Consider the following 144,179-nt stretch of genomic DNA (forward strand, 5'->3'; position numbering starts at 1 on the left):
AACCTGGGAGGCGGAGGTTGCAGTGAGCCGAGATCGCACCATTGCACTCCAGCTTGGGCAACAAGAGCAAAACTCCATCTCAAAATAAAATAAAATAAAATAAATAAGATAAATCTAATTTATATTTAATTTGTATTTGTTTGTTAGTGAGGCTGAACATCTTTTCATGTTTTTTGACCACATTTAGTCCTTCTTTTATGAATGATTCTTCATATACCTTGTCCATTTTTCTGTTGTGGCTTAGATTTTTAATAAATTGATTTGTAAGATCTTTATGTCTTGATGTTTTTAATTTGATGTTTTCATATATGATAATATTTTTCCTGTTAATCTTTTTTCTCTGTTCTTTTTCATATATAAGTTTTTTAAAGTTTCATGTATAAAATCTAATTATATTTTTCATTATGCTTTCTGTCTTTGATGTTTTGTTTAGAATGGCCTTTCCACTTCTAGTCTATATACATATTCATTAAATTTTCATCTTTTATGGTTTTTTATTTTTTATTCTAATTTTTAATTCACATGGAACTCACTTTGTTGTAACATCTTAGATGGGAATTCAGTTTTATTTGTTTCTAATAGCTAGCTGATTATCTCAACATGTTCCACACTAATTTAGAGTTGGAATCTGAAGAATTAATAGAATTTTGTAGGTGAAAGGATTGGAATGAGAAGGTTATTTCAGGTAGAGAGAATAGTATGTGCAAATGCCCTGAGGTACGAGAGTACATGGTGATGTCAAGAGTTTTTAAAAAGAAAAGAGAGTAGTGTTATGTGAAATTTGAAAAGTGGGTGTGGAGCTGGTATTTTAGGCCCTATTAAAAATTTAATTTTTGTTCCAGGACAGCAGAAAGTCATTGAAAATGAAGAGAGTGAATAAAACAAAAGAAAAGAGGACAGGTGGTGGGATGCTTGGTTAATGATTGAGTGGTAGAATAGTTTTTATGATAACAAAGTCTCATGGTAATGAAACTGAGTGGCTAAGGTTTGAGAAAAGTTGTTGAGGATGAAAAGATTAAAGAATAAGGGCACTGGATAGGTTGTACAAGTGCATATGATAGGCAATCAGGATTCTAAAAGGACTTGATTTGGGGAAGAAGGCACTGAGTCAGGTGTGTTTTGTAGTATATTACATTGTTATGTTAATTATACTAAAATATACCATATTAAGCAGAGGAAAATAGCCAAATGTTATAGTTATAAAACTTTACTCAACAATGGGAAAGAAACAACTATTTTGCTCATGTCATGGAATTCTCATTATGCTCAGGGACTTGTCTACTCTGGAAGAAAGAATATGTTGCTGCTCACCTGAAGGAGACAGTGTGGTATTGATAACAGTAGACTGTGGAATAAGACAAATCTGGATTTGAATGCTGATGACATGGGGTAATTAACCTCACCCCTTTAAGCCTCAATTTTTGCATCATTCACATAGGATTTCTAATGCCAGTTTTATGAAAGTGCAGTCAGGATGAAATCAGATAAAATGTGTGACACATCAACCATAGTGCCTGGCATTTAACATGTCCTAAATAAATTGAAATTCTTCCCCTGTGAGAAATCCTATCTAGGGAAATACCAGTTGTAAGTAGGAACCTGTGAGCTGTCCCACTGGATTTTGGTCGAAAAAACAGTTTTTCAAATTATAATTTTTTTGCAAAGGAACAAGCAAATGAATAGTTTGTCAAAGGTGGCAAGATGCTTTACTTCTTAAATTCCTTTATAATATGGAAACTTAATTCCATTCTGTGGTGATTATAGTTCAGTCTCTGGAGATAATTGCACCTAATTGTGATCTTGTTATGAATAACTTTGTAGAGAGAAATGCAGCTAAACAATGAGGTTGATTACCTGAGGTTTACAGCATTCAGAGAAATGACAAAAATAGGGCAGAGTCCTTGGCTGAATATTGATTAGTGAATAAAAACTAGGGTATTCTTTGAGATTTAAGAAGTGTACTTTTCTTTCAGCTCCAGTGAGACCTAGGCAAATTAGTGGCAATCTTGCCCACTTGGGGGCAGACAATATTGTTTTTACTAGTTAGTAATGTTAAGTACAATTTATTGTGTGTCTACTATGTCCCTGAAGCTTTCCAAGCACTGAACAAATTTATAATTGCTTTTTTTTTTCCCATTCTCCAGATGAAAAAGCTGAGGCTGGGAGAAATAAAGTGATTCATCCAAGGTTAATGTCAGAGTTGGAATTTGAACCCATGTCTGTCTTTAAAGCCTGAGTCTACCTCCTGTGTTATTCTGCCTCCAGGCAAAGCTCTGGGAGGCATAGGTGTTACATTTCTGGACTATTCTAAAAGGAACATAGATAACAAAATGTCTTAGAAAGCTGATTTACTTAGGGTTCTGAAAAGAACTGAACCAAGAGGTTTATTATAAGGGATTAGCTTACACAATTACGAAGACTGACATGTCCCAAATCTGCTTTGTGGGCTGGCAAACTGGATACCCAGGAAAGCTATCAGCAGATGAAGCCTGAGGCAGTTTGCTGGAGAATTCCCTCTTGCTCAGGGATATTGGGTTTTTTGTTCTATTCAGGCCTTCAACTGATTGGATGAGACCACTCACATTATGGAAGGCAATCTGCTGTTCAAAGTCCATGGACTAATATGTTAATCTCATCCCAAAACACCCACCAAGTTGACACATAGAATTAAACATCACAGAATCTTTGAAGAGTCTGCATTTAAAAGTCAGTTCTCCAGAAGGTGGAATTTAACAGGCACTTATATAGTTTTCTACCTTAATAATTAGCAGAGCTCACTTAATGGAACTGAAGGAAGAGTACAGTATGTTAGATGATGCTATAACTGTTAAGGATAAACTATAATTCCTAGATTCATAGCAGATAGAATTCTAACTATAAAAATCCAACCTCTGAGCTTTAGTTTGAAAAACTACCACTCTAGGGATAGCAACTGTCACTGCAGGCTGATCTTTGTAATAATGATAATAATGATACATAGTGGTAATAACAATAGTTAACAGTTATTGGCTGCTTCTTGTAAGCCAGACATAACTTCTGTTGTTTTCATGTGTTATTCTTGTTTAATTGTCTCAGCACTAGGAAGAAGGGACTATTATTACTCTTATATACCTTCTATTCTGTGTATGGAAACAGAGTCTCAGAGAGATTAGAAAGTTAGCCACAGTAATGCAGACAGTAAACAGTGGATCCAGAATTCAAAGAAATACAGAATGTTTTCAGCACATGCTGCACATAATGGAGATTTGGGGCACCAAAGTCCATTTGCCCTCAAATCTCTCACCATTACTTGTCACAGTGTCTGAAGTTGTCACCATTAGAAGGATCAAATAATTGGAAAATCAAATCATCAACACTAATTGTGTGTCAGCACTCATGAAGGTTCCGGGGGGTATAGAAGGAATAATGAAGCGGACTCCTTACCTTGAAAGAACCAGCAGTCTTGATGGAGAACCTTGAATAGACCCAAAAAGAAGAAATACTTGGGGCTGAATTGCCTCCACACATTTGATATATTGTTTCCTTGTATTTAGGGGGTGGGAATTCTTACTTTTTGTTTGTTTTGTTTTTTAGCTTAACTTAGTTTTGTTTTTCATTTTTAACTGTGGTAAGGATGCTTAATATGAGATCTTAACAGATTTTTAATTGTATAATATACTGTTGTTAACTTAGATACAATATTGTACAGCAAATCTCTAGAATTTATTCATCTTGCATAACTGATACATTATACCCATCACCGCCTCCCTATTATCCTTTTCTTCCAGGACTTGACAATCACCATTCAACTCTCTGCTTCTATGGGTTTGACTATTTTAGAGACCCCATATAACTAGAATTATACAATATTTGTCCTGTGACTAGCTTATTTCACTTAGCATAAGTCCTCAAGGTTCATCATGTTAAATATTACAGAATTTCCTTCTTTTAGAGGCTGAATAATATTCCATTGTATGTATTTATCACATTTTATTTATTCATTCATCCACTGGTGGACATTTAAGTTGTTTCTACATCTTGGCTGTACTAAATAATGCTGCGATGTACATGGATGTGCAGATATCTTGTCAAGATCCTGATGTCAGTTCTTAGTAAATTCCCAGAAATGGGATTGCCTGGAGCATATGGTACTTCTGTTTTTAAGTTAAGTTTCTGAGGAACCTCCACGCTGTTTTCCATAGCAGATTCACTGTTTTACATTTCCACTTATGTTGTACAAGAGTTCCAATTCCTCTACATCCTTGCCAATACTCTTTGTCTTTTGTATTTTTGATAATAGGTATTCTAACAGGTATGAAGTGATGGTTTAGAATTATATTTTTCGGATTGGTGAAATATCTTTTCATATACCTGTTGTCTATTTGTATGTCTTCTTTGGAGAAATGTCTATTTAAGTCCTTACCCATTTAAAATGAGTTTATTAGGGTTTTTTTTTTTTTGCTAATGAATTGCAAACATAAATTTCTCATATATTTTGGAAATTAACTCTTTATCATATACATCATTTACAAATATTTTCTCCCATTCCATAGGTTATGTTTTCACTCTGTTGCTAGTTGTCTTTTGGTATAGAAGTTTTTTTATTGGACAAAAGTCTTACTTGTCAATTTTTGCTTTTGTTGCCTGTGTTTTGGTGTCATATACATGAACTCATTTCTCAGACCAATGTCATGAAGCTTTCACTGTATGTTTTCTTCTAAGATTTTTACAGTTGCAGGTCTTAAGTCTTTAATCTATTATGAGTCAACTTTTGTGTATAAGATAAAGGCCCAATTTCATTCTTTTGCATGTGGATGTCCAGTTTTTCCAGCATCATATGCTAAAGAGGCTATCTTTTGTCTATTGTGCTTTCTTGATGAAGATCAGTTGACTATATATGTGTATTTACTTCTGAGCTCTCTATTTTGTTCCATTGGTCCTTATGTTTGTCTTTATGCTGGTATCATACTGTTTTAATTATTGTAGCTTTGTAGCATATTTTGAGATCAGGACGTATGATGCTTTTAGTTTTGTTCTTCATTCTTAAGATTTTCTTTGCTGTTCCAAGTCCTTTGTAGTTATATATAAATTTCAGTTTTTTTTTCTATTTCTGTAAAAAAAAAAAGCAATAGGGATTGCACTGAATCTGTAATTTGCTTTGGGAAGTAGGGACATTTTCACAATATTAATTCTTCCAGTCCACGAACATGGGTTGTCTTCCTATTTGTGTCTTCTTTATTTTCAGATTTTTTTGTTAGTGTATACTAATGCAATGTTGATTTTCTATCTTGCAACTTTATTGAATTGTTTGTTAGTTCTAACAGGATTTTTATTTTTTTTGAAGTCTAGGGTTTTCTATATATACAATCAGGTCATCTGTAAACAGGAACAATTTTACTTCTTCCTGTCTAATTTGATGCCTTTCACTTCCTTTTCTTGTCTAGTTGCTCTGGCTAGGACTTCCAGTATTACACTGAATGTAGTGAGAATGGGTATCTTTGTCTTATTCCTGATCTTGGAAGAAAGGCTTTCAGGTTTTCACCATTGAGTGTGAGCTTTTCACATATGGCCTTTATTGTATTCAGTTCCTAGTTCGTTGAGAGTTTTTGTCATGAAAGTGTGTAGAAGTTTGTCAGTGCTTCTGCTGCATCTATTGAGATGATCATGTGGTTTTCACCCTTTATTTTGTTAATGTAGTGCATCACATTGATTGATTTTAGTATGTTAAAACATTCTTGTAACTGAGGGATAAATCCCATGTGGTCACAGTGAGTAATTCATTTAATGTGCTATCGGATTTGATTTGCTAGTATTTTGCTGAGGACTTTCACATATATATTCATCAGGGATATTGGCCTGCCGCTTTCTTTTCTTGTGGTGTCTTTGTCTAGCTATGGCATCAGGATAATTCCAGCCTCATAAAGTGGGTTTAAAAGTGTTCCTTCCTCTTCAATTTTTTTGAAGAGGTTGAGAAGACTTTATGTTAATTCTTTACATGTTTAGTAGAATTCACTAGTGAAGACATGTGGTCCTGGCCTTTCCTTTGTTGAGAAGTTAATTGATTACTGGTTCAATCTCCTTTCTAGGTATAGCTATATTCAGACTTTTGACTTCTTTATAAGTTAATATTGGTAGATTGCATGTTTTTAAAGATTTATCCATTTCTTCTGTGTTATACAATTTGTTGGACTATAATTGTTCCTAGCAGTCTCTTAGAATTGCTTTTATTTCTGTGGCATCACTTGTAATGTTTCCTCTTTCATTTATGATATTATTCGAGTCTTTCTTTTTTCTTAGTCTAGCTAAAATTTTATCACTTTTGTTTTTCTTCTAAAAAAAAACTCTTAGTTTTATTGATTTTTATCTATTCTCTATTTGTTTATTTTTACTTTGATCTTCATTGTTTTCTTTCTTCTGCTAACTTTAGGCTTAGTGTGTTCTCTTTCTAGTTTCTTAATATGTAAAGTTAGGTTGTTTATTTGAGATCTTTTAAATTTAGCATTTATCACTATAAACTTTACTCTTGTTACTGTTTTTAGTGCATTACATAAGTTTTGGTATGTTGTGGTTTTGTTTTCATTTGTCTCAAGATATTTTTTATTTTCTTCTTTAATCCATTGATTTTTCAAAAGTGTGTTGCTTAATTTCCACATATTTGTAAATGTTCCAGTTTTCCTTCTGATATTGATTTCTAGTTTCATTCCATGGTGATTAAAAATATACTTGATATGATTTCAGTCTTCTTAAATTTGATAAGGCTTGTTTTATAACTGAATATGTCTTCTACTCTGAAGAGTGTTTCATCTATGCTTGAGAAGAATGTATATTTTGTTGTTGAGTAGAATGTTCTATGCATGTTTATTAGGTTCATTTGATCTATTGTATTTTTGTTCAATTCTGCTGTTTCTTAGTTGTCTTATCTGTTATTGAAAGTGGGATATAAAGGTATATTATGATTAATTTCTATATAATCCTTTTATTTCAGGTAATTCTTAATTGGGAAGAGTTTACTATTAGTAATTGTTTTCTGTTGGTCACATAGTTCTTTTGCCCCTATTTCTCTCTTCCTTTGTGTTTCATTGACATTTTTTGTTTTTGTATTGGTATGCTTTGATTTCTTTCTCTCCTTTGTATGTAACTTTCACAAGTATTTTCTTTGTGGTTCCCATAGAGCTTATATAAAGTATCTTATAGCAGTCTATTTTGAGCTGATAACAGCTTAACTTCAATTGTTTACAAAAGCTCTACACTTTTACTCTCTATTCCTATGATATGTTATTAATGTCACGATTTATATCTTCTTATGCTGTGTATCCATGAACATATTTTTAAAGTTATAGTTATTTTTAATACTTTTGTCTTAAACTCTTATAGTAGAATGAAAAGTGATTTACCCACCACCATTACAGTAAAACAATATTCTATATTTCTTTATATAGTTATCTTTACCAATGCATTTTATACTTTCTTATGCTATCATATTTCTTTTTGGCATCTCTTCATTTCAACTGGAAGAACCACAGTTAGCATTACTTGTAAGGCAGGTAGTGGCAGTAAACTCCCTCAGCTCATGTTTGTCTGCGAAAGTATTTCTCTTTCATCTTTGAAGGATAGATTTTCTGGATATAGTATTCCTGAATCCTTTGAATTGATCATACCAGTCCCTTCTGGACTGCATGGCTTTTTCAGAAAAACATGCTCATAGTCTTATAGGGATATGCCCTTTCATGTGATGAGTCACTTTTCTCTTGATGTTTTCAAAATTCTGTCTTTGACTTTTGACAGTTCGATAAATATATGTCTTTGTGTGGAGTTCTTTGGGTTTATCCAATTTGGGATCCTTTGGGCTTCCGAATCTGGATATTCCTTTCCTTCCCCAGATATGGGAATTTTTCAGCCATTATTTCTTTGAATAACTTTCTGGTTTTTCTCTTTCTCTTTTCTTTTTGTGACTTTTATAATCTGTATATTGGTTTACTTGATGGTGTCCCATAAGTTTCTCAAGGGTTACATTGGACAACATAGATCTAGCACAACTTCTGGTGTATGGAAGTGCTCTGTGTGTGTTTATCTACAAATTGGTTGATTGGTAGTGATGAGTGCTGACTCTAGGAAGAAGTGAGTGCCAGCTCCAGTGTGCATACATGCATGTGGCTTAAGTTTTACTAGATTTTATATAAAAATCAGAAATAAAATCGCACACCTTGTGAATAAATCTAAAAAGTTTTTATTTTGACAGTCTGAATACAGGGATTAGGCACTGTCAGTTTTCTGTGATGAGAGGGAATCCACTGCAGTAAACATTTAGTTAGAACCCTCTTCCCAGCCTCCTGTGAGTTGGAGGTAATTAGGTCTTGGGGCAAAAACATATTTTACAATATTTCAAAAGTTTGCTTTTGCTTTCATATATAGCTCTTTAAAAATACTATCCTGAAACTGGAATTTGAAAGCTGACCCTGCTAACTTTGGATTCCCAAGTCTCTTTGAAGCTGCAGAACACTCTGAACACAAAGCATTTATTTTTGTTCCTGTGACAAAAAAATAAACATACCTCCCTCCTGTAGGGAGACCCCGGCCTCAGAGCTTCAGAATGGGGTCTCCCAAATAGAGAAGGCTGGCGTGTCCAGGGTCTTACCTCCTTCAGGATTGCTCCAGGACTTCTTTTATCCTTGGTTAGCTTTTTCAAAAAACCACTGGAATCCCTTTAACACATATATACATCTCCTTACAAATAGCACACATGCAAAATTCTCTGAATTGGACTTATGAATAGAGAACTGTGATCTAGCAGGATATTAACTAGAAACAAATTATTGTTCTTACTGCCAACAGATGAACTATAGACAGAGGAAATCACATAACCACAAGACTGTGTTGTTTTTCCTCCATATATGTTCAGCAACTGAGCAAAGATCCAGTCACATATTGATGTGCTAAATGGTGTTGAATGAATGAATGAATGCTATGAGTTCTACTCTCTTGCTCTCAGACTTGCAGGGGGAAAGGGAAGAGGGATCTCTTGCTAGGGATTGCCCCCTCTATAGAACACACGTGCAGCATATTCTCATGAAAAACAATACATTTCCAATACAGTTTGTTATAAAAGAAAGGAGAAAGGAAAACATGGCCAGAGAGGTGAGGTGAGGTTGGAGACTTTTACGTAGTTTAAAATTAAGACAGGTCTGAAGGTAAACTGGGTACTTCCTAGGAGCTAAGTATCACTTTATTTCCCAGAGTGGACCTTGAAGATTGTCTGATTGCAACCAGAACCACCCAAGAGGCAGTGAAGGCCCTAGAACTGGAGCAAGCATGAAGAGAAAACCAAATTGATCAAAGCTGTGTCTGTACCTATGCTGTATAATAGACTTCTGTGGGTTAACTTCAATGATTTGCAGTTCATTTTTTAAATCTATCTCTAGCTCATCTTCATGATTAAATTTACCCAAGCATCCTTTAAGCCAATGTACTTACAAAACAGAAAAGAATATCATTTATTGGAAACAGAAAAGTAAAGATAGGAATGACAACAATGTCTTAAATAGCTTCATTCTATTACCTCTCAGCCTAGTGTACAAGGCTCTCACAGGTCTGAGCATACTTATTCTTGCAAAGGATGTAGGCTACAGTGGTTATAATGTCAATTATTCCTCTAGAAGAGTGGGTGCTCATCTTTCCAATCATTGGTCCTAGATCATAACTCTGATAGGATGTATGCAACAGTCACTACAGAACCAACCATATTCCCTACCCTACCTTCTGTAGCTCCAGCCTCAAATTGTCCCACTCGTCTAAGGTTGCCGCATCAGAAAAGATGTGTAGGTGTGTTTGTGTGTGTGTGTGTGTGTGTGTGTGTGTATGCATGGGTTTTATTTTCCACTAGCATATTTCCTCTTAAGACCCAGACAGACGAGGATGTCTGATCACTTTTCATTCATATGGATTGCTTGACAGTGGGGATATATTTTGAGAAATGCATTGTTAGGTAATTTCATCATTGTGCAAACATCATAGAAACATCATAGAGTGTGCTATCAAACATCATAGAGTGTGCTTACACAAAACAAATGGTATAACCTACTGCATACCTGGGCTATATTTTATTGCCTATTGTTCTTAGGCAACAAACCTGTGCAGCATGTTACTGTACTGAGTACTATAGGCAATTGCAATACAATTGCAATAAGTATTTCTGTATCTAAATATATGTAAGCATAGAAAAGGTACAGTAAAAATACAGTATAAAGATAAAAGCTCATATACCTGTATATTACACTTTCCACAAATAGAATTTGCAGGACTGGAAGTTGCTCTGGGTGAGTCAGTGAGTGGTGAGTGAAAGAGAAGGCCTAGGACATTACTGTATGCTACTACAGACTTATAAACATTTTACACTTAGGCTACACTAAATTTATAAAAATATTTTTCTTTCTTCAGTGGTAAATTAAACTTACCTTACTGTAACATTTTTACTTTATACACTTTTTACTTTTTTAACTCTGACTCTTTTGTAATTCTACAAGTTTGCAAAAATATTTTCTTTCTTTTTATTTTTATTCTATAATCTTTTTTTTTTTTTTTTTTTTTTTTACTTTTTAAACTCTTTTTTGTTAGAAACTAAAACCCAAACACATGCATTAGCCTAAGTCTGCATGGGATCAAGATCATCAATATCACTGCCTTTCACCTCTGTGTCTTGTCCCACTGGAAAATCATCAGGCATTATAACATGCATGGAGCTGTCATTTCCTATGATAACAATGCCTTCTTCTGGGATGCCTCCTGAATGACCCACCTGAGGCTGTTTTACAGTTAACTTTCATTTTTTTAAGTAGAAAAAATATACTCTAAAGTAACAATATAGGTATAGTGTGGTGAATACATAACCAGTAACACAGTTGCTTATTATCATTATCAGATATTTTACATTATACATAATTGTATGTGCTATATTTTTATACTACTGGCAGCACAGTAGTATACACCAGCATCACAGGAGTGATGTGTTTCACTATGTTATGATGGCTATGACATCACTGAGTGAAAAGAATTTTTTGCCACTACAATGCGGTGGTGAAGTCATTCCTTTCAATAACTGAGGTAGGTCAATTGGATATCCCTATAGGGAAAAAAAAACATGGACATCCTATACCTCATACCATATGTTAAAATTGTTTCCATATTATTGTTCACTTAAATGTTTCCATATTATTGTTCACTTAAAGGGAAAACCATAGCATTTCTAGAAGAAAACATGGGAAAAAATTCTATGGCATGGGAAAAGACAATTCATTCTATTCATTAAATAAAATACAAAGCATCAACCATAAAACACATTTTTACTAAAATCATGATTTTTTTCTAAAATAATTTTTTTAAATATGAAAAGATAAACTAGTCCCTGGAGAAAAGATATTTTTATTACAGAAATACACAAGTAATTTAGATACATAATTTATAAAGAACTCCTACAAGTCCGTAAGAAAAAGTAAGACAGCCCAATATAAAATGAGCCAAGGATTTGTGCAAGTGCTTCATAGAAATAGGTGAATAAATAGACAATATGCATATGAAAATATGGTAATTATTATCAATCATTAGGGAATGCAAATGAAAACCACAATGATATACCGCTATGCACCCACCAGAATGGCTAAAATGAGGACTGACATATCAAGTATTAGTATGAATGTAGAGGAACTGGAATTCTTGCACATTGCTGAAGGGGGAGTAAATTTATACAGCTACTTTGAAAAATTGCTTGGCAGTTTCCTCCAAAACTATATATCCGCCTACACTATAATTCAGTATTTTTACTCCCTGGTGTATACAAAAAAGAAATGACTTACTGTGTCCACTAATAAAAGTTACAAAAATGTTCATGGAATCTTTATTAATAATATACAAACTTCAAACAATTCAAATGTTCAATAGTGGATAGGCAATTTCTGGTATATTAAAACCATGAAATTCCACACCACAATAAGAAGTAATGAACTATTGATATATGCAACGACACGAACGAATCTCAAAACACTTGGTTGAACAAAACAAGCAGAATCAAAAGAATACATATAATACAATTTTACTTGTATACAATTTAAGAAAAGTCAAAACTATTCTACAGCAACACAAGTCTAAATAATGATTGTCTTTGGGGCACACTGCCTGAAAGGGGGCACCATAAATCTTGTTAGGGTGCTATCTTGATCTGAGTGTTAATAGATGGTTCTATTTATACTAAGGGCAAAAACAGGCAAAGCTGATCTATGGTGATTTAAGTCAGAAAAGTGCTTACTCTTGGGGGATACTGACTGTGAATGGACATGAGAGAGCCTTCAAGGGTTCTGGAAAGGGGGATGACATGAGTGTATATGTATAAAAAATCAGAGGTATGCAGTTGGGTTTTGTGCACTTTATTGTATATAAGTTTTACCTCAATAGAAGTAACACAGAATCAAAATTTTGACATTAAAAAAGAGAATATTTTAGGTCCATTATAACCTTACGGAACCACCATTTTATATGAGCTCCATTGTTGACTGAAGTGTTATTATGTGACTATCACAGTCCAAATAGACTGAAAAAAACGAAATAGAAGTATGTCTTAGAATTCTCCTTCCTTCATTTTTTCTTTCCTTTCTATCTCATTTGTAGAGAAAAATTCGCATGTACAGTCTCAAATACACCATCTTTAAATCCTAACTCCCCAGGTTTGATAATAAAAAAAACGCAAATACATACACAATATAACAAAAAATAAAATGTTTGGCCAGTTTGTTAAAGCCAGATGGTAGGAAATAGAGAATGAAATCAGGTTTAGGAGTTGAGTATGGTTGGAATATAATAGCTTTTGCAAATATTCATGAGTAGAATCACTTACATTAGGGATATATAGAACTACGAAGTGTGGGCCAAGTCCAGAGTATAAGTTTTTAATGCAACTATAAGAAGAACAGGCGATAAATGGATTTCAACTAAGCCAAATGAAAAGAATAACCAAAAGGCAGATTTGGGGCAGAAGGAGGTCAGGAAAATTTCCCTGGAATCAATGAAGGTGAGTAGGGACACATAAGACAGAAAAAGAGGGTAAAGCCACTTAGTCAAGGTTTCCTGCTTCCTGTTTTGTTTATGTATGTCCTGCTGGGTGCAGGCAGATAAGTGTTGGCAGGTGTGTGATAAAATCGCAGAGGAAGGCTTACTGGTAAATAAGCCTTCTTTTTGGCTACTGAAAGCTGACAATTTATTTGTCCCAGTTTTTTTCCATTGTAATCATAAAATTGGCTGAAATTCCGTCTATTTAAAACTCCAAAGTTTTGGTAGGAAATTAAATATTTGGATTAGGTATTCTAAGGTTGACATTTAAAATATTTTTCCTAAAATTAGAGGCTTCAATAACATTGAGGTGGACAAATTTGATTTATCGTTTCAATGGTATTTATATCGGGCTTATTTTGCTAAGTGCTTGGCTGCTGTATTACATCATTACCATTGCCAGATTACCATTTTATTTCAAGTATATGGTTCAGAAATTGAGAACAGCTCTCTCTTATCACATACTAAGTGAGTAAAAATGGCAAATGCTGTAATGAGGTGATTTGACATGATTCAAAAAGATCCAGTAAAGGAGACATGTTTCATTGTATTGACAGAAGAAGATATTCTTGAAATAAGGTCAAGAATATGCTGGCCATGCTTTTTTTGAGATGGAGTCTCACTCTGTCACCAGGCTGGGCCAGGCTGGAGTGTAGTGGCGCGATCTTGGCTCACTGCAACCTCTGCCTCCTGGGTTCAAGCGATTCTCCTGCCTCAGCCTCCCGAGTAGCTGGGAGTACAGGTGCGCACCATCACGCCCAGCTAATTTTTGTATTTTTAGTAGAGACAGGGTTTCACCATGTTGGCCAGGATGGTCTTGATCTCTTGACCATCCTTGTGATCTGCCTGCCTCAGCCTCCCAAAGTGCTGGGATTACACGCGCGAGCCACTGCACCAGGCTGGCCATGCTTCTTAATCACTTAAGGCAAGCCTTGCCCTCATGGGGACTGGCACCAGCAACTTCTCAGCAAGTAATTTTGTATTTGTATTATTTTAGTGGTTATACTTAATTTATAAAAATATTGAACTTCAACTATACAAAATTGGATTACTTGCAATTCTGAGTTTGCAGAAAGCTATCATACATCCATGTATGTTTCTCTTTCTATGCATTTTCTTTTCTTTTACTAATCATCCCTGGTCTCAAATTTTATCCATGATTGTGCCATTTAACTTACATACATATTGTCATGTTAAACATTTATTCTGCTTATTACTTTCTTTTTACATTCAATATTATTACCCCGTCATTGTATATACCACATTTTGATTTCTATTTACTATTGGTAAACACCCAAGTAGTTTTGAACTCTTCCTTCTACAAAGAGTGCTGTGGTAAATATTTTCATTCATGTCTCCTTGTGTATATGTATTTTTCCTATAAAATATTATCAGCCACAGGATGTATACATACTGTCTTTTGCCAAATATTTTCAGGCTGGTCCTCAAAATAAGCAGACAGTCTTCCTCCAATATTTAAAAAAGATCCAGTAAAGGAGTTGTGTTTCATTATATTGACAGAAGAAAGTATTCTTGAAACAGGAATCTTGTAAGTTATCTCAAACTGCCAACCCTGTCCACAAAATACAGAAATGTAGTAGTCTTCGTTTAAACAAAGCTTCTAGAAAAAGAAAACATAAAGTTAGAATCAACATATTTTAGCAGATAAAAATTACCTCTCCAAATGAAAACATGCAGCAGAAGAAGACTGAAGAAAAAACTTGACAAGCACTACAGGAAATTAAAAAATACATAAACTTAAAACTAAAATTGGCCAAAAAAGGAAAAAAAGAGACAAATTAAGTAAGAGTTGATTGAAAAATTCAGGGAAGAAATAGAGGAAAAAGAAAAAATATCTTAGAAACAAAGTTTAAATTATAAGGTGCCTTCCTCTTAAATAAACTCAAATGGAAAATTAATACAAACAATTGAAGAAAAGCGGAGAAACAGCAAAGTGAATGAACACAAGATAAATGGATGAGTTATAAGGGTCAGAGAGAGTGAGTGCAATGGAAATTAGGCAAAGAAGGTCTAATGTATGTATTGCATAATTTACTCACCTAAAAAGAAAAACAATGAATATAACTAAAATTTGAAACAATGATTTAAGAAAAATTTCTAAAAAACAGAATAAATCCACATATGAAACGGTTCACTCTCTAAAAATTCATTCCGAACGATGAACTCTGATACATATCTTGGTAAATCTATCAGACTTTAAACAGAAAGAAAAAGTCCTTAGGTTCTCAGGGCAAAAAAAATCAAGTTAACTTACAAGAATAAGAGTTGCACTGGAATTTGATTTCTCAAAAATAACATACAGTTTGATATGTATTTACAAAGTTAAACATAAATAGCTGGGTGTGGTGGCTCATGGTTGTAATCCCAGCACTTTGAGAGTCTTGAGGCAGCAGGCAGATCACTTGAGCCCGGGAGTTTGAGACTAGCTCGGGCAACATGGTGAAACTCTCTCTTAAAAAAAAAAAAAATATATATATATATATATATATATATGTGTATATATATATGTGTGTATATATATATGTGTGTGTATATATATATGTGTGTGTGTGTGTATATATATATATGTGTGTGTATATACATATATATAGGTGTGTCGGCACATGTCTGTGGTGCCAGCTATTCAGGAGTCTGAGGTGGGAGGATTACCTGAGCCCAGGGAGGTTGAGGCTGCAGTGAACTGTGAGTACACCAGTGCACTCCAGCCTGGGCAAAAGAATGAGATCTCATTTCAATAATAATAATAAATAAGCATAAACTTATTACATAACCCAGAAATTTTATTCCTAGGTATGTGTTCATGAGAAATAAAAACATATGTTCATATAAAACCTTCACATAAATATTAGAAGCAACTGTATTCATAATAGTTAGAAACTAGAAGCAACACAACTATCAATCAACTGGTAAATAAATAAAAAATCATATTGTAGCTATAGTTAGTCAGTATGTTGAAACCATTGAGTGTTGCCAGAACATGGATAAATCACAAAAGTATTATGCTAAAAGACACAAAAGACTATAAAGTATATGAATCTATTTATTTAAAATTTTAGGAAAGGCAAAATTACAGGAACAGAAAGTAGATTAGTGTTTTCCAGGGCCTGTGGATGCAAAGAGTGTGTTGATTATAAAAGGGGAGGAGAAAACTTTTTGGGGACGTGGAAATATATTTATTATGGTGGTTGGTGGTGGTTTATGTATTTTTATTTTGGTGGTTGTTACATGACCTTATATATTTTCTGAAACTCATCAAACTGCACCCATTAAAAGGGTAAGTTTTATTGTATGTAAAATTTACCTCCATAAGCTTGACTTAAAAAATAAATGCATGAAGAAAAGCAATAGTGTAACAGCACTGAAAAAAATCTAAAGGAGAGAAATTATGAAACAAAGATGTTATGTCTAGCCAAACTATTCTTCAAATAGTAAGAATACATAAAAACCATTTTAATGATTGAAGAATTTAAGGACTATTATATCCACAAGCCCTGCTTAAGGAATCTACCAGAGGATAAGCATCTAACCAAGAGACAATTGGGGAAACTGTAGAAAAGAAGTTATTGTGAGTATTAATTGTAGATTTATCAAATGCGAAGATGAGGGAGGAAGAATACTATATAATTTTTATTTTTCTTCATAAGGTAGAAATAATGCAACTAAAAAGTGGAAGGAGAAGGAAGAGACAAAGAGGAAAATGGTCTAATGTTAGTGAAATCAGCACATACCAGTATCTATGAGGTAAGTTTAAAGTTGTAATCAGATAAAAATATTTAGCCTAAAACAAATATGTCTGGTATTTTTTCAAAATGAAACATATGAAGGATAAATAGAAACTAATGAGTTTGATTACCTGTAGGAGATGGGTGAGAATGGGGTTGAACGGATGAAGAGTTAGCACTTCTCTCAGTATTTCTATTTTTTGCATAGTTTTAAATTTTGGTATTATATTAATGTTTTACTTACCCAATATAAAATAATATCAAAAAGGATAGGTAAAATATCCTAAAATGGAATATAATCAAGAAAAAAATGAGCCTATCTCTAATAAATAACACAATCAGACTGAAGTGTGGGTGAAGGATGGGAGAATAAACCAATTTACCTTTATAGACAGTATTTTATTTATACTGTGAAAGCATAATTTCTACCTTGTGAAGACAAAATACACTTATAGTCCTTAAGTACTGATTTCACAGTATTTTATTTATACTGTATTTAAAGGTGTAAGAATTAAAGAAAGAGGAAAGAAACATGAAAAGCAGCTTTGCAGTTAAAGATAGGTTTATTTTGGAAAATAAACCTGAGCGGGGCTTCTGGCTGAGTTAGGTCAGAGGCACTCTCTTTTACAGACTAAGAGTTTTTAAGGATTCAGGGCAGGAGAGTTTGTCAGAGGCTTGGATTACTTCTGTGTCTCTTTGTTGTGCTTATCTGGGAGGGAGAGTTTTGTGTCTGTTCCCATACATCTTCCTGCAGCTGCAGGCATACCCACCGAGTCTGCTTTTAGCTCCTATCTATCTTAGCGCACCTGAAGGGAAAGGAATGTGCTTATTATGGCCCAGTGTTTTACTGGGGCTCACTGTATGAGGGTGAAGTTTGGCAGTTACCCAAAAGACTTCCCCCCTGCTCCCTCTGTGCCTGAGCTGTCTTATCTGTGTTTTACTGTCTTCCCTTTCTGGCTGCTTGTTGTTAAAAGAGAAATGATAGGGTAGTGAAAGTCTCTCTTCACTATGCACTTTCTAGACTCCTGACTACAAGTATGTGTAACTATAACAAAACGGTTGTTTTGTGCCTCTAATCTTGGAATGTTTTGCTATGTGGCAATAGGGCCAGGACAGGGGAATAAAGACAAGCCCTTCTTCAGAGTAGAATGCCAACTAAGAAATATAGACAGAAAGGTAGAGTTAGAAAATCAGCATTTGGCAGTCTACAGACCCTACAAAGCAACCACACAATAGAAACTACAGAGCAATTAGCTAATAACTTCATGATAGAACCGAAAGCTCACATACTAATATTAACCCAATGCAAATGGTCTAAACATCCCCACTTAAAAGGCACAGACCATAGAGTTGGATTAAAAAAAAAAGACCCATCTGTTTGCTTTGTTCAAGAGAGCCATCTCACATGTAATGAGACCAATAGGCTTAAAGTAAAGAGTTGGAGAAAGATCTACTAAGCAAATGGAAAACAAAAAAGAGCAGGGATTGCTATTCTTATATCAAATAAAACAGACTTTAAGCCAACAACAGTTAAAAAGGACAAAGAAGGAAACTATATAATGATAAAAGGTTCAATTCAACCAGAAGAATTAATTGCCCTAAATATATACATACCCAACATTGGAGCACCAGATTCTTAAAACAACTACTTCTAGAGTTATAAAAAGACTTAGACAAATGCACAATATTAATGGGGGACTTCAATACCCCACTGACACCATTAGACAGATCATCGAGGCAGAAAACTTACACGTATATTCTGGGCATAAGTTTGACACATGACCAATTGAACCTAACAGATATCTATGGAATACTCTACCCATCAACCGCAGAATATACATTCTTGCCATCTGTACATAGAATACTCTAAAATCAACCACATGCTCAGCCATACAGCATGTGTCAATAAATTCAAAAAAATCAAAATCATATCAACCATACTCTTGGACCACAGTGAAATAAAAACACAAATCAATACCAAGAGGATCTCTTAAAACCACAAAATTACACGGAAATTAAACAACTTACTCCTGAAAGCAATAAAATTAAGGTAGAAATAAAAAAATTCTTTGAAATAAATGAAAAAAGAGACAAAACATAAAAATCTCTGGGATGCAGTAAAAGCAGTGTTAAGAGGAAAGTTTATAGTACTAAACACCTACCTTGGAAACTTAGATCTCAAATAAATGATCTAACATCACACCTAGAGGAGCTAGAAAAACAGGAACAAACTAACCCCAAAGATAGCAGAAGAAAAGAAATAACTAAAATCAGAGTAGAACTCAATGAAACTTAGATCTGAACATCCATACAAAGAATCAACAAAACCCAAAGTTGGTTCTTTAAAAGGTTAAACAAGATTGACAGACTGATAGCTAGTTTAACAAAGGAAAAAGAGGAGATCCAAATAAGCACAATCAGATATGACAAAGGTGACATTGCAACCAATCCCACAGAAATACAAAAGATTCCTAGAGACTATTATGAACACCTCTATGCACACAAGCTAGCAAATCTAGAGGAGATAGATAAATTCCTGGAAACAAAACATTCCAGGATAAAATCAGAAATAAATTAAAACCCTGACCAGACCAGTATCAAGTTCTGAAATTGAATAATTAATACAAAACCTACCAACCAAAGAAAGCCATGGACCAGATGGATTTACAGCCACGATTTACCAGATGTATGGAGAAAAACTGGTACCAGTTCTACTGAAACTATTTCAAAAAACCAAGAAGGAGGGACTCCTCTCTAACTCATTTTATGAAGCAATCATCACCTTCATACCGAAACCTGGCAAAGACACAATGAAAAAAGAAAACTACAGGCCAATATCCCTAACACAGGGATAGATACAAAAATTCTCTACAAAATACTAGCAAACCAAACCCTGCAGCACATCAAAAAGTTAATTCACCAGCTGGGTGCGGTGGCTCATACCTGTAATCCCAGCATTTTGGGAGGCTGAGGCGGGTGGATCACAAGGTCAAGAGATCAAGACCATCCTGGCCAACATGGTGAAACCCCTTCTCTACTAAATATACAAAAATTAGCTGGACGTGGTGGCACATGCCTGTAGTCCCAGCTAATTGGGAGGCTGAGGCAGGAGAATTGCTTGAACCCAGGAGGTGGAGGTCGCAGTGAGCTGAGATGGTGCCACTGCACTCCAGCCTGGTGACAAAGCGAGACTCTGTCTCAAAAAAAAAAAAAAAAAAAAAGTTAATTCACCACAATCAAGTAGGCTTCATTCCTGGGAAACAAGGCTGGCTCAACATACACAATAAATATGATTCACCACATAAACAGACTTAAAAGCCAAAACCATATGATCGTCTCAATAGACAAAGAAAAATATTTTGAAAAAATCCAACATCCCTTTATGGTAAAAACCCTCAAGAGACTATGTATCAAAGGAGCATACCTCAAAATAATTACAGCTATCTACGATAAACCCACAGCCAATGTGACGCTAATGGGGCAAAAGTTGGAAGCATCCCCCTTGAGAACTGTAACAAGAAAATGATGCCCACTCTCACTGCTCCTATTTGACATAATACTAGAAGTGCCAGCCAGAGTAATCAGGCAAGAGAAATAAATAAAAGGCATCTAAATAGGAAAAGAAGAAGTTGAGCTATGTCTTTTCACTGATAATATAATTCTTTTTTTTTTTTTGGAGATGGAGTCTCGTTCTGTCGCCAGGCTGAATGCAATAGTGTGATCTTGGCTGACTGCAACTTCTGCCTTCTGGGTTCAAACGATTCTTTTTCATCAGCCTCCCAAGTAGCTGGGACTACAGGTGCATGCCACCACACCCAGCATGCATAACTTTTGTGTTTTTAGTAGAGATGGGGTTTCACCATGTTGGCCAGGATGGTCTCGATCTCCTGACTTTGTGATCTGTCTGCCTCAGCCTCCCAAACTGCTGGAATTACAGGTGTGAGCCACCATGTCTGGCCTGATAATATAATTCTATACTTAGAAATCCCCTGGAACTGATAAACAACTTCAGTAAAGTTTCAGGATACCAAATCAATGTACAAGAATCAGTAGCATTTCTATACACTAATAATGCTCAATCTGAGAGCCAAATCAAAAACACAGTCTCATTTACAATAGACACACACACACACAGACACACACACACACTCAGACCAAGGAATATATATAATAAAGGAAGTGAAAGATTTTTACAAGGAGAACTACAAGACACTGTTGAAATAAATCATAGATGACACACAACAACAACAACAAAAAACATTCCATGGCTCATATAGAAAGAATTAATTTCATTAAAATGGCCATCCTGCCTAAAGCAGTCTACATATTCTAATGCCATTCCTATCAAATTACAAATGTTATTTTTCACAGAATTAGAAAAAGCTATTCTGAAATTCATATGGAACCAACAAAAAGCCTAAATAGCCAAAGCATTCTTAAGCAAAAAGAACAAAGCCGGAGGCATCACACTACCCGACTTCAAACTAAACAGTAAGGCTACAATAACCAAAATAACATGACGCTGTTATAAAAACAGACAACACATAGATCAATGGAAGAGAATAGAGAACACAGAAATAAAACCACAAATATACAGCCATGTGATCTTTGATAAAGCTGACAAAAATAAGCAAGGGGGAAGGACTCCTTATTCAATAAACAGTGCTGGGATAGCTGGCTAGCCATATGCAGAAGAATGAAACTGGACCCCTACCTTTCACTTTATACAAAAATTAACTCAAGATGGATTAAAGATTTAAATGTAAGATCTCAAACTGTAAGAATCCTAGAATAAAACCTACGTCTGGACTTTGGGCTTGGCAAAAAATTTATGACTAAGTCCTCAAAGGCAACTGCAACAAAAACAAAAGTTGACAAGTGACCCAATTAAACTAAAGAGCTTCTGCACAGCAAAAGAAATTATCAACAGAGTAAAGAGACAACCTATAGAATGAGAGAAAATATTTGGGAAGCATGCATCCAACAAAGGTCCAATACCCAGAATCTATAAGGAACTTAAACAATACAAGCCCAAAACAAATAACCCCATTAAAAATGGGCAAAAGATATGCACAGACACTTACCAAAAGAAGACATACAAGTAGCTGACAAACATATGAAAAATGCTCAGCATCACCAATCATAGAGAAATGTAAATCAAAACCACAATGAGATACCATCTTATACCAGATAGAATGGCTACTAGCAAAAAGCCAAAAAACAGCAGATGCTGGCAAGGCTGTGGAAAAAAAGGGAGCTCTTATTCACTGCTGGTGGAATGTAAGTTAGTTCAGCCACTGTGGAAAGCAGTTTGAAGATTTCTCAAAGAACTTAGAACTACCATTCAACCCAGCAATCCCATTACTGGATATATATCCAGAATAAAACAAATTATTCTACAACATGCATTTGTATGTTCATTGCAGCACTATTCACAATATCAAAGACATGGGATCAATCTAGGTGCTTATCAATGTTCAGTTGGATGAAGAAAATGTGGAACATAGAAACCATGGAATACTACATAGCCATAAAAAATCATGTTCTTTGCAGCAACGTGGATAACATTGCATGACATTAGGATAACATTAATTATCCTATGCAAATGACTTCAGGAATAAAACACCAAATACTGCATATTCTCACTCATAAGTGGGAGCTAAACATTGGGTACTTATGGACATAAAGATGCACTAATAAATAGATACTGGGGACGTCTAGAGGCAGAGGGAGGAAAAGAGTCAAAGGCTGAAAAACTATTGGGCATTATGCTCAGTACGTGGGTGATGAGAGCATTGCTAAACCAAACACCAGCATCAGGTGATATACCCATGTAACAAACCTGCACGTGTACCCCTTAAATCTAAAATGAAAGTTGAAAGGGAAAAATATTTTGATACTGCCAAATTGCCTCCAAAAAGTTTTTATCTATGTTATAGCTGTAGCAGTAAAGATGTAGTTATGAAAGTATAAAAACACAAAGATTTTCTGTTTTTGAAAATCCTGCCACAGAATGTTATTATTCTTTTTCTTTGCAAATTTGCTTGATGAAAACATATGCTTCATTGTTTTAATTTGGACGTTTTCAATTAGGAGAGAGCTAGAATTTTTTGGTACAGTTATTGGTCATTTGTAAATCTTACTTTCTTAATTGTTATTCAATCTCTTTGGCTATTTTTCTTCAATCCATTATATTCTAAAGAAATATAGGTAAGTATTGAATTCCAATAAACTTTTCATACATCAAAAATATATATTTAGAAACCACCAGAAATATAAATGATTCAGGATTGCATTATCAAAGGATGCTAAAACCAGTAAGTGAACATTTGTTAATACTTCCCCCTACCTCCACACATACCCTAGTATCTCCCTACAAAATACTTAGTAACTACACAGAGAAAAATAGTAACTTTACGGAGGAGAATACTGGCATATGTCATCTTAACCATGCAATTAAAGTTAACCTGTAATACAGGTAATGGAACAACCCAATATCATGAACCCTTAACATGATGTACTAAAGAGGACATAACATAATTTTTCTGGTATTTTTACCAAAAATATGTAACCTGAATATGATCATGAGGAAACATCAGATAGACCCTTAACTTTGGCACATTCTGCAAAACAGCTGATTGCTATTCCTAATATCATTATAAAAAACAAAAAAGACTGAGGGGCTTCTGATTAAAAACACACACCAGGCTGGGAACGGTGGCTCACGCCTGTAATCCTAGCACTTTGGGAGGTCTAGACGGGCGGATCATGAGGTCAGGAGATCGAGACCATCCTGGCTAACATGGTGAAACCCCGTCTCTACTAAAAATACAAAAAAATTAGCTGGACATAGTGGTGGGCGCCTGTAGTCCCAGCTACTTGGGAGGCTGAGGCAGGAGAATGGCGTGAACCTGGGAGGCGGAGCTTGCAGTGAGCCGAGATCGCGCCACTGCACTCCAGCCTGGGTGACTGAGCGAGACTCCGTCTAAAAAAAAAAAAAAAAAACACCAACTAAATGCAATACATGACTCTGAGTCAGAAAATAATTTAAACCATTTTTGAAGTTAAAAACAGCACAAGACTGAAGTAGTAGAAAATATTGCATGGCTTATTCAACAACAGTGGTTTTGTATTCATTGAAAATACACCTTAAAAATTTAAAAATCAACATACAGTAAAACCTCAAGAAGAAATTAATATAGATACTAAGTAAGAGATTTTGAAATTGGGAGACCAAAACTAAAGGCTATAGAAGTTTTGAATAACATAATTAACAATTATTATTTAATAATAAAGATACCGAACCCCACACCCAACATATGCACACATGCACACGTATGTTTATTGCAGCACTATTCACATTAGCAGACTTGGAACCAACCCAAATTTCCATCAATGATAGACTGGATTAAGAAAATGTGGCACATATACACCACGGAATACTATGCAGCCATAAAAAAGGATGAGTTCATGTCCTTTGCAAGGACATGGATGAAGCTGGAAACCATCATTCTCAGCAAACTATCACAAGGACAGAAAACCAAACACCGCATGTTCTCACTCATAGGTGGGAATTGAACAATGAGATCACTTAGACACAGGGCAGAGAACATCACACAACACGGCCTGTCATGGGGTGGCGGGCAGGGGGAGGGATAGCATTAGTAGAAATACCTAATGTAAATGATGAGTTGATGGGTGCAGCACACCAACATGGCACATTTATACCTATGTATCAAACCTGCACATTGTGCACATGTACCCTAGAACTTAAAGTATAATTTAAAAACACAAAAAGAAAATTTACATCTTTTTAAGCAAACATAAAACAGGTTTTGAAAAATTGGTAACATTCTAGGCAATAAAGGAAGTCTCAACAAATTCCAAAGCATATTACACTAATAACAATTTTTAAACACAATGTAATAAATCAGAAATTAATTTTTAAAAATAGCCCAAGTAATAACTTCCCCCAGAGCCAAATATTGGAAACTGAGGAACACAATTCTAAATACTTAATGGGTTAAAGAAGAAAGCTTAATGGAAGTTATGAAATATTTAACACGGACTAGAAATGAGAACGCAGCTTAAATGAGAATGTAGCTGGAAAGGTATTTGTGGAGGATGTTTATAGATTTAAAACACATATTTGAAAACAAGAAAAACTGAAAATTCAGAAACTAAGCATTCAACTCAAAGAAGACTGTGAATAACAATAAAATATCCTCGGAAAGCAAAAGTGTAGAAAAGCATGAAATGAAACAGAAATGTGGAGAGGGTTGGGATTAACTTCAGTTGTATCGAGGGGGCTCAAGCCATGTTTAGCCAAATTGATGGGTGAGGATGTGTGTTGACATCTGTTTTATTTAAGAATAATATCTATTGAGACATTTTCTATGCTTGACTAGATAGTGGGCTTTGTGATTACACCTGCCGGGCAAGGGCACCACAGCTCATTTCCTTTGTCAGAGCCCTGAAAAACCGTGCTTTTCCCCGCTCTGCTAGCTTGCTATTGCATAATTTTATTGATCATTTCTTACTGTTTCCCATGAGTGTGTTGACTCTGGACTTCGATATAAAAGTAGATTTTTACCTTCTCTGAATAATGTGTTCTGAAAATTTACCATTACATTTTCTCCAAATGAATGTTTATACGTCCATGAGCAACCATATGTAAACTCAACATATCAGGCTAAATTGATGCTCCTATAAGTTTTGTCACCAGAGACCAAGAATATCCCTTGCCATTTAGAATTCTTGATTCACAAACCTATCTTTTGACAAATCTACTGTCTTTAAAATAATGAATATTTAGATTTTATATTATAATTTAAACTAAGTAGCATTTGCTTTTGCAGCTGAGAGCATTATTGTAATAAAAATAATTTGTTTCCAAAAGTAAAAGTTTATTTCAGCATTGGATTTCTCTGTAATTTCAGTGACTGAGGGAATACATCAAACCAGATATTATATTCAAGTCAGTTATTACCTTTTATAGGTAACTGTTTCTAGTACATAAAGAATGAATAAATCAACCAAATCAATATATATTTATTTACCAGGGCTATGTTTTCACTACTGTTCAAAAATGTATTATCTAGCACTTTTGTCTAATAGACTCTGAGAATATTGTTTCCCTCTGTGTTTTCTGATATCATCTGGAAAAATAAAAACCAGAAGCAAACATAATTCTGTCATTCTATTTTTGTTGGAAGCAAGGCAGTTATTATTTGGTTTGGGGAAAATAAAGGCAGCATTTCAGATTTGGAAAATATCCCAGATTTAAAAATGTTTGATAGTGTGAAGAGCAGTGCCAGTGTGGCATCTTCTCCTGTCTAGGCAGAATGAGCCAGATCATTTGCAGTTAGACTTTCTCTCCTCATGTAATCAAATAAATCCTATACATCTGTGGAGGTAATTGTAAAGACATTTAAATCTAACGACAGAAAAAAAACACATTTTGACTGTATGCTGTTAGAAATGAACTCTTTAAAAGAATCAGTATGGTATGGTGAGTGGTTAAAAGTTCGCCTTCCAAATCAGGCACTTGAATTTGAATCCATCTCTGATTCTTAACAGCTCAATGACATTACTTTGCAAATCTCTAAAGTGGGAGTGATAATAGTATCCAAGTGATTTGCACGTTGTGAAAATTTAATGAGACAAATATAATTTGTAAGACTTTGAGCTCTGTGCCTGACTCACCAGTGAACTCCTCCTCTCTTCCCTAAAGAAAAGACTAGCACAGAAATTAAAAAAGAAAAAACAGAATTGTTTTACAATTTGTGTAAAGAATCCAGGATTTGAAAATTATTGGCAAGTTTGAAAACAGAAAAAAAAAAAAAAAAAAGCAATCAAGACGCTACCAGGGGCAGTATAGGGACTAGCGGTGTTTGGCTTTGAGAAAAAAAAAAAAAAGTCACTGAAGGGAGTCACTGAAGGGAATCAGAGACATCTATGTATAGCCAAATGTTGAAAATGACTATGGTCTCCTATGGGCCATTGCCATGAAGGGTGCTCTGTGTATCTGAATTAAGCCCCAGCTCCTCCTTCCTTGCCTTGATATGCAAGGCTCCCATATGTAAGACCAGCTTAGACGTTGCACTATCACCACAGCTTCTGCATATAACCCAAGCTATTGGTACACTGGAGTCACAAGTAGACTGCTCTGAAAAGATCCCACACTTTCTGGTCTCTGTGTTCCTGCTGTACCCTTGAGTTTGTTGCTTCCTTTCTTTCCATTCTCTCGAGAATTCCAACCATCCTCCATGTTCCATCTAAAAGCTACCTTCTCCTTTCCAGATTCTGACAATAAGATGTTTTTTAATTCCTGTAGCACTTTCCTGGTACTTCTTTCATAGCACCTACATTATTCATCTTGGATTATACCTATTGAAATTGTCTCATCGCTCCTTCTGAACTCCTAAGCAACTTGTAGGCAGAGATGGTCTTACTTATTTTTGTTTCCCCCAGCATGGTACCCCACACATAGTAGACACTAAATAAACAGTTGTTGATAGGACAATCATACCACAGATGCATTTATAAATGGACTGCTAATGTGATCCAGCATGGCCTTTTTTATGATTACATAACAATAAAAGCTACATCAAATGTTTATTAAGTATTTACTGTACATGTACCAGGCATGGGCTAGATTCTACGAACAAGATTGGCTTCATTCTTTCTCTCCTGTGGTTTACAGTCTAATGAGGAAAACAGATTTTAGACAATTCGTTAGAACTGATGTGTTAGGAAAGAGGTAGGAAGAGAAAGGCTCTAATTAAATAGCTCATTTCTCAGAAAGAAACTATTGTTCCTACTGAAAAGTTAAATGGATTAGTTTCCAAATCCTGAAAGTCCTAGAACTGTGACTGATTTAGGTGTGAAGCCGCAATATGCCATAGGGGCCAGGGAAGCTGCTCTGTGCATTAGGAGAAAGAGGTTGCCTGTAAATTCAGATTCACTAATGAAAGAGATGGGTTGAAAAGTAAGGATCGTTAGCTGGCTGAAGCAATGCACTAATGCATTATAAAATATACTGAGGTCTGCCAGTTATGATCCCCTTGGCTGGCATAAAGCTGGCATACAGCTTGAGTTATTGTCTGTGACAAAAAGGGTAAAGTGATGTAGTAGCATTATATATATTGTATACAGACATCAGCATATACACCCTGAATATATAGACAGATGTCTCCATTTTATCTCATTCTTTTAATTTAACTTGATGTAAGTTTGTAGGACTTAAAGCACAGTAAATCATTTGAATGGTTTCAGGACAATTCTCTCAGAGCAATGTTATCTCTTTGGCTTAAAGCCACTCTGATTACTCCCAATACTTAGTAGAAAAAAATACTTAGCCAAATATTCCTTATTCTCTTGAGATTCATTTTTCTGAAAGTAGATGGCAGAAAAACAGACTTTGAATAATATAATGATACTTCAAGATTTTAATATTTAATTTCAATAGTTCTTCTAAATGGGGCAAGAATTTGGCCTGTGAACAAGAATTTGGCCTTTTGAATTTTCTTTCTATTTTACCTGAATTTATATTGACCCGCAAAAACCTGGAACATTCTCTGGGCAAGGTAAGAGCTGGCTTTTATTTTTTAGTAGACATTAAAGCAAACATGATTAAGCAGCTAAAGTGCCAGCTCAACTCATGTAGTTTCCTTTCTGGAAGCTACTAAAATATCTATACAAAACTGTGGAAGCTTCTTCATATACACAATTTGAAACAACAAAATGATGGAAGCATTTTGTCTATGTTACCCAGCTACCTTGAGTACAGTATAAAGTAGTAGCTAAGCACCCAAGTTCTGGAGTGAGAAGGATTTGTCTTCTAATCCTCCTCTACTGTTTATGAATTCTGTGAATTTGAGTAATTTGAGTTAAGGAAACTCTCAAAACCTCAGTTTCCTTGTTTGTAAAATGTAAGTGGTATTACTTACTTGATGGAGTTGTGAGGATTTAAAAGAGCCAATGCATGAAAGTGCTTAGCATAGAGCCTCATACACAGTCAGTTCTCAACAAATGATAGTGGTTATTATTATTAATCTCATCTTTATTAGCCTCTACTTCTCCCCCAGGAGGGTGCATTGGGTATACATTTAACAATGAAGAATAGTGAGAACACACTTTCTTTTCTCCAGAGTTCTAGAAGCAGTCAATTCACTAAAGAGTAATAGATATATCCATCAGGATATTTTTGGTGACAGAAACCCAATTTAATCTACCTAAAGCAAAAATGGGATTTATTGGAAGGGCTATGAGTAGCTTGTACAACTCAAGAAAGTACTATGGAAAACATTTACATCAGAAAATAAAACTGGAGTCTGGAAAATCACCAGGTACATCTCTGCCTATCTCTTATCTCTGTTTGTTAGCCTAATTTTTTCTATTATTGAGTAACCTTTTCCTTGCAGCGTAGATCATGGCCAGCGGAACTGTAGTCTAACAGCTTAGAAACCACCGAGGAAACAGAGTATCTCTCTCTCAGCTTCTACTTGAAAAATTCTGGGGAAGGACTCTGGAATTGGCCAAGTTATCTCTTCTTGGACCAATCACTATAATTAGGGGTTGGGGTACTGTGGTTGAGCTAACCAGGACCATGTGCCCATCTCTGTTACCTGAACCAGGTCTGCTATGTGCTTGCTCAGAGGTGGGATGGAGGAGGAGTTAAGGGTGGAATCTCTATAGCACAGATGTGACCAGTTGAGGAAAGAAAGGTACAGATAATTTTTCAAAATCTTTATAGACAAAAAACTGGAATGCAGAGACAACCAAACACTATTGAATGTTAGCTGGGCATGGCCCTTCATGATGAGATGTTCTCAGCTGATTCACAAATGCTTATCTTCAAGTAGTCATTGGTGAAATGTAATCAGACAAAAGGATTCAAAATACTTTAAGGGTCCAGCAGCACTCCAGGAGAGAGTTTTTCTCATTGGATTCTCTATGTTTGAAGAGGGAGATGAAGCACAATAGGGCAGGTAAGGATAAAGACATTGTGATTTTCACCTCTTGGAACTTGTATTTTCTTCTAATTCTAATAAAACACTCTAATTGGATTTGTTTGTGAGAAGAAGCCTTGTAAGCATAGGAGATAGATTTTTTGTGAATATGGGAGATATTATTGGTCTTCATAGCAGTATCCATCATGTCTAAATGGAAGCTGAGAGAAAACTTCTCATATTTTTTCTAGGAGAGGACCACGACTGAGGAAAACAGGGATAATTTCACTTACAAATTTGCTTCTGAGTTCCTCTATTTTTTATCTTCTAGGTCCCCATAGGATTCTGCCAGCCTGTGAGTGGCCTGGTCTTATTTCTCAACTGGTCATCAGGGTCCACCCTGAGGAACCCTGGGTGATGTGCCAGGGGATGTTTAGGAAAGTGTGAGGAGCCACAGCATAAACCAAGAACTTTTTCTAGGTTTAGAAACTAAAAATATGACTTATGATTAAGATAGACTTCCAAATGGAATAGAATGGAATTTAAATAGTATGCCAATGCTTAAGATGAATCAGATTTTAGAGTCATTTTGATTTTGTTGTCAGTGTCACGGCCCTGTCCTTGATTTTCTAGGGGCAGGTTTTCATTCTTTTCAACTACCAGGGGTACCTTAAGTGGAAAGTTTGAGAAGCACTGGGGAACTGGTTTTAACCAGAGCTTAGCTCTGAAGTCTAGAGAAGAAAATCTTTATACTTAGAATTAGGCTCTTTACTGGCCTTACAAGCTTCAGAAAGCCTGTTCCTGGCTGGGCGCGGTGGCTCACACCTGTAATCCTAGCACTTTGGGAAGCCGAGGTGGGCGGATTACCTGAAGTCGGGAGTTCAAGACCAGCCTGGCCAACATGGTGAAACCCCGTCTCTACTAAAAAATACAAAAAATTAACTAGGTGCAGTGGCGTGCGCCTGTAATTCCAGGTACTCGAGAGGAGTAGGCAGGAGGCAGGAGAATCGCTTGAACCAGGGAGGCGGAGGTTGCAGTGAGCCAAGATCACACCACTGCACTCTAGCCTGGGCTACACAGTGAGACTTAGTCTCAAAACAACAATAACAACAACAACAAACAAAAACAACTTAGGAGGAACATGCAGATGGGCAGGTCATGGGGAGCATGGGCTCCGGACTCCCAGCAGTATCTAGGGTTGAGTGTTTACGCTTCCTGAAACACCTACTTCAGTGTGTGTGTGTTACAGTGTGCTCTTTCAGCTTAGCCATCTGCAGGCGGCTTTTGTTAATCAGCTCACTTAGACTCTCTGCCTTATCATAAGGACAGAGGAGCTTTCTGTATCCCAGGGTTCTTGCCCTAATGTACTAGAAAAATTGGATCACACATAGGCATGGAGAATGAGTGCAAGGTTTTATTGAGTGGTGGAAATAGCTCTCGGCAGATGGATGGGAGCCAGAATGGGGATGGAGTGGGAAGGTGGTCTTCCCCTGGAGTTGGGCCACTCCATGGCCAAACACTCCTCTGACCACCCCTGGCTGAATTCCACATCGTCTGCGTCATTCTGCCATTAATGGTCTGCTGGAGTCTGTCAATGCATTCTTCTGCTGGTGTGTTCCTCTTGACATCCAGCTGCTCGTGTGTTTGCCCGCCAGGGTCTCAGGGTTTTTACAGGCACAGGATTGGGGGCATGCTGGACCAGAGTGGCCTTGGAAAATGCAACACCTGGGCTCAAAAACAGGAGTGCCTGTCCTCACCTGGGTCTGTGGGCACAGGCCCCACGGTAGAGCACTTGCCAGTGACTCTGCCCTTCTCTACCCAGGACTTCCCTGCACCCACTTCCATATCAACATCATCCAGGCCTGGAGTGTTTTGGTAGGAGAGATTTTACAATCCTCCTTAATTACTTTGATGGAAACTGGCCTGTCTGTAAGTTCTGTCTTTAATGGGATTTGTTTCACTTATGGTATACACAGTGTGCGTCAATAGTTATATCTTTTTTCTCACTTATTATTTTATACATTCTTCATTTCACCTTTTAAAAAATTAAGTCAGGTATTGTTTTATGTATTTTGTTGATTTATTCCCCAAAATTTGTTTATTTAGTTTACTGATTATTTTTGTTTACTGACATTAAATTCCTTTATATGTATTAATCGCTTGTTTCTGCTGTCTTGTGTTATAGTTTGCTATTCTACATCTAGCTTTTAGAATTATATGTTTAGCTTTCCTATTTTTAAAATTGTATTTAATGCTAGGAATTTTCACCTGAAGAATTTTTTTTAAGCTGTATCTCACAGATTCTAATGTGTTTTGCTTTCATTATTGTTTTCTAGATTTCTAGAAAATTTTGTTTTGTGTTCTTCATTGTCCCAAGGGTTGTTTAATATACACTTACTAGTGTGTGTCTGTCTAGTTGTTTTTATGTATTTTCAATTATAAGAAGCCTTTTAGTTTTTAAACATTTCTGGATTATTTTATTTGATGTATGTTTCTGTATATAGCACTGAGTTGGATTTCTTTAACTTGTCTAACGATATTATTTCTGCATAGAGGATTGAAATCCATTTATATGTATGAATATGATTTACTTGTTTCTGGTTTGTCATATTGCTTTATACTTTGTGTATTATATAAATGCATATTTTTGTATATACCAAATACGTTTTTCACTAGATGAGCTACTCTATTTTCTCACTCTGTAGTATTTAGGAAGGTATATGATATGGTTTGGCTGTGTCCCCACCCAAATCTCATCTTGAATTGTAGCTCCTATAATTCTCACATGTCGTGAGAGGGACCTGGTGGAAGGTAATTAAATCATGGGGGCAGATCTTTCCCATGCTGTTCTCATGATAGTGAATAAGTCTTATGAGATCTGATGGTTTTATAAAGGCGAGTTCCCCTAAACATGCTCTCTTGCCTGCTGCCACATAAGGCGTGACTTTGCTCCTCATTCGCTTTCTGCCATGATTGTGAGGACTCCCCAGCCATGTGGAACTGTGAGCCAGTTCAACCTCTTTCCTTAATAAATTACCCAGTCTTGGGTATGTCTTTATTAGCAGCATGAGAACAGACTAATACAGTGTATATTTTTGTTCTAGTGATTATCACTAAATGAATACCTTTATAATATAACACCTTTAGCTATCTCTTTACTTAGATATTTAGATATTATCTCTTAGTTTGCTAATAAGAGCTGTAGTAAAATTAGTTATTAATTGTTTATTCTCCTCTCCCTCCCCTCTGTCTACTAATTGTTGCTCATGGTTTTATACTTGTGATCTGAAATAAACATCTGTCACTTGCTTTTTCAGTTTCAAGTTATATCATTTTATTCTCACATAATAACCAGAGGCAATCAAAGACCTTATTCTATTTTATACTTACTGTCTTTCTATTCTCCCATTTTCAGTTAGTTGTGTTAAAAGAAACACTTTCAACAAATTAAATTTAACAAAATTTAACTGAGTAAAGAACAATTTGCAAATCAGGCACACACACGCACCCTCCCTACTGGCCCTCAATTAGAATGGGTTTAGAGCAACTCTGGTGCTTGTCTATGGTTAGAAAGGGTTTGTAGACAGAAAAAGAGAGTGACGTAGAGAAAATAGAAGTGAAATACAGAAACAGTTGGATTGGTAACAACTTGATGTTTGCCTTATTTGAACCTGCTTTGAGCAGTTGAACCATGTTTGATTGGCTGAAACTTGGTGATTGGTAAAAGAGTAGGTTACAATCTATTTACCATCCAGTTAAGGTTTCAGTTCGTTATGTAGACAGAAACCTTTAGGCTAAATTTAAAATATGTAAGGAGGCAGCTTTAAGCTAAACTGAATTTAATAGTTGAATTATTTCTACATTGTCAGAGCACGTGGCACTTAGAGCTTTGTCTTCCATCTTTTAATTTTAGTTCTTCAGTTACCTACATTTAATATTGACCTCTAAATTTATGCTGAAGGTTTCATGACAATTTTGTAGTTTCCTGAAATGTGGTCTGTGATAGATTCCTGCATGTTCATAACTGGTTGCCTGTGGCCTTTAGACTTGAAGAATAGCTTAGCTAAAGATAAAATCCTTCACTCAAATTTCTCCATGAGAATGTTGCCTCAGTTAAAATATTCCTTAAAGAATGCTGATGATAATATGATTCTTGTTTGCATTTCTTTGACATACAGAATGGACTTTTTGTTATGTTCAAAGAGTATTTTCCTTATATTTTATAGCCCAATTATTGTATTAAAATATTTGTCAGTATTGAACATTTTAAGTCAACTTTTCAAATTAGAGAATGCCCTCTCAAAACGTTAAAATGCACATATATATGTCTTTTTTTCAAGTCTTTTATGACAGCAACATTTCCTTGAAATATAGTTTTAAATATTGTTTCATTGCTTCAGTTTTCTTTCCTGGGGACTCCAATAAAATGTGTATCAGCTCTCCCTTGCCTTGCTCCTTTATCACCTTCTCCAGAAGACTTTTGTTTCTTTTAGTTTCTGACTTTTTTCCCATAGAAAATAACAATTTTATTTATTTATTTAATAGTTTCCAATTTTATTTTAGATTCAGGAGAACATGTGCAGGTTTGTTATATGACTATGATGCTGAGGTTGGGGATACAAATGATCCCATTACTCTGATAGTGAGCATAGTTTCCAATAGTTAGGTTTTCAACCCTTGCCACCTTCACTACTTTCGACCTCTATTAGTCCTCAGTGTTCACTGTTGCCACCTTTATGTCCATGAGAACCAAATATTTAGCTCCTACTTATAAGAGAGAACATATGGTATTCGGTTTTCTATGCCTGTACAATTAGCTTAGGATAACGGCCTCCAGTTCCACCCATGTTGGTGCAAAGGACATGATTTTATTATTTTTTAATGTCTGTTTGGTATTCCACAATGTAAATGTACCATATTTTCCTTATCAAATCGATTTTTGATGGGTATCTAGATTGATTCCTTGTCTTTGCTATTGTGAATAGTCTTGGAATGAAAATACAAGTGCATGTGTTTTTGTGGTAGAATAATAGATTTTCTTTTGGATATATACTCCATAATGGAGTTGTTGGGTCAAATGGTGGTTCCATTTTAAGTTATTGAGAAACCCCCAAACTGCTTTTCACAGTGGCTGAACTAATTTATATCCCCACCCACAGTGTATGTGTTCCCTTTTCTCCACAGCATCACCAGCATCTGTCAATTTTTGACTTTTTAATAATATCCATTGTGATTGGTGTAAGATGGTATCTCATTGTGGTTTTAATTTGCATTTCTTTGATAATTAGTGATAGTGAGCATTTTTTCGTGTTTCTTGTCCACTTGTTTGTCTTTTTTGAGGAGTGTCTGTTCATGCCATTTGCCTACTTTTTAATGGGGTTGTTTTTGGCTTGTTGTGTTGTTTAAGTTCCTTATAGATTCTGGATATTAGACTTTTGTTGGGTGCACAGTTTGCAAATATTTTCTCCCATTCTGTAGGTTGTCTGTTTACTATATTGATAATTTCTTCTGTTATGCAGAAGCTCTTTAGTTTAATTAGGTCACACTTTCAATTTTGATTTTTTTGCAATGGCTTTTGAGGACTTAGTCATAAATTTTTTCCTGAGACCAATGTCCAGAATAGTGTTTACTAGATTTTCTTCTAGGATTCTTATAATTTGAGGTCTTACATTTAAATCTTTAATTCATCTTATTTTTGTATATGGTGAAAGGTAGGGGTACAGCTTTATTCTTCTGCATATGGTTAGCCAGCTATCACTGTACCATTTATTGAATAGGGAATCTTTTCCCCATTGTTTATTTTTGTCAACTTTGTTGAAGATCAGATGGCTGTATAAGTGCAGCTTTATTTCTGGGTTCTTTGTTATTTTCCATTGGTCTGTGGGTTTGTTTTTGTACCACTATTGTGTTATTTTGGTTACTGTATAGCCTTATAGTATAGTTTGAACTTAAGTAATGTGATGCCTCCAGTTTTGTTGTTTTTGCTTGGATTGCTTTTGCTATTTTGGCTCTTTCTTTTTATTCCATATAAATTTTAGGATATTTTTTCTAACTCTGTGAAAACTGCCATTTGTAGTTTGATAGCAATAGTGTTGAATCTCTAGATTTCTTTGGCCAGTATGGCCATTTTAATAATATTGAGTCTTCCACTTCATGAGCCCGGACTAGTTTTCCATTCATTCGTGTCACTATGATTTTTTTCGGTGTTTTCCATTTATGATATGTTTGCAGTGTTTTGTTTTTCTGCTTGCAGAAATCTTTCATCTCCTTGGTTAGACACATTCCTAGGCATTTTACATTTTGTCTGTGGCTATTGTAAATTGCATTGCATTCTTGGTCATGCTCTCAGCTTGAGCATTATTGGTATACAGAAATGCTACTAAGTTTTGTACATTGATTTTGTATCCTGAAACTTTACTGAAGTCGTCTGTCAGTTCCAGGAGCCCTTTGGCTTAGTCTTTATGGTTTTCTAGGTATAAAGTCATATCATCAGTGAAAAGAGGTAGCTTGGCTTCTTTTTCTATTAGGATGCTCTTCATTTCTTTCAGTTAAATGCTCTTCATTTCTTTCAGTTAAATGCTCTTTCAGTTAAGTCCTCTGGCAAGGACTTCCAGTACTATGTTGAACAGGAGTGGTAAGAAGAGACATACTTGTCTTGTTAACAGTTCTCAAGGGGAATGCTTCCAGCTTTTGCCCCTTCAATATAATGTTGGCTGTGGGTTTGTCATAGATGACTCTTGCTATTTTGAGATATGTTCCTTTGATGCCTCGTTTGTTGACAGTTCTTGTCATGAAGGGATGCTGGATTTTATTGGAGGCTTTTTCTGTGTCTGTTAAGATGATCATATGGTTTCGGGTTTCAATTCTGCTTTTGTGGTGAGTCACATTTATTGATTTGTGTATGTTGAACCAACCTTGCATACCAGGCATGAAGCCTACTTAATTGTGGTGAATTAACTTTTTTATGTGCTGCAGGAATCAGTTTGCTAGTATTGTGTAGAGGATATTTTTGTCTATGTTCACCAGAAGTATTGGCCTGTAGTTTTCTTTTTTTGTTGTGTCTTTTCCAGGTTTTGGTATCAGGGTGATGTTGGCTTCATTGAATGAGTTAGTGAAGAGTCTCTCTTCCTCAATTTTTTTAGAATAGTTTCACTTGAATTGGTATCAGTTCTTCTTTGTACTGTGGTAGAATTCAGCTGTGAGTCCATCTTGTTTGAAGCTTTTTTGTGTTTGTAGTTTTTTTTAATCAATGATTAAACTTCAGAACTTAATATCAGTTGCTTCAGGGTTTCAATTTCTTCCTGATTCAATCTTGGGGTGTGTATTTCCAGAAATTTATCCATTTCCTCTAGATTTTCTAGTTTGTGTGCACTGATGTGTTTGTAATATAGTCTCTGAGGATCTTTTGTATTTTTGTGGGATTGGTTGTAATGTCACCTTTGTCATTTTTGATTGTGCTTATTTGCACCTTCTCTCTTTTTCTCTTTTATTAATCTAGCTGGAAGTCTATCATCCTTGTTTATCCTTTTCAGGAATTAACTTGGGTTTTTCTGATTCTTTGTATGGATTTTTGGATCTGAATTTCATTCAGTTCTGCTCTAATTTTAGTTATTTTGTATGTGTGTGTGCTAGCTTTGGGGTCAATTTGTTCTTGTGTTTTCTAGTTACTCTAGGTGTGATGTTAAATCATTAATTTGAAATTTTTCTAATTTTTTGAGGTTGGTGTGTTAGCCCTATAAACTTTCCTCTTAACACTGCTTTTGCTGCATCCCAGAGATTTTGATATGTTGTGCCTCTGTTTTCATTTGTTTCAAAGAATAATTTGATTTCTGTCTTAATTTCATTGTTTATCCAAAAGTGATTTATGAGCAATTTGTTAAATTCCTATGTAATTTTGTGGTTTTGAGGGATCTTCTTGATATTGATTTTAATATTTATTCCACTGTATTCTGAGAATATGGTTGGTATAATTTCACTTTTTTTGAATTTATTGAGACTTGCTTTATGGCTGAGCATGTGGTCAGTTTTAGAGTATGTTCTGTGTACTATTGAGACAAATGTGTTTAATTGGTGAAACATTCTGTAGATGTTTATTAGATCCAATGGTCAAGTGTCAAATTTTGGTCCAGAAGTTCTTTGTTAGTTGTCTGCCTCAATTGATCTGTCTAAGAGCATCAGTGAGGAGTTGAAGTTCTGCGCTATTGTTTTCTTGGTGTCTAAGTCTTTCTGTAGGTCTAGAAGTAGTTGCTTTAAGAATCTGGTGTTCCAATGTTGGGTATATATATTTAAGGTAGTTAACTCTTCTTGACTTAACTTGAATTGAACCCTTTGTTGTTATGTAATGCCCTTCTTTGTCATTTTTTGCTGTTGTTGGTTTAAAGTCTGTTATTTCTGGTATAAAAACAGAAACTTTTGCTCTATTTTGTTTTCTAAATATTTGTGCGATTTGTTTTTCTCCAACCCTTTACTTTGATCTGATGGGTGTTGTTATGTGTGAGATGGGTTTCTTCAAGAGACCCATCTAGAAGGGTCTTATTTTTTTACCCAACTTTCAGCTCTATACCTTTTAAGTGGGGCATTTAGATCATTTAAATTCAAGGTTAATATTGATATGTGAGGCTTTGATCCTCTTGTGAAGTTGTTAGTTGGATGCTTTATAGTCTTCATTGTCTAGTTGCTTTATAGGGTCTGTGAGCTATGTACTTAGGTGTGATTTTGTGGTAGCAGATACTGTTCTTTCATTTTCATGTTTAGAATTCACTTAAGAATCTCTTGTAAGGCTAGTCTAGTGGTAACAAATCCCCTTAGTGCTTGCTTGTCAGAAAAAAATATCTTTTTTCTCCTTTGCTTATGGAGCTTAGTTTGGCAAGATAGAAATTCTTGCTTGGAATTATCTTTTCTTTAAGAATGCTGAAAATTGCTGAGTTTGGTGGCTCATCCTTCTAATCCCAATACTTTGGCAGGTTGAGGTGGGAGGATTGCTTGAGCATCCAGGAGTTCAAGACCACCCTGGGCAATATAGTGAGACCTCATCTCTACGAGTAATAATAAAAATTAGCTGCGTGTGGTGGCATGTGGCTGTTGTCCCAGCTGCTCAGGAGGCTGAGTTGGGAGGTTCACTTGAGCCTGGGAGGTTGAGGCTGCAGAGAGATGTGATCATTCCACTCTATTCCATCTGAGGCAACAGAGTAAAACCAAGTCTCAAAAATAATGATAATGATGATGATGATGATGATGATAATAATAATAATATAATGCTGAAAATAGGTCTCCAATTTCTCCTGGCTTGTAAGCTTTCTGCTGAGAAGCCTGCTGTTAGGCTGAAGGAGTTCCCTTTGTACATCATCTAACCTTTTCCTCTAGCTGCCTTTAAGATTTTTTCTTTATTGTTGACCTTGGTGGCTATATGCCCTGGTGATGTTCATCTTGTATAGTGTCTTGTATGTATAGGTCTTTTCTGGATTTCTTGTATCTGGATGTCTACCTCTCTAGCAAGATTAGGTAAGTTTTCTTGAATTATTTCCTCAAATATGTTTTCCAGGTTGTTTACTTTTTCTTCTTGTCAGTTAAGAATGCCAATAATTTATAGATTTGGTCACTTTACATGATCCCATATTTCTTGAAGACTTGTTTATATTTCTATTTGTTAAAATTTTTTTTGGTCTGACTTGCTTAGTTTGAAAGATTAGTCTTCTGGCTCTGGAATTTTTTCTTCTTCTTGGTCCAGACTATTGATTAAAGCTTTCAGTTGTATTTTGAAATTCCTTAAGTGAGTTTTTCAATTCCAGAAGCTCTGATTTGTTCCTTTTAACACACTCATCTTTTCCTTCATTTCCTGGATTGCTTTAGAAGTTTCTTCATGTTGATTTTCAACTTATCTTGCATCTCATTGAGCTTCCTTGCAATCCATGCTTTTAATTCTTTATCTGTCATTTATGAGTTTCTATTTTGGTTAGGAAACATTGCTGCAGAGCTAGTGTAATCCTTTGGTGGTGTCACTACATTCAAATTTTTCATGTTGTCAGAATTCTTGTGGTGGTTTCTGCTCATCTGGAGATGCTGGTATTGCTAATTTTTGTTATTATTTTCATGTGGGTAGAGTTTTTTTCTTTTTCTTTCCCTATAACATGATTTTTTTTCCTTTTTCCCCCCTAGTCCTCCCTCCCTGGGGTGTGTGATTGTACAGAATGTTGGGTAGGGTTATTTGACTTTACTTCTATAACTCTATGCATTTCTTCCAGCAGATTTAATATTGGGATGTGTGGTTCAATCTACAAGGCAATACATAGCACTTATGGGTAAGAACCAGCTGTGGCCGATGTGTCTGTGTATATACTTGAATCTTGTTTACTAGGAGAAGCTCTCATTACCTCAGGCAATGGGCTGATCTATGGAGTGCACAGTAGTCTGAGATCCCTGCTCAGCCTTGGGAAAACATGGGAACATCATCAGCAGGTCCAGACTGGGCAGACCTATTTATAGGTCACCCAATGGCAGACATGTGCACCAGTGCTGAGGAAGAATCAAGTGGGTGACCATCAAGTACTCAGAGGTGTGCCCAGGTGTGGAGCTGAGAAACCTCCTCAGCTCCAAGTTATCTGCATGGGTAGGGGGGTGGCCTAAACCCCTAATCCAGGAGAGTGGGTGCTTCAGGTGCCTGGAAACCTGCCTGGCTGTGCAGATGGCCCTGCTATACCACAATCTGTGCCCAGGAGGGGTAGGGCAGCTCAGGCTGGTAACAGATGCTCTCACTGCTGGAAAATATGCCTGGATGTGGAGAAGAGAGGGCCATGTTTCACCATGGTCTCTGCACAGGAAGGGTGAGCTGGCTCAGGCTTCTGTTTCAGGTGAGTGGGTGTTCTGAATGCCTGGAGATCTGCCTGGGCATGAAGTGGAGAGGGCCCTGCTTTACCACAATCTCTGCACAGGAAGGGTGGGGAAGCTCAGGCTGCTATTCTGGGTAAGTGGGTGCTTGGATTTCTTGGAGATGTGCCTAGGCATCAAACAGAGAAAGCCCTGTTGCACCACAATCTTTTTTATCAGCTAAATGCTCTCACGGGGCTGTTTGCCTCCCTGGGATCTGTGATAGCCTTCACGATTCTGGTAGATTCCCATTTTCTGAATTAAAGCTCAGAGAGTTGATCTTTATGCACTGTCTTGCTATTTTCAAGTGGCTGAGGCATGTTAAAAGCTTCTAGTCTGTCATCTTGCAAAAAAAAAAAAAAAAAGAGAAATATCTATGTGAATTTTCTTTTACTTATCTATTTTCTATAATTTATTTCCTTTCACTTCTATAGATTGTATTTACTTCCTCTTGTGTTTGTGTTTGTTTTGTATTTCTTGTAATTTGATCTTAATCTGAAATATATTTTTAATACTCTTAAAAATTTCAGTAATTATCCTTTACCTTATTCCTGTTGTCTAGAGATGTAATTTTTGAACTATTCTCTGTATGATTTTTGCTGATTTTTAAAGATTCAATTATTTTCTTAATTTATTTTAGCTCATTAAAAAATAGGTAAGAGGTTTTCATCTGCTTTAAAGTCATACTTATTTTTGGTATGTTCTTATTGCCTTGTGAAACATTATGAGATTTTTCAACTTTTTTATGCCTTTTAATAACTTCATAAAGTGTTAGATCATATCCCTTTTTCTTTTTCATGTTTGAATGGAATGGGTTTTCCTGGGCTACTATGAGAAGGTTCCTCTGGAAGCGGTAAGAGGTCAGGGTGGTTTTCACAGCTTCATATTGAGGATTCTCTCCTCTCTTACTAGCTTGAAAGACTCAATTCTTGACTCTCTGTAGCCACTTCTCAGTCTCTTAACGTTATGTCTGATTCAGATAATTGTTCTTCCTCAGCCTGTGCTCTTTGCCCCTAACACTATATTCTCTGCGATGTGACTTTGAGACTTTCTAGGATCTGTGTTCTCTGGGCTTCTATCCCTCTGAGGAAGACTTCTCTCTTTTTTAGTCCCCAGTGTTCTGATCCTGCTCAGTTAGGCTGCTGTTTACTGTCATCTTTCCTTAGACTAGAGTCCTGTCTTTTGGATGGGAATATTTTATGGATATTTCTGAATTTCTTAAGATCTTAGTCTAGGAAAAAAACCACTGATTTCATTACATATCCAAATAATAAATACCTTTTTTCAGTCACTTCCAAATTGAAGGCTCTGAGAATGTTTTCCAGTTTTGCTAATCAGTCTCAGATCCTTCAACCCAGGGCTCTACCTAGAGAGGTGTTCTCCACTTTTGAGAAGAAATAATTGTGTAGTTTTTTCCATTTCTGCATCTATCCTGATGACCTCGGTTGTCCTTTTTAATTTCATGCCACTCACGCTCCTCAAATCTTGAATTTGTGTAGCTCCTACTGCACTTGGTGTGCTGGATACCCTCTGTCATATTCTGGGGTTCACAAAGTACCCCATCACCAGGTGGTGTTGACAATGTTATCTACAAATTTTTTTGAAGATATAAAATTTCATATCCTGTTTGGTTTAGGAAACCTTTTGGGGAGATCAAATATTAAACTAAATCCATGATAACATTATGAGAAATTCTAATCTAGAATTAGAATAATATAATCAGCATTGTTATCAAACCTTTTTATTTTAATTAATTTTAAACTATTGTTTATAGTATAAATATATATTTCCATAACAGTCTTAAATCTGCCTATTTATCTACACACACACACATACACGCATAATTTTATGTTTTGGAATGTGGGCTTGGTAGGGCATTTTTCTGGCAATGCATGCATACAAGTGTGTGCCTGTGTTTAGCACTATGATTATTAACCAGATATTCCATAAACTGAGTCTATATTGTTTCCCTTGTCCCTCTCCTTATTATACTCAATACAATGTAGGTTTCCACATTCTACCGTTATCATTCTGTACTTTTCATTTTCGACACTTGTCAAAAATTTTAATTATATTGCAGTTTTTGTGCTGTGTTAGTTTCCTAGCGCTGCTATAACAAATTACTACAACCTCAGTGGCTTAAAACAAAAATTTATTCTCTCGCAGTTCTGTAATCAATGAGTTGGCAAGGCCACAGTCCCTCTGGAGGTTTTGTGGGAGAGTCCATTCTTTGCCCCTTCCAGTTGCGGGTGGTTGTAGGCATTCCTTTGTGTCCTGTGGCTAATGGCTGTGTCACTCCAATCGCTGCCTCCATTTTCATGTCACCTTCTCCTATGCTTGTCTGTGTAATCTTCCTCTGCCCCTCTCTTATAATAATAGATGTGATTGAATTTCAGGTCAACCCAGATAAGTCAGGATAAGTGCCTCCTCTGAAGAGTCTTTAACTTAATCATATGTTTTGCCATGTAAGGTAATAGTCACACCTTCTGGGGATTAGGATGTGAACATATTTTAGGGACCACTATTTAGCCCATTACATATGCTATTCATTTTTACCAAATATCTGGCTCCTTTACTGGTTTCTAACCTCCATGAGGTCAAGATCATGTCCTTTTGTCTCCTGATGTAGCTCTAGTTCTCAGTTGAGTACCCAATTCATAGTAGTTAATAAACAGTCATTGAATAAACAAGTCTATGAATTTATGTAATTGAATTTCTTTTTAGAGTTAATCTGAGGCCTTAGCCTCAAACAATCTGCTCTACCTATAATTGATTTGGGAAATATAAACTCTAAAGGATTAGGCCAACATTTATATATAAATATGGTATAATAAATGGAATAACTCCTATTGAACTGCTTTAAGTGTTTTCTGGAATTCTGGAAGCATTTCTTCTTTCGCTACACTTGGGATCTCTCATGTATTAACCTCTTACATGACTTATACCAACCATTTGAGTGTCCTGTTGTATCCATTTTTATATGTTCGGGTCCATGGAGTTATATTAAGACACGCATTGCTTCAGGATTGATAGACTGACGAACTTAGTGGCCAGCTCATTCTGCTACTTTTGTTCAGCATTTCTTTAAAAAATGAGTGTATATCCTACCCACTTCCAATGCAATTTTGAGATAACTTCTACACTTAATCCAAACAAGACAGTAAAAATTTTTTTAAATACCATAAATAAAGTGGAAAGAAGAGAGGTATATATGTATTAGTACTCACAATGAGATAATTATTGTAATCATGTTCTAACTTAAGCAATGATATAACTGATGATTGAAAATGAAAGAAAAATTAATTAATAACTTAAACAATACATTCACTAAGGGATGAAAATTTTTTCTCACGCTGGGTTCTAAAAGGAAGAATTTAGTGTATGTATATATTTTACTTACAAAGTGTCATTGGCTGTTAATCAAATTCATTAACTCTCCTGCCTCACCACCTTGCCCTTTCTGAATCTATTCTCAACTGCAAATTTCTCTGTGGCTTTGTGGAATGTATGGGAGCCATAGGGAGGATGGATGGTGAATAGTAGCAAGGTGCATTAAGACTTTTCCCCAAATCCATTTGCTTCTGAATACTGTGAACTTAAATAATCTGTGAGTTTTAAAATTTTTATAATCAAGAATGAGAAGTCCTTTGAAAAGTTCAGAAATGATGTGCTCACTTCACCATTGGTAGAAATCACTAGCCTGTAGTACAGTGCTATAGCACTTGGCCCATAGTTGGCATGTATCCATATTGAATGAATAAATAACTGAATGAAATTTAGGGCATGATATGGTTTGGATCTCTGTCCTCACATGTTCAACTGTGGTCCCCAATGTTGGAGGTGTGTCCTGGTGGGAGGTGATTAGATCATGGGGGGGTGCATCCTTCATGAATGGTCAGGCACCATCCCTTTGGTGCTGTTCCGTGAGAGTTCTCATGAGATCTGGTTGTTTAAAAGTGTGTGAACCTCCCTCACCCCATCTCTTGCTTCTGCCTTGTAAGATGCCTGCCCCCACTTTGCCTTCTGCCAGGAGTAAAAGCTCCCTGAGGCCTCCTCAGAAGCACATGCTGCCACACTTCCTGTACAGCCCGTGCAACCATGAGCCAATTAAATCTCTCTTCTTTAGAAATTACCCAGTCTCAGGTATTTCTTTATAGCAGTGTGAGAACAGACTAATACAGGGCACTTAGAGCTACAACGCAGCTCTACTTTTTTTCCACTATTTTACTTAGTTTGAGGCAATCAGGCCCTAGGCATAATTTTCCAATGCTCTCCTCTCTGTTCACAGGCTTCTCTTTATCTTACACAGCCTTTCCTCTTTACTTGGTGTGTTAGTGAAGATGTTTCCCTCCTTTCTTAAGACCAATCCCTCCACCTTGCTATAGATCATGTCCTTTTGATCTCATAAGGAACTTGGTTCTAATCACCATCTCTTCCCTTTTCGTAATCTCAACTGCACTCTCTATTAGGTCTTTACTTTCTGTATGTAAACATGCTCAAATATATTTCATCTTGATGAATACAATTTTTAAAAAACTCTTCACAATTAAGCTTCTTTAAGATATACTCTTACTCTCTTCTTTCACTCACTTACTCATTCACTACTCTTTCATTCATTTACTTATTTATTCAACAAATATTGATTGACTCCTAAGGATTAGGATAGAGCAATGACTGAGCACTAATCCTACCCCCAAAGTGATTATAGTATAACTGTATAGATGCTCAAGTAAACAGGTTATTATAATACAAAGTAACAAGATTTTTTGATAGCTGTAAAGTAAAACATTACAAGTTCTTTTCTAGTTCTTCATTAAGAGGTAGAGTCTCAACATCACTAATGATCAGTAAAATGCAAATCTAAACTATAATGTGATACCACCTTACTCATGCAAGAATGGCCATCATAAAAAAATAGTAGATGTTGGGGGGGATGTGGTGAAAAGGGAACACTTTTACACTGATGGTGGGAATGTAAACTAGTACAACCACTGGGGAAAAGAGTGTGGAGATTCCTTAAAGAAGTAAAAGTAGAACTACCATTTGATCAATCAGTCCCACTACTGGTTATCTACCAAGGGGAAAATAAGTCATTATATGATACTTGCACATGCATGTTTATAGCAGCATAATTTGCAATTGCAAAACTATAGAACCAGCCCAAATGCCTGTCAATCAACAAATGGATAAAAAATTGTGAGATATATATCTGTGTCTATATGCACATCACAGAATACTACTCAGCCATAAAAAGGAGCAAAATAATGGCATTCACAGCAACCTGGATGGAACTGTAGACCATTATTCTAAATGAAGTAACTCAGGAATGGAAAAGCAAACATTGTATGTTCTCACTCATAAGTGGGAGCTAAGCTATGAGGATGCAAAGGCATAAGAATGATACAATGGACTTTGGGGACTCAGGGGAAAAGGTGGGAGGAAGGCAAGGGATAAAAGACTACAAACTGGGTACAGTGTATACTGCTCAGGTGATGGGTGCACCAAAATCTCAGAAATAACCACTAAAGAACTTACTCATGTAACCAAACACCACATGTTCCCTGAAAATCTATGGAAATAATAATAAAAAAAGAGGTAGAGTCTAATTCCTCTTCCCTTGGATATAGGCTGGCCTTAGTGACTTGCTTGATCAACAAAATGTAGTGGAAGTGAAGTTCTGGGATTTCCAAGCCTAGGTTTTAAGAAACCTTGCAGCTGCTGGCTGAATTTTTTGGAATTCTTGCTTTTAAGATGTTCTCAGATCTCTCAGCTGCCATCTTGTTAGAAACCCAAGTCAACTGAAGAAACTACAGTTAGGTACTCTGGTTGACAGCTGTAGTTGAGCTTCCAAATGACAATAAGCATCAACTTCCAGCCAATTAAGTGCATAATTTTTGACCTCCATCCCAGTCAAGCCTTCAGATGACTCCAGCACCAGCTGCTATGTGACTGCAACAGCATAACAAATCTGAAGAAAATTCAGCCCAGCGGAACCCAGTAAACCCACAGAATCTTAAGAGATAATATTAAGTTGTTTTTCAGATCCAAAATTTTATGATGGGTTGTTATTTAACAATAGATAACTAGAAGAGCTGCCAATGTGGGGCAGTACCTCTCTCATGCCTGGCTTCCTGGGAGATATGGTTTATGATGGGCTGTTATTGAGGAATAGATAACTAGAATAGCTGCACCTGTGGGGCAGTACCTCTCCCATACCTGGCTTCTCATTTGGGCTGGCTTCCCAGGAGATGTGACCTGGTAACATTTTGGGCCCTTGGGATTTCACATTGCAAAAAATGTGATCCACATTTGCCATGAGCTTATGCACTAACACCACAGTCAAGGGTCTGTAAAAAATGATGAGGGCAATGATAACATAGGCATGTTGCACCAATTGCAGTGTTTCCCCAGTTGTCATCCTTTGGAATACTGTATACAAGAATATTAGTTAATAAGTGTGTGTTAAAAATTGTTTCATGATCAAATAAGTTTGGGAAATTATGTTAATCAATGTAAAATGCAGTTTGTTTATTGCAGGACTTCTCAGAACCTTTAGTATGTTGAGGTTCTTTATTAATCTCTAAGAAGTGGCAATTAACCAATAAACTCATCTTTTCTTCATTCATTAACTGTCCCATGGTATGTCACTGTGTAAAATACTGTTCTATGTGTTTCCATATTTGATTATAACTTGAGAGAAAGTAAGAGAATTTTGAAGGAACATGGCTTGCTGTTTCTTCTTCCCAGAGAGGCAATATGATCTAGTAGGAAGTATACAGATTCTGGGAATCAGCAGACAAAGAAGCGAATCTTGCTCTTTCATTTTAACTGTTTAATTGACATTGGATTCTTTCCGTTTTCTGAGCCACGAAGTTTTCATTTAAAAAGGGAGTGCTTTCATTTGGACTATAGATTTTTAAATATAGATTTTATAGAGCTCCTAGTTCCATGAATCCCTTGAAATTATACAAACATAGATTTCCTGGGGAAGGGATCCATAGCTCCTATTAGATTCTCAAAGGGGTCCCTGATCCAAAGAAGACAACAACTACTAGACAAGATTATTTCTAAGCCTATTCCAGATGAACGTTAATCCAGTACAATTTCAAAAAAGAAAAGTGGTACTTTGGTCTTTATCTTACTAGTTGATTTTTAAACTACATGCTTGTACTAGCTTAAATGAATGGTTCAATTGAAAGGAAATATTTTATTACTTTCTTAATAAAATTTAAGAAAGCCAAGATTTGTTTTTTTTTTCATGCTGGAAAACTCTCAACAGATTTGATATGAATTGCAGAGTAACAGGAATCCCAAAGCTCAAACAATTATCTAAGTGGGTGCAGAATTTGTATTGAATTCTCAAATTGGAATTGAGATTGCATTAAAAATACTTTGAAAATAATTCTACTCTTGAGTTTTTAAGTGATTTCATTTTAGGCTTTGTTTAAGAAGAATACTGAGTTGAGTGAGTGAAGAATTTCCCCAATTCAAAAACATTCACAGTGTGGCTGGGAAGCACAGGATTGAAGCCATTATGTAAATATTAAGATCTAGTTTAAGCTATTTAAACACTTGTGTTAGTTACCCACTAGACCTCTTATTTTTTAGGAGCTCGATTGTCTAGACGGGTTGTGTTCTCATTAAATTAAAGATGTTTGTTCTCTACCTTATTCTTCTGTGGCAAGGACCAAGACATATGTATTTTTACAGTTGTTTCTTCTGGATATTTACAAATAAGCTGTGTTACATGGATGGAGAAATGTTTCTTTTTTAAAACTTAATTTCTTCCTTTCTTAGGCTGTGGCCAGATAAGTTCTTTTTGGAGGCTTCTGCCTGCTACCTCCTAGAGCAAACAAACTGTCTGAGTGTCCATGTACCAGACAGGGTTGTGGTTTGGGATGTATTCCTGGCACGACTGCTTGTTATTTCTTCAATTGGGTCCTCGACTCCTTCCTTGAATGCTGCATTTCACTAAACTGGTAGCAGTTGTTAATGTCTCTTTCAATAAAGGTATAGAGGCTCTTATTCTCATTGATTGCCTAGAGAATAGCCTGCATTTATTCCTGCAGAGGCCCGACAGAAGCCTCTGGGATAATGGTCACCTGGGTCATGTTTCCTAGATGGCTGACGCAGTCAGGTGAGAATGAACCCAAGTCTAGTTCTGAAAGGTAAGTTTCCACATCCCAGGGCACTCTACTACTTAATTATCTTATTTTAGGAGCCAGAGACATTCCATTGGTTTTCAGAAAGGCACCTGCTGGTAATGCCAGTACCAGTTTTATATTGCTAGACGTACATGGTCCCATCCCAGGATCCTGAAGGGGACAACTGGCCATCTGAAGAGCTTATCTGACAAACTAGAGGTGGTGACTCTTCAGCAGTGTTGGGAGTTCACATACTGGGTTTTCTCATGAGACGGCTTCTTCATGATGGTGATTTTATTATCCTGCTGGAGAGAGAAAATCATGTTTAGACATAAAAGAACAGATGGCAATTATCTGGGCCATCCATATGCTGAGATCTAGAAGGATGCCTTGAACAATAGGCTGCTCAGCCACATTAATGCCAAAAGGGAATTTGTTCCCTAAGGGAGCACAGAGTTGGAGTTTTCCTTCAACTACTACTTAAAGGTCACCTCAATGAAGCTTACCCCAACCATCTTACTTAAAATCGAACCCTCAGATGCTCCTGCTCCTCCTCTACTTTACCTTTTCCATAGCCCTTATCCTTTTTATATAATACAACTAAATCATATTTGATTTTACAATCTGTTCCCCCATTAGGATGTAAGCGCCACATTGGCAGACACTGATTCATGAAAATTAAGTCAGACCATATAAAATAAAATTTCTATTTTGGGGAATTAATACAATGCTATGTCTCAAGAATTTAAAATGATGCCCAGTATATTTTAATAAATATTTTAATATTTAATAAATATTTTATATTTAAATATTTATATATTATATATAATTATATATATTTTCTATATAATTATATATAATTATTTATATATTTATATATAAATAATTATAATTATATATTTTATATATATAATATAATATATTTTATATAATCATATATAAACATATATAAATATATAATATATAAATATATTATATATTATATAATAAAATATAATATATCAATAATATATTAATATATTAATATATATTTATTTATATAAATAAATAAATATATAATTATATTATATATTATATATAATATAAGATGTTATATATAATACATTATATTACATTATATATTATAATAAATATATAATATAAATATATAAATACATACCTATATATAAATAATATATAATATAATAAAATATATATTAAAAATATATAAAATATATAGTATATAATATATTTTATATTTTAATGTTTAATAAATATTTTAATATTTATTGAATAAATGGTAGAGAAGCAGCACTAATTCTGTATATCAACCAGACAGCAAGAAAAATGTTGTGGGAAATATTTTCATTCAGAGTTCGAATATTCCTCATGAACTCTAAGCAAGCTCTTCCTGAAAAAAGACTCAAAATATTCATTCATCAGTAAATATTTTTTGGATGCTAATATGCATAAAGGAGTAGGGGAAGGACTGACAGCAGCTACCTGCACCCCTGCCAACAGTCTTTTCAAGCATCCCACTCCGACCTCCAGCCCGTCACCTCCCTTACTCTGGAACTCCCACTCCAGCAGGTAACTGGAGGACTCCACTCCTATCACTCTGCAAGCCTTTTCCTCATCCATTTACCCATTAAGAGCCTCACTTCCATTTTTACTCTTCATGGCACATCATGATGATGTCTCCTTTGTAAACACCCTCACTCATTTGTCCATCTCCCCCTTCATCACACCTTCCTGGCAAACCATCATCACTGCCTAGGAACAATTCTCCAATTTCACCTGAGAAATTGAACCAATGTCATTTTTTTTTTCAGATAAGGAAACCAAAACTTTGTTCAAGGCACACACAGCTAATAATGATAGTAATTTTCATGACCACCAACATTTATTAACCAAATGCTTTGTGTCAGGCATCGACACTAACATGAGCTCACTTAATTTTTGTGACAACCCTCCCCCCATGTAAATTAATACGTTGAGGTTCAGGGAGGTCAAATAAGTAACCCAAGTTCACCCTGCTGGTTAATAGCCTACATTTAATCAGTCAACTACTTTTTATTGAGCTCATAATCTCTGCAAGCAGAGCTGTACTGAGGACTAGCTCTACAGTGGGAAACAGAACAGACACAGTCTTTGCTTTAATGACATAGTAGAGACCAATATTTATAAAGTTTTTACTAGGTCCCAGGCATTGTTTTGTTTCACTCTCACCGCAACTCTGTGACTTATTATTGTTATTACATGTAATTTTCAGATGGGAAATTGAATCTTAAAGAAGGACCTTCTAAAGGCCAGTTTGCTGGTAGATGAGCTGATTAGGCTGGTGTATGAACCCATGAAACCTGGCTTCAAAGTTCATTCTTATCACTATGCTATGCTTCTTCCTAGAGATTAAAGCCAGGTGGGTCAGACATACACTAACAGTAAAACACAAATACACACCGAGACCTTCAGACTGTCTTCCAGACCCATCAGAAAGATAATCTAGTGCCAATGGACCTCTTATTGCCCTTCACATAACATCACCCTTTCCTGGCCTGCCAGGTCTATGGGGCTGTGGAACTGTGTGGATTGATGTTTGCCAAGTTGTTCATTCTTATAATTTGCATGATATTAAGCAAACCCAATGTTTATATAATGATTTTTATTGAATGCAAAAAAGCCTGTCAAGTTAAAGAGAAAGAAAATGCTTATAAACATTCCAAACATTTGTTTTGTGTTGGCTGGAGTTGGAGTCTAAATGAAAGCTGCAAGTGTGACTAATAATTATAATCTAATTCAGTGCACTGGATTGGAAAGGAGTAATTACTACATAGGACTTATTGGAGTAAGTGATTTATGGTTGACCTACAGTAGATTATTAATTTGGAAAAGAGAAGAATTATAATGCAAATTAATTAAGTTTGGAGCCCTTTCTGATTAGGTTGATAGAACAGTGGAAAATTCCAGGGCCCCATGTTATTTGGCTGAACTTGGACTTGGGATATGGCATAAATATTTGGCTGGAGTCTGCAGGGCTTAGGTGTAAAGATATAGACTTCATGCTGATCCCAGAGCCTTTTCGATCTGATCAAGGAAGAGCCCTGAAGGAGGAACTAAATCTTCTATTCCACAAGGAAAATGTATCCTCATAGAATGTTTATATACTCCAAAATTATTTTATTCTTTTCAATTTGATGATCTCTGAGGTCAACCATAACCACCATCATCACCTCACCACAGTTTACTCAATACTTTCAGTAAGCCAGATGTTACATCCAGGAATTTCCAATCTCTGCAAGATTGACATTTTGTTGTAAAATGTTGTTCTATGCATGTAGGATGATGAGCATCATCCCTCGCCTGTATTCACTAGAAGCCAGTAGCATCCTCCTCCTTTTGTGAAAATCCAAAATGCCCTCAGACACTGCTGAGTATCCCCTGAGAAGGATGGGCAAAATTTCCCCTTGTGAAAATCCTTTATGTGCATTATCTAGTTCATTTCTTACAACGCTCTGTGAGGCTGGTATATTAGTACCCTTAGTGCCCATTTCACAGGTGCAAACTCTGAGGCTTAGAGAGGTTATATTTAATCAGAGTCACATGGCTAATACATGCTGAGGCCAGGATTCAAACACAGATCTGTAGTTATCCCAAACCCTGTTTTTAGATGAATGATGTTTTTGAGATTAAGTCATTCTTGACAAATAAACAAAAATCAGGTAGTGGAGTGAATTGGCCAAAATCATACCACTGTGTTACTGGCTGTAACCCAGACATTCTTAAGCCAGTTGGTTATAGAAGGGGTGATTCAGTGGATAAGTCAAAAGTACATTCACAGTGACCTTGGCTACGCTGTTGGTCTTACTTTTTTTCCTCTTTTTCAAATGTTACTCTTTTATTCTTACAGCTTAGATTTTGAGTACAAAGGGGTCTTTTGAATCTGCATCCATTAACTCTAAAACATACTGAGATTGTAAAATCTATTTCTCAGCATTGGAAAGAAACAGACCCCAGGGTTGTTGCTGCTTTACAATTATGTATAAAAGCTTTTCAACCCACACAAATGTTTTCACAGCCCATCTTTCCACCAGCAAGTAGAGAGAAGCCAAATAATCCAGTGAGTATTCTGTTCTATTACTGGCACTCTGGTACTGCTGGTGGGCCAGTGGGTAGTGGGGGAAATAGCTGTAAGGCTATAATTAAACAGCAGCAGACAGCTTTAGATTAGAACTTTATGATGGCCACTCCAGTCAGCATTATTATTCAATTCCATGTGTAACACAGTGGGGCTGATCTGAAATCTCTGCCCAGTGGGTGCCTAACCATGGAAATCAATGTTTTCTCTACAGTAGATAGGCACGTGTTTTCAGAATCTGTTAAGCTGAAGAAATCTAATAGAGAAATCTGCATAATTAGCTCTTTGACTAATCTTGCTTTTGCCTTAGGGTAAGAGGCAATTTAGGATGCAAAAGCAGTTCCAAATATTTGAACTGTAAGGAAAAAAGTTGGGCGTTAGTGGATTTTTCAGATGTAGGGCAAGAAACTTACTCTTCAAATAAAATGTCTCTGGAAGGTGTTCAGCTGTTTGGAATATAGCAATTTCCTAGTTGCAAATAGATTTCTTAAAATGATACCCTGAGATGCTGCTGGGGTTTAATGATTGCATGCTCACAGATTATCTGACGCTAGAAATCTCGACCACAGATGTAGTTAGTGAGCAGGCCTGGACCAAAGGGGAGAAGTCAGTAGGACAGAGTGAGGACTAGCATCAGCCAGCCAACAATACCTACCTGGTGATGCTAGAAGATGTAAAAAACACAAAACAAAACAGAACAAAAACCATCATTTCAAGATCCAAAAATGCAGTATAGTATATTTTTTAGACTTCCAGGTTGACTGGGCTAGAAATAAACCACTACAGACATAGAATGTAGAGTTCAAAAGCCCACCTGTGGAATCAGATCATCTGGGTTCCAATCCTAGTTCTCTCGCTAACTGGCTGTGTGACCTAGGATGAGTTGTTGAATTTCTATGTGCTTTGTTGTCCTTATCATACAACAAGTTTATAATAAAACTGACCTAGTAGAGTTGTCTATAAGGCTTAACTGAGGCAATATCAATAAAGATTTAGATCTGAGCATGACACATAGCATTTAGTGAATGCTAAACATTATTATACAGTTTATCTCCCTCACTTACTAATGGGGTAACTAGGGCTCAGAATAAGTAGCGGCATAGCTGGAATCTATGTCTTCTCCAGCCCTAGCATCAAAGGACTTTCATATGAATCACTTATAGCCCCTCCTCACAATACCTCAGCGGGGCAGGGAAATGAAATGACAGGACTCTAGCTGCAGAGTGAGTCTGGCACAAGTGATAGCTTTCAAAGATCTTGAAAAACAATGCAAACTCCTTCCCATCTGAAGAACTTGCTTCTTCAACACAACGACATCTGGGAATGTAAGCCATTGCCATTAAACAGAAACATGAAGATTGATACACATCTTACTTTTTCCCATTCAGGATGCTCTTGTGTACACAAATGCCTGATTTAAGTTTTAGAATAAGGCAGAAGATCCTAAGTGTCTACAGGAGAATATTTCCATCAAATTGTTGAAATTATCACATTTTGAGGAAAGGTAAAATGAGACCCCTAATGGCATATGATTAGGTATAGATGTTGAGTATATCTTGCTTGGTAAAAGTCCTCTTTGAGTATACAGAGTAAATGCAGATTTTAACTGGTCAACATGTTATGACCATAAACGCTTTAAGTTTCACTGTTAATAAACTTGGTCTTTCTAATCAAGTTTAAAGCAGTTGAACTAATCATCACTGGGTTTTCTTTGAACAGTCACTGAGTAATTAAGACAGTGAGGAGTGAACCTCTATTTCTCATACAATGTTGGTGGTGATGCACAAGGGAAATTAGGGCTTCTCTGATGGAAAGATCCAGTGGGGCAGTGTGGAACTCACCATGAATGGTGTACACAGCAGTCACAAAGTGTGCCTTGGAGGTCAATCAAATCAGTCTGCTGATTTCCTGAGATGGATCAAAATTCTTCCACCTTTTCTCTAACCAAGTGCTTTGTCAGGAAGGGCTCAACACATCTTAATCCCAACCTACTGCATCTATCGGCAGCCATCTTTATCTTTAGAACTAGAAAACCTGGCCGGCAGGGTGGCTCATGCCTGTAATTCCAGCACTTTGGGAGGCCGAGGTGGGTGGATCACCTGAGGTCAGGAGTTTGAGACCAGCCTGGCCAAAATGGCGAAACCCCATCTCCACTAAAAATACAAAAATTAGCTGGGTGTGGTGGCTCATGCCTGTAATCCCAGCTACTCAGGGGGCTGAGGCAGGAGAATCGCTTGAACCCGGGAGGCGGAGGTTGCAGTGAGCTGAGATGGCGCCATTGCACTCCAGCCTGGGCACAAGAGATAAACTCCATCTCAAAAAAAAAAACAGAAAAAAAAAAAACAAAAAAACAACAACAAAGAAAAGAAACAAAAGAAAAAGAAATAGAAAACCTGACTAATTGGCATTTTCTGTCCTGAGATTTTGGTAGAAGAATGAGAGAAATGGACTATTGGTGTTTCTCTTTCCTCTACCCACTTTCCTCTTTTAAAATGCACAATTTTATCAGACCATGTTGAGATAAAGAGGGGTTTGGAGGTTATTAGAGATCAGCGGTATTTATGGATGAAGTGACGATTTAACTCCAGGAGACTGGGATTTGGAAAAATTATGTCATTTTTTTTTCTGACAGCCAGGACAGCACTTGAGGACTTCAAACATCTCTGATGGAACGGTCTGGTACTTTGATAAAAAGAAGGATGGTTTATTTGTGTTTTTAACCTTTTTGACTTCGTATTTTATCCTTCTGACTTTAGGTTAATGACTTTCTTTCTTCAGCATTGTGGATGAATTAGGTTTTGTCATGGGGAAAAACATGATCTGCAAATTCATCATTTTTTGAGACTGTGAATATCAGCAAAACTATCAACTTTCAGGAAAATGGAAAGAATATGATTTATGTTATATAAACACTTTGAGTATATATACTTCTGAGTTGTTCTTAATGTTAAGAAAGCAAGTTAAAGGTTTTTCAGAACTTAAAGACAGTTTACACAATTTAAGTTTTGTTAAAATGGAATTTATTTCTTCCTCAAAATTTTTGAGGCACTTTATCATTGATCATGTAGAAACTACTAAATATAATGAACAATCTTTAAAGTACAGAAATTCCATGGACCTTCATGTTAGTGAAAGAAGTAAGATGTTGATTTATTTCTTAATTCAGTCATGATACATTTGCTAACCTCAAGAAAAAAAGAAGATGATTTATTAAGAAGTAAGACTATAAAGATAACCAAATTAGAAAATTTCATTAAAAGAACACGTTACTTTCAATGCAATAAAGCCAGTCCTGGTTCTGATATTTTTACAAGCTATGTGACCTTGGGCAAAAGGTCGAGCCTCTTTGTGCTCCACTTTTCTCATCTGAAATATATTGCTGAGAGGCTTAATTGAGATAATGTTATAAAGTATCTGGCATTGTGCCTGTCACAGAGTAACTACCCTATACATATTGGTTATTATTTTTTCTTTCTTGCAATTTATGCCATCTTGTTCAATTTTATGTGGCCCTAAGCCACCTTTAAATCTTTTTGGAACTAGTGAGAGTAAATTATAAATTAATATGTTCAGTACATGGTAGCTTCAGAAGTGGAGAATAGTCCTTGGGCACAGAATTGCCTATCGCCTTGGAAAATGTCACTGGAGTTCAAGGCCTAGTTCTTAGCTGTGCATATTTGGAAATTGAATTTTCCAACATGTCTCTCAGAGATGAAGACTGAATACAGTGGAGAGAGAACTTCTGGATTCAAGGACATGGAAAATAATAGCTAGAAAGTGTCAAGCACTGTTTTAGGCACTTTGGATAAGTTTTTTTGATCTTTTTTGTTTCAAAAGCATAGAGTATGAGGCAGTTTTCTTGAGGCATGACCAGTTTTAATCATGTAACCTAAGATGTTTAGGATTATGGATCATGCCCTGCCCAGGCTTAGCACAGGATATCCCTGTAAGAGAGGTGTCTATGTATTCTATTAAAAATGGATATATTTTGTGTTTGTGACCTGTAGGGTCATTTAAAACATGGAGCTCTAGGCCAGGATCCCTCTTGCTCAGGTGTAAGGATGGTATTAGACTTAAATAATATAAGCAATAAAATATCCCTATTTTACAGATAAAATTGTTAGATCACAGTGAGATTAAGATTCTTTTTTTTTGAGATGGAGTCTCACTCTGTCGCCCAGGCTGGTGTACAGTGGCGCAATCTCGGCTTACTGTAACCTCCACCAGCCAGGTTCAAGCAATTCTCCTGTCTCAGCCTCCTAAGTAGCTGGGACTACTATAAGTGCGTGCCACCATGCCTGGCTAATTTTGTATATTTTTAGTAGGGACGGGGCTTCACCATGCTGGCTAGGCTGGTCTTGAACTTCTGAACTCATGATCTACCCGCCTCAGCCTCCCAAAGTGCTGGGATTAAAGGTGTGAGCCACCACGCCTGGGCCAGAGATTAAGATTCTTATACAGGGAGATGCAGCTAGTTAATTACACACAGGGTTTGGATAAAGACTGTCTTATCCAGAAGGTTGTGCTTTTAACCACTACACAGTAGTCCTTATTTATGCATTCCTGAATTGGTATTACTGCACCCTATATCCCTGTTTTACATATTTTTGGGGCCACAGAGAGCTCCAGGAGGCCACAGACATGGGTGAAACTTATGCATGTTCAGGACAATTTTCCTATGAACTCATGTGTCCATTCTCTACTTCTCTTCAGACACATACCGTACATTACCAATGTTCATTTATTATTTTTTTTCTTAATTTGAATATATTAAAGCTGGAGATATGAACAAAAAGGTCATGATATGAACAAGCCATTTCTTTGGGTCCACTTGAGTGCCTGTGCCTTGGAAAAGGACATTGGAATTCAGGGTCTCGTGTTTAGGGTCTGGAGTTCAGGGTCTGTCACAGGGTCATTCATTAAATTTGTTTTTAAATTTGAATTTCAGTTATATAAAGAAGTACTTTTTTTCTCTTTTCTTCTTTCTTTTCCTTCTTTCTTTCTTTCTTTCTTTCTTTCTTTCTTTCTTTCTTTCTTTCTTTCTTTCTTTCTTTCTTTCTTTCTTTCTCTCTCTCTCTCTCTCTCTCTCCCTCCCTCCTTCCCTCCCTCCCTCTTCTCTCTTTTTTTCCTTCCTTCCTTCTTTCTTCTTTCTTTCCTCTTTCTCTCTTTATTTTTTTGCATGAATGTCCCAATTATTGCTAAATCCGGCAACCCTATTACTTAGGCCATTTCTCTTTTTTTCTGTGTAATCTGTTTCTCTTATTTGAGAGAAACATCCTCTTCTTTTTCTCATTTTTAATTTTTAATTTTTGTGGGTACATAGAAGGTGTATATATTTATGAGGTAGATGAGATATTTTGATACAAGTAGAATCACATCAGGGTAAATGGGATATCCATACCTCGAGCCTTTATCCTTTCTTTGTGTTACAAAGAATCCAGTTATATTCTTTTAGTTGTTTAAAAATATGAAAATAAATTATTTTTTACTATAGTCATCCTGTTGCCCTGTTGTGCTAGCTAGCAAATACTAGATCTTATTCATTGTATCTAACTACATTATTGTACCCACTAACCATCCCCACTCCACCTACCCCCTTGCTACTTACTCTTCCTAGTCTCTGGTAACCATCCTTCTACTCTTTATGAGTTCAATTATTTTAATTATTTTCTGACTCCTACAAATAAGTGAGAACATGTGAATTTTATCATTCTGTGCCTGGCTTATTTCACTTAACATAATGACCTCTGGTTCCATCCATGTTGTCGTAAATGACAGGATCTTACTTTTTTTTTTATGGCTGAATGGTAAAGTACTATATTTTCCTTATCCATTCATCTGTTGATGGATACTTAGGTTGCTTCCAAATCTTTGTGAGTAATGCTGCATTAAACATGGGAGTACAGATATCTCTTTGATATACTGGTTTTCTTTCTTTGGGGTATTCCCAAACAGTGAGATTGCTGGATCATACGATAGCTTTATCTTTAGTTTTTTGAGGAAACTCCAAACTATTCTCCATAGTGGTTGTGCTAACTTAAATTCTCATCAACAGTGCACAAGGGTTCCCTTTTCTCCAAATCCTCGCCAGCATTTGTTATTGCTTGACTTTTGGGTAAAAGCCATTTTAACTGGAGTGAGGGGATATCTCATTGTAGTTTTTGATTTGCATTTTTCTGATGATCAGTGATGTTGATTACATTTTCATATACCTGTTTGCCATTTACATGTCTTCTTTAAAAATGTCTATTCAGATCTTTTGTCCATTTTTAAATAAGATTATTTTTCCTATAGAGTTTTTCCTATAGAGTTGTTTGAACTCCTTATATATTCTGATTATTAATCCTTTTTCAGATGGGTGCTTTGCAAATATATTCTCCCATTCTACAGATTGTCACTTCACTTTGTTGATTGTTTCCTTTACTATGAAGAAGCTTCTTAACTTGATGTGATCTCATTTGTCCATTTTGCTTTGTGGGGTATTACTCAAGGAATCTTTGCCAAGACCAATGTCCTAGAGACTCTTCTCAATTTTTTTTAGTAGTTTTGTAGTTTGAGGTCCTATATTTAAGTCTTTAATCCATTTTGATTTGATTTTTGCATATGGTGAGAGATGGGTGTCAAGTTTCATTCTTTTGCATATGGATACCCAGTTTTCCCAGCATCATTAACTGCAGAGACTGTCCTTTCCATAATACATATTCATAGCAACTTTGTCAAAAATGAGCTCGCTGTAGATGTGTGGATTTATTTTTGTGTTCTGTATCCTCTTCCATTGGTCTGTGTGTTTTTATGCCAGTACTGTGCTGTTTTGTTTACTCTAGCTTTGTAGTATAATTTGAAGTTAAGTAATGTGATCCCTCCAGTTTTGTTCTTTTTGCTCAGGATGGCTTTGGCCATGGTATTTTGTGGCTCTGTATAAATTTTAGGGTTTTTTTTTCTATTTCTATGAGGAATGCCATTGTTATTTTGATAGGGATTGCACTGAATCTGTAGATTCCTTTGGGTAGTATGGGCATTTTAACAATATTGGTTCTTGCAATCCATGAACATAGAATAACTCAACTTTTTTGTGTCCTCTTTAATTTCTTACATCAGTGTTTTATAGTTTTCATTGTAAAGATTGTTAACTTCTTTGGTTAATTCCTAAATGTTTTATTTCATTTGTAGCTATTGTAAATAGATTTTCTTTCTTTTTTTTTTTCAGATTGTTCACTGTTGGCATATACAAATGTTAACTGATTTTTAATGTTGATTTTTCATCCTGCAACTTTACTGAATTTGTTTATCAGTTCTAATAGTTTTTTGATCATCTTTAGGCTTTTCCAAATATAAGATTATATCATTTGCAAGCAAAGATAATTTGACTTTTTCCTTTCTAGTTTGGATGCTCTTTATTTCTTTCTCTTGTCTGATTGTTCTAACTAGGACTTCTAGTACTGTGTTGAATAACAGTGGTGAAAGTAAGTATCCTTGTCTTGTTCCAGATCTTAGAGGAAAGGCTTTCAGTTTTTCCCCCTTCAGTATGATACCAGCTGTGGGTGTTTTTTATTATGCTGAGGTAGGTTCCTTCTATACCCAGGTTTTCTTTTCTTCTTCTTTTTTTTTTTTTTTTTTTTTTAAGGCAGTTTCGCTCTTGTCACTCAGGCTGGAGTGCAGCTGGTGCGAGCTCGGCTCACTGCAACCTCTGCCTTCTGGGTGGAAGTGATTCTCCTATCTCAGCCTCCCAAGTTGCTGGGATTACAGGTGTGCACCACCATGCCTGTCTAATTTTTGTATTTTTAGTAGAAACGAGAGTTTCACTATGCGGCCAGGCTGATCTCGAACTCCTGACCTCATGTGATCTGCCCACCTCAGCCTCTCAAAGTGCTGGGATTACAGGTGTAAGCCACCATGCCCGACCCATTCCCAGGTTTTTGAGGGTTTTTTTTTTTTTTTTTTTTTTTACCATGAAGGGATGTTAAATTTTATCAAATGCTTTTACAGGATTTTTTTTTTTGAGACAGAGTCTCACTCTGTCCCCCAGGCTGGAGTACAGTAGAATGATCTCGGCTCACTGCAACCTCTGCCACCCAGGTTCAAGTGATTCTTCTGCCTCAGCCTCCATAGTAGCTGGGATTACAGGCACCCTCCAGCACCTTCCACCATACCCAGCTAATTTTTTTTATTTTTTTATTTTTTGTATTTTTAGTAGAGACGGGTTTTCACCATTTCGGCCAGGTTGGTCTCAAACGCCTGAGTTCAAGTGATCTGCCCACCTTGGCTTCCCAAAGTGCTGGGATTATAGGCATGAGCCACTGTGCCTGGCCCATTTTTCAGCATTAATTGACATGCTCATATGGTTTTTGTCCTTCATTCTGCTGATATGATGCATCACATTGATTGATTTGTGTATGTTGAACCATTCTTGCATCCTTGGGATAAATCCCATTTAGTCATAATGAATGACCTTTTAATGTTTTGTTTAATTCAGGTTGCTAGTATTTTGTTGGGGATTTTTGCATCAATATTCATCAGAGTTATTGGCTGGTAGTTTTCTTTTTTTGATGTGTCTTTGACTGGTTTTGGTATCAGGATAATGCTGGTCTCAGAATGAGTTTTGAAGTATTTCTTTCTTTTTTATTTTTTGAAATGGTTTCCCTAGGATTGGTATTACTTCTTTAAATATTTGGTAGAATACAGTAGTGATGCCATCAGGTCCCGAGCTTTTTTGCTGGGAGACTTTTTTTTTTTTTTTTTTTGAGATGGAGTCTTCTCTCTGTTGCCAAGCTGGAGTGCAGTGGCATGATCTCGTCTCACTGCAACCTCTGCCTTGCTGGGAGGGCTTTTATTATGGTTTCAACATTATTGTTATTAGTCTGTTTAGGTTTTGGATTTCTTCATATGTGTCTGGGAATTTATTCATTTCCTCTAGGTTTCCAGTGTATTGGCCTATAGTTGCTCACAGTAGTCTCTAATGATCTTTTGAATTTCTGTGGTATCTGTTGTAATGTCTATTTTTTCATCTTTGATTTTATTTGGATCTTCCTTTTTTTCTTAGTTTGGCTAAAGTTTTGTCAAGTTTGTTTATCTCTTCAAAAATAATGCTTTTTTTGTTTTGTTGATCTTTTTATTGTTTTTGTTTAAATTTCATTTATTTCAGCTCTGAGTTTTGTTATTTCTTTACTTCTACTTAATTTTGGGTTTGATTTGCACTTGCTTTTTTAGTTCTTTAAAATGTATAGTTAACTTGTTTATTTTAAGTTTTTCCTCCCTTTTTGGTGTAGGTGCTTATTGTCATAAACTTTCATCTTAATACAGCCTTCACTGTATCCCATAGGTTTTGGTACAGTTATGTTTCCGTATTTCTTCATTTCTAAAAATTTTTAGATTTCCTTCTTATTTTTTTCAATGACCAACTGGTCATTCAGGAGCATATTATTTAATGTTCATGTGTTTGTATACTTTCCAAAATTCCTCTTGTTATTGATTACTAATTTGATTCCACTGTGGTCAGAGAAGATACTTGATACTATTTCAATTTTTTTTGTCGTGTCTTGTTTTGTGGCTTAAAATATGGTCTATCCTTGACAATGATCCATGTGCTGAGGAGAAGAATGTGTATTGTGAAGCTATTGGATTAAATGTTCTGTAAATATCTATTAAGTCCATTTGGTCTATAGCACAGATTAAGCCCAATGTTTCTTTGTTGATTTTCTGTCTGGATGATTGGTCTAAAGCTGAAAGTGGAGTGTTGAAGTCTCTAGCTATTATTCTATTAGAGATTATCTCTCTCTTTAATTCTAATAATATTTGCTTTATATATCTGGGTGTTCCAGTATTGGGTGCACTCAGATATATAAAGCAAATATTAGTATAGTTTATAATTTTTATAATTTATATATGTTTACAATTATCATATCCTTTTGTTGAATTGGCCCAGTTATCATTATATTCTGACTTTTTGTCTTCTTTTATAGTTTTTGTCTTGAAATCTATTTTGTCTAATGTAAGTGTAGCTACTCCTGCTCTTTTTTGGGTTTCAATTAGCATAGAATATCTTTTTCCACTTCTTTATTTTCAGTCTATGTGTGTCTTTATAGGTGAAATGTGTTTCTTACAGGCAATAGATTGTTGGGTCTTTTTTATTTTCCATTCAGCCACACTACGAATTTTTACTGGAGAGTCAGTCCATCTATATCCAACGTTATGATAAGTGACATTTTGTTTTTCTTTTTTTAGTTTTTTGTGGTCTTCTCTTCCTTGTTTCCTTCCTTCCTGTCTTCCATTTAGTGAAGATGATTTTCTTTGGTGGTATGTTTTAATTTCTTCCTTTTTATTTTTTTGTGTAACTCTTGTATGTTTTTTGATTTGAGGTTACTATAAGGCTTACAAATAATATCATATAGTCCATTATTTTAATCTGATGACAACAGAACACTGAATACACAAACTAACAAACAAGCAAACAGAAAACTAATGAAAACCCTACCTTCTTCCCCCCACTTTTCAATTCTTTGTTGTTTCTATTTTTGTCTTTATACTATGTCTTGAAAAATATCGTAGTTATTATTTTTGATAGGTCCATCTTTTATTCTTTCTACTCATGATATTAGTTGTATAAACACCCCAGCAACACTGTTAAAATATTCTGTGCTTTTCTGTGTACTTAGTGAATTTTGTACCTTCAGATGATTTTCTATTGCTCATTAATGTCTTTTTATTTCAGATTGAAGAACTCCCTTTAGCATTTCTTGTAGGACAGGTCTAGTGTTGATGAAATGCCTCAGCTTTTGTTTCCCTGGGAAAGTCTTTATTTCTCCTTCATGTTTGAAGGATATTTTCACTTACATACTTTTCTAGGATGAAAGTTGTTCCCCCACCCCCCAGCACTTTAAATATGTCATGCCACTCTCTCCTGGCCTGTAAGGTTTCCACTAAAAATTCTGCTGCCAGATGTATTGGAGCTCCATTGTATGTTGTTTGTTTATTTTCTCTTGCTGTTTTTAAGACCCTTTCTTTACTCTTGACCTTTGGGTCAAGGATTATTAAATGTCTTGAGATAGTCTTATTTGGGTTAAATCTGCTTGGCATTTTATTACCTTCTTATACTTGGATATTGATATCTTTCTGTAGGTTTGGAAAATTCTCTGTTCTTATCCATTTAAATAAACTTTCTATCCCAATCTTTCTCTCTCTCTACCTCCTCTTTAAAGCCAATAACTCTAAGATTTGCCATTTTGGGGCTATTTTCTACATCTCGTGGATGTGCTTTATTCTTCCTTATTCTTTTGTCTCCTCTGACTGTATTTTCAAATAGCCTGTCTTCAAGCTCATTAACTATTTCTTCTGCTTGATCAACTTTACTGTAAAGAGAGTCTGGTGCATTCTTCAGTATGTCAATTGAATTTTTCAGCTCTAGAATTTCTGCTTGATTTTAAAAAAATTTCAATATCTTTGTTAAATATATCTGATAGAAGTTTGAATTTCTTTTCTGTGCTATCTTGAAGTTCATTGAGTTTTCTCAAAACAGCTCTTTTGAATTCTCTATCTGAAAGGTCACATATCTCTGTCCCTCCAGGATTGGTCACTAATGCCTCATTTAGTTTGTTTTGTGAGGCCATGTTTTCCTGAATAGTCTTAAGCTTATGAATGTTCACTAGTGTCTGGGCATTAAAGAGCTAGATATTTATTGTAGTCTTTGTAGTCTGTGCTTGTTTGTACTTGTTCTTCTTCAGAAGGCTTTCCATATATTCAAAGAAACTTGGTTGTCGTAGTCTAAGTCTTTGGTCACTATAGCCATCTCTGTGTTAGGGGGCATCCTAAGCCCAGTAATTCTGTGGCTCTGGCAGACTCATAGAGGTATATCTTGGTGGTCTTGGGTAAGATCCAGGAGAATTCCCTGGCTCACCAGGAAAAGACTCTTGTTATCTTCCTTTACTTTTTCCCAAGCAAATGGAATCTTTCTGTCTGTACTGAGCTGCCTGAAGTTGGAAGAAGGATGACACAGGCACTCTTGTGATCAACTCCACTGGGACCATGCTGGGTCAGACCTGCAGCCAGAATTTGGTCTTGCCCAAGGCTCACAGTGACCACTGATGACTACTACCTATATTCATTCAAGGCCCATGTTCTCTATAATTAGCAGGTGGCAAATCCAGCCAGGCTTATATCCTTCCCTTCAGGGTGGTGAGTTCAGCCACAGGTTGGTCCAGAGATGCCTTCTGGGACACTGGGCCTGGAGTGGAGAACCTTAGGAAGTCTACCTTGTGCTCTGTTTTACTGTGGCTGAGCTGGCATCCTAGCCAAGAGAGAAAGTCCTTCTCACTCTTCCCCCTCCTTTCCTCAAGCAGACGATTTTCTCTCCATGGCAACCATCACCCCAGGCCTGCAGCAAGTACTTCCTGGCTAGTGCTGATGTTCACTCATGACCCAAGAGCTCTTCCGTCAGGTGGTGGTAAATGCTTCCGGCCTGGGACTATCCCTTCAGGGCAGTGGGCTTCCTTCTGGTCCAGGGCAGATCCAGAAATGCCATCCAGGAACCAAGGCCTGGGATTAGGGGATTCAGGAGCCTGCTTGGTGCTCTACTCCGCCGCGGCCAGGCTGGTGCCCGAACTTCAAGACAAAGTCCCCTTTACTCTTCCTTCTCCTTTTTCCTCAAGCAGAAGGAGTCTCTCCCCATAGCCACCACAGCTGGGAATGTGCTGGGTCACACCTGAAGCCAGCATGTCTTAGAGTCTCACCCAAGGCCTGTGGCAAATGCTGCCTGGCTACAGCTTCTGATGATTCAGGACCCAAGGACTGTTTGGTCAATAGGTGACGAATCCTTCCAGGACTAGGTTCTTCCCTCCAAGACAGCAGGTTTTCTTCTGGACCAGAGTGTGTCTAGGAATGTTGTCTTGGAAATAGAGCCTGGAGTGGGGGCTTCAGAACTCTACTAGATGCCCTATTTTACTGTAGCTAAGCTGATATCTAAGTTTTAAGGCAAAGGGCTCTTTACTCTCCCTTCTCCTCTCTTGAAGGAGAACAGGAGAAGGAAGGAGTCTCTCCTGGAGATGTGAGCTTCACTATCTGTGGGTGGTGGAGGGGTGGTGCAAGCAGTCCCTTGGCTTCCCTGGCTGGTGTCTCACTAGGCCACTCACATTCCAAGTCCAGGTGTGCTGGCTTCGAGCTTAGCACAGCACTGATGCTTGCCCAGGGACTGCAGTCCTTGTGGCATAGATTGCTTTTCAAGTTTATTTAGTATCCCCAAGCACTTTAGTTCACAGTGGTGAGCTTGCTGAAACTCAAGTTCCAACCACTGGGGTGGGCAATTCCCCTCTGGCTAGGACTCATCTAGATGCTTTGTGAATGCCGACTGAATTCTGCCCTATGTTGCTTTCCACTGTGACAGAGCAGCATTGAGTTCCAATGTGAAGTCTCACGATAAGTGCACTCTCCTCCCCCAAATGCACAGATTCTCTCACCATGCTAAGTGGCCACTGCTGCTTCAAGCTTGTCTTTTCTACCCTCTTCAGTGCCTCTTTCCTTAATATGATGTTAAAAGCAGGTACTGTGATCACTCATCTGATCATAGATTCCTATGAAGTTGATTTTTTTCATAGTTGTTCAATTTGGTGTTCCTGTTGCGGGGATGATTGCTGTGGGCTTCTATTCAGTCACTTTGTTCTGCCTACCCTTCATCATTCATTAATTTAACACAAGTTAAATATGCATCTACTATGTCCCAGGGACTCTTCTAAGTTTTGGGGAAGTTAACAGTGGATATAGAAACAAAATAACTGCTCTCGAAAAGTTTACATTATTGGAGGGAAATAGAGAATAAAAACATATGGTATAAACATGTCACTGGTTTTGAAACATTATTGTTTATCAGAGGAACCCTGATCTTAGGCAAAAATTTCCTACAATACCAATATATAAAACAGCAAAAAGAATACTTTCTGGTGGATGCAACATTCAGAGGTCACTCATGTTGCAATCCTCTTTTGCCCTTCTCTCCTACAGCAGTCTGGTAGACACTTCTAGAAAGGTTTGAAAACTACCAATTTAGAATACCCATTGTTGTGGAAATATAATTAAAAACAAAATCTTCTTCCAACCCACACTACCTCTCCACAAAATAGTAGAGAAAGTAAATAGTTTTATTATTAATAAGTAAAAAACCAGAATGTAATATGGCAACATGGGCAATTCATCCAGAGATGGCAGACTGAATGAAAGCTCATGTTTAAAAAGAGCCAAACAGGGCTGGGCACGGTGGCTCACACCTGTAATCACAGCACTTTGGGAGGCCAAGGTGGGTGGATCATGAGGTCAAGAGATTGAGACCATCCTGGCCAACATGGTGAAACCCTGTCTCTACTAAAAACACAAAAAATTAGCTGGGCGTGGTAGCATGCACCTGTAGTCCCAGCTACTCGGGAGGCTGAGGCAGAAGAATCGCTTGAACCCAGGAGACAGAGGTTGGAGTGAGCCAATATCATGCCACTGCATTCCAACCTGGTGACAAAGTGAGACTCCATCTCAAAAAAAAAAAAAAAAAAAAAAAAAAAAAAAAAAAAAGAGCCAAACAGATACAACCCATTACAGACATGCTTTCACAATAAACAATACTGTGTTCTCAAGTTAAAGAACTTGAGAGCACCATTTGTCACGCATAGTTCATCTTAAATTCACCTGGTAATTGAGGTGACCATCTGTGTTAGCTAATTGGCTTTCTTTAGAGGAAAAACAAATTCCTTTATCTTTATTGCCAGAGGTAGTTTTAATACTTGGAGCAAGGGGCCACTGAAGTTAGTCCCCTACCCTCTCACAGAAACTGGGAGTTAGGGGTTCTATTTCCTTTGATTTCAAAGGGATGGCTTTCAGGTCATAAAGCTGACAAAGGAACTTGCAACTACATGTTTTCTGAAGAAAATTTAAAAAAAGGAAAGTGGAGAACTCTATTTCCTTATTTTCAACTGGGAGAATTAAGCTTCTTATTTTTAATTTGTATTTATTCTTAAGCCATTCAGATATAAGGCAGCTGATTCTGGAAATAAATACAAAAACAAAACAAAACCATGTTATCCTAATTAGAATGTGTGACTTGATAATTTTGGAGAGATAGGCTTGCTGAAAATACCCTCATGATTTCAGTTTACATCCATGAGAGTAAACTAGATTTTTCTGACCCCAGAGTCAGTCTATGACAATCCTGATTTAAATCTTTGGCTAAAAGTTTTCAAAAGCATTACCCAAAGAGTGAAACCTCTTCTTTCTCTGGCTCTGAAGGACTCAAGCTTTAGGCTGATAGGCAAGTGCTTAGAAGTGTTACCATATCCCATGAAACTAAAATAGTCCAGAAATGGTGAAGTCAACTTAGAATCATAGACTGTTGAAGCTCAAAGGTTCCCTGGAAGTTATACAGTTCGATATTCACTTAAAGGTACACTGATACCCAGGCAAGGTAAATTAATGTCTAGAATAGACTGGTAGATTATTCCCTGTCCTAGAGAGAAGCTCTGTGCCCATATACTCAGTCTGTTGTCTCTACTGACTGTGGAATCTAGGAAAAGGCACGGTAATGTCATGCCAGACTGGGTGCACTTGGAATTCAGGTTTCTCTCAGCTGTGCATTAACTGCTTCCTTGCCTACCATTAAATAAAGCAAGCACAATGAAGAAATTTAGCTTCATTGTCATGCTTACAAAATATAGTGACATCAAAGAAGAGATTAAGTCTGAATTTAAAAGGGCTAACAAAAAGAGAATTGAAATGAAACTAGAGAAATAAACCTCTATAGAACTAAAAACCTGGAAATGCCTGAGAAACATCATTCATCTATCACTTTTTTTTTAAGAAAGGGTTTCTCTCTGTCACTCAGGCTGGAGTGCAGTGGTGCAATCATGGCTCACTGCAGCTTTGATCTCCCAGGCTCAAGAGATCCTCCCACCTCAACCTCCTGAGTAGCTGGGACTGCAGTCATGAACTACTATGCCTGGTTAATTAAAAAAAATGTAGTAGACACAAAGTGTCATTATGTTGCCCAGGGTGGTCTCCACCACTCTTGTTTTACAGGTGGGAAAATGAATGGAGAGAGAACTATTTCTCCCTGTCCCTGTGAAGGATAGTACCTGAATTGTATTTGTTTTCTTTTTGGTTCAGCTGTCCACTTTCAGGTGAAGTTGAGCATGGATGATATGATGTTTGTGAGCCTGATCATGTTGTACCCCTATTACATGCTATGCCACTGCAGCGATCAAGCTTGTCTAAAACCACCCCTGCCTTCATACCACTTAAGGAGAAGACAAATATTGATGGTCATTGGAAGAACCAACAGGATTTTATGGGATAAGTAGACATTTCATAGAGCTCTTGAAACCTGAAAATGATTGACATTGCTGTGTGAAAGGAAAATATCTTGGGCCCCCAAAATCACTAAGTTAAAGGGAAAATTCAAACTGGAAACTGCTTAGGGCAAACCTGCCTCCCATTCTATTAAAAGTCATCCCTCTGCTCACTGAGATAAATGCATGTCTGATTGCCTCCTTTGAAAGGCTAATCAGAAACTCAGAAGAATGCAACCGTTTGTCTCTCACCAACCTGTGACCTGGACCCTCCCTGCTTTGAGTTGTCCCACTTTTGTTTTGAGTTGTCCCGCCTTTCCAGACTGAACCAATGTTATATATGTTGATTGATGTCTCATGTCTCCCTAAAATGTATAAAACCAAGCTGTGCTCTGACTGCTTTGAGCACATGTTGTCAGGACCTCCTGAGGCTGTGTCACAGGCATGCATCCCCAACTTTGGCAAAATAAACTTTCTAAATTAACTGAGACCTGTCTCAAATTTGGGGGGTTCACATTTGGTAACCACGGAGGGATTCTGAGTGGAGATTCCCCTGACTTCTGACAAATCTCCTATCGGTTCTTGGTACCAGAATGAGCTAACTTTATGGCTCAAACCAATAGGAAAATTTGCTGAGGTCTGGGAGCAACCCTTCCAGAGAATCCCTGATCTCCAAAAATTTGGTCAAGATCTAAAGTTTATTTTGCTGTATACTCCTTTTTTTTCTCTTGCTTCCAACAAGGAAGGCAAGATTTCCTGTTTCCAAGACAATGGAAAGCAGGTAACTCCTTTATGGAGTTTGAGCTCGCACCAGCTGGGAAGATGAGTTCGAGTATTTTTCCTGCTTCTAGGATGGTAGAAAGCAGTCTTCAGCCTGAGATCCATCTCTGGGTAAGTAGCTGAATTGTGGTTTTGTCTTGGCTAAAGTTCAACAACCAGCTAATCATTGTAGCACTGAGTGATCATATTGTTGGGTTTGTTGTTGTTGTTTGTTCCAGTCTTTCTCCCATCAGATTTCATCAACTCTATCTGACTTGGACAAATCCAAGTGAAAATCGCAAATGATGGGTAAGAAGCCCTCTCTAATTTGGCTAACATTCCTCATAGCTGCAAAATTAAACAAAGAGAGAAAACAAGAAAACCATGTGTTTGGTTTCTGTGTTCGCTTCCTTTCTTTAAAAAGAAAAAAATTGTTCTTTTGTTTACTTTTCTTCCACCCTATACCTCCTTCCCCCTTTGCCATCTGAAGTACCAAAAATTCTAGAGAAAGCTTCTAATGACTTGAACCCCTTTAAAGAATTTAGGACAAAGTCACCACTCACCCCCTTTTGGGGTGTTTTGTTTTCTTTGTGGAGTTTCAAGAGTCATGGGCAGATTCTTTTTAGGTCTAAAGCTCTGTTTTCCTATATTGCATGACCTGACCTCTTTGGCTTTTGGAGTGCCAGAGATGAGTTTTCACTGTGAGGGAATTTGACCTTGGCATGTATAATGGTGGATGAGAATTAGGATGAGAACAGGAAGTGGTCTTGGCTGTTTTGTTTTTCTTTTCTCTTTTAGGAAGTTGTTCTTTAAGGATTCTAATTCTAGTTCAGAGATGCATTCTAAAGGGTCTTCTCTATTGCTTTTTCTTCCAAAATTAATCGTAATTTGATTTGTCTGTGAGTATTTGCATGAGGAACTCAACTGTTGTTTTCATGGGTTAATGAGAGACAGTTTTCTCAGTGCTAAAGAGAAAGGGCATTTGCTCCTTCCAGCCAAAAGTCACCCCTGGTCACCCAGGGGTCCTGTGGGAAGGTCTGGGGTGTTGATCCCCCACTACATGCTGTGATCCTGCAGGAAAATCCCCAACAAAAATTGATTTTAGAAAGTGAATCATCCAGGAAACGCATGTAAGTTCTGATCATCTGGCATTTTGAGTCCTCTCAGAGGTCATGGACATATGGAGAGAGAAACTGAGATACGTCAGAAGGTGTAAATGACGCAGTGGTGACACGCTGTGGAGCCTTGCCCACAAGAAGCACATATCAATCCACCACATGAAAACCATAGGCCATAGCTCAGTTCCTCCTTTTAAGGAAAAAAAAAAAAAGAAAAAGAGCAGGAAACAAATAATCAAATAATGAGGAGAAAACAAGGAGAATGACCCCCTTTTGATCACTCTGTAGGTTTTATGGCACCTCTACTTGCCAGAGAAAAATGGAAGTAATGTGGTCTTTGTGCACATTTACGTTAGGGAAAAAGAGCCCTAAGGTTGACCCGCACATTAAGAGTTCCTAGGTTTCCCTTTTCTCTATTTTCTTTTCTGCCTGCTTTAAATCTGCTGTTAACTTTTCTACTGAAATAAAAACCACTGTTTGGACTTAACAGTTTTGTTTTTTTTTTTTGCAAGTCGGCAAATTTGCATTTATCTCATGGCTAAAGTACTGAAGTAAAAACTATAGAATCTTTGTCTGTGTGTATGTGTGTATGTATATGTGTATGTGTATATATTTGAAGGCCTTTATAAAAGACTTCTATAATTGTATGTTTAATTGGCAATTAAATTTGTTTTAATTTCTCTCTAGCCCACCAGACTTTCTCTTTCTACCTTATGATGCAAATTTTGCTATCTTATTTTCACCCGAGTTGTTTCCTTTAATATGCAAATTTAAGGCTATTAAGCTGACAACTGCCTAGGGTAAGATTTTTAAAAAAGGGAAAAAAAGAGATCTTTGTGAATCTGTAAGACGTGCTTCTATCAGTATGCCTAATGCATCGGTGTATTTATGTGTTGTGTACACAATGTTTCACTACTAAAATTATATAAAAGAACTCTAATTAATTGGCTCAACAAATAATAAAAGTGCTTAAATCAGATACTAAAGAAAAAAGAGAACTTTTTCAAGTTCACCTGATGTAAGTAAAATCTTTAATAAATAAGCTGACTTTAAATTATTGGTAAAATAATATTAGAAATGTCTTAAGAATTTGCCAACATACTTTTTTTTGCATTTATTAATCAAGCAATTTCATACTTATCCCTGCCAAACACTGTAAGGTGTCAAAATTTGGCATAGGGGTTACGAAACTATACACCCAGCCCAAAACAGAATGATCTTTGCTTGTGTAATCTTTAATAGATAAGACATTGATATTAGTTTAATAAAACTTGCTACATCTTTAATTTAGTAAGATTACCATAATTTTTTTTTTTTTTTTTTGAGATGGAGTCTCACTCAGTCACCCAGGCTGAAGTGCAGTGGTGCGATCTTGGCTCACTGCAACCTCTGCCTCCTGAGTTCAAGTGATTCTTGTGCCTCAGCCATCTGAGTAACTGGGACTACAGGCACCCACCACCACACCTGGCTAATTTTTGTATTTTTAGTAGAGACAGGGTTTCACCATGTTGGTCAGGCTGGTTTTGAACTCCTGACCTCAAGTGACCCACCCACCTTGGTCTCCCAAAGTGTTGGGATTACAGACATGAGCCACCATTTTTGGCCGATTACTATAACTTTTAATCTTGTAGCTTTAGGCAGTCTAGTCCAAAGGCAATAAGGTTTGCTGTCATCTTTGTTACAAAGCTGAACTCTAAACTAAGTTCCTCCCAAAGTTAGTTCGGCCTACACCCAGGAATGAACAAGGACAGCTTGGAGGTTAAAAGCAAGATGAAGTCAGCTAGGTCAAATCTTTTTTACTGTCTCAGTTATAATTTTGCAATGGTGGTTTCATAACTTAATGACTATCATAGTTTTCACAAATAATCTAGGTAAACAATTAAAAGAAAATAACTATGTAAATGTAATAGGATAAATACTTGTAGAGAAATTCATCATAATTTAGGATCTGAATAAATAATAAATATTTCATTATTTGGGTATTTGCTAATGAAAATGTAATTGTAGAAAAACATTCTTTCTAAAAAATAAAAAGTTGTGTCCTTTTAAAAATGGTGAACAATCTTTGTCTAGTTCAAAGCTTATTTAAAGGTCATGTATAAAACAAGGTAAAAGAAACCAGAAAATAAAAAAAAAGTAAAGAAAGTTATAAAATTAAACAGGTTTTTGTGTTTTTTTAGTAAGAAAGCTTAAAGATAAATAATTTCATATAAGAAAGAATCTTGTATAGTAAATTTAGTCCTAGAGTAAAATGACTGGCTGTTTTAGAAGCAGGGATGTTTAGGATAAACCAGAAAGTCCAAGCATGTCATGAATAGTCTGTGTAAGTCCCAAAAAAAGGATTTATATATTTTTTTAAAAAACAAACTTTTATACGATCAAGTTGTCACATTACTATTAAGTTTTAGTTTGCTCAGAAAAAAACGAAGATTAAAAAGTTTTTAAATTAAGATGATTACATCTGTGTATCTCTCTGTATGCACTTTTAAAGTACCTGTGACATTGAGTTACAGGGCTTTGACTCCTGGGTCTAAAATGATGCCAGGTTCTGCTAAATTTTAAACACTGAAAGCAATTAAAGCCTCATATTCAGGCCTAGTAGAAGATGCCAATCAAAATAAACTGCATTCCTGAAACACAGGCCAGAAATTAAAGCTATTCAACTCCTCAAGGCCCAGGGACTATCTCAGAAGAGGTGGTTGTGTGAGATTGCAAAAGCTGATTTTGAGAGATAAAATATATTGTTTCTCCATAAATTACTCATTAATGTCAAAGGCACACTGAGGCAAGACCATCATATAGGACCATGCCAGATTAGCAAGGTTTTCCTGAAGCATTAGCTGATTTCTAAATAAAGGTTATAAAGGTTATGAAAGGCTAATGGAAGTTTTATCTTATGGTCAAGATTAAAATTTTATAGACTGTTTATAAAATTTTGAAAAAAATGTAGTTGGTTTCATGCTGTTTTTATTAAGGCATATTGTTTGGAAAATTAAGTCTCCTCTCTCAAAGAATGAAGGTTTTTGCCTTTAAAAAAAAAAAAAATCCTTGAGTTATCACTTTGGTCAACTGAATGACTTATTTTACAATGAACTGTGATATCAAGTATTTTAAACCTTTGATATTTGATAACCTTTCCAAAATCAAATTATAAATTATGTCTATTTCTGATCTAATTAATCCTTTAAGATATTTGGTTCCCTAAAGTCCAAAAATGACATAATTTGGCTTATTTAGCATAAAAATTATACAGGAAACATTGTCAAATATGAAATGGCGTTTGGTTTTCTTTAGGCTATATTTGTATAAATATGTTATTGGTATGTGTTCCAAAAGTGTGGGACACTCCTATAACTCTGATACAACTTAGTGTACATTATCAGTAATAATTGGGTAACAAATTTCCTTGTCAATTTTGTCTATGGCTGCCCTAAAACGTTCTGTCATCCACAGACAATTCTTGTCTTGTTTTGGTCCTCCTTAGAAGGTGGTTTTATAATCAGCTATAGAACTCTAACAGGTGTTCTTAAATGCAGGTTTCTGGTAACTTTGGAGATTGGACATTAGAATAGAGGAAAAAACTTTCAGGACTCTCATGGATTGATGAAATGTTCAGGAATATAAAGCAGAACAGGAGTTAACTGCATGAACTGAACTGATAGAAGACTAATCCTTTTAAATTTTTGTTTAAGACGTTGCTGATCCTTTGTTTTGTTTTTCAGAGTCAGGAAAACTTTTAAACAACTTACAACTTTCAACAATTGAGTAAAGTACACTTCTATGAATAAAATTTGAGCATATTTGTTTGTCTCGACTGGTTTTCTCAAGAATTTGGAAACTATTTGTGAATATTCTTAACTTATGACAATACAGTTATTTGCATAAGTGTAATAAGAACCTGTTTTCATCTGTAACAGGACACAATAGGAGAAACTGGTTTTTACTAAGGCTTTGACTGGAAAGGTGTGCTTTCCTTTAAGGAATCCAGCTTGACTTATAGAGCCAATAAAAACCATTTGGAAAAACTGGCCTTATGCCTTTGTCTGCAGAGCCTCTGTACAGGGGTCCTGTCCTGTGATAGGTAAAGAATGTCACTTTCTGACAGGCTCAGAAGCCCCAAGTTTATCTTGGAACCTCAAGAAGAGACAATTACCTAACTCATAGGTATTTAGTGGCACAAACCCATGGCTGGGGTTGGCTTTAGAAAAGTCTTATCTAACATTCCTCCTGTGGAACACAGTTCCATCACAGCCAACTTAAAAGCCTCTGTAAAAAATACTTTTTCTTACTGCACTGTATACAAATTATTAGGCCAAGTATAATAAAGCAAATCAGGCCTACCATGATTTGTCTTTAGTAAAAATGGGAAACTAGAGAAAGAAAAATTATGTTTCAAAAACTATAGTACACCTGCTGTTAGATTCTAGTCTTCCCTCGTGTTTTTCAATTTTTATTATTTTCTACATTTTGAAATGAATTCTAATTTTTCTTGGCTGCAAGTCTTCAAAATAATGTTTTCAATTTTTTTACTTTCTTTTTAAAATTTTTTCCTAATTTGGAGTCATTGAAAACTAAGCTATGCTTTTGTAAAGCCTTGCAAACTGAAGCTAGCAACTTAAACTTCAGAAGAAAATAACAGCAACCTATTTACATACATAAGCCACTTTCATACTTGCCTACTAATATATGGAATTCAGGGTAATGTGGACTATATCTATTTTCCACGATTGTTCTTTTGTTTGTTGTTGTTTTTCTCCCTTCCTCCCCCTATTTTCTTTTTGTAGGACATGAGACTTAACAGCCTTCTAAAAGTGAGCTTTCCTAATAACTGTGGACCTACTCCTAGCCATGAGAGATCAGACAAAACCTGGGATCAGAGACTTACTTTCTTCTAAAATGCTTTCTCTGAAAGATTTTTAAAAGGAAAAAGGGGGAAATGTGAAAGGAAAATATCTTTGGCCCCTAAAATCACTAAAATAAAAGGAAAATTCAAGGTTCTTAGGGCAAACTTGCCTCCCATTCTATTCAAAGTCATCCCTTTGCCTACTGAGATAAATGCAAATCTGATTGCCTCATTTGGAAAGGCTAATCAGAAACTCAGAAGAATGCAACCATTTGTCTCTCACCTACCTATGACCTGGAAGACCCCTCCATGCTTTGAGTTGTCCCACTTTTGTTTTGAGTTGCCTTGCCTTTTTGGACTGAACCAATGTTTGTTTTACATATGTTGATTGATGCCTCATGTCTCCCTAAAATGTATAAAACCAAGCTGTGCTCTAACCACCTTGGGCACATGTCCTCAGGACCTCCTGAGGCTGTACAAGGGTGCACATCCTCAACCATGGCAAATGAAACTTTCTAAATGAACAGACTTGTCTCCAATTTTCAGGGTTCCCAGCTGGTTCTTACATTGTCACTAATTTGTAGTATGGTCTTCTTTTAGCACATTCATATTTAGAAAACCAAGGGGAACCTATAAATTTTTTTCTATCATTCAGATTTCTTTATCTGTTTTGAAAAAATATTGGCTTCCCACCAATATTTTGCTGCATTGGCTTGAATTTCTTGTAATATTATTTCTTTTTTCTTGCCAACACAATGAAGGAATATAAGCCCTTTTTATTAAGAAGGCAGATTTGAATAAAGTTGTAACACGCATTGAAAATAATTCTTTAAAATTCCTTTTTAATTTAATGAGGCACCTTTTCAACCTTTAGCCATTACCTAGGCTATTTTTGAATCCACGCAAAAAGCACGCAGATGTCAGAAAATAAAATGGCAATCCACATTTGAAGGTTAATCTTTAGAATACATTTTGATAGCAAATAAGTCTTCTAAAACCCAAACTTGAATTTTTCTGAGCTCTTTTTGTAACAACAGAGCACCTTCATTTGCCTTTAACTTAGTCTTAAGAGCACCCCTCTTTCCCAGCTGGGTATGCAGTGTTGACTCCCACTGAAATTCCTGCGGAGTTATTTCTCTTATGGGATCTGACCTGCTGCCAGAGCTAGTCAAAATCTCATCACTTATTTGGGTCTTCTCTCTTTTATATCAGCTCTGCCCCTGGGGTTCTTTTAGCTTAACTGCTCTAGATCCTCTGAAAGAGCTGAGGGAGAAGGCAGCCCCCAGTTGATATCTATTCCCTCATCAATATCAGCAAGCTCCTTTTCCCTGAAAATATCTCTTTACCGCTAGTGTTTTATAAAATAGGTCTTAATGTTAACAGTTTTATTTAGAGAAAAAAATGCTTTCTGGTCATATAAATTTGGGAACTGCTGCTTAAAATTAACTTGGTTTCTTTATTGCAGAACAGCTCCAAGCTTTTAATATGCTAATGTGCATTGTGAATCTCTTAGACGATGATGTAGTACACAACCCAACTCATTTTAGTGCAAAGCATTATTATTATTATTTTTTCTAGGAGTGTGTTTTGGGACTAATGTTTTTGTGGAACTACGACTTGTTAAAACTCATTTTACTTTTTCTGGTTTTTTTTTGCTCAGTATTTTCCAAACTTCAGCCATTCAAATATCAAAGTTGTAATTCTTGCCAACAGTTTTCTTTAAATCAACTCATTTTTTTTAAAGTAAATATATTTGAAAAGAAAACCACAGTGAATGGAAAATTGGAATTACCTGCTGTAAATGGAAAATAACTATGAAAATAAGTAAAATAAAGCAATGCTATTTAAAAGACAAATTGAAAAAATAAACAAAAATCAAGCAGTGGAATGCAGGAGTAATATATTTAGTTGATTTATAGAAATATCTGTCTTTTTAAGAAGAATAGAGCCAATAATAATCAAAGAATGATAAAAGCAATCTGTTCACTGTCGCTTATTTTGGATGATTATGAGGATTTATCAGTAAGAGTATTCTGTTTTTTTGGTTGATACAGAATCTTGATTCTTCTGTGTACATAGCCAAACTGACCAAAAGTTATTGAAACATTTTCTGAGAAAGGAGTGTATACTAAGAATTGGTTTCTTTTTGAATTTTTTTCTTTTAGCCAGTCATATGGTTCCTTACCATATTGTTTTTTCCTGTTTAATAAAAATTTTCAAACACAGCATTGTAGAAAGATACAGGAAAATACACTTTACCATCTTCCATAGTGAATAAATGTAGTAGTCAGTGTTCTCAAGAGAAACAGAAGCAATAGGGCATATATAGATATGTAAGAGAAAATCCATTATGGGTATTTGCTTATGTGACTATGGAGGCTAAAAATCCCCATAATATGCCATCTGCAAACTGGAGAACCAGGAATGCTGGTGATGTAATTCAGTCTAAGTGCAAAGGCCCAAGAACCACACAGGGGTGGAGGTGGAGGGTGGTGCTGGTGTTAAGTGCCGGTGCCCAAAGGCCTGAGAACCAAAGTCCGAGGGCAGAAGAAGATGGATGTCCCAGATCAAAAAAAGAGGGAGCAAATTTGCCTTTTCCTGGAGTATTGGATGATGTGTACTGTCTTTGGTGAAAGCAGATCTTCTTTACTCAGTCTGTTGATTTAAATGCTAATCTCTTCCAGAAACACCCCCATGGACACACCAGAAATAATGCTTTATCAACTATCTGGGCATCCCTTAGCCCAGTCAAATTGACCCATAAAATTAGCCATCACAACAAATATTAACTTTTAAAAATAGATGCTTCATTTCTCAGCTGAATTATTTTTATTTCAATTTGTATTGGCATATACTTTATTGCTGAACTATTTTAAAGTAAATTAATAAAATGATGTCATGACATTCCTAAATTTTTCTACATGTATCTTCAAAAATAATATTTTTCTGCATAGTCACAATATCATATCCATATCTATCAAACATTAGTAATTTTTAACGTTATCTAATATTTAGCTCATATAAAAAACTTTTGTTCAACCAAAATTTTGTTACAAGAAGCTATTGAATGACTTCTAGATGAACTTATTTTGAGAATGTCATGTTATTTGGTACTATCCAGAAGTGATGAAAGTAGTATTCCTTATTTATTCTCTACTGCCATTTAATTTGGAGAAATACTGATGAAGGCTTTCTATAAATATTTCCAGTTATACTTTATAATATTAAAAATATTTTCAATGAGTTTTTCAGATGAGTTGATAAATGAAACATTCCATCTGTGATGGCTAATTTTTAGATGTCAACTTGACTGGATTAAGGGATACCCAGAGATGATAAAGCATTATTTCTGGGTGTATCTGTGAGGGTATTTCTGGAAGAGGTTGGCATTTGAAGATCTGCCCTCATCCAATGTGAGTGGGCACCATCCATACTGCTGAGGGCCCAGATAGAACTAAAAAGAAGGAAAATTGGGTTTGACAGCTTCTGAAAGGCAAGAATAAAATAAAAGAAGACTTTCCTACTGTGACTGGGGAAGTCACAAATGGTATGTGAACTCTGGAATGGAAATAGCACTACTATTAATACAGTCCAGGAAGTGAGAGAGACCCAAGGAAAGGCCTCCTGAGCATTACTGAACAGAAGCTTAGCAGTAAGTCTCTAGGAGGACCAATATTTTAATTTTAACCTTGAAGGAAAATCAGACAAGTCACACAGGGTCTATCTCCTCCCATTCCCCACTTTCAACTGTGGCATGAAATAAACCTGAGGACAGGAGGAATTATTTGATTTGACTGGCTTGTTTTTGTTTTTAAATTTTATATTAATTTATATGTTTTAAGTACTATATATACTCTGCTGTTGATCCCAAACTCACTTTTCTTGTATCGTACTTGGCCCAATTATGTTACCTTCCTGATTCGCGCAGACATTTGAGATAGAGACCCTTGGTCTACTAATGGGGTTAAGTGAAGAATAGTGCAGACTCGGAGAAATAATATCTTGGGACCTGAATCTGCACAAATACTGGCAGAAGAAAGGTAAAATCGGGTGAAACTAATTCGGCCTATTTAATAGTTTTGCTGAGGCCTACACAGAGCTATCTCTTCTATCTGCTACATAAAATTGTTTCCTGTTCTATTCACTCAAATTCCAAAAAAGTCACAAATAAAGGGAAAACACAAACTGCTGATTGGCTTCTAAAACTTCCAGATGAAAAGGCTGGAAAGTGATGTGTATCTATACTTACATGATGAAGCCTCATGTGGAAGATATTAAAAAGTAAAAATGCTATATTGGGCCAGACCATCATATCGTAAGCCCAGTTCTCTGCCACCTATTTCAACAGCTGTAGGGAAGAGATTTTACCTTTAGAGTAATAAAATCTTAGCCTTGGGAGGGAAATAGATTTTATAAATGGGGAAACCAAGTGAGTAATTATTTCCCAGGTCTCACAAATTGTGGCAAATGGCAGTATAAGAACAAAAACTCTGCTTGCCAAACTTCTAGTTGCTCTTTTCACTGTACAATAGATGATGGAAACGTAATAGTTTGGCTCAATTAATTCCAATTCTTGGTCTATATGACCTATAGTTACCAGGAGTTCTTAGTTCATTTCTTCCTGAGAAAAGTTTTTGGACTTTGGAATTCTGGGAAGGTGTATGTACATATAATAAAGATTTAACTTTAACTAACACTTAGGTTGTATATCCACAGGAAAAGTGAAATGGAAATTTCACCTTGTCATTTGAGCAATTTAGGGAAAAATGAAAATAGTCTGCTACTGAAGGGATAGAAAAAGGTATTCAAAATTGATTATTGATGTTGATTCAACCTATTTGGTCTTTGCCTAATTCCTCTTTTTTCTTTATATAAATGGAGACAAGAGTGATAAAAATAAGTCAGGGGCAGCTAGTTCAAACTATATGACTTGATGTAGATATTTGATTTCTCAGTAGAAAGCTCAAGAATAAACAAATCCACTCTCTAAGTTTCTTTTTTAGTGGACTGCAATTCAATTTGCACACTTCCAGAACCAGTTACGTCGCAGCACAAAGCATGGAAAGCTTGGATTATCTTTAGAGCATTCATCAATTTGTTCTTAGGTTCATTTGATCTTTAAACAAATAATTGCTTGTGTCAATGAAATGTTTATGAATAAAGATAAATAAGATGAAAATGTTGCTATTAAGAAGCCTATGGCTTACTGATGGGGCTAAAATAAGCATAGGAATTTCTATCATTCCAAGTAGACTGTAACAATGGAAGATATCAGTTATAAATAGGATTGGGGGAATCAGATAAATCTTAGAAGGGGAGATTGATTTGGTCTTGGATTTTGAAAGACCAATAAGATTTCTACAGGCCTTAAATCACACAGGTCTCTCAACTTAGAATGTCTACCCTACATCTTATTAAAATGTTGTTAATAATTATTTGAACAAGTACTATTTGAATGCCTATGATAGTCTATGGAAAATTCTATTAATCCTTTACAGCTCAGTTAATACTACCATCTCACCTGAGCTTTGTATGAGCATCTCAGCAAAGATTCCTTCCTGTTTGTGTTTCTGGTCTACTTAATTCATGCTGAGTACTTTGCATAAACCGCATACATAGAACTGTGTATATTTATGTGTATATTCATTTTCTCTATTTGACTTACAAGCTCTTTGAAGATGGAAACGGCTTTGTATGTTATTTTAATTTTGCCCAGCACTTAGTACAGAATAGGAGTTTCAAAGACTTGATTGAATAAAATGAACCAGGTAATTATCAAATCTTCATTTTTTGTATGTGTGGGGAAATTGTCTGTCTCTATGTCAGTCATTTATGTCTTCTTCATGACAAATAATACCACCATGGTCAACCTACCATAAGCCATGTTTCAGATAGTTGAAAATCAAATGATCAGATAGACAGAGCTTGAATTTACCTATTGTCTGCAATGTATCCTGGGTACAACTTAGTTTATTCTAATACCTAGAAACAGTTTGAACTTTTATGTAAAACTATTTTGTAAAGACAATGAAATGTAATCTGTGGAAAATTACATAAAGATATGTAACTTTGAATTCATAGAGCTTCGGTTTTTTTTGTCACAGTATATGCATGTTAGCTCTTAAGAGCTTCTAAGCTCAGAAAGCTTTGGAGATTAAACACTGAAAGATTTTGTGCAGAAGAGTGCTCAGGGGCTGAAAAAATAAAGCACCTCATCATTTTTTACATGTACCCATCAGCTAAAGCCTTTCCTGTTGCCGTAAAAAATTACCGAGGTAAATAATCTGGCTTCCACTTTGTTCCCCAGTCTGCCAGCGGGGTTTAAACTCAGACTCTGAAGGATATATGTGACATATACTATTTTAGTCTGTTGGAATGGACTCTACCAACATATCTACCATGAAAATAAGATAGCTTTAGCGACTAAGTCAGCTTTATTGTCTCAGAGGCCATTCAGATACCATTAAGCATTCTGAATAATAAAAGCTAACAAAACTCAGAGTATATGCTGTCATACTTAAGAATCTTAAGAGGTAGTTACTTTTAGTATCAAACAAATGAGAAAATTAAAGCTCAGAATGTTTCTGTAAGTTGCCCAAGGTCATGTAGTTGGTGAATGGTGAAGCAATTATTTGAACTCAGGCAGTCTAACTCTATGCCCACTACATTAATCTCTAAGTTATTTTGCCTGGTGGAATTCCACCTCCAAATTTTACATGACACATTAAGAATACACCGTTTCCTCTGAGAAAATAAACTAACCTTAGAAATAGATTCCATTCTGGGTTATAGATTTTACTACAAGTTTGTTTTTGAACCTGCATGAAATAGATCCTGGTATAATTAAGTGTTACACAAATATCCCCCGAATGAAAGTATAAATAAATAGCATACCCCTGTGGGGTTCCCTTCTTTGTTCAACTCTTCATTGAAATTTTCATTAACTCCTCAGTTTGATTCAGGGTAGTATATAGTCAGTGCAATTTAAGTGAATACTCCCCTCTTCTACTCAAATGCTGCCTGGGAAAGAAAAGCATTTGGATGTGAGTATTAGCAGAGTATTTCCAATGCACTCTATTACATTTGTAAAATTGCTATTAATTTTCCTCAATCCACTGCCATTTTAAGAACTACTGGGCTGTGATTGTATAGCAATTTACTTGCTAACTTTGCCTTTTCCATCAACAATGTAGATGCATAATTAAACTATGTGCTCTGGGGAAAAGACACTTTTAAGTACAGAGGTAAAAGCAAGATTTTTCTCAAGAAAAGAGTACAAAAACCAATTTAAATACTAAGTTAATGTCAGTATATTAATATCAGTATGTACTTTGGCAAGAGTATATTTGAATAATTTGTCTCCATGGTGCTTTTTAATTTAGTGACAGTGTGTTGCTGAAGTCTAATTGATAAGGTTCTGAGCCATGAGATCTTAATATGTTACATAAAATAACTGAAAAAATCAATAATCATTTAATTATTTAGATGTAGTGGTTATAAAAGTGACAAAAATCTCTCATGATGATTTGGAAGAATGATATATTACATACTGTAACATAATTTTTAGGTTTTTAAAGCTGTAGATAAGACACAGTCATTCTTCATTTGCAGCAGGCACAGGATGAGCAGACGCAAATTAATCTGAATTCCCTGGACGTCATTTTGACACTAGTTTCTTTGTCATTTCCCATTCATAAATACATGCATCCTATTACATTTATTTACATTTAGCTGCAGGCTAGAAGAAAACCTATTTAACAAATATGATGCTAAGCTCTGACTGATTATTTGGCAGCATATATCTCACAAGACAAAGCCGCTGTGAGCTGTAAATGTGAGGCACAGAGAGACCAAACACATGCAAGATGCCATCCATGACCCTTTTTCTATGGCTTGGTTATGTCACACAGATCATAGGCTGGAGGGAAGATTTTCCCATTTTCTTTCCCCTACCACTTTTTACACTGGTAACATGGTCAATATTGCTTTTCTTTGTAAGCCAATTTACACTTCGAAATGAAGTGAGCATTCAGTAGGAAAAGAAGGTGAAAGTATTCTGCTTTATAGCATCTGCCAGGACTAATTTTTAACTTTATTTTGGCTGCTATAACAGAAAGCTATAGACTGGGTGGCTTATAGACAACATAATTTTATTTCTCACAGTTCTGGAGGCTTGGAAGTCCAAGATCAAGATGTGAACAGATTTGGTGTCTGGTGGGGACCTGCTTCCTGATTCATAGATGGCACCATCCAGCTGTGCCCTCACATGGTGGAAGGAATGAGGCTGCTCTCTGGAATCTCTTTTATAAGGTATTTATCCCATTCATGAGTGCTCCACCTTCATGACCCAATCAACTCCCAAAGGTCCCACCTCCAAATACTATCACATTAAGGTTAGGTTTCAAAGTATGTATTTTTTTCAAGGGAGGCAGGGACAGGCAGAGAACACAAAACTTCACTCTATAGCAATTGGTTAACCTTTAAGTTTCTTGTAGTCTAACTTGATCCCAAATTGCAGAAGAATGCCATAGAGTTCAGAGAAGCACCTTCTAATTGTCTTTGGTCAAATCCAGGGATCCAAATTATGACAAAAGAAAATCAATCTAGAACACAGAGAAAATACTTTTGAGGAGAATTGTCATAGTTTAGGATCTACCTCACAGACCTTAAAAATTCAATTTCTCTTTAGAGTAAATTCAAGTGATAGTTATCATCTCTCAGGCAATAGTGGACTCTGGGCATTAGTAAAAACAGTTCTGTCAGGACAAAGACTTAATCTATATTTCTACATGCTACATTTCCAGCATCTGGGGATGGTTGAATGTTTATTCCACAAAGAAGAGTCTCTGCCCCCAACAAAATAAGTTTCCAGGTTCCCAGTTTCTGGCTTCATGTAATCATTTTAAGGAATTTTTAATTTTAATGTTCAGTGAAGGACTTAAAAAAAATACAAGCAAAACAAACATACCTTTTGAACCCAGTGTCAATGGGTGTATCTAAGAATAAAATAAGTCACTCAGAGGCTTGATACAGACCAAATCTCTGTAACTTCATAATTTGTGACATGGGCATATTAGCACCTTCCAGAAGTCATCAAACTTGAGCATTTGGATCTCTTGGGTGGAGTAAGATGGCAAATAGAAGACTCCATCAATTGTTTCTATGTAGGAACACCAAATTTAAAAAACTACACAAAAAAATCACCTTCATAAGAAACAAAAGTCAGGAACCAGCTCAGCCACGAGTCGATACAGCACCAAGAGTCCTCTTGGGGTTCCTGATTTCAGGCCTTGACTTATGTGTGGCATTTCTGGACCTACCCTGAGCAGGAGGGTAGCCCACTGCCCTAAGGGTGATTCTGAGGCCAGGCAGCATTCACCATAACCTGACAGAAGAACCCCTGGACCTTAATTGAATATTGGCAGTGACTGGCAGTACTCCTCATGAGCCTGTGGTAATGGTGGCCATGAGGTGAGGCTCCTCTGCCTGTAGAAAATGGAAAGAGAGTGGGAAAGACAATGTCTTGTGATTTGAGTGCCAGTTCAGTCACAGTAGAATAGAACACCAGCTAAACTTCTAAGATTTTTGACTTCCATCCCAGGCTCCCAGACAGCACCTCTGGACCCACCTGGTACCAGAGGGAACTTGTCACCCTGGCTTCACCACCTGCTGATTGTAGAGCCCCAGGTCCTTGGGTGAACACAAGCAGTAGCCAGGGAGTGGTCACAGCAGGCCTTGGGTGAGACCTAGTACAGTGCGGACTTCAGATCTGACCCAGTGTAGTCTCAGTGATGGTGGCCACAGGACAGCTTCTGTCATACCATCCATAGCTCCATAGCTCCAGGCAGCTCAGAACAGAGAGAGAGAGAGAGACAGAGAGAGATTATTTGTTTGGGGGAATATAAGGGACGAGAACAGAAGTCTCTGCTTGGTAATCCAGAGAAATCTTATCCAAGACCAGCAAGGTGGCATCTCTATGAGTCTGCAAAAACCACAGCATTGCTGTCCATGAAGTGCCCTCTAATGTAGCTATGGCTTAGATCACAATATCAAAGTTCTTTTGAAAACCTGGAAAGCTTTCCCAAGAAGGATAGATAGAAACAAGCCCAGATTGCAAAGACTACAATAAATACCTAACTCTTCGATGCCCAGACACCAACGAACATCCACAAGCATCAAGAACTAAATAAGGCACTAGGAACCAATCCTGGAGAAATACAGATATGTGACCTTTCAGAGAGATAATTCAAAATAGCTCTTTAGAGGAAACTCAGTAAAATTCAAGATAACACAGAGAAGAGATTCAGAATCCCATCAAATAAATTTAATAAACAGATTGAAATAATTAAAAATAATCGAGCAGAAATTTTGGAGCTGAGAAATGCAATCAGCATATGAAGAATCCATCACATTCTTCCAATAGCGGAATTGATCATTAGAAGAAATAATTAGTAAGCTTGAAGACAGCCTAGTTAAAAATACACAGTCAAAAGAGACAGAAAATAATAAAAAACAATACATCACACCTACAAGATTTAGAAAATAGTCTCAAAGGGCAAATCTAACAGTTATTCCTCTTAAAGGAGAGGTAGAGTAAGAGATAGGGGTAGAACGTTTATTCAAATGGAAAATAACAGAAAACTTCCCAAACCAAGAGAAAGATAGCAATATCTAAGTACAAGAAGGTTATAGAACACTAAACAAGTTTAACCCAAAGACTACCTCAAGGCATTTAATAATCAAACTCCCAAAGGTTAAGGCATTTAATAATCAAACTCCTAAAGATCAAAGATAAAGAAAGGATCTTAAAAGCAGCAAGAGAAAAGAAGCAAATAACATGCAATGGAGTTCCAATATGTCTGGCAGCTGCCTTTTTCATGGAAACTTTACAGGTCAGCAGAGACTGGCATGATATATTTAAAGTGCTCAAGAAAAAATAACTTTTATCTTAGAATAGCCTATCTAGTGAAAATATTCTTTAAGCATGAAGGAGAAATAAAGACTTCCCAGACAAACAAAAGCTGAGAAATTTCATGAATACTAGGCCTGTTCTACAAGAAATCCTAACAAGAGTTCGAAAATCTGAAAGAAGAGGACATTATTGAGCAATAAGAAATCATTTGAAGGCACAAAACTCAGTGTTGAGTATACAGAAAAACATGGACTATTATAACACTGTAACTATGGTATGTAAACTACTCTTAAGTAGAAACCCTAAAAGATTAAGCAATCAAAGATAAGTACAACAGCTTTTCAAGATATAAACATTACAATAAGATAAAAATGGAAACAAGAAACAGTTAAAAAGCAGAGAGTTAAGGTGTAGAGGTTTTGTCAGTTTTTTAAATGTTTATCAGTTTGTTTATAAAAACAGTATTAACTTGTTATCCGCTTAAAATAATGAGTTATAAGATAGTATTTACAAGCCTCATGTTAAACTCAAATCACAAAAAATGTAAGATTTCCAAAAAATAAAAACCAAGTGATTATACCACCAGCGAAAATCACCTTTCCTAAAAGGAAGACAGGAAAGAAGGAAAAGAAGACAACAAAGCAACCAGGAAACACATAACAAAATGGCAGGAGTAAGTCCCTACTTATCAATAATAACATTGAATGTAAATGGACTAAATTCTCCAAGAAAAAGTCATAAAATGGCTGAAGTGATTAAAAAGAAGACTCAATGATTTATTGCCTAGAAGAAACACACTTTGCCTATAGATATATTCATAGACTGAACATTAACGAATGGAAATAGAAATTCCATGCAAATGGAAACCAGAAAAGAACAGGAGTACCTAAACTTATATCAGACAAAATAGATTTTAAGACAAAAGCTATAAAAAAAGACAAGGAAGGTCACCAGATAATGATAAAGAAATAAATTCAGGAAGAGCATATGACAATTATATTTATATATATATATATATATATGCATCCAACACTGGAGCACTCAGATATATAAAGGGAATATTTTTAGAGCTAAAAAGAAAGCTAGACCCTAATACAATAATAGCTGGAGACTTCAACACCTCACTTTCAGCATTGGACAGATCTTCCAGAAAGAAATCAACAAAGAAACAGCAATTTAATTTGTACTATAGACCAATTGAACCTAAAAATATTTGCAAAAGATTTCACTCAGTGGCTATAGAATACACATTTTTTCTCAGCACATGGCCCATTGTTATGGATATATCATATGTTAGGTCACAAACCAAGTCTTAAAACATTCAAAAAAAATGAAGTAATATCAAGCATCTTCTCTGACCACAATGGAATGAAACTAGAAATCAATAACAGGAGGAATTTTGGAAACTGTAAAAACACGTGGAAATCTAACAATATGTTCCTGAATGACCAGTGGTCAGTGAAGAAATTAAGAAAGAAATGCAAATATTTCTTGAAATAAATGAAAATGGAAACACAACATATCAAAAGCTATGGGATACAGCAAAGCAGTATGAAGATGAAAGTTTATAGAAATAAGCACCTACATCAAAAAAAGTAGAAAAATTTCAAGTAAACAACTTAATGATACGTGTTAAAGAACTCAAAAAGCAAGAGCAAACCAAACCCAAAATTAGTGGAAGAACAGAAATAAAAATCAGAGCAAAAATAAATAAAATTTAAACAAACAAAAACAAAAGATCAACAAAACAAAATGTTATTTTTTTGAAAAGATAAACAAAATTGAAAAACCTTTAACCAGACGAAGAGGAAAAGACAGGAGACCCAAATGAATAAAATCAGAGATGAAAAAGGAGGCATTACAATTGATACCTCAGAAATTCAAAAGATCACTAGTGACTACTCCGAGTAACTATATGACAATAAGTTGTAACACTTTGAAGAAATGGATAAAATGGATTCCTACACACATACAACTTACCAAGATTAAACCATGAAGAAATAAAAAACCTGAACAGACCAATAACAAGTGATGATTTCAAAGCCATAATAAAAAGTTTTCCAGTAAAGAAAAATCCAGGACCCAATGGCTTCACTGCTAAATTCTACCAAATATTTAAAGAAAAGCTACTACCAATCCTGTTCAAATTGTTCTAAAAAATACAGGAAGACAGAATACCTCCAAAGTCATTCTATGAGGCCAGTATTACTCTGATACCAAAACCAGCCAAAGACAAGTTAATATGCCTGATGGATATTGATAGAAAAATTCTCAACAAAATATTAGGAATTTGAACTTAACAATACATGATGAAGATCATTCTTTTATATGGATATGGGATATTCCTTTGTGGAGGAATCACATTACCTGACTTCAAATGATACTACAGAGCTATAGTAACCAAAATGGCATGGTACTGGCATAAACACCATATGGTTCTGTTCAGACACATAGACCAATGCAACAGAATAGGGAACCTAGAAATAAATTCATACCTGTACAGTAAACTCATTTTTGACAAAAGGACCAAGAACATACACTGGGGGAAAGGACAATCTCTTCAATAAGTGATGCTAAGAAAACTGGATATCCATGTGCAGGGGAAAAAAACTAGGTCTCTATGTCTCCCCATATACAAAAATCAAATCAATATGGATTAAAGACTTAAATCTAAGACAAAATACTATGAAACTACTACAAGACAACATTGGGGGAACTCTCCAGGACATTTAACTGGGCAACAATTTCTTGAGTAATACCCCAGAAGCACAGGCAGCCAAAGCAAAAATGGATGAATGAGACGATGTCAATTTAAAAAGCTTCTGCATGGCAAAGGGTACAATCAGCAAAATGAAGAGATAACCTACAGAATAGGAGAAAATATTTTCAAACTACCCATGTGACAAGAGATTAATAACCAGAATATATAGGAGCTCAAATAACTCTAAAGGAAAAAATCCAATAATCTGATTAAAAAATGGGCAAAGGATTTGAATAGACATTTCTCAAAAGAAAACATACAAATGGCAAACAGGTATATGAAAAGGTGCTCAACATCACTGATCATCAGAGAAATGCAAATCAAAACTACGGTGAGATATCCTCTCACCCAGGTTAAAATGGCTTATACCCAGAAGTCAGGCAGTAACAAATGCTGGTGAGGATGTGGAGAAAAGGGAATGCTTGTATACTGTTGGTGGGAATGTAAATTGTATAACCTCTGTGGGGAACAGTTCCTAGGTTCTTCAAAAACTAAGAATGAAGCTACCATATGATCCAACAATCCCACTGCTAGGTATCTACTCAAAAGAAAGAAAATCAGTATATCAAAGAGATATCTGCACTCCCATGTTTATTGCAGCACTATTCAAAATAGCCAAGATTTGGAAGCAACCTAAGTATCTGATATGGTTTGACTATGTCCCTACCCAAATCTCATATTGAATTGTAATCTCTGTAATCTCCCACATGTCATGAGGGATCTTGGTGGGAGGTAATTGAATCATGAGTGTGGTTCCCCCATGCTGGTCTTGTGATAGTGAGTGAGTTCTCATGAGATCTAATGGTTTTATAAGCATCTGCCATATCCCCTGCTGACACACGTTCTCTCTCCTGCTGCCTTGTGAAAAGGTGCCTTCCACCATGATTGTTAGTTTTCTGAGGCCTCCCCAGTCAGAAGGAACTGTGAGTCAATTAAACCTCTTCTCTTTATAAATTACCCAGTCTCAGTTATTTCCTTATAGCAATGTGAGACAGACTAATACAGTAAATTGGTACAATGGTAGTGAGGTGCTTCTACACAGATACTAAAAAATGTGCAAGTAACTTTGGAACTGGGTAACAGGCAGAGGTTGGAACAGTTTGGAGGGCTGAGAAGAAGATAAGAAGATGTGGGAAAGTTTGGAACTTCCCAGAGACTTGCTGAATGGCTTTGACCAAAATTCTGATAGTATGGACCATAAAGTACAGGCTGAGGTGATCTCGGAGATGAGGAACTTATTGGAAACTGAAGTAAAGGTTACTCTTGTAATGCTTTAGCAAAGAGACTGGAAGCATTTTGCCCCTGCCCTAGAGATGTGTGGAACCTTGAACTTGAGAGAGATGATTTGGGGTATCTGGCAGAAGAAATTTCTAAGTAGCAAAGCACTCAAGAGGTGACAGAGCCTAAAAGTTTGGAAAAGTTGCAGCCTGATGATGCAGTAAAAGAAAACCCCATTTTTTTTGGAAAAAAATTCAAGCTGCAGAAATTTGGATAAGTAACAAGTAGCCAAATGCTAATCACCAAGACAATGACACTATTGGGTTTCGTACTTGCATGGGGCCTGTAGTCCCTTTGTTCTGGCTAATTTCTTCTATTTGTAAGGGATCTATTTACCCAAAGCCTGTGCTTCCATTGAATCTGGGAAGTAACTAACTTGCTTTTGATTTTACAGGCTCATAAGTGAAAGGGACTAGCCTTGTTTCAGATGAGACGTTGCACTTGGACTCTTGAGTTAATGCTGGAATGAGTTGAGATTTTGGGAGACTGTTGGGAAGGCAAGATTGTGTTTTGAAATGTGAGGACATGAGGTTTGGGAAAGGACAAGGGCAGAATGATATGGTTTGGCTATGTCTCCACCAAAATCTCATCTTGAATTGTAATCTTCATAATCCCTATGTGTCATGGGAAGGACCTGGTGGGAGGTAATTGAATCATGGAGCTGGTTTCACCCATGCTGTTCTCACGATAGTGAGTGAGTTCTCATGAGATCTGATAGTTTTATAAGCATCCGGCCTTTTCCCTGCTGACACTCACTCTCCCTCATGCTGCCTTGTGAAGAGCTGCCTTCCACCATGATTGTAAGTTTCCTGAGACCTCCCCAGCCATGTGGAACTTTGAGTCAATTAAACCTCTTTTCTTTATAATTTACCCAGTCTCAGGTATTTCCTTATGTAGCAGGACGAGCCACAGACAAAACTCCTCAGACACCGAGTTAAAGAAGGAAGGGGTTTATTCAGCCAGGGGCATCAGCAAGACTCTTATCTCAAGAGCTGAGCCCCCAAGTGAGCAATTCCTGTCCTTTTTAAGGGCTCACAACTCTAAGGGGGTGCACGTGAGAGGGTCGTGATCGATTGAGCAAGCAGGGGGTACGTGACTGGGGGCTGCATGCACTGGTAATTAGATCGGAACAAAACGGGATAGGGATTTTCACAGTGCCTTTCTATACAATGTCTGTAATCTATAGATAACATAACTGATTAGGTCAGGGGTCGATCTTCAACTACCAGGCCTAGGGTGTGGGGCCGGGCTGTCTGCTTGTGGATTTCATTTCTGCCTTTTAGTTTTTACTTTTTCTTTCTTTGGAGGCAGAAATTGGGCATAAGTCAATATGAGGGGTGGTCTCCTCCTTTATTCATAGCAATGTGAGAAGGGACTAATACAGTGTCCATCAACAGATGAATGGATAAGCAAATTTGGTACATATGTGCAGTGACTTACTATTCCACCATAAAAAAGAATGAAATTCTGTTATTTGCAACAACATGGGTGGAACTGGAGGTCATTATATTAAGTGAAATTAGCCAGGCAAAGAAATAGGCAAAGAAAGACAAACTTTGCATGTTCTCACTTATTTGTGGGAGCTAGAATTTAAAACAATTGAAGTCATGGAGAAAGAGAGCAGAGGGATGGTTACCACAGGCTGGGAACGGTAGTGGGGGTGGGGATGGGAAGGGGGAAGGGCATGGTTAAGGGTACAAAAAATAGTTAGAAAGAATAAATAAGACCTAGTATTTGCTAGCAAAACAGGATGACTATAGTAAAAAATAATTTAATTGCACATTTCAAATTAATTAAAAGTATATAATTAGATTATAACACAAAGAATAATTGCTTGAGGTGATGGGATACCCTATTTACCCTGATGTGATTATTATGCATTGCATTCCTGTATCAAAATATCTAATGTAACCAATAAAAATATACACCTACCATGTACTGACAAAAATTAAAAACTAAAAAACAAACAAACAAACTTGAGTAATTGCACAAATGTGGTTAATCCCATGGTGTTTTTCTTTGCATATGCTTGTAATGAAACGTTTGACCAGCAAACATAAAACTTATCTAAAGGTAGGTGTTCACTGGTGCAGTGATGATCTGTTTGACTGTGTAAATAATCTTTGAAGCTGTCATTAAAATGTGTAATCCTATTATCAATGCATGGCAGAATTCTGTTATTTCAAGGAATACAATGGTATTTTAGCACCACATATACTGGTTTTCCAAATTGGGATTTTTAGCAATATAAAGCATTAATAAAATAGTACTACCCTAAGAGCCTATGAAGAAATATTAAAACCTTTATGGCTTGTAAGCATTCTCAGATTATTGTAAAGTTGAAGGCACAGGGCTGGTCCAACATAGGGCTGGTTCAGATTTTCTATGTCTTTCTTCCCTCCTCAAAGTTACCTTTATTACCAGGATCAAGTCCAGGCTCACATGGATAACTCCATCTGAGATAGGTCAGTGTTGAAAAGTGGAGGGTAGAAGTAATTATCCATATGCCAAGGGCCCCAAGTCATTCATCTGACACAACTGATATATCTGGTCTGAATTCTGCAAACTGGTTGTCAATTTCATTCAACAAATTCATTCAATGTACATTTATTGAGTTTCCTTCTGCAGAACCTTGCCTTTGGTGCTGGAAGCAAAATGAGGATGTAGAAACACAAATTCTTTTAGCCAGTAGTCCCTATTTTGCCTTATATAGCTGTGGCCATTTACAGTCCTGTGATAAATAAAACAGAGATTCTTAGTGATTTCATTGGCTGATTTTTTCCTTTGCAGAGGCAGGTGGATGATGCCCATCTCCAAGCCTTCATACTATAGTATCTCAACCTCCATCTCCAATTCTTCTAGCTATTCTATCTCTCCCCACATCATGGCAACCCATATAATAGAAAAGGGAAAAAGGTGAGTTCAGATTCTATCTTATTTACAAATCATGTCACATACTGACATTTTTCTATGATTCACAAAGCCACCAACAGGTTCAGCATAAACGATTTGCATCATGCAGGTGGTATCAAAAGTAGTTTTTAAAGCAATCATTTGGGGTAACAGGAAGAACATTATATAAATATCTCATAGAGCCTTGGCATTGTGTATATATACCACATTTTTTTATCCAATCCTTTGTTAATGGACACTTGGGTTGATTCCATATACTTGCTGTTGTGAATAGTGCTGCAATAAACGTATGAGTCTAGGTGTCTTTTTTATATAATACTTTCTTTTCCTTTGGGTAGATACCTAGTAGTGATATTGCTAGATTATATAATAGTTCTATTTTTAGTTTTTTAAGAAATCTTCATACTGTTTTCCATAATGGCTATACTAATTACAATTCCCGTCAACAGTGTATAAGAGCTCCCTTTTCTCTACATCCTCTGCAACATTTATTATTTTTTTACCTTTTTAATAATAGCCATCCTGATTGGTATAAGATGATATAACACCTCATTGCAGGAATTTATTACCAGTTTTACATTGCATTACTAAATTCTCATAAAAGGCAATCACACTCTACTAAGAATGGTTGAGCTTCTTCAAGGAAATTGTATTGTTTGCATCCTGTGAACACTGTGGGTTATATAATCCATTAGGTTTCTCTGTTTTTGTTGATGGCTAAAAATCATAGAGATAAATTTGTGCCTCATTTATTGAAAATGCATAATAAAAATTGTTCACCATATTCCTATTTTGTAATTAACCTCCTTCTTGGATCTAGTTTATATTCTTCCTGCCTTTGTGGTTGCACACTGTAACCTATTTTATCTTCCTTTGGTTCACAAATTTTATAAGTTGTTTTATGTTCTTATTGGAAAATAGTGAAACATTAGAATATAAAATGCTTTGGGGGTACCTCTTTAAATCTTCTTTGCATGCCCCTCCCATTTATTCCCATGACCTTGTCTCATGACTGCCAAGTCTTTTGTCTGTTTCCTTTTCCCCAAAATCCTTTCCTTTGGCAGGTGTGTATTCCTCTGTTGAATAAACGTAGAATGACTTAGGCAGCAAATGGTTTGGTAAGACACTCCATGTAGCTTTTTGTTTTGTCCTAATTCTTTTGAAAAACGTCTTCTAAAAAAATCCACTTATTAAGAAATTCATCAATTTTTATTTTAAAAGTATAGTCTTTAAAAATTCTTTGCAGAGTTCTCTTCTCAGCCTTCTGTAAATGCCTCAAATTTTATCTCTCAGTTTTGCATCAATTTTTAAAATTTATTTTATAATTTTTATTAGTATTTAGTGTAACCAGTCTTAAGGGGATGCCTGTCTTACAGATAGTATCACAAACAGAATAAGAATTGGCATTAGAAAGTACTTAGTCTCTTTTTCTTGTTTTGTAATTACAGGTTTCGGTTTGCCAAGTAGAATCATTTTATAGATGAAGATTCACAGTTAACTAGACAGCAGAAGCTAGAGAAATAATTGAGTTTTACTATCAATTCGATTTTATTTTCATCACACAATTTTGCTTTACATGCTTGCTTTTCTTTCTGCATTTTAATTACCAGTGTCCCTTCTTCTGGTTTTGTGTATGTGATATCATTTATATATGATTTTAAAATATTTTCTATATTTTCCTCTTCTCATTTTGATGTTTTCATTTGTCCAAAGCAGTAATGACCTTTATGGTAATACTTGGCTCATAACAACTTAATTCCTCTGAGAATCAGCCCACCTATAGGAAGTGGTCTTTGCAGATCACCTTATACTGTGTGACTCTCCCCCTTTACCAAAGCACCTTTGCTAGATGTCCAGTCATATTCTCTCCCCGTGAGTCACCCTGTTTGGGTGGTTTGAAATGAACTGATGTCCACTCAGAAAGTTCCGGGGCAGGCATCTCCCAACCACCTTCTGTGCTGGGAAAAGAAAGTGAACGTCCAGAGAGAAGCAGAGATGGAGAGAAGGCATGACTGGTTTTTATTTTTACTTTTTGTAACTATTTATTTACTGTTTCAAATGCTTCCCCAGTCTGGCTATCCTTGAGTGTGTTACCCAACATCTTCCTAATAGAGTCTTTTTCCCTTTCTTAAGCCAGGATAGATTGCTTTCTGTTACTATTAGGATAACTGGGGCTATTATTACCAAGTGAAGCCATTCTTACCAAAGTTAAGAGCCTCCAATACAGTACTTTGGGAGCAGTCAATTCCCTTCTTCATGTCCCACCTTTTTTCTCTCACAAAAATTACATCAGTATTTTATTCTCTCATAGCCCCATAGCTAACATATTATGCCCCTTGAGTTCCTTTGCCATTTGTGTTGCATGTTCCCATTTTGAATTATGCTTGTCCACGTTCAGGTCATTTTTCTTATTCTGTCAAGTATTCCTCTGAGCCCTCTTCTCTCTTTGTTTCTCCTTGTGCTTCTGGCCATCTCTTAGACCCAGATATTTGACACTAATTTGGACTTGGATTTCCACCTACAATAGACATGCTGTTCTCCTTGGCTATGGCCTCTCCCTACATTAATTCTTCTGCATCTTTTCTCCCTTATTTCATTCTTCCTGCAGGTTTTTGACAAAGCTGCATATATTGATGAGACTGCAAGTAGTTTTTGTCTTCTTCCTTCTGTAGGAACAATTTTCTCTCTACTGTTTTTCTCATGGTGGCTCTTATTTATCTCTAGATTCTTCCTCTTTTCCTTAAATTATAAGATTTTCTTCTTTGGAAATAAACTTTCTTCTTTATATTCCTCTAATGGTTCCTGGAGTCTTATCTTACTGCCTTCTTATTGGCCCATATGTCCTCCCTGCATACATTTGGGCTGAGAGAATAAGATCCTGACTCATTCAGATGCTCTGGCCAGCCTCCATTAACGAAGGCCAGTTCTTGAAAAATTTGTATGAGTGTGGCTTTGTAGACATAGAGATTAAAAAGGAAAATAATATTTTAGTCTGGGTTTTCCAGAGAAACAGAAACAATTATAGATACCTTTGTACCTATATCTTTATACATTTACCTGTTAATTTTTAAAATATATATTTTTTAATTATACTTTAAGTTCTAGGGTGCATGTGCACAACGTATAGGTTTGTTACATATGTAGACATGTGCCATGTTCGTGTGTTGCGCCCATTAACTCGTCATTTACATTAGGTATATCTCCTAATACTATACCTCCCCCCTCCCCCCACCCCACAACAGGCCCCAGTGTGTGATGTTCCCCATCCTGTGTCCAAGTGTTCTCATTGTTCAATTCCCACCTATGAGTGAGAATATGCAGTGTTCGGTTTTTTGTCCTTGCAATATTTTGCTGAGAATGATGGTTTCCAGCTTCATCCATGTCCCCACAAAGGACATGAACTCATCATTTTTTATGGCTGCATAGTATTCCATGGTGTATATGTGCCACATTTTCTTAATCCAGTCTATCATTGTTGGACATTTGGGTTGGTTCCAAGTCTTTGCTATTGGCAGTAGTTATGGCAGTAGTGCTGCCATAAACATACGTGTGCATGTGTCTTTATAGCAGCATGATTTATATTCCTTTGGGCATATACCCAGTAATGGGATGCCTGGGTCAAATGGTATTTCTAGTTCTAGATCCCTGAGGAATCGCCACACTGTCTTCAACAATGGTTGAACTAGTTTACTGTCCCAACAACAGTGTAAAAGTGTTCCTATTTCCCCATGTCCTCTCCAGCACCTGTTGTTTCCTGACTTTTTAATAATCACCATTCTAACTGGTGTGAGATGATATCTCATTGTGGTTTTGATTTGCATTTCTCTGATGGCCAGTGATGATGAGCATTTTTTCATGTGTCTGTTGGCTGCATAAATGTCTTCTTTTGAGAAGTGTCTGTTCATATCCTTTGCCCACTTTTTGATGGGGTTGTTTGTTTTTTTCCTATAAATTTGTTTGAGTTCTTTGTAGATTCTGGATATGAGCCCTTTGTCAGTTGAGTATATTGCAAAACTTTTCTCCCATTCTGTAGGTTGCCTGTTCACTCTGATGGTAGTTTATTTTGCTGTGAGGAAGATCTTTAGGTTAATTAGATCCTATTTGTAAATATTGGCTTTTGTTGCCATTGCTTTTGATGTTTTAGACATGAAGTCCTTGCCCATGCTTATGTCTTGAATGGTATTGCCTAGGTTTTCTTCTAGGGTTTTTATGGTTTTAGGTCTAACATTTAAGTCTTTAATCTATCTTGAATTAATTTTTGTATGAGGTGTAAGGAAGGGATCCAGTTTCAGTTTTCTATATATGGCTAGCCAGTTTTCCCAGCACCATTTGTTAAATAACGAATCCTTTCTCCATTTCTTGTTTTTGTCAGGTTTGTCAAAGATCAGATGGTTGTAGATGTGTGGTATTATTTCTGAGGGCTCTGTTCTGTTCCATTGGTCTATATCTCTGTTTTGGTACCAGTACCATGTTGTTTTGGCTACTGTAGCCTTGTAGTATAGTTTGAAGTCAGGTAGCGTGATGCCTCCAGCTTTGTTCTTTTGGCTTAGGATTGACTTGACAATGCAGGCTCTTTTTTGGTCCCATATGAACTTTAAAGTAGTTTTTTCCAATTCTGTGAAGAAATTCATTGGTAGCTTGATGCGGATGGCATTGAATCTATAAATTACCTTGGGCAGTATGGCCATTTTCACGATATTGATTCTTCCTATCCATGACTATGGAATGTTCTTCCATTTCTTTGTGTCCTCTTTTATTTCATTGAGCAGTGGTTTGTAGTTCTCCTTGAAGAGGTCCTTCACATCCCTTGTAAGGTGGATTCCTAGGTATTTTATTCTCCTTGAAGGAATTGTGAATGGGAGTTCACTCATGATTTGGCTCTCTATTTGTCTGTTATTGGTGTATAAGAATGCATGTGATTTTTGCACATTGATTTGGTATCCTGAGACTTTGCTGAAGTTGCTTATCAGCTTAAGGAGATTTTGGGCTGAGACAATGGGGTTTTCTAGATATATAATCATGTCATCTGCAAACACAGACAATTTGACTTCCTCTTTTCTTAATTGAATACCCTTTATTTCTTTCTCCTGCCTGATTGCCCTGGCCAGAACTTCCAACAGTATGTTGAATAGAGTGGTGAGAGAGGGCATCCCTGTCTTGTGCTGGTTTTCAAAGGGAATGCTTCCAGTTTTTGCCCATTCAGTATGATATTGGCTGTGGGTTTGTCATAGATAGCTCTTATTATTTTGAGATACGTCCCATCAATACCTAATTTATTGAGAGTTTTTAGCATGAAAGGCTGTTGAATTTTGTCGAAGGCCTTTTCTGCATCTATTGAGATACTCATGTGGTTTTTGTCTTTGGTTCTGTTTATATGCTGGATTATGTTTATTGATTTGTGTATGTTGAACCAGCCTTGCATCCCAGGGATGAAGCCTACTTGATCATGGTGGATAAGCTTTTTGATGTGCTGCTGGATTCAGTTTGCCAGTATTTTATTGAGGATTTTTGCATCGATGTTCATCAGGGATATTGGTCTAAAATTCTCTTTTTTTGTTGTGTCTCTGCCCGGCTTTGGTATCAAGATGACACTGGCCTCAAAAAATGAGTTAGGGAGGATTCCCTCTTTTTCTGTTGATTGGAATAGTTTCAGAAGGAATGGTACCAGCTCCTCCTTGTACCTCTGGTAGAATTCGGCTGTGAATCCGTCTGGTCCTGGACTTTTTTTAGTTGGTAAGCTATTAATTTTTGCCTCAGTTTCAGAGCCTGTTATTAGTCTATTCAGAGATTCAACTTCTTCCTGGTTTAGTCTTGGGAGGGTGTATGTGTCAAGGAATTTATCCATTTCTTCTAGATTTTCTAGTTTATTTGCATTGAGGTGTTTATAGTATTCTCTGATGGTAGTTTGTATTTCTATGGGATCGGTGGTGATATCCCCTTTATCACTTTTTATTGCACCTATTTGATTCTTCTCTCTTTTCTTCTTTATTAGTCTTGCTAGCGGTCTATCAATTTTGTTGATCTTTTCAAAAAACCAGCTCCTGGATTCATTGATTTTTTTGAAGGTTTTTTTTTTTTTTTGTCTCTATCTCCTTCAGTTCTGCTGTGATCATAGTTATTTCTTGCCTTCTGCTAGCTTTTGAATGTGTTTGCTCTTGCTTCTCTAGTTCTTTTAATTGTGATGTTAGGGTGTCAATTTTAGGTCTTTCCTGCTTTCTCTTGTGGGCATTTAGTGCTATAAATTTCCCTCTACACACTGCTTTAAATGTGTTCTAGAGATTCTGGTATGTTGTGTCTTTGTTCTCACTGGTTTCAAAGAACATCTTTATTTCTGCCTGCATTTCGTTATGTACCCAGTAGTCATTCAGGAGCAGGTTGTTCAGTTTCCATGCAGTTGAGCAATTTTGAGTGAGTTTCTTAATCCTGAGTTCTAGTTTGATTGCACTGTGGTCTGAGAGACAGTTTGTTATAATTTCTGTTCTTTTACATTTGCTGAGGAGTGCTTTACTTCCAACTATGTGGTCAATTTTGGAATAGGTGGGGTGTGGCGCTGAGAAGAATGTATATTCTGTTGATTTTGGGTGGAAAGTTCTGTAGATGTCTATTAGGTCTGCTTGGTGCAGAACTGAGTTCAGTTCCTAGATATCCTTGTTAACTTTCTGTCTTGTTGATCTGTCTAATGTTGACAGTGGGGTGTTAAAGTTTCCCATTATTATTGTGTGGGAGTCTAAGTCTCTTTGTAGGTCTCTAAGGACTTGCTTTATGAATCTGGGTGCTCCTGTATTGGGTGCATATATATTTAGGATAGTTAGCTCTTCTTGTTGAATTGATCCCTTTACCATTATGTAATGGCCTTCTTTGTCTCTTTTGATCTTTGTTGATTTAACGTCTGTTTTATCAGAGACTAGGATTGCAACCCCTGCCTTTTTTTGTTTTCATTTGCTTGGTAGATCTTCCTCCATCCCTTTATTTTGAGCCTATATGTGTCTGTGCACGTGAGATGGGTCTCCTGAATACAGCACACTGGTGGGTCTTGACTCTTTATCCAATTTGCAGTCTGTGTCTTTTAATTGGAGCATTTAGCCCATTTACATTTAAGGTTAATATTATTATGTGTGAATTTGATCCTGTCATTATGATGTTAGCTGGTTATTTTGCTCATTAGTTGATGCAGTTTCTTCCTAGCCTGGATGGTCTTTACAATTTGGCATGTTTTTGCAGTGGCTGGTACTGGTTGTTCCTTTCCATGTTTAGTGCTTCCTTCAGGAGCTCTTTTAGGGCAGGCCTGGTGGTGACAAAATCTCTCAGCATTTGCTTGTCTGTAAAGTATTTTATTTCTCCTTCACTTATGAAGCTTTGTTTGGCTGGATATGAAATTCTGGGTTGAAAATTCTTTTCTTTAAGAATGTTGAATATTGGCCCCCACTCTCTTCTGGCTTGTAGAGTTTCTGCCAAGAGATCAGCTGTTAGTCTGATGGGCTTCCCTTTGTGGGTAACCCGACCTTTCTCTCCGGGTGCCCTTAACATTTTTTCCTTCATTTCAACTTTGATGAATCTGACAATTGTGTGTCTTGGAGTTGCTCTTCTCGAGGAGTATCTTTGTGGCGTTCTCTGTATTTCCTGAATTTGAATGTTGGCCTGCCTTGCTAGATTGGGGAAGTTCTCCTGGATAATGTCTTGCAGAGTGTTTTCCAACTTGGTTCCATTCTCCCAGTCACTTTCAGGTACACCAGTCAGATGTAGATTTGGTCTTTTCACATAGTCCCATATTTCTTAGAGGCTTTGTTTATTTCTTCTTATTCTTTTTTCTCTAAACTTCTCTTCTCGCTTCATTTCATTCATTTGATCTTCAATCACTGATACCCTTTCTTCCACTTGATTGAATTGGCTACTGAAGCCTGTGCATTCGTCACATAGTTTTCGTGCCATGGTTTTCAGCTCCATCAGTTCCTTTAAGGACTTCTCTGCATTGATTATTCTAGTTAGCCATTTGTCTAATCTTTTTTCAAAGTTTTTAACTTCTTTGTGATGGGTTCGAACTTCCTCCTTTAGCTCAGAGAAGTTTGATCATCTGAAGCCTTCTTCTCTCAACTTGTCAAAGTCATTCTCTGTCCAGCTTTGTTCCATTGCTGGTGAGGAGCTGTGTTCCTTTGGAGGAGAGGCGCTCTGATTTTTAGAATTTTCAGTTTTTCTGTTCTGTTTTTTCCCCATGTTTGTGGTTTTATCTACCTTTAGTCTTTGCTGATGGTGACATACAGACGGGGTTTTGGTGTGGGTGTCCTTTCTGTTTGTTAGTTTTCCTTCTAACTGTCAGGACCCTCAGTGGCAGGTCTGTTGGAGTTTGCTGGAGGTCCACTCCAGACCCTGTTTGCCTGGGTATCAGCAGTGGAGGCTGCAGAACAGCGAATATTGCTGAACAGCAAATATTGCTATCTGATTGTTCCTCTGGAGGTTTAGTCTCAGAGGGGTACCCGGCCGTGTGAGGTGTCAGTCTGCCCCACTGGGGGGTACCTCCCAGATAGGCTACTCAGGGGTCAGGGAACCACTTGAGGAGGCAGTCTATCCGTTCTCAGTTCTCAAATTCCGTACTGGGAGAACCACTACTCTCTTCAAAGCTGTCAGACAGGGACATTTAAATCTGCAGAGGTTTCTGCTGCCTTTTGTTCGGCTATGCTCTGCCCCTGGAGGTGCAGTCTACAGAGGCAGGCAGGCTTCCTTGAACTGCGGTGGGTTCCACCCATTTCGAGATTCCTGGCCACTTTATTTACCTCCTCAAGCCTCAGCAATGGTAGGCACCTCCCCCAGCCTTGCTGCAGCCTTGCAGTTCTATCTCAGACTGCTGTGCTAGCAATGAGTTCCATGGGCATGGTTCCATGGGCATGGGACTCTCCAGACCAGGCATGGGATATAATCTCCTGGTGTGCCGTTTGCTAAGACCATTGGAAAAGCACAGTATTAGGGTGGGAGTGACCCAATTTTCCAGGTGCTGTCTGTCACAGCTTTGCTTGGCTATGAAAGGGAATTGCCTGACCCCTTGCACTTCCCAGGTGAGGCAATGCCTCTCCCTGCTTCGGCTCATGCTCTGTGCACTGCACCTGTGTCCGGAATTGGTGGGTTCTTGGTCTCACTGACTTCAAGAATGAAGCCGCAGACCCTCGCAGTGAGTGTTACAGTTCTTAAAGGTGGCGTGTCTGGAGTCTGTTCCTTCTGGTGTTTGGATGTGTTTGGAGTTTCTTCCTTCTGGTTTGGTTCATGGTCTCGCTGGCTCAGGAGTGAAGCTGCAGACCTTCACGGTGAGTGTTACAGCTCATAAAGGCAGTGTGGACCCAAAGAGTGAGCAGCAGCAGGATTTATTGCAAAGAGCGAAAGAACAAAGCCTCCACAGTGTGGAAGGGGACCCAAATGGGTTGCCACTGCTGGCTCGGGCAGCCTGCTTTTATTCTCTTATCTGGCCCCACCCCCATCCTGCTGATTGGTAGAGCCAAGTGGTCTGTTTTGACAGGGCGCTGATTGGTGCGTTTACAATCCCTGAGCTAGACACAAAGGTTCTCCATGTCCCCACCAGATTAGCTAGATACAGAGTGTGGACACAAATGTTCTCCAAGTCCCCACCAGAGTAGCTAGATACAGAGTGTCGATTGGTGCATTCACAATCCCTGAGCTAGACACAGGGTGCTGATTGGTGTGTTTACAAACCTTGAGCTAGATACAGAGTGTCAATTGGTGCATTTACAATCCCTTAGCTAGAAATAAAGGTTCTCCACGTCCCCACCAGACTCAGGAGCCCAGCTGGCTTCACCCAGTGGATCCCACACCGGGGCTGCAGGTGGAGCTGCCTGCCAGTCCCGCACCATGCACCCGCACTCCTCAGCCCTTGGGTGGTCGATGGGACTGGGCGCCATGGAGCAGGGGGTGGCGCTTATCAGGGAGGCTCAGGCCACACAGGAGCCCACGGAAAAGGGGGGCTCAGGCATGGTGGGCTGCAGTTCCCGAGCCCTGCCCCGTGGGAAGGCAGCTAAGTCCCAGTGAGAAATTGAGCACAGCAGCTGCTGGCCCAGGTGCTAAGCCCGTCACTGCCTGGGGCCGGCCAGCTGCTCCGAGTGCGGGGCCTGCCGATCCCACACCCACCTGGAACTCACGCTGGCCTGCAAGCACTGTGCACATGCCCGGTTCCTGCCCATGCCTCTCCCTCCACACCTCCCCACAAGCTGAGGGAGACGGCTCCAGCCTTGGCCAGCCCAGAAAGGGGCTCCCATAGGGCAGTGGTGGGCTGAAGGGCTCCCCAAGTGCCGCCAAAGTGGGAGCCCAGGCAGAAGAGGTGCCGAGAGTGGGTGAGGGCGCACGCTGTCACCTCTCACACCCACTGTCCTGCACCCACTGTCCGACAAGCCCCAGTGAGATGAACCCGGTACCTCAGTTGGAAATGCAGAAATCACCCGTCTTCTGCGTTGCTCACACTGGGAGCTGTAGACTGGAGCTGTTCCTATTCGGCCATCTTGGAACCTCCCACCTGTTAATTTTTATATAACTATGAAAAAGACACTTGCACACACGTTTATAACAGCACAACTTCCAATTGCAAAAATACGGAACCAGCCTAAATGCCCATCAACCAACAACTGAACAAAGAAAATGTAGTATGTATACAACATGGAACACTACTCAGCCGTAAAAAGAAATGAAGTAATGGCATTCACAGCAACCTGGGTGGAGTTGCAGACTCTTATTCTACATGAAGTAACTCAGGAATGGAAAATGTTGCATGTTCTCACTTATAAGTGGGAGCTAAGCTGTGAGGACACAAAGGAATAAGAATGATATAATGGACTCTGGGGACTCAGAGGTAAGGATGGGAGGGGGATGAAGAATAAAAGACTACACATTGGGTATGGTATACACTGCTTGGGTGATGAGTGCACCAAAATTTCAAAAACCACCTCTAAAGAACTTATTCATGTAACCAAAAACCACCTGTTCCTCCCCCAAAATAAAAATAAAATAAAATAACAATTTTTAAAATTTTATACAACTATATATTTATATGCAAATAAATAAATCTCTATGTTATATATATGTATGTATGTATACAGAGAAAGAAGAGAGAGAAAGAGAGATTATTATACAGAATTATATAAAATTTATTCAAATAATTTTGGAGGCTGTGAAAGCAAAGAACTTCAGTCAGCAAGCTGGAAACCCAGAGAGCTGATGGTATAATTCCAGTCTGAGTCCAAAGTCTGAGAACTAGGAAAGCAAATGGTGTAAATTTCAGTCCAAGTCCAAGTTCAAAAGCAGGAGAAGACCAATGTCTTCAAGGCAAGTTGAATTCTCTCTCTCAGCCCATTTGCTCTATTCATGCCATCAATGGATTGGAAGAGGCTCACTCACATTACAGAGAGCATCTGCTTTATTCAGTCTACTAACTTCAGTGTCAATCTCTTCCAGAAACTCCCTCAAAGACACACCAAGAATAATGCTTAACCAAATATCTGGATACTCTGTGGCCCAGTCAAATTAACCATCATTACTTCAACTGCTCATCCCCATCTTGTAGGCACTCAACTCTTGGTGAATGCCTCTGGGCTCACTTTCCTTTGGTCTCAGAAATATGAATTCCTGTTCTCAGTGAATTCCTCGCTTCCCTCACACATGTCTCCCATGGCTGTTCTTTCTCTTCGCTCTTTAATTTAATCCAGAAAAGGAAAGGGTTTGCACAAAAAGTGCCCACATATCGCATTTGAGGATAGTGAGACCTACAGAGGGGTTGGGGAAAAAAGATACTGTATACTCCATCAGTGCCATCAGCTAAATCATATAGTAGGTTCTATTTCTGATACATGTATTTAGTCACTCCACCTGCAGGATTTTTTCAGTGGCCACCTTTCTTCCATGAAATGGCTCAATTACCTGTCTTCCCTTCCCCCATATTCTATACCTCTCTTCTGTCCTGAAGCCCCAAATTCCTGTTTGTGTCATATGGGCAGCAGTTTAGCCTATTCTTTGCTGCAATGCATCCTTCCAAATTATAAATTTACAAGTCCACTTTTTCTACCCAAAGACAATTTCTTTCTACAAAGCTATTAAAATGATAGTTTATTCACTTCGTCTTGTTTATTCATGCAAGTAATCATTTATTAAACTTAAATATACACCTACTTGACATTCATTGAAGATGGAGATGCAAACAATGGGCAAAAGATGTGTCATAACAGTGTTTTAAGTGATACTACTAGCATGTTGTGCTATGATTTAGTATTTATTGTATTATGACAGAAAATTTAGAATAAGAAAGAAATGCATTGTCTCATGGGTTTAGAAATTCTGGGCTGAATAAGGGCTGAAAAAATAAAATATAAATGATAAAAAATAAATTACAGATTCGTTGAAGCTACTGCTTTAAAAAATATAAAACATACTTCCTATTCCTAAGGGAATTTATAGGCCAGAGGAAGAGATGTATAAGGAAAGAGGAAACTCCAGCACAGTATGACACAATAGAGGCAAACGTGGGATGGTAGGATTTAGCATGGCTGGACAGTGGTCATCACTGAAATGGTGCCACTTAAGTTGGGTCTCACAGGGTCTCACGCAAGTAACAAAGCATTTGTTTGTTCTTGTGTACTTCAGAGTGGAGGTGGGCCATGATGTTGAGGGAAGATTCAATATCTCCACAAGGGTACCTCCCTAATAGGACTCAATATATCCTTAATCCACTCTATCATTGTTGGACATTTGGGTTGGTTCCAAGTCTTTGCTATTGTGAATAGTGCCACAATAAACATACGTGTGCATGTGTCTTTATAGCAGCATGATTTATAGTCCTTTGGGTATATACCCAGTAATGGGATGGCTGGGTCAAATGGTATTTCTAGTTCTAGATCCCTGAGGAATCGCCACACTGACTTCCACAAGGGTTGAACTAGTTTACAGTCCCACCAACAGTGTAAAAGTGTTCCTATTTCTCTACATCCTCTCCAGCACCTGTTGTTTCCTGACTTTTTAATGATTGCCATTCTAACTGGTGTGAGATGGTATCTCATTGTGGTTTTGATTTGCATTTCTCTGATGGCCAGTGATGTTGAGCATTTTTTCATGTGTTTTTTGGCTGCATAAATGTCTTTTTTTGAGAAGTGTCTGTTCATGTCCTTTGCCCACTTTTTGATGGGGTTGTTTTTTTCTTGTAAATTTGTATGTTTATTGCAGCACTATTCACAATAGCAAAGACTTGGAACCAACCCAAATGTCCAACAATGATAGACTGGATTAAGAAAATGTGGCACATATACACCATGGAATACTATGCAGCCATAAAAAATGATGAGTTCATGTCCTTTGTAGGGACATGGATGAAACTGGAAATCATCATTGTCAGTAAACTATTGCAAGAACAAAAAACCAAACACTGCGTATTCTCACTCATAGGTGGGAATTGAACAATGAGAACACATGGACACAGGAAGGGGAACATCACACTCTGGGGACTGTTGTGGGGTGGGGGGAGTGGGGAGGGATAGCTTTAGGAGATATACCTAATGCTAAGTGACGAGTTAATGGGTACAGCACATCAGCATGACACATGTATACATATGTAACTAACCTGCACATTTTGCACATGTACCCTAAAACTTAAAGTATAATAATAATAATAATAAAAAAACAACAACAAAAAAAACAGGAGTTTACCTGTACAAGCTCTCTTCTCTGGTCTGTCGCCATGTGAGATGTGCTTTTTACCTTCTGCTGTGATTGTGAGGCCTCCCCAGTCATGTGGAACTGTAAATTCAATAAATCTCTTTTTTCTGTAAATTGTCCAGTCTCGTATATGTCTTTATCAGCAGCGTGAAAACAGACTAATACAATGAAGGACAAGGAAGTCAACAGATCACCAATGAGAAAGAGTAAATGATTCAACAGTCAGATCTATTAGTGTCAAAGGAGTAAGCAATTTTATACAAACATACTTTTTATACCAAAAACATTTTCTTCTGTCCCTACAGAACTCTCAGATTGTCTTCACGACCTATCTCTAGCACATATTTACCGTTCTTAATATCAGCTTTAATCTTGGACCCCTAAGTGGAAAGCATCAGGTGAATATTTCTCATTGTTTCCTTTCAGTTTTTCATTTCCAAGTTCAGCTTTCCAGCCAGCCAACCCTTTTACTGAGACTGCCAGTTCAACATCATGCCTTTGAAAACAGTCACAATGCCTCCTATAGTGATTGTTTTCTCCCTGGAGATAAAAAAACATGTTTTTAACCTTAGCTTTCAAAGTATGGTCTCTCATCGCTTCTTTCTTTTTCTTTTAATACTCTCTTCAAAATCCAATTTTTCTGATGCTCTCTGGCTCACATTGAATGACTTATTTTCAAGGATTTGAATTGCAGCAAACAGGTCTCTTGAGTCCATCCCAGTGAAATCAATAATCGGCATTACTACTGTGTAATATCTTGCCAGAAGTATTTTGTATTCCTTTTTATTTAGATCATTACAGCAAATCTTTATATAATGGTGCCCTTCTCATATCCTTCTCTGCCAGAAGTTTCTCTTTTTTCCTTTCTTCTCCTTTTTGTCACTGGTAAAAAGGTATGGCAGAGACACCAGTGATTTTTATTTTGTTCCCATTTTTCTCATATTTACCATTACTTTTCTTCATATTGCTCCATTTCCAATTCCTCAGCTATTTCTCCCCTGTCACTTTTTAAAAGTTTCTGTTTGTGCTTGGGAGCTGAAACAGAGCCTCTTGAGACACCGTCTCACTCTGAATGAGACATGGACTCACTCTGAAGGACTCAAGAGTATAGCACTGAGATCTTACCCACAGTAGGGCTCTCCCCAACTTACCTTTCCCCACCAGGGTCTGCATGGCCAGACCAGACGCTATGCTCCCTGTCTTCATCGTCCTCTATTCTCCTAGTTCTTGTTCTTCCCTGAGGTCTACTACAATGTCCCCAACAGTTACTCACTCTGCTGAACGAGATATATTTCCACAAGAAGACAGCAACTTGCTTTGGACAATTGAATTTGATCAGCACTTGAAGGAAAGAAGCCTTTGAAGATGAACTCACATGAAGCTGTTTTCACTAATCTGAGGCCTCCAAGTGACAATAATGAATAAAATGGCACCATTTAAGTTGGTAACATAAATTAGTAGCATATGAATAGGATGCATCCTTGATAGAAAAGAAAGCTGTCTTCATATTTCAAAAGTTTATCTTCTTTGACCAAGAAGGCAGCCCCAGTAGAAGCATGAGACAGGAGAAGGAAACTAAATTAGCTCTTGTAATTAATAGGTGACAGATGTCACAGATAGGTCACACTTACATCTGAGTAGAATTTCTTCTCTGAAAATCAAACAGGATCAGTGGTAATATAAATCTTGGCCTGTTGCCTGCGTTTTCCTGTGGGGGTTGCAGAAAGGCTTAAGTTAAAAGGAAAATACAGAAATCTTAGGTTTTCTTTGTGCTGATGATTTTCCCTTCAGTACTGTGGTACTCTGATGTCTGCCTTTCTAGGTTATCAGGGAACATGTCTATGAAGAGACCGCATCCCCCTTCTCGACTGTATCTCCCTCTTGGAAACTCTTTTACAGGAAACACTGGACTAGAGCCCAGGCTGCTGATTGCTCCTGGCTCTGATGCTTCTTTCTGACATGAGAAATAGGCAGAGGGACAGGTCAGAAGGATAACTCATCCAGCTCAAAATTAATTCCTGTAGAACAGACAGCAAACCTGTGCCCACTGCTGACTCCAGGGTGAAGATGTGGGCATCTAGAGGCTGCTTGTCTTCCCACAGTGGGAGATTTTCTTTCTCTGTGCTTTTTACAATTCATTATGTAGGTAGAGAAACTACTGTTACACCATTTTAAAAATGAAATGGAAGCAAAGATGATTATGTGTCTGGCCAGAGGCCAGAAAACACATACAAGATGCAACTAAACCCAGGTCCCAAATATTCTGACAACCAGCCTGGTTTCTCGCTGTTGGTGTAAGCCACCACTCTCCCAAGCCTTCATTCTTGCTCAGAAGTCATATTATTCTATACAAAAAGGAGTTACATTTTAAAAATTCTAAGCATGCAGTTTGTTCTTCTGCCACTGAGCTGATTCATTTATCTAATCTGCACACACAGAGTCCTGACTTCATTGTGTTTTGCTAGAATCACAGTCTGAGGCTTTGTGGTCGATATTATGCAATGCCACTTTGCCAGTTCGTGCTCTGCCAATTTTTTTGAGCAAGCTTAATTATGCAAATGCATCTGATAATAGATCATTCATTTTAGTCATGCACAATTTTTTTTTATGCATAGCTCCAATGACTTGGACAGAGCTTAGCAACAGCTCATCTCATATCTATCAAGGAGATATAAGAGAAAGCCTAATTGTGATGCAGGTCAACTGCTCTGGTGAGCATCAAGCTGCTTCAGAGAAAGTTATATTTGAGGCAAAGCCAACTATTTCTAAGGAAAATGCCAGCTGTTGCTGCCAATCTGTTCTCAGAATGAAAGTCCATTTCATGGGGGGCTGGAGGAGCAATGACAGTTAAAGGCAGATATAATGTTACTTAAAATTATGGTTTGGAGGTGGATGGAACTTCCACTGTTTAGTTACTTCCACTGACTCCTAAACTGTAACATTTTGTCATTTGTGCCCCTTCTGACTTTAAAGATAATAAAAACGGGCCTGGAAGGAAATGCAGTAGATACAATTGGAAAGAGATATCCTAGAGTGTTTTGCCCTTCTCAGAAGAAAGTAGGTGACGCAAATGCTATTAAACAGAAACAGAAAGACTGGCTTTCTTTAACTTATTCCATTTTTCCACACGTGCCATGATCTTATTGCCTCTGGGCCTTTGCATACTCTAACTGCACTTTACTTTGGACTCATCCTAGAGTTATCAGTTTAAATATTATTTCTCCCAAGAAGACTTCCCTGATCACTTCCCCTCTAACCTCACCCCTAGAATTGCTCAGGTATCCCTATTAGTCCACTTGTAGAATCAGGTACATCATTTATCATACCTCTTATTTCACTTTGTGGGACTACACAATTCATTATTTCCTATTTATGAAGGTGGAGACCATGTCTATTTTGTTTATTGATGCTCAGCTAACGCTTAAATGAATCCATGGAATGGTAATATTTAATAAATATTTTTTAAATAAAAGAATAATTGAATGAATAAATAAGGGGTTGGAAATTGTGATGGGGGCTCAGGCTTTGGTTTCTTCCTTAATGTCCCATTGAAACCCTAAAGGACTCATCTAACATATCAGCAATATCTATTTCTCTCTAACTGTGGAACACAATACAATATCATTTCTAGTGTGCAGTGTTAATCTGAATGATGATTTTGTGAGAATGGTGGCCAATGTTGGCAATAGTACTTGTCTGCCCAATAAACTTTGCCTTAATCTTTCCTCTGCTTTTCTTACATTGTTCCTTCTCTCCCCTACTTGCTCATATCCACCAGAGAGATGAGAAGAGGATGTAGGCCTGGCCAATAATGACTCTTCCCCAGGATCAATTTTGGAGGACAGTACTCTCTTTTCTTATGAGGTTGCCGAGCTGGAGGATTTGGATCTGGGGCCACTGACGGCCATCTGCAAGAGTCTGTGGATAAAGCCAATCAGATCAAGTAGAAAGTCAGAGTCTAAGGTCCTGATTCTTATACCTCTTTCTTTGTTGTCACGGTCCTTTTCAGTATGCATTCCAAGGCTGCTCTCCTAGCCCAGCTAAACTGGGCATCAGCATTCTTTTGAAATATCAGGCATTTGCCTATTATCTTTATTCCTTTTTGCCATACCTATATGTGGCAGGTTTTAAATATATTATTATTATTTATTATTTTCTTTAAACTAACTCACTTTTTAACCCAAATATATTTACTTTAAAAGAAAAGAAATATTTTTTCCTAACGTCAATGTGAGTTTAATTTCTATTTGTTGCAACTGAATAAGATCTGGCTAATGCAGTAATTAAAGTGCATTTATCTTCAGGGAGATAGGGAGAATCAGCTGAAGTCAGGGGGAAACACAGTCACATTCTTAGATTCTATGTTTAAGTGGGGTTCTGACTTTTGAACCTTGAAGAGTCCTGATAAATATAGACATTGACACCTGAGGCCAGATTTAAGGGTCATGTTTTGATAAAGTTTCTGATGTTGGTGACTAAGTAGTGGAGGGTACAAGAATTGAACAGATCAGCACCCAACTCAGATTTTAAGGAAATTATATTGACAAAGACACCCCAAGCCTGGCAAAGGATGTCCTATAATTACTCAACTCGTTAAGGCCCTTACCACAGCTATACTTGTACCAACAAAAAGTAGATAAAGCACTGTAACACAGAGAAGTCATATTCTGAGGCATATCCAAGAAGGCCAATGGTTGTGGTCAGGTAGCCAGGGAGGGGCAGAGAAGCTAGCTCATCATGGGCTTGCACTATGAGCAGAGAAGTAAGTCCTTGATATTCTGGCTCAACAATATGCTGTATACGCTGTCGACTAGAGGTGACTGGCATTGCTTCTTTTTTTCTGTGCTTTCCAAATGTTAGTTTTAATTGCAGACATTGTATATTTCTCTATAATTTTATACTGGTCATGTAGGGATAGTTAAATTTATTATATGACAAAACTATGAGAAGAAAGGCTTGGGATTAGATACAGCAAATGATGTGCTTTGTGTTGTCTCTTTGGAAAGGGTGGATGTGTTTTCTGTTGTATATGGGATACTGGCATTTTGGTAGGTGGGCATTTTGTAATTCAGAGTCAGGAGAGAAGGGTACCTTGAGTGTGCTAGGAAGTCAAGGGGTGGAATGTAGTAAACTATGGTAGATATTGTGTTGTCCACAGGGTTTATCCATCCTCTTCCATGTCAACATGCTCCTTCCTGTCATTTCCCCATCTCCTCCCACCACCACCATCCCAGCCATAGGGATGACCTTGTAACCCATGCCTGACCAAAATTGTTTCCTTGGATTGAGAAAACTTTGGAAAAAAAGACACTCTGTTTTCTACTTGGTTTGCCTTAATGGGAGGATGTGAATCTGAGAATGTTGAGACTAAAGGGGATGAGAAGTAGAAACGAAAATTGTGTTTTCTTGGTTTGATTTCCCATCTCTGAGGCCCCAAGGCCCTGGACCCTGCAGTTACTCATTTGATCATGAGGCTACCTTAGTGTCCTATCCACCTTCTTGGATCAATAAAATCTGTTTTCTTAGTGTTATTTGATATGGATTTTTATTATTTGGAACTAAAAGAGTTGTGAGCTTCTCTCCTTGGAGAGTCTTTCTTTGACTCACTGTAGCTAATTTAGGATCCTTTCTGCCATGTTCTATATTTTATAGCTCTATTGCTCTCTAAAATTACCTTTCTTTGTCTAATTTTCTGTGTTTATTGCTCATTTCCTTCCTCCTCACCCTGCTGGCTACTAAAATGCAAGCTCCATGATGTCAGAGATTTTGTCTGTTTCATTTATTAATTAATTTCTCCACGGCCTAGAACAGAACTGAGTATAGACCAGGTGTGTCTTAATAAATACTTACTAATTGAATCACTTGCTATCACAGGTATAGGGACTAAGGAGTGACAGAGAGGAGGGAATCTGCAGAAGGAGATATTCATCTGTTTATCCTGGTTCTCCTAGTTTTCATATTACTTCACTAACTGATATTACATGTTTCCTCCTTTTTTCTCCTTCAGTTGCTTTTCTCAATCCTTTTTCTAAAGTAACCTTACTACTTGATCTACAATACTAGTTTCCATTACTCATCTCTGCCCCTTTGCTGTTTTTCTGTTTAAAACCACCAACCTCAGTTCACATCCACCTTCCATAAATACTTATTCACTGGGTGATTTAATTAGTAAAAACACTGCATTTCCTTTTGCTTCTTCATCCAAGGAACCAAACTCATCACAGGGCCTGAACTCTTTATGACCAGCCCGAATAGTTTTCTCGAGCTTCCTGTGGGTAGAAGGTGATTAAGAGATCTATTTTCTTAAAGGTATATAGTATTTTATTGTCATTAAAGCATTTTTGATAAATTAGTTAATCTCAGTTGATTTAGATAGCATCACTTATGAGGTAGGCTGGGATAGGAATTGGTATCAAAAATTCAGAAATGAGAAAACCAACATACAGAAAAGCTGATGATTTTTCTAAAGCCACAGAGGTAGTGAAGGTTAAGTCTGTACTTTAGTGTTTTGCTTCTTTGTAACATGCAGTTCTGTAGAGAAGACTGTCTATTGGTATGAGAAAAAAATCATAGCGCTTTGGTGAGCTCCATAATGTCAAGGCCACAAACTCAGTTATGACCATATTTTCCCAGATTTCCCAAACAAAGTAGGAAGTCAAATCTCTCTTACTAGTCAAATTTTGATATTAAGAAACTGAAAGCTGTCATTTGGATTTTCTTATGGTACTATCTATCAAATATCAGACATAAGGTATAGAAAGATATCTTTTTTTTTAACAATTTGCATTTTACCAGTTTTAAGAAAAATCCAATACATCATAGGCCCAATGACATTTTGAGAGTTTCAAGTCTGTAATGGCTGTCACGATATGAATCATTCAAGCAGAGTCCACAGTCCTGAACAAAGTAGACAGCTTGAAGAGAGACAAACACATTTTCCCTCTACTTGGAGCCATTGTTCGAATGAAATAAATCCACTAAAGCCATGGATACTATGAAGAAGGCTGAGGCTTCTACTGTGTCCACGGCAGAAGCACATTCTTGAGGAAAGGCCACCAAGCCAAAGCAGGGACTTTTCTTCTCTACTACAGATAAGAAATGTGACCCAGACAGATGTTTTCAGTTCTCCTTGCTTCAGTTTCTTTATTTCTTAAAATGCAAGAATTAAACTACACAAGCTTAGAGAGACTTCTGGTTCTAACACTTGTTGATTTGGAGTCATTTGACTCCAGTGCTGGAGTTGTTACTGATTATAGGTATTTTCTTACTCATTAAGAGATACAATGACACCAAGTAAGAAGACCACAGAGCATGGTGATGCAGGTGCTGAAAGGTTGCTCCCAGCTCAACTACCATTGTGGCCAAGAGAGTAGAAGACAGAGTTATTGCTTGGGTGGCAAATACTTTAATTTGCAGGAGGATATTTGTATAACTTGGAGTGAGTCACCAGGTTCTTACCTATCTGGTGTCTAATTAGAACATCTTTTTTTTTTTTTTTTTTTCATGGCAAATGAGAGTACAGTAGCCAGTACTTTGGTTGCAATTTACATACTTTCTAGTCACCATTCCTGGATTCCTATTCTGCCTCCTAACCCCAGGAGGGAAGGAGAAATGGGGATTGATAGGACTTAGATTTGGTCCCTGCCCAAACCTCATGTTGAATTGGAGGAGGGCCCTGGTGGGAAGTGATTGGATCATGATGGTGGATTTCCCCTTGCTGTTCTTGTGATAGTGAATGATTTCTCAACAGATCTGATGGTTTAAAAGCATGTGGCAGTTCCCCTCCTCACTCTCTCTCTCCTCCTCCGCTATGGTAAGATGTGATCCCCCTTTGTCTTCGGCCGTGATTGTAAGTTTCCTGAAGCCTCTCAGTCATGCTTCCTGTTAAGCCTATGTAACTGTGAGTCAATTAAACCTCTTTTCTTCATAAATTACCCTGTCTTCAGTAGTTACTTATAGCCATGTGAGAAGGAACTAATACAGTGATGTTAGAGAGAATAAAGTGGTTTCATCTGTGGCAGGGTTGTGATAGGGCGACCACTGGTCTGAAGGATGGACTTGATCTCTAACTGCTACAGGATTGGATAGTAGCAAAGCATTTTCCTTTACATCCAAGCACTCATGACTCGTCCTTCCAGATATGACTGAAGGGAAGTTTTGCTCAGGCCAAAGTAGCTCCTTGATGGAGGCTTTGTTTATTGATAGATAACTTTTCCTTAGGTTCAAATTTTTTCTGGGGAATAAGTTGGAGAGGTTTGAGAGGTATGCAGAGGGAAGGAGTCCCATGGTTTCAAATTCCCACTTTTTCAATCAATAATGTTCAAGTGCTTCAAAAATTTAAATTATTGTATCTAGTGCATACTCTTATATACTAATTACCTAATTAAACCCATTGAATTCAAATAGTCACACAATTGAAGCCATTGATTCAAAACAACTTGTTTACAATTGCTGAACCTACTGGTGTCCTCCTGAAACCATCTTCTGGGAAGTATCACAGGGTTGCCTGTCCTCACAGGGGTTTTTCCAGGACTTCCCATGACAGGCAGTTTCAGGGATTCTTAGGGTGCTTTCAGTGGCCCTTGGACTGGATACTGCAAAGGTTGATAGAATTATGGCTTGTGTGTGAGTGAAGGGGCAGGTTAGGAATCAGAGTGAGAATGGTGGGTTCTAGTGCTATATATTTTTTTAATTGTGGTAAAATATACACAACATAAAATATATCATTTTAACTATTTTAAGGGCACAATTTGATGGCATTAAATACATTCACAAAATTCTGAAACTATCACCCATGTCAATTCCCAGAAAGATTTCATCATTTCAGAGACTCTATCCATTAAACAATAACTCTCCACTCCCCTCTCCCCTTAGCCCCTGCTATCCTATAGTCTACTTTCTGTCTCTACAAATTTGCCTATTCTAGATACCTTATATAAGTGGAATCATACAATATTTGTCCTTTTGTGTCTGGCTTATTTCACTTAGCATAATGTTTTCAAGGTTCATCCACAGTGTAGCATGCATCAGAATTTCATTCCATTTCATGGATGAATAATATGCCATTTTATGTATTGCTACATTTTGCTTGTCCATTTATCTCTTGATAGATATTTGGGTCATTTACGTTTGGCTATTGTCCATAATGTTGCTATGCACATTAGTGTGCAAGTGTCTATCAAAGTCCGTGCTGTTTATTCTTTCAGATATATACCTAGGAAGGGAATTAGTTTGTCATATGGTAATTCTATATTGAGTTTTTTGAGTTACCACCAAACTGTTTTTCACAAAACTTGCACCATTTTACACTCCCATTACAAGTGTTCTAATTTCTCCATGTCCTCACCAATTCTTGTTATTTTCTGCTTTTTTTTAATAATAGCCATCCTAATGATATGAAGTGGTATCTCATTGTAGTAGTGCCATAATTTTGATAGAGTAAGAAAAGCAAGGCATAGAAAATAGTACGTATACTTAGAAATATCATGATTGACTATATTCCAGAAGATAGAATGTCTGCTTCACAGTCAGTTGAGCAAGTTACTTCAACTCAACTGACTGTTCTCCTCTAGTATGTGTGATCGTGAAGCTCCTATTAAAGAAATCACCCAGGAGACACTGTCTACATCTGCATAAGTCATTCAGAACACATGGTGAACCATGGGCCATGTTCCTTGCAGACTGATTTGCCTCCAGCAAATTACACGTTTGGCACAATTTGGTAAGGCCCAGCATGTAATAGACTCCATTTTTGGAAAAGATAAGCATTACAACCTTTAACTAAGCCTTTTTATTTAAAATACATTCTATTTAAAATATAGGCCAATTTATTATTTATTTATTTTTTATCAATTATAAGTTCAAGTTTCTCAAGCTAATATTTTAGATAAGGAGTGGGTAGAGTTTGCCCATTGCTATTATACACGACATATTTATTTTGTGCAGAAATGAGATGTGTTGAGATATATTTATTTTGCGCAGAAATCTATCAGGAATAATATATAATATTATCTGTTATTTTTATTGATCTTCCATTAGCTTTTGGTTTGTGCACAAAAAGCTGGTTAAATAAATTCAAAATACCTTTGTCTCCTTCTTGCCCAACACTCAGCTACTGATGTTTGTATAGCATCTGAAACATAATATTCCATGAGTCACAGAGAGTAGGTGCCCCTTAATCAAATAGGCAAGCTTTTCCAGTGAGATAAAGCATGACTATGTCCTAACTTTCCTTCATTTTAATTAGTTTCTTATCATCTGATAACACGTTGAGATGTGTTATGTTTTTAACATTATTATCTAGGAGAGATCTTACTAGGCAACTTGACATATTATCTAATTATTACAGAAGAGAAAGACTACGGATTGAGTATACCAAAATGAAAAATAACTTTGTAGAAAGCAACTAATTTGTACTTAATTTTTATTCAATAATTTCACACCTTGATCAGTGATCTTGGCACGTTTTTCATGAAGGTAATGGGAAATAATGTACCTCAAAATTAGTCATTCTGTGAATGATATTTTAAATGGTGGAGAAGTCATGTGGATTCACTTGGCTGTGAAATATTCCATGTTAAAGCAATTTTGTCCAGGCTACTTAGATCTTTCTGGAATATTGATTGCCTTTTATTTTGTTGGAGTAAGGTAGGGGGAAGTATATATAAAGATTAATAAAAAACTCAGCTTTGTTCCCATGAATGGCTTAAATCCATTTTTAGAATGTAGGTGAGATATTCATCCATGTTAGTCTTCTCAAATTTCACAAAAAGATGTCAACTGATCCTCCAGCTCAGCTGCCAGTTAAGACACACCATTTCAAATTTAAGTAGCAAGACGAAAGTGCCCCAAGCCAGGTAATTGTCAGGAATCAAAAATGTGAATTCTCTTGTGCTCCATTTAAACTCTTAGTCAAGAGAAAAATTTTTATAGAGAAGAGCTTCTAGAATAGACAACTTATTTAAACTTCCAGATAAGGGCTTCCCAATTTCTCTTAACAGATAAGATGGTAAAATTAGTATTTATTAAACATAAGAATGTTGGTATTTGACAACTGGTGCAACACTGGCACTAACCATTTCAGATGGTGGCTGCAAACAGCCATGTGCTCATGTTGGTCCTGCTTTTATTTCTTCTTCACATTTTAAAGTCATGCAGAGCCCCTTGCCACACTGTCACCCCATGAGAGTAATTATATTTTTAATATCTATGGTCAAAGAATGAGAAAATAAACTTCCAGTAGTCCTATATTAAAATTTACAGTAATGTATTTTATAACCACAACAGCATCTACTCATATTTGAACATTTTTTATATATCAGTGAGTGATACAATTATTTATGGAATAAATGTATGAACACTACTTCTGAAGCCCTTTCAAAAACATCAAGTTTCCTCAGTGATTTGTGTGCACAGGCTAGGAGTCATAAAATAACCTAAACAAATTATGTAGTACAGTCAACTGGTGAAAATCAGAACATCTCGTAGAGCGTGTTGAAACCCGGTTTCATTACATCACACAATGCCAGTAATACAGGAGTTATTAAGAAATAATTTTAGGCAGCTAGATAGGGTAAAGGATTTTGATGGAAACTTTTCTTTTAATGGAAACAACCCTCAAAACATTTTTTGTTTTGTAACAGAAAAGTGGCTTAAAGAGCCAGGCAGGCAAGCTTTCATATGTAAATGCTGGCAATTAAAAACTTCGTCCATTGGTGGCTCATGCCTGTAATCCCAGCACTTTGGTGGATCATGAGGTCAGGAGATCAAGACCATCCTGGCTAACACGGTGAAACCCCATCTCTACTAAAAAAATACAAAAAAAAAAAAAATAACTGGGCATGGTGGCAGGTGCCTGTAGTCCCAGCTACTTGGGAGGCTGAGGCAGGAGAATGGTGTGAACCAGGCAGGCAGAGCTTGCAGTGAGCTGAGATTGCTCCCCTGCACTCCAGCCTGGGTGACAGAGCAAGACTCTGTCTCAAAAAAACAAACAAACAAACAAAAAAAACTAGGTCCATTTGACATGGCCAATATGGCGATTCCCACCTTCTTCTCCTTGCCATCAGGCAAGTGTCATGGCCACCTCTGAATAACACTATGTGCTTAAAACATCATGGTGGCCCACATTTACATATTAAAGGGCTAAGGTGGAAGGGCCAGGTTTTTCTCAGGCTACGTAAATAGCATACTTGGTCAACCCAACCCCCTGGGCCCTATGCAAATCAAACACCACCTCCTCCAGACTTCAATATAAGCAACCACTTTTCCACTGCACATGGGGTTCCCTCTCTTGGCTTGGAGTGCCCTTCCCTCTGTCTCTATATGGGGGGGCTTCTTTCTTCTTTCTTGCCTATTAGAATCTTTGCTCCTTAAAACCACTCCAAGTTTGTCCATGTCATTTTATCTACATCAACACTAGACCAAAAACCCTTGTGTTCCTCCAGTCATCAGAGCCATATAGTTTTGGTGCATTGGCCAGGAATGGGAATTCATTTATCCAAGTGGTGAGTAACAGAGCAGAGCAAATCTCAATCTCAAATCTGTCCTTTAATCTCAAGGCTGTCTTCTTGCTGTCGTGTCAGAAAACTTTCTTCCCCTTTGTATCCACAGTCTCCTACTCTCTCTGTGTGTGTCTAACATGCAGGAATTCTTACAGTTCAGGGAAACAGTTCTATTAGAAAAGATCAGCAATCAAGCAGGCAGTAACTTAATAAACATCTCCCTCTAGGGTTTCTCTGGGGAGCACATGGCATTTTAAGACAACAGTGCCAACCAGCAGAAATAAAAATCCTCTTTATAAGACACATTGCTGGTTGTCTGTGGTACATTGCAGCTTCACAACTTTTCCTTTTTGTGTGTTTTCTGCTGGAAACTAGGCTCCAGGCAGCTTCTGTGAACAGGAAAGTTTTACCTTTAACAGTTTGGAGTAAGATGTCTTCCACAGCCAAATTTTAGTCCTGATACTGTTCCATCGGCAGGAAAATAGCCATTTGTTTCCTACATTTCTTTAAGGCACCTAGTCTATCTCCGATTAAGACAGTACTTAATTAGTAAGGGAATCTTAAGACCAGAAGTTAACTGGAGCCATTTTTCAGAGGGTTAATGCTGTAGCTTGAGCCATAATAGCAGGCAATCTAGCACATTACTTCCGTTAAAGGAGCCTTGCCCAAAGGTGACACAGTCTCTCCGGAGATCTGTTTTATGGGGAGCCAGGGAGATCACATAGGTTTAGAAAGTCAAAGGGAAATCACACAAGGCGAATAAGCTAAGGTTGTGTGGGTAAGCAGGCGTAGTCCCATCACTTATTTCATCCAGTTCCATAGCTTGTAGGACCATGCCTTCAACTATGGGTGGCAGATTTAACATGGTGCTGGGATCTAGGAACAAGGGAGGTAAAACAGTTGGAGAATGCTCCTATGGTCCTCTTCTCCACCTTGGGTCACACGGAAAGGAAGGAGGCTAAGAGAATGCTTTTATTCTCGCTTCTTTTTCTAGATGGGTAATACATTATCTTCAGCCGGCACCCCCCTGGAGTGCACTCTGAGACACTGGAACTTCCTTAACTTCAGAACTTTGAAGAGAAAAACTTTGAAGAAAAAACTCATTTTATTTTGCACAAGGGCATGGCATTTTTACTAAACCTTCGCAAGCATTGTAAAATCAACACAGCTCTTTCAGCAATCATATCGAGCAGACCCAGGGAAAATAGTTCCCCAAAGTTAGAAAAGCAACTTCCAGGGGAACCATCAAAGGATTCCCCTTATTTTGGACCCCTTCAAATTCCCTTCTCATTACAGGACCTTAGGCAAAGCCAATTTTCTAAAGACCCTGATAGGTATATAAAAGCTTTCCAAAATTTACCTCAGGTGTTTAACCTCACATAGAGGGGTGTTACACTGCTCCTAAGGCAAACCCTAACAACAGATGAAAAGCAGGCAGCTCTGCAAGCAGCAAATAATTTCAGAGATGAGCTATATATCTCCTATAATACACAAAAAGGGAAGAAAGTGTATAGGGAAAGCAAAGAAACAGCAGAAAAGCCATTCCCAATTGGAAGGGAAGCAGTTCCCTTTGACAGCCCTAACTGGGACCACAATAGCTCTGCAGATGAATGGAAATGGAAGCATTTTTTAATATGCATTTTACAAGACCTATGGGAAACCAAGGCCAAACCTCTCAATTACTCTAAACTGTCTATAATAGACCAAAAGCCAGATGAAAATCCTGCAGCCTTTATGGAAAGGCTGAGCAAGGCACTAATAGAGCACACCTCCTTATCCCCTAATTCAGTTGAGGGACAGCTCATCACAAAAGACAAGTTTATTACACAAGCAGCTCCTGATATTAGAAGAAAACTACAGAAGCAAGTTATAGGACCAGATAGCACTTGAGAGAACCTCTTGAAAGTGGCCACTTCAGTCTTTTTAATAGGCACCAGGATGAGGCCCCAAAGAAAAAGAGAAAGCTCAAAAGAAGAACAAAGTCTCTGGTAGCAGCTTTGCAGGCTTGCAAAGTCCAGGATCCCCAAAGAGCATCTGCTAGTTGCTATTGGTGTGGCAGGCCAGGGCATTTTAAGAAGAAATGCCCAGGCAGCAAGACAAAGCAAGCTAGACCCTGTCCAGGCTGTGGCAAAAACCACTGGAAATGAAACTGCTCCTGAAGGCAGAGGTCACTGGGTTCAGAACCAGTCTCACAGATGGTCTAGCAGGACTGATGGGTCACGAGGTTCAAACCTCAGCTCCAGCGGCTCAAACTGCCATTATAGCACAGGAGTCCCAGATGATTCTGGAAATTATAGGAATGAAAGTACACCTCCTTCTAAACACTAGAGCCAGTCTCTCTCTTTTCTTCTGTCTAATCCAGGCCTCCCCTCTTCCCATAGCACAACCATAAGGGGCATCTCAGGAAAAACTCTAATTCAATGTTTTTCTGAACCTTAGTTGCAGTTAAAAGGACCTATTGTTTACACATGCCTCCAAACCATTGTCATGATAGCTCTACTAGTCAGAAAAGCCTCCAAGTTAACCCTACAAAATAATTTAACTGTTTACACCCACATAATGTGGCAGAGCTACTGTGTAGCTAACAAACAGCCAGTAAAGCAAGAAGTACATAAGGCAGGATAAGCAGTAGTCACTCTGAATAACATCTCTCCCCAGACACAAGCACTCAATTAGCTGAGCTAACAGCTCTTACAAGAGCATTTAAATTAAGCAAAGGAAAGGTTGCTAACATTTATACCAACTCCAAGTATGCTTTCTTAGCTTTCCATGCTCATGTTGCCATTTGGAAGAAAAAGCATTTTCTTACCACCAATGAATCTCCTATAAAATATCACCAGGAAATTAGCAGGTTTTTATCCTCAGTTTTTCTTCCACAAGAAATTGCAGGGATGCATTGTAGGGAACATCAAAAGAGAACAAGTGAGGTAGCTGAAGAAAATAGATTAGCTGATCAGGCAGCTGAGTCAAAGGCAAGGAAACCTCAAGGCATTAACACACATCAGGCCCCTTCTAATCCAGGAAGGCTTCGTAAGAAAAATGAAACGTCAGTATTCTGCTGCAGAAATAGAATAGGCCACTTTTCAAGGGCATTCTTTCCAGCCCTCAGGATGACTAGAGTCAGGATGGCAAACTCTATTTGCCAGCCTTCAGCCAATGGAAAATCCTTAAAATTCTTCACCAAGCTTTTCATTTGGGAAAAGATAAAACTTATCAATGTGCTCAAAGATTGTTTTTAGGCAGAAAACCTCTAAATTGGTTAATCATGTAACCTCTCTTGCTCGCTTCCAATAGGAATTAACACAACTGGCAGAAGCCCAACCCCAGGAAATAGAACCACCTTTATTTAACCTGGGAAATTTCGTATTAGTAAAAACCCTCATCTCTCGCTCCTTCCCTAAGCCAAGCTGGGAAGGGTCCTACACCGTTCTTCTTCAAACCCCCTCAGCAGTAAAAGTTACAGGAATCAACTCCTGGTTACATCACACTCGAGTAAAAGCATGAAGAGCTGAGGGAGCAACCCAGGGCAGCACAGAGGAATGTCCTGAATATTAACGTAAAGAAATAGAAGATCTTAAGCTGAAAATCATAAAAGGTAAGTAACTGAGTGAGGGCTACTCATCTTACTCAGTCCCACTCCTACCTCACCAGATACTTTTTATTATTTCTATCCTTTCCTCTCAAATTTGCTGCCAAATATTAAAACTTCTTTTTAACTCATATTTGCAGGAAGATTTTAATTATACATGGGATTAAATTTGTAACTTTGCAGATCTTCAAAGGGAAATGTTATATTATGGCAAGTAAAGTTTTAAACGGAAATTATTTGCTATGTCACTCTTGTGGGAATTGTTACAGTCACACTACTATTTGCAATAGAACTATACAGTGTGGCACCCACAATGTAGAGTTCTGGTTGTAAAATTCGAATTGCTGTAACATTTTGCCTAATTATTGTCCTTAAAACGTAAGTAATAATTGCAGGAAAGATTTAGTCAAGGTTGTTTTGCTTATAGGAGGAGTAATAGTTACGGATAAAAAGCAAGCATGGAAGTTTTACTATCATTAAGTTTAATAGGACTTTTTACTGAAGGTTGGAAATATAATGCACTCTAAGCTATAAAAAGAAGGTTATAAAGAAAAATGTTTTATATAAGAAAAAAATTTGTATGGTAAATACTTGTCCTAAAAGAAAATGACTGGTTGTTTAAAGAATAGATGTTTAGGACAAATCAGAAAGTTTAAGTATGTTGCAAAAGGGTCTGTGAAACTCATGAAAAAATTTAATAATTAAAGAAAAGGAATTGCCAAGATTAATACTAAAGTTATTTTAGCCACCCAATAACATATTTCTCCCAGTCATATTACAAGTTATAAAAATGAGCTGAGCCTATGTTATTTTCTAATGGCAAGTCAAGGGGGAAATGTATACTTTTCTCGAGGAAAATGTTACTTTTACGTTAACGTTTCTGGTAATGTACAGCAACACCTAGTGGAGGAAAACCAGTATTGCGGTCCATTGGCGTAACTAACAGGTGTCTACCTCTCTGGCTTACCTCCATACGACCCCCACTAAACAATGGTCATCTTAATGCTCGCATTCTAACCTTATAATTTAAACTTTCTTGTAAAATGTATCTCTTTTTGCTTAGAAACAATCAAACTCCAAACAGTGCTGCAAGCAGAGCCACATGTGGACATGCATTCTTTCAAGAACCCTTAGATCAACCTCAGGAGAAGGCCTAACTGCTGTTCCCCCACACAATACCCGTTTCCAGCAGAAAGTAGCCAGAAAAAAGTCGTCATTCAACACCTCCTAACAGCAGTTAGATTTACTTCTCTTTAAAAGGGGAGTAATACAGGAGTTATTAAGAAATAATTTTAGGCAGCTGGATAGGGTAATAGTTCTCAGTGGAAATTTTTCTTTTAATGGAAACACCCCTTGAAACATTTTGCTTCTAACAGAAAGGTGGCTTGAAGAGCCAGGCCAGCAAGCTTTGATAGACAAATGCTGGCGATTAAAAACTAGGTTCATCTGACATGGCCAATATGGCAATTCCCGCCTTCTTCTCCTTGTCACCAGGTGTGCCGAGTGTCATGGCCACCTGAAAATAACACCATGTAATCAAAACATCATGGTAGGCCACATTTGCATATTAAAGGGTGAAGGTGGGAGGACCAGGTTTTTCTGGGGCTGTGTAAATGACACACCTGGTCAACCCAATCCCCTGGGCCCTATGTAAATCAAACAGTGCCTTCGCCAGCCTTCAATATAAGCAACCACTTTTCCACCACACATGGGGTTCCCTCTCTTGGCTGGGAGCCCCTCTCTCTCTGTCTCTGTGTCTGTATCGGGGGCTTCTTCCTTCTTTCTTGCTTATTAAACTCTGCTCCTTAAAACCACTCCATGTGTGTCCATGTCATTTTACCAACATTGGCGTGAGACCAAAAACCCTGGTGTTCCTCCAGTCACTGGGGCCGTATCACCAGGCCCCTTAAGTGAAACATTTGACTTTAACTTGTTTTTTCTTCTTGACAAATAATTTGATTTTATTCTGGGGAAGCAGAATTATATGATGGAATAAATGAATCATTGACTGTTGGGATATTGAGAGGCAAATATGCCTCTTTCATGTGGCAAGCAAATAATGCTTCATGATATGTATTTTATATCAACCTCATTCTTAGCTTGATTTTATTTCCTTACTATTGTAGTCTCATGCATTCACTTTATCAACTACTTCTAATGTCATCTCAATGTATTTTATGTATTTTTGAAAGGTAATGTCTTTTTAGAATATAACTATATCAATATACAAAATTAAGTGACTGATGCTAATAAGGTAACTAGCAGACATAAGCAAAGGGGAAAGACCTATGTATTTGTGAATTTCTTATGTACAATCTATGGCCATTTTGAATACTGTGTTAGGATTTATCTGCAAACCCTATAAGATCCTGCTTCACTTACAAGGTTGAAAGCGGGTATAGTTTAGCTGAGGAGAGTCACTGGAATGAGAGTAAATTCTGCCCTTTTAACTTCAGTGTGGTTATTATTAACCAGGTGCATGACCTTGGCCAAGGCTCCTGAGCATTGGTTTCCCTATTTTAAATGTCAAGGGGAGGTCAGTTCAGAAATAAAATCTTAATGTCTTTAGGGGCCTGAAGACATCAGTGAGGAAGTAAATGTGTGAAGTTCTGGGTGTGAGACAGGCCAATTGGGGGCTGTGCGGGGTGGAGAACACTTGCCCTGCCCACGGCATTCCAGCAGAGTGAGCAGAGTGGGTTAAATTTGTCCATAGGCTGTCAGGTGGGATTTTACCTCCTTTTTCATTTTTATTTTATTTATTTCTTTTTCTAATCTCTGGCCCCAGTGATCCCGCAGGGCCCTGGCTGTTCTGATAGTCTGTGGTCATAACTCCATTGTTCCATGCAGGCTGCCTCTTTCAGCCCAGACAAGTGTGAAGAATCAAATGAAATGACAGCCAGAGTAGGAGCTCGAGCAAGGGGTTACCAGCCCGGAGATGGGAGAAACCTTTTAAGAATTCATGGACAGCCTCTGGCACTGGCACCAGGGCATAGCTGCATATAGCTGGGGAACAATGCAGCTAACAGACTGGCTTGGTGGGTCCTGTGAGGAGTGGGTTGCCCTTTCTGATTCTGACTTTGGGCTGGCCATAGATCTAAGCAGCAGAATCACAAATAGTGGCAGGTGGTAATAAATAACTCTTTCTTGGCTTCCCTTTCTTCCCTCCCCTAGGCCCCTAGGCATTCAGCCTACTTTCTGTTCCTTTTACAATTTTCTCATTATATCCTAACTATCACTCAAGTGCACTTCAAATGCCAGTTCCTCCTGGAAGCCCTACTTTCTCCTCAGCTGGAGTTCTCCTCTGTGCTCTATCAGTGTTTTGCTTGGCATTCATTGAGTGTAGATTGCATTCTACCAGATGCTAGTATTATTATATAGGGTCTGATTTCCCCTGCTGGAACATAAGGATGTTGAGAGGAGAAACTACATCTTTCCTGATTTTCTACCTCTCTCCTAGCCTAGAACAGTGCACTGCTCAAAATAGATGGTAGTAGATGTTCAGTAAATAAGGTAGGAAAGCCTAGGGCAGCCAGAAACACAGGCTCAGTCCTGGCTGCTGAAATCTGTTAGCTGTGCAACTTTGAATGAATTATCAGCCTATGGCTCGGTGTTTATCATTAGTTAAGTTCTTTTAAAGGATTGTATGAGAAAATCATGTATGATTCTCAGCAAAATAACACCTTGTGCCTATTAAGCACTGAATAAAGGTTAAAAACATGTTGCTTTGTGTTGAGTTATATGTGCACTGTGCTGCATTCCTGTTTTCACTGTGTGAAAAATGAGTTTACGCATGTTGATGCCAAAATGCCAAAGATGGCTTTGTGAGTGATGGCTTTATGATGGACCAGGAATGCACTGACAAAAATTGGGAAACACAAATTCTGCAACTTAGATTTAGAGGGATATGGAGAGACAGTGACTGATGTTGGAAAGCAGCAATTGCAAACTAATTATGAAGAGAGGGCCTGAGGTAAACAGAGTAAATTTAATTAAGAGGAGCCATTGTTCTAGCTGTCCAGAATGACATATTTGTTTTTTTGAGAAAAAGAGAGAGAGTCAGAGGTAGAGATTAAGGAAAAACTGACAAAAATTCAAAGACAGAATCTGCTTGTGGAATCCTTCCCACTAGGGTTGGTGAGGTAGAGAGAGACCAGGCAGTTCTTATGTGTGGATGGCTGAGGGTTGAACAACCTACTTGGAAACCTTGGGTTCAGGGGATACCTGGGTCAGGGGATTCACAATGGGTCTTAGCAGACGGAGCCAGACATCCTCCAAGCTGAGGGCAGAGAATCCTCTGTTCTCTGGGAATGAGAAAACCCCTAACTAATCTGTTAAAACCAAGTACAAGTTGGTGACCGAACTACGCATGGTGATTCCCACCTTTTTCTGGAGCCAGGAATTTCACAATTTCTTATAATTTGCATTGTTGTTCTTGATTTTTAAAGCACCCATGATGAATGAACTGATGTTGCATTAATGGAAGGATTTGAGACTAGATGAAGCTTTATGGAAAGCCCAATAATTAGAAGTTTGCTTGCCGAGCATGGAATTAAACTACCGTATTTCACTAACTCTAAGACATATGTATTCTCACATTTCAATGTCTTCAGAATTATTATATGTATTAGACAATGGTTTCTTACTGTTGCAGTTGATCAGGCAGCAATTGAAATGTAGCTCGTTAAAGTCTGCATGTGCATAAAATCAATAACCTCAGCATCAAAACTTGGAAAATGGGTCAGCGCCTTGGGAGAAAATCTCAGAGACAAATGTGGATCACTCTTTTAAGACATGTGAGAAAAAGATAAGAAAAGTCCAGAATAGGCAAATATATATAGACAGAGAGTAGATAAGTGATTTCTTGGAACCAAAGGGTGAGGGTTGGGGGATAGGGTGGGTGAGGGTGGGGGAAAGAGAGAAATTTGGAATGACTACTAATGATTAAGGAGCTTCTTTTCTGGGTGATGAAATGTTCTAAAATTGATTATTGTATTGGTTGCACAACTCTATAAATGAACTAAAAACCACTGGGCTGTACACTTTAAATGGTGTATTATATGACATGTGAATTATATCTCAATAAAACTATTTTTATAAGGAAATGTGAACTTACTATGATTATGATGGCTCAGGAGATGGAAAAGAATGTTAGTGACCCTCAGGCAAAAAGTGGTTAGGAAGAATCGGGTTTGTATTGTGAAGAAACTTAGAAATATTTTGAATTTCACTTATATTTTTCAGTTTGTATGTATACATGATAAAAATGCTTAAATCAGTCTCTATCATTTGGGAGCCAAGAGGAAACTACGCATGTAGGAGAGAAACATAGAGGAAGTGCTGTGACCTGGGACTGGTAACAGCAAAGCCTTTGCCACTGCTAGGTGGGAGAGGGAAGATGCTACTAGCAGCCAGAGGGAGAGAGTTGTGAGACAAGGCCTAGTGTGGTAAGTATAAGAGGAGGAGGGCTAGAACTGGTGCATGTGGCCCCTCGGGCAGGGAGCTGGGGGAATAAATAGCCCCATCTCCTTTTCTCTCTCTCTCAGTCTCTAATCCCTTACTGAGGCTCTCCATTGGCCAAACTCAGTTGGAAGCCAGAAGTTAGAGTATATAATCCATTAGCTCTCAAACATTTTGGTCATAGGACTCTTTTACACTCTTAAAAATTATTGAGAATCCCAAATGACTTTTGTTTTCTTCATTAATATCTACTGACATTTACCACACTGGAAATGAAACCTAAGAAATGAAAATAATTAATTCAATGAAAAATAATAGAAAACCCATAGCACATTAATAAAAATGCCATAGCTCAACAAAAGTAGCTATATATTTCAAAAATAGTGAGTAGGGTAGCATTGTTTCATATTTTTGAAAATCATCTTAATGTTCAGCTTAATTAAAAACAACTGGATTCTCACATTGTCTCCTGCATTCCAAATATTGTGATATATTGTTTTGGTTGAAGTGTATGAAGAACATCTGTCCACATACAGGCATGTGGTTGGAGAAGTAAGGGATATTTGAAGTACCTTTTTACATAAGTATGAATGTTCTTTTTTAATAATACACCACGACTTAACAAGTTGTTTCTTAAAGGTTGGGGCAGTGTGGAATCTGAAATTATATCACTGCGTTTTTTTGTACTTGGTTACATTAAAATCCATTGGTCTATCTTGTATGCCGAATGTACCTTTTACTTGTGCATGATGTTCTAGCTTCATGCTTTGGTTATTTAACAAATATAGGTTTAGTGAATTATGCACCTTTACCACATATTGACATATATGGCAATATTAAAAATAACCACATTTGTTTTTATCACTACTGATCTCATCTGAAGAATCTTTAAGCTCTGGGAAGTTGTAATGTCATTGTAGCAGATAAAAGTTTTAAAAAAATCTGATGTTTACTTGAAAGCTCATATTTTATCATTGGCAACAAATATTAATACCATCACTTTTTTTTCTTGAAGTGACAGGCTCACTTGCATTATTTTTGAGAAGATGTCTGTCAAATACCTTATTTTGAATGCCATTGTTTGTCTGCCAGTCTTCTTTCCAAATGATGTTTAGTGAGAAAAGTAGGTAGTTTAACTTGCTGCTCAAACAATCCTGCATGTGCTTTTCTGGGAGGCAACACTCATGCTTTGGTATGCAGCAGAAGTGCTTTATGCATGCTCCCATTTTGATAAATCATTACTTGTTTTTAGAGATGGGGTCTTGCTGTATTGCCCAGGTTGAAGTGCAGTGACTATTCACAACCCATAATAGTGCACTTACAGCCTCTCAAACTCCTGAGATCAAGGGATCCTTGTGCCTCAGCCTTCTGAGGAGCTGGGACTACAGGTGCATGCTACTGTACCTGGCTCATATCTCCATTTTGTAAGGTGGAATATTAAAAAGAGGAACTCCACGGTTTAAATGAAATGAAATTAATATTGTGTTTGCTGCTTTATCACAGACATCCTTAAATGAAAATTGATTTTTTAAATAATTGAGAGTGCTTGGTGAGTGAAAAACATAATGACTACTAGCACAGTTTAGTGCCCCTGCCTTGATGCCTAAGGCAATAGTAGACAGGCGTTATTCACCTTTGCTTTTATACCATCAATGCAAATGCCATCGCAGCAAAAAAGATGAATAATGTATTCATATTATTATAAAGATAGTTTTGACCTTGTGTACCTCCTGGAAAAGTCTGGTGGAGGCCCGAGGGTCTGAGGGCCACAATTTAACTACAGAGGTAGCTCTTCTAAGGCAGCCTTCTGGGACAGAAAGCCATATGGAAAAAGATGGGGAGTAGATTTTGCAGGGACAGGTGAAAGGAAGTTATATAAAACAAAACCTAAATAAGCACTTTACTGTAATATTTTAAAAGTCTCTCTCATAAGAAATATATAGTGTAGTATAACTACAGCTTATTTTTTCTTCTTTAGTTGTATATAAAATAGTGTGCATTTTTGAATGGATTCTTTGAGTCTTAGATTCTATGATTTATGATAAGGAAAGAGAATCAGAAGAATCACATGGTGGACAGGGCCTGATGCATCTCTTTCCATGATGGTGTGGAATTGCCACGGGGACCAGACAGGTTGGGGTCTTTGGGGTTGAGTTTCTGCTCCCTAGGTGGAATATTGTGAATATGTATCTGAGAAAAACATGGTTTTCTAGGCTTCCATTGCTAATTAATCTCTTTTATGACAGACATTTTATCTTTTAAATTTATGAATGCACAGATGAATAGGTGAATGAATAACTATTGATGGCCTAGAAACCACTGTGCATTTTTCAAGGGCCTTTGTCTATCCACTCTTGTGGGATGATTTTGTCCCTTAATATTTATAGGGCAGAATTACCTTCTTTATCTCCAAGCCTCTTTCACCCTTGGGGAGGAAGGATCATCTCACTGTCACCCTTGTACTCTTTGCCATATATGCTTAAAGACTTAATGAAGAAATGGAACTGATCTGTGCATCCCAGTATCTTCAGACACTCTTCCGCATTTGTCTGGCCAGCATTTCTACAGTTATGGCTCAAGAGGAAGGTTAGTGTCATCTGCAAACTACAAGCACCTGGGTTTATATTTCCAAAAGAAATGTCAGCCTGAAAGCTATTCTTCACTTCAAGGGGATTAGAGCTTCAGCTGATATTGGACTCTCTTATTCGTTTCTATAAATTTTTAACAGCCTGAAATGGCATTAAACTCTGTGGAGAGCACAACATAATGCCACTAATCCTGTTGATCTTACATTGCTTTACAGAGGTGAGAAGAACAATAAATCCTTTTATGTGTAAATCAGGAGAGATGTTAGCCATTTCTCTGCAAGGACATATCTTATTACTAGAGTTGGCTGAAACAAATCAGAGCTCAAGTATTAAATTTGAGATGCTCCATTTTTCTTTTCCCTGATAGTCCATTGATTCTCACCCTCCTCTGATTGTCCCTTCTTCAAATAGTTGTATGTTTCCATCTGTCTGTCTGTCTGTCTGTCTACCTCTCTATCAATTTGCTAAACCTCAGGTTTTGGCCATTCTGCTATTTTAGGATATATTCCTACAGAGTATTGTGACAGATATTTTTAGGGAACAGAGTAAGACTTGATTCTTGGTTTCTAAGAGCTTGCAGTCTACTAGAAGGAATAAACCAAGTGGACACGTAACAGAAACTTAAGGCTGTATTTAGTAGACTATTTTTAAGGGTGAGTGAGGGCTTAGTGTGTGCTTGAATTCTGTGCTTGTCTCTCCAACTTACCACCTGTACAACCCCAGGCAAGTCCTTTGACCTCTCTGAACCTCGGTTCTTCATTTGCAATACAAATTAATTACATAGGGTTTTTACGATGATTAAATGAAGCATAGACTATTTAGTACAATGCTATTTATTGCTATAATTAGTATTATAATTTGTGTTCAATGAGATGTATAAGCAATGACCAAAGTAGTCCTTATAATCATTGTTAATGGTGGATTTGCTCCACTGCCAATAATAAAATGCATTAGGTTTGGGTTTTTATGCATGTACATTAGGATAGACTGCTTTCAGAAATAAAGCTAACCAAGGGGCTCCTCAGCACTCACCAGCATTATACATATGGTAAAGTCATTTATTTTACACAAGTGATATGGCCATGATTAAAAAGAGATACTCCTGAAACTTCTTTCCTGTGGTAGAATATGTTGCAGTAAAACACCTGCACTGTTTCAAATAATTCCTATTCAAGTGTGTTGCCTTTCCAGAGCTGGAATTTATCCAGACCAAAGATAGTCATGGTCACTGCCCTGCATATGTCACCATGTTTGCTGTGTTTGGTCCCAAATACACCAAGCCCACTGTCCTCAGCTGTTTGCAGGTTTGGCCAGTATCTGTGCTTAATGTCTTCCCATTTTCTATTATAGAGGGTAATACCTACCACTTCCCCCTCTTGCTGCCCCTTCTCATTCCAACAGAGACACCCGTGACTCACTTGAGTTATGGAGGACTCACTTGAGTTATGGAGGGAAAGGAATCACAGTCTTTAGAATTTAGGGTACCAGAAGAGGCCAATCTGCTTTAGGACTTTGGCAATCTGGAGTTCCCAGTGGAACAGGAGAGCAATGCAGATAAGTGAAAGAGGGCTATAATCAGAACATCAAAATGTCTTGTAGCCCAAGTTCTGATTTACTTCTTATGCTAGATGAATCACTGAGACTTCTGGGGCCTCAATCCACCCATCTGTATAGTAGATGTATTGCACTGTAAGGTTATTTTATTGACCACCTCACCCACTTAACATTATAAAGAGCCTACCCTGTATTATGCATGGTGTAGAATATGAGACACAGTTACATACACACCACACATATCATTGCTCAGAATGTGTTGAGAACCACAAAAAGGTAAAAAAAAAAATGTGAGGGGCTGCAGTTGTTCTGTTGTGTTTCTGTATGCTACTTCTTAGTTCTAGGCATTAGGGCCAAATCTGCGATTTGTCTCCTCAAGTTCATTCACATCTCATGGATCATCACTACGTTTCTGGGACTCTGTTGTCTCCATAAAAAAATGAGAGAAATTAATCGAATAGCTATTTCAAAGGATTTTTTTTCAAGAAGGCAGATGGAGAAAGGTGAGGAAGATTAAAGGAGAAAATCCATCCGGATGAATCATTCTGTGGTCACATATCCATATCTTATTTGTCTCCTAAACTCATTGTGAGTTGGTCAATGAAGATATTCTTGTTCCTTTTCGAACTAGAAGAAAATGAAGACTCAGAGGCTGAATCATGTTCTGAAGGATAAATCAAGTTCAGGATGCTCAGTACAGTACTATCAGTATGATGCACAAAGGAATCTATGTTAATTCCTTAAACTCAAAACTCACCTTTGCCATGATTTTAACCGTCTTTACCAAATAAGCTTTGTCAGAATTAGCTAGTCATCAGCATTTTCTTCTCCTAACTTATAATGCATGTAGTAGGGAAGATAATGTATGGTGCTATCAGTTTTTTGGTGAAAAATTTTCATCCAAGTTGAGGTTGGAGTGCTTAGAATTAGCTCAACCAGAGGATGTTTCTCCTGCCAATAGGTGGCAGAGTGAGTAAGCTTGTCTGAGAATGAAAATGAAATCTGAAAGAAGGGCACTTGGATTGGGATCTCCTGTTGAATCAACCTACAATGATGATGTACCTACAGTGCAAAGCCCACCACAAAGCATGGAAGACTTGAAAAAGACACCATCTCTTTATCTTTTGCAGTTCACATTTAGCAGATCCATAAAAGGCTTTTTCTTTTTATAACAAGAAACATTATGCAAATGGTTAGTAGAGCAAAAGAAACATAAGGAGCAAAATACAACTGTGTTAAGTAAACTATACATTTCTTATCTCTTCTTGATATAATGCATTCCTTAGTCCTAACTCTAATATTGAGGAAACCAAACTGTGCTTATAAGGAGCCACAAACAAATCAAAAACAATAAAACCCCGAAACTCTGACTCAGACTCAGGAGCCGGCCTTCTCTAAAGGAATAAAGTGCCCTCTTCTTTTCCTGACTATCCACTGATACTGATAAATGCTAAAGAGTTTTCTCTGGAACAAGTTGTCTTTCTTCTATTCCTTTGAATAACCAAAGGAAATTCAATTAAAACTATTCATAATTTTATATAAAGAAGAAATAACTTGTGAAAGATATTTTTTACTTGTCTATTTGCCTACTGAATTATTAAAAGGAAAGAAATGGAAGATGAAACTACTGGTGAACTCTTATTCATCCTCCAAACCCAGCAAAATTGGGGTCTCCCTAGGGAAGATTCTTCTGTCTCTCTAATTTGTTTATCCTTTCTTCTGGGCTTCTAAAACACAGTGTACCTTTTGACATCACATACATTTATCAGGCTCTTTTAATAACTTTAAAAAAATCTTTATATTTTTCTCACCTGAGATCTTGGATGTCATGAAGATATAATTAGTTATCTTGATTCTCAGTGCCAAATGCAGGAATCATATATTAAGTATTTATGAATAAATGATGTACAAATAGACAAATGGTTAAAAAGGAAGGATTGAGTAGTTTCTAAACTGCATCTTCATTTTTGGATGAATATGAAAGCAACTATGTAGAAATTACGAAATGACAGACAACTTGGCGGCATCAATTTTGTGACACATCAGCCATAACTTATTTTAGAGCCATATCTGAGTTCATATCTGACCCTGCCACATTCTAGAAAATAATTGAACACCTTTGAGTTTGTTTACTCATAAAATGGGAAAAAATAGTGCTTTACAGAACTGTTACTAGTTTAATTGCTAATAAAAAGCTTTATACAATGTGAATGTACATAAGATATGCTGACTATTATTGTTATCTCTGTGACAAACCACTTTCTCTTTTAAGTGGTATTGAATATCTACCAAATTGCAGCCAAATTGGCAAATAAATCAAAAGTAGTTTTTGTTTGTAGTTGTAAGAAACAAAACAACAAGTTTTTTGTTTGTTTTCTTTTTTGTTCTTTTTTTTGATATCACCTTGGTTTTGCTACCAAAGAAGTAAAGACGATTTTGCAGATGAAAAATTGCTGATTCATTGAAGAAAAAAAATGATTTGCATTTGTTATTTATTTGTATGATTTACTTTAATGGACAGTTTGGAAATGAAAAGTGCTTATTTTATTTTATTCTTATACTAAATTTTAAAAGGTATTTTTATAAAGATCCTGAATTGTGTTACCTCTCTGATAGGTCTTAGATGATTTTTTTCTCTGGAAGATTTATAAATTAATAATTTGATAGGCTATAATTTAAAGTATGACTTTAAGTTCAAATTGGGGCCTGTGAAATTTTGAGAGTGGAGAATCCATTTGGGTAAAGAGAAAACACTCAAAATACATTTGTGATTTGTAAAGTTGTTTACAGAATGATTCAAAAATTGTGTCTGGGTACTCAGAGATCCAAGTCTAAGTTAAATTGTCTGTGATACCCACGGCTGTGCTGTCTCCTTCTTTCAGTTCACTCCGGGGTCAGGTTAGCTGCATCTTTAGCTTTTGGCATGGAATGTGCTTTGATGAGCAAATGTCTCATCAAACAGCCAAAATGGTAGAACTTGCGTACTTTGAGGTCAGACACCAGGTCTTACCATAATTAAAAGATCATGAAACAGTAAAAAGTAGTTGACAAGATCACCTGCTGAATTCACCTCAATTCTTTAAAGTTACTTCTTTGAGGGCATGCAGCTTGCAAAACCCATGCTTTAAAAACGCACTGTGATTTTCTCACCCCCCCACCCCACCCTCTATCTTAGCTGTATCCAAAGAAAATTTTTATCCTTATTTTTGTCTGTGGAGTGAGATTTTTCTTTTCAAGTGCTTGGGAGCTTTCCATGGTGTCCTGTGGATGCTTGGAAATGGAGCCCTCTCTTTTTAAATCCTTTCCTTTTCTTAGACAGAATTGCCTCTTATAATTTCTTCTTTTTTACTCTCAAAAAAAAAAAAATCAAAAGAAAGGAAGAAAAAGAAGCAGAAAGAATCCAGCTGGAGACTGCAGCCCAGGTATTACAGAGGACAACTGCTGTAATTGGTTGTTAAAAATGGCACTGCAGTCATTTTCTCCACTGATGGAAAATCGACTTTTCCTCTTAACGTTTTCTTCTGTGGCTAGGGAAATTAAGAATTTAATTGATTTTAATGAAATGACCATTTAAACATGCTCAAGTACTAGCTTTAAAGAGAAACAAAAGCATTTTGAAGCATCTCTTCCCTAAACCAAATTCTTATGTAATTTGAATGGTGCAGTGTGTGAATGTTGATATTTAAATGCTAAATCATTCAGATTTGGTTCTCAGTATAAATTTTTCTAATCAGGAAATATTCCAAAGATTTAACATAACCTGTAGCCTATTGCGAGGACAATCCATAGTGATTTTTTTTTTGTTTTGTTTTGTTTTGGTGTTTTTTGAGACAGAGTCTTGTTCTCTCACGCAGGCTGGAGTGCAGTGGCATGATCTCTGCACACTGCAACCTTCACCTCCTGGTTTCAAGTGATTCTCCTACCTCAGCCTCCCAAGTAGCTGGGATTACAGGCACGTACCACCATGCCCGCCAAATTTTTGTATTTTTGGTAGAGATGGGATTTCACCATGTTGGCCAGAGTGGTTTCAAACTCCTGGCCTCAAGTGATCCACCTGCCTCGGTCTCCCAAAGTGCTGGGATTACAGGCGTGAGCCACCATACCCGGCCCGTAATTGAAATATTCTAAACTGTGTTAAATCATTGAAAACTGATTGGGGGAAATCTGAAAAGGATTATATGATAGCCATATATAACTAGTCAGGGAAAAGAAAGGTCTCTAGGGAAATGAACGTTATTCTCAACCATATTCTTGGACCATCCAAGAATCCTTCAGTGGTTATTGGAATGTGTGGCAATATGAGTGACATAAATTAAGAGAAAAATGTTTCCATCAGTACAAATAACCACACTGTGGAGACGAGCAGTCTCACACTTTGCAGATACCAAATTTCTGTAGGGAAATTTGGAACTGTTTTGACAAATTTAAAAAATGTTCCTATTCCTTGTCTCCTCAATTACATTCTAAAAATCTATCATAATAAAATTTAGGATGTGTACAAAGATTAACCTACAAGCATGTTCATCGTAGAAGTGTTTATTTCTGGAAAGAAATCCAGAAATCCAACAATAAGGTTAAATAAATCATAAATAAATGTCTATGATGCTATGTCATTAGGCTTGAAATTGCTGTCAAGTTAATGAAAACAGGTTATAAAATTATATAGAGTAGAATTCCTTCTCCCTTATTTTTACAATTAAAGCATATGAAAACATCTAGACAGTACACTTTAAAAGGTTACTAATGGTTATCTAATTGGTTTTGGGATTATAGGTGCTCCCTTTTTATTGCTTTCTTGATATTCTCTACTTTTTCTACAATGAACATGTGCTTATATAATAAAATTGCCCATTTGTCCACATATTACCACGTTGGGATGGCTCAGAGCCTCCCAGCCTTCCTGGGCGTAATCAGAATCTTTGTTTTAGTAGGAATTAGTTTTCTTCAGAATATAAAGGTTTTGTAGTTTTCAACATCTTAACACTTCCTGATTTTATAACATCTTATGTCTTTAAAACATATACTTCCTCAAAATGCTATATGGTATGTGTTAATTTTTTAATTAAACTTTTTTTAAATTAAAAATGTATTTGAGTATGTTTTCTGATAGCTACTTAGATAATGGGGGAAATCCGGGACTTGGAATTACTTCTTCTGAAATATTGTTTTATGATCTACTTCATAGATATGAATCACTTTGGTATGGACACTGGGTAGTGACTCTTAAAATTCTTTTCAGTAGGTTGGAACTGAGGAGCAAATCAGAGTCAGAAAAGAAAATCTAGGGAACTCCAGTAAGAAAATAGCTCTCCCATCTTCATCCCTGTACTAGCATCCTAAACAACTCCAAAACATCCTTAATTTCTGTGAATGAGGCCAGTGGACTCTCCCTGCTTCCATTATGCATACAGTCCAATCTTAATGATCTGGATCAAAGATTAAACAGCCATATGCTTCCGGCTATAATGGAAAACAAGTCATATCATCCAACTTTCAGGTGTACCAATTTTATAATTTTCCAAAGAAATTTTCCAAACAAAAGTCTTACCCATTTGTATGCCTGATGCCCTGATTTTCGTGTCCAAGTTTCCTACTGTCATTGTGCCCTAATGCTCACCAACTTAACTACATCAGGGCTTACACCCTTGTTACTAAACCTTCTTTGCCATTTTGACTAAGTCCTCAGAGGGGAGCAAACCTGAAATTAATGTGATTAAAGTCTGGAGAAACAATTTCTATAGTGATTGGGTTAAGGCACCTTGCTTTTGTGTGAATTAAATTAGTAACTTATTTGTTGGGCCTAGTTTGTCCAGACTGTTGGTATAGTTCATGCTAAATGAATAAATTCAAGATCTTCATTTCATCAGAATCATGTATAGTTTGTATTGCACAACCAACTATTTTATTAATTTACTATTTGAATAGAAATATATTGACCTTAGGAGGCCCCAGAGAATGAGTGCCTCCAAAATTCCCAATGCATTGCAGGTGAATTTCCCATGATAATTTCTCAACAAGACTAGCCCTCCCAAATCCCATCTCCCCACCCAGGCAAAGGTAGAGATTTCTTCTTTTGTGATACCACATTACATTGTAAAATCTTTATTGTTGCACTCGTGATAGTATACGCTGGCTATTTATTTGGTCTATTTTCTCTTAGTAGACTTTGAGCTCCCTGAAGTTCAGTACTGTGACTTATTCATCTTTCCATATCCAATATCTGCCACAAAATACCAATCAATGGATTAAACACATGGAATGAATGAGGAGATAACTAAGAATTCGATATTCTACTTTTGAAGAAATGCTACAGGAGGAGATGTTCATTTACTGTCAAGAATAACCTTATGTCTTGACTAGTAGCAATAAAAAGCAAGAAAGGAAAGTAATGATATTTTATAGTGCCCATTTAATGATATTTAACGTTGGGAGAAAAGAAGGAATTTTCATTCTCTACTGTGTAAGTCAATTTGATAAAGTGGAGACTTTCTGGTTCTTTGACTGCTAGGGAATTTCATGCATATGCAGTTACTGCTCAATCTCACCAGATAGCTTTTTTTTTTTTCAGTAAAAGTGCAGCTAACTTCTGCAAAACGGTGATATCATTTTGCCACTTAGAAATCTTGCACTGTATCAGAGTTGCTGTAGCAAACACCAGCCAGCACATCGAAGCTTGTCTGCAGAAATGAGCAGTCTGCACAGCAGCGGATTTCCTTTCAAAATTGTAGTGTAATTGAATAAGCTTTTACTTTCTCAGACACTAGATAAAATATTGCTTGAATATATCATCGCTCAGAAAAAAGTAGAGTCTTTCTGTGTCTTTTTTTCCCCTATTCTCTCCATATCTATTCATTTCTACAATCTATGATATTCTAGTCAGCAGACAGATTTAGGAGAAAAATGTCTTAAAATGTACCCTGGGTATCAGCATCTGTCCTCATCAGTCTCCATACCCCTTCAGGTTTCCTGAACTGAAGTGCCTTGTGAACCCCGCAATAAACTGTTTTGCAAATTCAAAAAAAATTAAAAAATGAAACGGCAGAATGAAGGAACTCCTAGAAATAACCTGAAGTTGATAAAACACATTGGGTTAAAATCTAGTCTTTAGCTCTAGGACTTAGAGGATATAAGCTAGAGGCTTCCTCATTCTTAGAGGTCAGTGTGACAGCAGAAATAAGGTTGTTATAAACTAAGTGTCAAACAATGTGCTGGGTTACTTATGCATCCATTCTCTATCTTGGAGATGGAATGAGGAATTAGCTGAAGTGGATTTATTGAAGGACTCACAGTCTAGTGGGGAAAAGAGACAGTATAGTAAATTATAAAGATACTGATTGGAGACTTTGGGTTCCTAAAGGAAAAAACATGTATTCCTCCACATCTTCTCTTGTAGTTACATTTGTTATGGGATTTTAGCACTTCTAACAAAAGAGTTCTGGCTATTTCAGTCTCTTGGCCCTAGGAATACTAGACCATTCTTTCCAGTATTCTGTGCCCTATGTAGTTTCTCTCCTGAGATCAATGGCTATGTCCCTGACCTTTGACCCCAGCCTTCCTCTTGATCTTGAGGCAGGACCAATGTCTACTCTCAGACTATAGCTGACATGCTTAGATTTTGAGACTTGTCGTTTGGCTCACCTGGTAACACACTCCTGGGTTTTTCATTACAGGCTTCCTCTCTGTCTCCTCTTGGATCCAAATCACAGCAACTCAGTCACAAAATTCTGTCGGCAAGTTGCTGAATGCGGATGCCAGACCGAGACTTAGGTCTCTTGTTTCAAAAAGTCAGCAGATTTATTGTGGTATTGTGGACCCCAAGAGGACACCTAGCTCTCCCTCTCTGGTTGCCACTTTTCAAGGCAATTAGAGCAAATTAGGTCTAGTGAAATGGAAATTTAATTTTTAAAAAAATTCTTATTTATTCAATGAGTAATTTATTCAGCATTTTCTGGGTGCCAGGCACTGTGCTAGGAACTGGAAATGCAGAGATATTCTCATGTAATTGATAGTCATTGGGAAGGCTGAGATGGAACCAAATAGTTACACTGCAAATGTTTTATGAGCTCAATAGAGACCTTGAGGGGAGAAAGAAAGACCAGGAGAATAGAATAAACCCCCACAGAAGACAAAACATTCTACCTGGGTCTTAAAAGTCAAGTAGTTCCTCAAGGAACAGGGAAACAATCTGTTCAAAGGCATTGCAGTGGGAAAGAGTGGTGTGATTAGGCAATGACTTTAATGTAGGAAGTAGGAAACAAAGAAGGGTCAGGGGATTGACAGGTTCTGTCTGAGATGTACGTGAATTGTTCTCCTGCTGCCTGTGCATTTCCTGCTATGTTTCTCTTCTCCTTAGTGGAGAAGAATCTCCACTTTCTCTTTCCCTGCCAAGGGCCAGAGTTTTATTAACTCACTATTCTCAAAAAGTTAAATTCAACTTGTTCCGGGGGAAAAAAAACATTACATTTTTGACTCTAACTATACATGCTAAATTTTATCAGATGGTCCCCAACTCGTCTGAAAAAATTAATACCATTTTTTAAAAAGTGAAATTTACCCAGTATTTTACATTAAGGGGTAGTTGAAAGATTTGGTGCTTCTGATTCATAGTTTTACTATCATACAAAATAAAGCCCCACAGCTGACATATAACTGCTCTAGTAATGTACTTCATACCCACAAAATTGTCTCAGCAGCTTATAACCCTCAGGAAGAGCCTCTGCGTTCTTAAAATGAAATGCTTAAATGATAAGTAAGAAGACAACTCTTACTGCAAACATCTGCACTTCTGGAGTTTCAATTTCTCAAGATGGAAGATTAACAATTTGGTAAGAAATGGACTGCACCAGTAATTCTCAAGCCTGCATGTACATCCTAATCACATATGGAATTTGTTAAAAAAAAAAAAAAAAGGGCAGATGGAGGTGGAAATTGAAGTTTAAAAAAAATTCCACAGATGACTTTGGTGCATAGTCAGGTTTGCAAGTTTCAGGATTCAATGACTTATTTGGATACATCCAGTCATAAGACTGTTAGGCAATTTTGTGGGTGAATAGTTAAATAATTCTACTTCATCAAGATTGTGAATTGTATGTCTATAAAAATAATTTGCTGGGAAAGGATTCCTAGGTGTTTTTGTGAATTGTGAAGGATTGTTTTGAAAACCATACCTTGAGCTGCTCATCTGAACTGTAACCATTCTTCTATTCTGGTATAACAGAGCATACAAGATTTCATCTGTTATTTCTTATTTTTTCCTTAATTGATAAATAAAAATTGTATACACTTACAGTGTGCAAAGTGATGTTTACATATATGTGTACAGTATCAAATAGTTGACTCAAACTAGTTAACTATTTATGTTTTTCTGATTCTTATCTGTAATACCTCTGTTGCTTTTGGCCATTAATTCATAAATGTCTTTCACTCCAGGCAAACCCAGGCAGGACTGTGCTGTTACTAGTGCAGAATTGTCTTCTCTTGGTGGGAACAGCTTTCTTCAACCTGTACAACATGTGTAAGAATAGAAAAAATGTAGATTAACATTATGTTGTGACTTCTCACATAGTTGTTTAAACAGCATGAGGGCTGGCTGGGCACGGTGGCTCCACCTGTAATCTCAGCACTTTGGGAGGCTGAGGCAGGCAGATCACCTGAGGTCAGGAATTTGAGACCAGCCTGGCCACATGACAAAAACTCTTCTCTACTAAAAATACAAAAATTAGCCAGGAGTGGTGGTGCATGCCTGTAATCCCAGCTACTCAGGAGGCTGAGGCAGGAGAATCACTTGAACCCAGGAGACAGAGGTTGCGGTGAAACGAGATTGCGCCACTGCACTTCAGTCACTTCACAATAGAGTGAGACTGTCTCCAAAAAGAAAAAAAAGAAGTGTGAGGGCTAAGCGTTATCGAGTTGTTTAATTTAAAAAATAGATGAGGTTTACGGTAGAAAAATCAAGTTAAACATGGATTTTTGAGAGCTTGTTTGGAGGTTCTAGCAGGATAGTGCAGCTACTTGTATTCCTTTGACCGAAAACCAGTCCTCGTCTATCGGGGATGATCGATTTCTTTCACTGAGTCCACAGCTTTGGGAGGGACACACATGGCACGGTGAGAGAGGAAGGGGTCACTTGCCTAGCCAGCTGGATCAGCTGGATCAGCCGAATCAACCCAGCCAGATCAGCCGAATCAATGGGGTAACAGATGTCGCAGCCAGATCATCCTCCTATCCTAAACATGGACTTTTGAATCACACACAATGACATCGGTCATTTCCCTTGCTACACTTCAAGTGTGTGTCTGCTGAAGAGTGGACCAAATTGGTGATGTTTGTGTTGGTGGTCCACCTTCACAGAGAATGGGGTTACAGGAAGGGGATAACTGTTCTGGAGGCCCTGCCGCAACCAGGTAGGGATTCACCAGAATAAGAGAGCCAGTTCTTCCAAGGCAGAGAGGAATGCTGTTACCAGAAAATAGAAGGAAGGGTAAAAAACAGATAACAATGTAGGTCCACTGCAATTGTATATCAGATTACAATGTTATTTGTTTGTTTTCTCTGAAACTAAAATTGAAGCAGAGGTACAAGAAATAAGGCTGTTTATTTTAAAGCCATTTTTAGCATGTAGTATAAAGGAATGCATATATTAACCACTTAATACACACCAGAAACAAAGGGAAGAAGAATTTGAGTAGTCAGGCATTTTCCTGCATGAAATAATTGTGTTGATATGAGTCAAAGAGGGATCTTGTTCCAAACGTACATTACATTAGATACAAAAGTAATTATAAAACAGTATGGTTTTGTAAGTTAAGTCACAAAGTTTTCACGTGAGAAGAAACTGAGTCACTGTTTTGGTTGCTGTCCCTATCAATTGCACTGCTCACTTGTATCAAAGCTATTTTTATTGAAGTAAGTAGAATCAGACGTTTCATTTTCACTAACAAGTGCAATGAGAAGTTACAAGTTGTTATGTGTCATAAGGGTAAGCATTTTCTTTTTAAGTTTTTTTAATTTTTAATTT

General features: G+C 37.2%; 1 long non-coding RNA gene across 1 annotated transcript; it reads right to left on the minus strand.

Moving 5' to 3' along the window:
* Window positions 1–47,276: 47,276 nt before the first annotated feature.
* On the minus strand, window positions 47,277–109,347 carry LOC112135240 (uncharacterized). The gene is made up of 7 exons (XR_008510542.2): window positions 107,824–109,347; window positions 107,466–107,632; window positions 104,195–104,292; window positions 85,547–85,766; window positions 84,420–84,521; window positions 82,813–82,938; window positions 47,277–49,079 (listed from the first exon to the last, which is right to left on the minus strand). It is a non-coding gene; the product is annotated as an uncharacterized LOC112135240 (long non-coding RNA).
* Window positions 109,348–144,179: the final 34,832 nt, after the last annotated feature.

This window comes from Pongo abelii, chromosome 8 (assembly GCF_028885655.2).
Source record: "Pongo abelii isolate AG06213 chromosome 8, NHGRI_mPonAbe1-v2.0_pri, whole genome shotgun sequence".
In the NCBI taxonomy this organism is placed as follows: Eukaryota; Metazoa; Chordata; class Mammalia; order Primates; family Hominidae; genus Pongo; species Pongo abelii.